Genomic DNA, 123567 nt, shown 5'->3' with positions numbered 1-123567 from the left:
GTTTTCAGAAAGGTTTTTATAAAACTTTATTTTCAAGCCACTCACCCTTATTTTTCGCCCCCCTAGGTTTTAGTAGCTGAGCTTTCATATCAACGAGGATTCTTGGCAAATATTGGTGTAGACAAATCGATGGTATAATTAATTCTCACCCTATTTTACTGTACTGTACTTATGCTCTGACATCACATGTAAAATGGGTTCATTCCCGCTCACATAGCACTTTTATACTTAGGCACTTTTAGGTTTAAATTTACTCACATTTTCCACATCACTACACTTTATGGGTTCGTCACCTTCTAGGTATCGGCTAGCACAACTCGATTCGAAATCCTAGTGGACATTTCGAGTCGGGGTGTGTGAAAGGAAAACTAATGAAAATGACTTGAAAACTTTGAGTTTTAACAAAAATGGCAAAAGGTGTTGTAAGTGAATGATACCAGGATTGACTTTTTAGAGTAAAAGTGTGGCTTTTTTGTTAAAGTGAACAATACCTAGAGTGTTTGATTAAAACTCCCTAAATCGTAAGCCCAATCATTACATTTGGTCTCATATAATTTTTCTTAACTGAACTTCTTAGATTTCATAATGAGACAATTTCAAGGTAGGTATGCACTTCCAAATAGGGCAATAGAACAAAGACGGTAAATAGGAAGCTTCACCCAGAGAAGGATTATCTCCTCTCTTTTGCTCACTCCCATTCCTTTCTCTCCCATTTGAACGGTCACGGTTAAACCACGTCAACATCTTATATTATTATTTTTTTTTAGAAAAAGAAAGACAAAATAGAAAGTGTGAGAAGAAGGAATGGAAGAAGATAGAAAGAAGAGGGAAGATAACCCTAGTCCGCTTCAACCATGCATGAAGGGTAGCTAAGCTAGGTAGGGTTGCATCTCTTTAATACCAGAGTAGTTGGCCCCATTTCGCAGAGGTGATCAACACAAAATCCATTTTGTCTCCGGAGGTAAAAGAAAGTGAAGTCCTCATCTTCTGCCAGACGTCCGGCTATAGATCAGCACTCACAAAGCCATGGTTTTCGGATGCAATGGTAGGTGTCACATTAACTGCGTTCACATATGAAGGAGTCGCTTGTTCACATTTGGTATATCCTTCTGTCGACGTCTCAAATCGATATTGTGTTGTCATGTGAGGAAATTTGAAACATCGGCATAATGAGATTCTTCATTAGTGTCACTCCTGCTTCGATATTGTGTTGTCATGTGAGAACATTTGAAATACCAGCACAATGGGATTCTCATCCAATGTCACTCTTGGTTCGATATTGTGATGTCATGAATACCAGCACAATGGGATTCTCATCCAATGTCAGTCTTGGTTCGATATTGTGATGTCATGTGAGAACATTTGAAATACCGGCACAATAAGATTTCTATTAGTGTCACTCTTGCTTTGATATTGTGTTGTCATGTGATAAAATTTGAAATACTGGCACAATGAGATTCCCGTAATTGTCACTCCTGCTTCGATATTGTGCTTTCATGTGAGAAAATTTGAAATACCGGCATAATGGGATTCCCGTCAGTGTCACTCTTGCTTCAATATTGTGTTTTCATGTGAGAAAATTTGAAATACCGACACAATAGAATTCTCGTCGGTGTCACTTCTACTTCGATATTGTGCTATTATGTGAGAAATTTGAAATACTGGCACAATGGAATGCTCGTCAGTGTCACTCCTGCTTGGGAGAGTATGCCCGTGAGTGGTGTGAACTGGTGGTGGTGTGAAAAAGGGCAGCATATGGTTTGATTTTGTTGTGGATGAAAGTGACAAATATGTATGTGTGTGTAGTTGTTGGGTTGGGGGGTGTTTCTTTCTGGGTTCTGATGTGCCCCGATCCAACGTCACCCTTTTGGATTTATTTGTAAGATGAATATTTTAAAGTGGCAGCAGTTCCCATCTGTTCCCTATCTTCAAAACTACTGATTGAGTGACTAGTTTATTGCAATTTGGACTGGTTGCCGGTCAAGATTTTATTACTCTTTTTTCTTCTTTTTTTAATAAAAAAAACCAGTTGGTGACAATTCATTTTTTTAGGAAACTTGATCACTTATAAAGACATTTCAGCCTCCTCCTGATCACCATCATGACTCACTAACACCAAGAATCGAAAATACAGTCATAAAATTCGTCTCTAACCGTTGAGCAACTCTATGGTAATTGCTTGTCAACACTTTATTAATTAGTAAAAGAAACTAATACCAGATTATTCTGTTATGTATTAGGCCTACCCATGTTACATAAGCCCAGTCCAAATATTGGGGTAACAAAAAGTCTAAACTATCACAGTTTTGGGCCCTAAGATTCAATCTATCATTTCAGAGTCCAAATTGTTGGTTTTAATCTCAAAACACCTCTAAAAGATCCAAATCAAAAGACCCAAGTTCTGTTTTTTGAATTTTTTTTTTACAAGTGATGTTTTGAAGGGAGATTCGAACCCAAAACTTCTGAGTGCATAACTAGATGCTTGTAACCACACGTGAGCTACAAGTCCTGAACAATTGATTCTCAACATTCTTGAAATTCGACGTGAAAACAGAGTACCCATTGACGTCCTCCTCCTCCTCAAATAAATCTTGATTTCTTACCTAATATTCACATTCAGCCTTGATTCCTCCATTTTTAAATTTTTTTTATGTTGTTGGGTATCACAAATGAATAGAGAAAAGTTGGCGTTAAAATTCTTGTGGCCAAGATTAAAAAAAAAAAAAAAAAAAAAACTAGTTTGCAGGGCTTCCACTTAGAGTGTGGCACATGAACTGTTTCTTTCTATGATTGGTAAACGAGGTTATGAATCCCTTTTGGTTTCACACTGCATGTTCTATGTATATACTGTACACCGATGCATATTGGATGTCAAGAGAAGCTCCGTTCGTTTCACAAAACAAGCAAATGATTTAAACCATCTCATATTTGGGATATACTCCGTTTAATTCTTGGATAATAGTTGTGGTGCTTGTATGCATTGGAAACACATCATAAGTTCTATTAATTTCCTATGAAAAAAAATCAAGTCTATAGTGGGTAACGTTTAGTATTTTGAGAGAAAAATTTGGGTACGTTTGTTTGACCATGTTATTTTGTATGACATTTTACCACAGTAGGAGATTTCTATATTTTAGTCTCATTCTTTAGGCACATAGAAAGAGTAAAATGAACAGAGGAAATGGTATTATTTGAATAATGAATCTGTTTATAATACAAGCCTACAATAGGTGATAATAGTCTAAAGTGTTTATTTCCTTGGACTATGATTCTCTCCTTTCCTTTTTCATCCCCTTTCAGTCCCTTCTCTCACATTTTCTTATTTAGTTTTTCTTTTGATATAAAAAAATTAATATAAGATGTTGACATAGCTTAACCGTGACCGTTCAAATAGGAGGAGAAGGAAGGGGAAGGGAAAAAAGAGGGAAGGGAATCCTACTCCTATTTCCTTCTCATCTTGCTTTCTCTCAATGATTAGGAATTTGGAATCTCTTCGAACCTTACTGTTTGGAGCTTAAATATCAGAAAATTCAGGCTCTTGGTTTATGTGAAAGAGATACCGAAGTTCTTGATTTGTAAGAGGCAGACCAACAAAATAAATTAATGAGGACCGTCAAATTTCATTTGAGCAGTTTAAATTGTGTGATCTTTGGACTCCAAACAGTGAGATGAAGAGAGATTCTCTGTCCAATGATTAGGACCTAAATCATATCATTATGCAAGCTCATACAGACTAATTTAGCCCTGCTCATTTATTTTGGTGAGTTTACTAATTGACCAACCTACTGACCAAAACAGCTCTATCACCTAAAGTAACTCACCAGCCTGTTATGTCACTATGAAAACCAAAACATTAAATAAAAATTAAAAAAAAGGTAAAACACTAATAAAAGGTAAATAAAACAAAAGTTTTGTGAACAATTTTATTGAATGAAAATGTCATTGTGACAATATCTTTGATCATGAGCACTATTATGTTACGGAGATACTAATGTAACAATGTCTTGAACATGAACACTTTCACGTGATAGAGAAATCACTATAGTTTAGGTCTGATAATTTTTTGCGTGACCCGTTAATTTGACACAAAAATAATAGGTATGGGTTAACCTGTTAACTATTATGGTCGTTATTGGGTTATCCGTTAAGAACCCGTTAAAGAGTCGGGTCGTTATCATGTTACCCGTTAAGAACCCATTAAGAATCGTTTGTCGGATTTAGACATTAGGTATGACAATTTCTTGCATATCCGTTAACCCGACACGACACGACCTATTAATGAATCAGGTCATTCTCAGATCATCTGTTAAGAACTCATTAGCATAACAGGTTTGACACGAAACGATCTATTAAGATAATAAATATAACACGAACACGACAAATACAACCCATTAGCAAATCTACTACAGTGATATCTGAAGACGAAGACGTATTTTACTCCAATTCAAGACCAAATAAACCCCACCAGTTTCTACTCTCTTCAATGCTGCAACCATATTTGGACAACTTTACAAGTACAACCAGCAAACAAGCATTATAGTGTTTTCTCCACTGAAAAAATGGAGAAATGGTGGTTTCTAGCACTTCTCCTACTGATTGCTAACCCCACAGAAGCTGGGTTTAATGTGGGCGGTGGAGTTGGTGTCAATGTCGGCCCTGTTGGCGGCGGCGGCGGTGTTTGGATTGGTGGAGGAATCAATGGAAATGGGAATCCCCCATTCTCATCTGGGTCTTCACCTTCAGGCCTCGACAGAGCTTTCACCGCCCTCCAGGCGTGGAAATCCGCCATCTCCGACGACCCATCAAAGGTTTTAGACTCATGGGCCGGCCCGAATGTGTGTTCTTACACAGGGGTTTTCTGCTCTCCGGATTCTCAAGAAGTTGCAGGCATAGATCTCAACCACGCCAATCTCAAGGGCAATCTCGTCCAAGAGCTCTCTTTTCTCTCTCAACTCTCTCTACTCCACCTCAACAGCAACAGATTCTCCGGCCAAATCCCCGAAAGTCTCCGAGACCTCACCGCCCTCCAAGAACTCGACCTCAGCAACAACAACTTCTCCGGCAGCTTCCCAACGGTCACATTACAAATTCCGAACCTCATCTACCTCGACCTCCGATTCAACAGCTTCTCCGGCACGATCCCGGACGAGCTCTTCAACCGGAAACTCGACGCCATCTTCCTCAACAACAACAATTTCGAAGGTCAAATCCCCGAAAGTTTAGGAAACTCCCAGGCCTCCGTCATCAATTTCGCAAACAACCAATTAAGCGGCAACCTCCCGGCCAGCTTCGGCTTCATGGGGACGAAGCTGAAAGAGGTTTTGTTCCTTAACAACCGGTTAACCGGCTGCATTCCCGAAGGAGTCGGGATCTTCACAGACATTAAGGTTTTCGACGCGAGCCATAATTCCCTGATGGGTCATCTCCCCGACACGATTTCTTGCCTGGAAGACATCGAAGTTCTGAACTTGGCGCACAACAATCTGTCGGGGGTGCTGCCGGACTTGGTCTGTTCGTTGAAAAGCCTGGTGAATCTGACCGTTGCTTACAATTTCTTTTCCGGGTTCAGTCAGGAATGTACGAAGTTATTCCACCGGAATGTGGGGTTTGATTTCTCCCTGAATTGCATTCCCGGGTGGAACATGCAGCGGCCGGACCCGGAATGCTCTCTGATTCCGGGCGGCGGGTTGAACTGCCTGAGAATTCCGGGGTCCAAGCCTCTGGTATGTGGGTCCCTCTACACATCGTCTTCTGCTTCTTCTCCATAAAAACAGGAGATTTCAGTCTTTTTGTACAACTTAATCTACTATTAATAGCAAATTATGACTCAAGCTTCCTGAATCCTACTCATTTTAATTTCTTTATTATTAACTCTGTTCATCTGGAATTATAATATCCAGAAATGCTTTTTAAAAAAGCAGATTATATGATTCGCTTTGTATTTCAATTAGAGAATTTTCAAAGTGCAATGTGCAATGTGTTATCGGTTCGGTATATTAAGTGTAATAGTGTAAATATTAGAAAGTTTTAATAAAAAAAGTCATCCAATTGTGTTATTTATGACATTTTCTGTACTGGACCGTGCACACGAGAATTCTCGAATTCAGTAATGGAAGAATCGTGAGCAGAATCAGTGAATTGTATAAAAAGTGGTTTGATTCTGTTTGTCATGTGACATTCTTATGGAAATTATGTGGTATTTTGTGGCACATTGGGATGTATGTGTTTATCGGCTTGTGTCACGTGACTTGTTCTCAACTTAGGTAATCTTGTTTTGGCATTCCCAATTAATTAAAAGCATTCGTCCTTATCAGTGGCTGTTGAACAAGCATATTTGCAAACTTGCATGATTCTTTTCTACCTAAAAGTAAAAGTAAAAGGTACTCCAACTCAACTAGGGAATAGTTTGAGAAGAATTTTAGAGGCTTAAACAAAGTGTTTTCTAACCGTCAATACGCTTTTAATCATGTTTAGATAGAAATTTTTTAAAGCGTTTATAGATTATAGAAGCGCTTTTTGAATAATAAACTTCCTCATGAAGCTATTTTGAATGTTCTGTCAAGAAGCATTTGGATTTTCATTAAAAATGTTGATAATATAAACAAGGGCTTAAGGTGTTTTATGGCAGTAAAAAAAACACTTTTAATTGCGTTTATTTAATAAATCATAAAAGCGAATTCTGAAGAAACAAAATGTAAGATCTCACATTGACCAACGGAGAAGGGATGATGTGTCTTATATGTACATACCTACCTCCTCCATATAGCACGAGTCTTTTTAGGAACTCACAGACTTCGGATTCCATCGGAACTCCGAAGTTAAGCGAGTTCGGATGAGAGCAATCCTAGGATGGGTGATCCACTGAGAAGTTCTCGTTTGAGTTCTCAGAAACAAAACTTTCAAGTAACTTTTTTTTCAAGAAGCACTTTTGCTTCCTACAAAAGCAATCATAAACAGGCCTTTAAGTAATGCACAAGCAATTCTAGGATCAATCGTGTACACACTTGGTCTAATCATCCCTGCACATGTGTGCGACAGTTCCTAACACTCCTCTTCCAATCAAATCAAACAAGGCATATGCAACTCTAAATCATGCTGACTTTCATACCACTTGAAAAGATGAATACAAAGCTTCTAAATCATGCCGGATTAGCAAAGGAACGATGGCAACCAATACAACAATGTAATCTGAATGTTGGTCTTTGCTAGGCAATGTAATACATTGGGTTTGGAAGTTTAAACGATCGTTGAGCAATAGCAAAACCTATCAAATCACTCCATTGATCTCCCGAGCTCCCGTGAATTCGATAACCTTCATTTATCAAGTCCGATCTCTTCTGGGATTTGTAGACCGTGGCCGGTGTTCCTTGATCAGAAGGTCCTCCGTATCGTTAACCAAACATATCAGCAATCCTTACTGCGGAGTTACGAAGAAATAGAAGGAAAGAGGAAAAGGAAAGAAGGAAACTTAGCCCCCATTGTACCTCAGTAGCAGCCTCTCCCAATTGTTGTAACCTGCATATAGAAGGTTTCTCGCGGTGGCGTTTCTCTGATGTTCGCTCCGCCCAGTTAACAGAAACATCTTGAAACCCAACTGCTCAAGCTCTTTGTAAAGATTTAAACTTGCTGGGAGAGCAGGGGCCTCAGCCAAATCCACCCACTCATCGAAAAATGCTTCATTGAAGGTCTCCGATCTGTGTCCAAAAGAATGTAGACCTTGTCAAATTTCATCTTACGAAACACTTATTCAATTAAGACAGCTAAAAACATTGATGTAATCTAGTAATCCTGGATAACTAACTCTGGTTGAAGAACATAAAAACCAGACCAAAACCAGGTAAGAGTATCTGTCGGGAAATCGAGCAATACGTTTTCACAGTGTAACTCTCAGTGATGAGATGAATGTTTGAGGACTGGAAGGCAATGAACAATATGCTGATTGTGCAATCCACCCATATTTCAGCTATAAGTTCCTTTCCCCGTAAGTAAATTAGAAAAAACACCCCGACAACAAGTTTTACAAGGTTTATACGACTCATCTATCCACTTGTCACTCTAATTGAATCTTAGTTGTGAAATTCCTTGCCTTTCCTTCGTTACCAAGTTAGTTGGGTTTTCTTTTCCTAGTATTGGATTTGAAGTGTTTTTCTCTAAATAATGTGACCAAACGCTTACATGTGAAAAGCGGCAAAGCCCTTCTTTTTTCCACAGCAAACTGCATTTACTAGCGTAAGTTATTCAAGTCCAGGGAACATTTCTCCTTCTCACATCTACAAGACTACAACTACAGGTGAGACAGCTGAGACAACTGAGAGTTCACTCTGGCACGAACTAAAAGGGTATATGCAGCTTCATCTTTTACATGCATTGGTCACAAGTTAACAAACCAAATGACCAACAAATAAACCAACCAAAAACAAGGCTACAGAAATGTGTCCTCGATAAAGTAGAAAATCAGTTGTGTAGTCGGGTATTTCCTTGCGTTAGCCTCACTTATCTAGTGACCTCAACGTTGTAAACGTAAGAGGATATCTCTGCAATTATAAGGCATATTCTCTCATAATAAAGGCTCTCTTATACGTGTTTTTTCACATGTTTAGACATGACTCAAACCCTCGTGTACAGAATACTTATCACATGACACAAGAGAATATATTCGCGGTCGTGTGACATATCCTTTCCTAATAAAGACTCTTGTGCGTGTTTGTTCACATGCTTAGGCATGACTCAAACTCTCATGTACATAGCTGCACTTATCACCTGACACATGATAATATATCTGCAATCATGTGACATATTTGCTCATAATAAAGGCTCTCTTATGCGTGTGTTTTCACATGCTTAAATATGACTCAAATTCTCATGTGCGAAGCATTTATTACATGACAAAAAAAAGATATACCGGTAGTCGTGTAACACATTAAGCTCTCTTGTGCATGTTTGTTTACATGCTTAACGCATGACTATAAAACTAACTGATACGACTCTAAACTATTGAACTTCGATTATGACTAGCGGAACCATCTATTATTTTGTTATTACTATCCATTAGGCCCGTCTACACTTCAAACTCTACTATCATTAAATATATTTAAACTCTTTTTCTAATATAAATATAACTATGAATGAAGATATGAATCTACTTCGATTTCGTTTCCATTTTCTGCATTTACTTTCTTACCATTTCTCTTTCATCATGTCAGATCCTATCACCAACAAATTCAACTTTCACCATCAATTCCAATTATTCCATATATTTATACTATAAGGGTGCTGCACCCTAGCATGCATCACACAGCACACTATCATATCCACCTTACGTGGCAGCCTCTGATTGACTAATCACACCTGCCAATGACGCATCAATCACATGTATATGCCACAGCAACCCCCACAAGGCATACGTTTCCTGGTTTCCAACCCCACAGCAATTTAATTTGCAGTAAAAAATCAAACCAATCATAACGGACGGCTGTGATCGATTGGAGCTTACCCGAATCCATGGGCCTGATAGTAGGCCAAATTGGAAAGCAGAGTCTCGTCGATGTCGAACACCCACGCGTCCTTCCCATCGCCGCCTATCGTCACCCCCTTGGCGAAGCTCAGCGAGTAATTCGCGACGGACGCCAAGTCGGACCGGTACCGGTCGCCGGTCATGTAGTCCTGGACGAATCGGATGCACCTGGACGGAATGTTGGACCAGGTTCCGGCGTCGTTGGTCTCGATGGAGAATCTCCAGCTGTCGCAGTAGAGGCTGTCGTCGGAGGCGGCGAAGCGGTGTCGTTTCCTAGGCATTTGGATGACGGATTGGGATGATAAGGAGGCGGGAATTGCGAGGAGGGTGATGAGGAGGAGGAGGCGGTGGCGGACGGAGGCCATTGATGAACCCAGAAAGATCTTTGCGGGAATCGGAAAGAGCTTTCTGGTTTCGGATTGAAAATCGAGATGGAGGGTGGAGGAGAGAATCCGAGGGAGCTTTTTTTTTTTTGGATTTTGTTCTGTTTATTAACGTACAAATTTTGCCGCAAAAAGTTCAAATTTTACCGCATTTTCGTTTGATTTTTATTTTTTGGGTAAATAATTATAATTTCGAAAAAAAAAACTAAATTAAATTTGCTACTACATCAATTTTGGAAAATCTTATCAGAACAATTAATTTTAGTTTTATCACAAAAAAAAGGAGTTTTAACGAAAAGTCTGCTCACTTTAACGAAAAATCACATTTTTACACTAAAAATTCAATCCTTATACTATTCACTTGATCATTTATTTTGTTCTTATAGTTAAAACTTAAAATTTTCAAACTATTTTTATTAGTTTTCTTATAAAAAAAATCAATTTTAGAAAATAAATCACATCAACGGGTTTAATGGATTTAACAAAAACCCCATCAAATTTTAAGATATTTACAAACAATATTACTTGTATATCGAATCATTAACTTACTCACAACACTATCTAATAGATCATAACTTAGTATACGTCACTCCTATTCATGTGAGTCACATATGAAATCTCCCTTAAATGAATAGAGATTGCATGCCTTGAGAGCAACACATACACGCGAAATAGTTTTCCTTTTTATTTAGATAATATGTTTTTTTTTGTGTGGCCACCTAATTGGATAATCAGATGATAATCTTAGAAAAAGGATCGGTCAATAAATTCGCCATTACAATCTACTATTTTAAGAGCTGGGAAGACTTACAGATAACAATTTGTAAGTTTCTTGTATACAGATGATAGAATAAATGATGTAATATTACCAAGGTGTAACCAAGTTACCAACGCGAAAACCACCGGCACAATCAAACCAGAAAAATCATAATCAAAGAATTGGAGAAAATATAATCAGAATCAAAGAATGTGGAGAAAAAAGGAAATTAAAAATAAAAAAATTATACATATTCAGTGCTCAAACCAACAATTCCTCACAAACTGAGCAAAAACTATTTGGTTGTCACAGCGGCAGAGAGGATAAATTAGTAAGAAAATTAAGGATTTAAACCAGTTTTAATTAGGAGAAGCAATTCTGTTCGTCATGGCAGAGCTCCTTTCGGAGTTTATGCGAAAACAGCCGGCAAGCGTCCATGCTAAGATCAATGGCGGCAGAAAGCGCGACGAAAAGAGCAGCATCAGCCATGCAAGTAACATGCTGCACTCCTACTTGTACCACAGGCTTGCTAACTTTCCCTTCGCCTTCCACGGTTGAACCCGTCACGAAACCTTTCACCGGTGACCTCGAATTCAAACCCGAATCTCTATTTAACCTACTGTCAATGCAAAACTCTCCGCCCTTCTTGACGCTCATTGTGCCTTCGGCAATGGTAATGCTGCTGCTAGGCCCGTTGTCAGTGACAAGCTCAAACTTGTACCCCAAGCCATCAATAGGCCCTCTCTCGCGCCATGCCTCAAGACGGCCCCATGGCTTCCAGCTGCTGATTGAGAAGCCATGGGGTCGGAGGATGAGCCATGCTCCAGGGTTTGACCTGGACACACGGTCAGTACCGGGGGAGGCTACAAAGGGAGTGATCATGGAAGCGGCCGCCACAGGCGAGCCGGAAAGGTCGTGAATTGTTATCATCCACCCCTTTCTTTCCCTCCCTGGCCTTTCTCTATCAGCAGACGGTGTTCTCATCCATCCTCTGTTAATGGTGGTAAAATCTGATTGAAGAGATCTGCAGATTACACACAAAATCAATAACTAATTAATCATTACGATCGTATTAATTTAATTAATCTTAAACAGTATGGAGTTGTCAAACAGGAATATAAATCTGAGAATAAATATATTTCCACATGGGAGGGAAGTAGTTGACATTTTCTGTTTGATTAGATATGCAATGCAACTACCAATAATTATTCAAAGTTCTTATCATTTCTAAAAAAAAAAACTTTCAAGATTGATCCTTTTGAAACCAAACAACCAATTTATACAGACTTGACTGCAATACATTCTTGTACGTTGTACAACCAACGATTAACGGTCATATATGTTGTAACGACATTTAACGACCACATCTGACCGCCAATGGATGATGTATTGAGTACTTTAATGTTTCTTAGCTAGTCTCGGAATTCAGTTCTCTTATCTGAAGTATATGATTGAACAAGAACAACTAATATATTCAAAAACAACAACAAAGCCTTTTAGTATTAAGTGGAATCGGATGTATAAATCTTAATACACCACTGCTCTTGATTTTGCTCACTGGCTTTCTAGGCAACATATGCACGGACATGATGTTTTAGCCAAAAATACTTAAAACTCCGTTTTAATAAAATTAAAAATTAAAAAATTAAAACCACTTGAGCCATTGTTATTGCACTCGACTATTATTCCATTATTACATGTTTTGAGTTTTTTTTTTTTTCCGGACTGTTTGATTTTTAGGTGTTTTTGGTTAATGTTATCAGGACGATTAGCCCAATTCAGTAGAAAAGAAGTAATTCATCAAAGAAAGCACATGGAGAGGCACTAACTAGCAAGCCTAGCATGAACAAGAAACGTAATATTCCAAAAAATAAACCAATGGGCATGTGATTCTTGGACACCAGCTAAGATACTGCCACTCCAAAATGCCTAATCCAAAACGCAAAACGTGAAAGACGTCACAGATAAAATAAAAAAGAGTAGTATTATCCGCACAACCATTTTTACTTTTCAGACATATTTTTAAAAAAAAATTCATACACCTCTCTTATATTTTAACCATCGAATCAAATGAATTAAAGACGATCACTGATAAAAAAATTAATAAGGATGTATCAGAAATAAAATGTTATGAATAACATTATCCAAAATGTAACTCACCCAAAAAAAAAAAAACACTAGAAAAAGAAAAAAGTTAATAATTTACACGTTCAAGTTCACCACCACTTCAGGCACACGTTAGCTAAAGTCAATTACTCAGGACTATAGTGCGCCAGAACCGCAAGTAAAAGAAAACTCACCGGTTTCTCGAGTTACGGTCCGCACTGAACTTGCAGCTAAAAACGGGCTGCCGTATGTCCCGCCCCTGAATCTGGAAAACCACGGGGCTGCACTCCGGCTCACCTCCGAACTGGAAAACGAACCGGGGGTCTGGTTCAGCTCGGACCGTCAAGTGCAGCCTGGCGGAGGGCTTGTCGTGGTCCTTCCCTAACTTCATCCACCCACTGTGGATCACGGTCGGGTGGGCCCTAGCAGAGTCCAGGTCAATGCTGAGTTGGACTCGGCCTAGCAGCTTCCCACTGGTGACGCCGCATGTCTGGCCCATCCGACCAGTATAAACTGAGACCCGAAGCGCGACGGGCTTCCCGGCAAGCCTCCGGAGCAGGGTGGGGTCCACGTGGAAGCCGGGAGCCGAGGTGAAGGAGTCGGGCGGGGAGTCGCCGGCAGAAGTGGAGAGGTTGAGAAGGGCGGTTTGGGGAGGGAAGTTTTTGATCTTCAGCTGGCAGAAGCAGGGGGTGGTGGAGGAGTGGACTCCCGGACCGGCTGGTCTGGTGGCGTGGGGGAGCTTGAGAGCCAGAGCGTCGACATTGAGACGTACGAAGGGGCATGGATCCATTGAGTTTTTGAGAAGTGGGAGTGGAGGAGGAGGAGGAGACAGCTTTTTGGAGTGAGGGGACTGAAAATGGAGGTTGTGTTTTTGGGATTATATTTGCTTGCATGTTACCATTTTTAGCGTTTCACTTTTTTGTTTCCATTTTTTCTTTATGTTTTTATTGTGGAGTGGATATTCTCTGTATTTTATTGTCGCCAGGTGAGATTGTATTTTGGTGTGTCATTTTTTCATTTAATTATATTTTCTACTACAATTGGTGGACTATTTTGCTTCCTAAAAGCGTTTGTGATTTTAGCAAGTTACTTTTATATGTATATAAGATTGTAATTTGTATGAATCGGGAAAAATGACATATTTCTTTGAATAGAGAAGTCGTGAATCCGGAAAATGAAAGGAAGAACATGGTGCGATCAATATTTCCTACGCGTTAATAAACGTTTAGAAAATCATAAGTCAAAATAATCTCATGTTTTAGTAAACGCAAAAAAATCATAATTTAAGCATATTCGAAAAAACAAGAATCGATATGAAAAGGGGGTGAAATGTGAATTTCACCTTATATCAGCGAAATAGAAGAAAATAAATGAATGTCGACAATATTTATCGATTTACTACAAAAATTTTGTTGCAACTCATTGCAAATTTCGAGCTTTTGAAATTAAAAAAATAAATGTTTCTCTAATTTTGACTAAATCTAAATGAGTTGACATACTCATCAATATCAATATTAATACATCTATTGATATTTTTATAAATTACATATTGATGTTTTTACCTGTATCGATATTTTACACAGTATATTAATCAAACAAATGAGTTTTCCAAAAAAAAAATCAAACAATTGATTATACAATTTGGATTAACATTGTGATAATTGGAGTTGAGTTGGCAATTGACTCAAGAGTCAAGACTTAGAAAGTGATATGAAAAGGAAAAAAAAAGGGATGGGGCAAAGGATAAAACGCAAAGGACCAAGAAAAGGAAAATGAAGTGGATCCCACAAGTGTGTCAAGTGGGGTCAGAGCACAGCTTGGCAAAGGCTGTCACCACGTTCTCTTTCAAAAGCCTGGACGGAAAGGGATTCTTTCCGAATCCATTCCATCAAGTCTTCATCGTTAATTAATTCGGATTTTTAAAATTTGATCTAACTGTTATAAACAGATATTCATTTTAAAAGTTATAATAATTGTAACCGTTGGATTAAATTTCAAAGGCCTAGATTGTTTGGAGAGATTTTTAGTATGACCGTCACACGAAATGGTACATCACGTGTCCTTATATAAATAATGGGTTATATGTGTTAGAAGATTAATAACTTAAAAATTAAAATTTTTCATTACTTACATAAAAACACGTAATGTACTATCTGTATTTCCGTCATAATTAAAAATTTCTCAAATTGTTTGAAGGAGAGGACTTGGTTAAAGGATCCCTTTCCAGCCTGGACTACCTGGATTGGATTTGACTGTTGTGTGACCATTTGTCTATGCAAAACGACTTATAACCACTCGCCGGAAATAAAAGAAAGCACTAGAAGCTCCCCACGTGGCTTTTCGTTTTTGTTGGCGCCGTCTAATCGGCGTTCAGGACAGTTGTTTTTAATTGGACCAATTTTCATAACACAGATATACCGTTATTGACAAATTCCGTGTAAATATTTTCATTGCCAACTTGATTAAGCAAAACATGACAAATGATTCATATTTTTAGAGGAAAAATTTTTGTTGCTGATTATTTGGCTAGCTTGAGCTATAATATGAATTTGGGGTTTGCAGATTTCATGATCCTCCTATGTGGATTCGAATAGTGTTGATGGATGATTGCTCAGGGATCTTCAAAACTCGTTTTGTTTGTTTTGATGTTGTTTTTTAGTTTTGTTTGAAGTTTTTAACCCCCTTATTTAACTCAAAATGAAACTCGTACACAATACAATATAGTGTCAATATTCTCGTGCTATGAAAGTACATCCATCTTCGACCGCATTAACATTATTAACCTTTCATTGGGTGTTGAATTATTTGCTCCTATGACATATTAAGTATGATGACAAGTGACAACTAAACGTCATGAATATTCATCTCATATTTTCAACTATTTCCCTCCCTTTATTTTCTGCTTACTTGTCATTAGATAAGTCATAGGAGCAAAAAAATTTGTTCAGAAACCTGTTTATATCTCATGAAAAGAGTAACTTAAGCCAACAAGACTCTTTTTTATGCGGAACGCAATCTTAAGCCTATATCTCATGAATTAAGCATATTTTTTTTATTAAATTCAAAGACAATTTGAAGAAAAACAAAATGCCCCAACTTAGCAATATGCGAACAAGTGAACAAAAGATTGGTGTGAATTCATAACAAAAATTCTAATTGGTCCACAAAATTAAATGGTCAACACAACTAAGTCTTATTCAAGGTGCATGCATGGCCCCAAGAAAAGAAATTTAATTTCTCGAGTGTCAATATTAATTAAATGTCATATGCAATGTTTTTTTTGGGTGCATTTTGGAATGTTTTTCTTTTAATCCATTTTGTCACTAGTGGGGGAGGTTACTTGATTTTATTTTGTTTTTTAAAAGAGAGAAAATTATTGAAATTTGAAATGATGAGTTAGTATAGTTTAGGCGAGCAAGATAACACATCAACACTTGATAATCAGCTTCAAATTTTCAAGCTACTATTTTATTGTGAAGAGCGATAAGGCACAACACGATGGAAAATTCTCTAATCCCACTAATACTCTTTAAAAGTGCTTTTACAATGAATAGAGGTGTTGTCGGATAGCGAAAAGCGTTTTTTGACAATTTTTTAAGAAGGACAAGGATTGTCTGCCCTCCACTTCCGGTGTCCTTCCCGTACCCTTCTGTTTTGTGTTGTCACGGTTAAGCCACGTCAACATTTTATATTATTTTTTTATAGATACAATAAGACAAAAATGAATAGTAATATAAAATGTTGACGTAATTTAACCGTGACCACACAAACAGGAGGGCACAGGAAGGGCACCGGAAGTAGAGAGCAGACAATCCTTGTCCTTTTAAGAAATACTTCAATGTACTTTTTCTTTCCAAAAAGTATTTCCCACAAAAATGTTTATGAACAACAAAAATACTTTTTAGAGAAGCATTTTCAAACCGCAAAACGATAGAAATAAGACAGGTAATTAACTTGATTAACTAGTTGATTAATTAAACCTTCATGATTTTTTATCGTAATTAACTTTATCTAATTCGTCACCGGTGGGTACACGTATTGATTTGTGGGGAGCAAGCGTGTATGTATACAACATTTGATTGTTTGGCAATGTCTCGTTCAAACCATGATGCTTGTTGCATCGCTACGCTTCCAATGTTTCACTCCTATAAAGCCATATAATAATTGTTTCTCATCTTATTTGTCTTCACGATGATAAGGGCGTCGGAAGATAGCTTATATGGTAAAAAATTTAGGATTTAAAGTCATGTGATGAAGTTCGTTAGGATTTAGGTTCAAAATTAAAAAATTTGTCAACTCTACATTAATTGTTAGCACGTGAGTTACATATATGAGAATAAAATGGAGAGTGGACGAAATTTTATATTTTTAGCCTCATATGTGATGCTTATAAGCTAACAATTAATAGAGAGTTAACAAAACTTTTAATTTTAGTCCTATATCCTAACAGATTTCATCACATGATTTTAAATTTTAATTTTTTTAATACAAAGCTATCTTCCGACTACCCTATCATTGCGGAGCTTATTAATCCAATTAAACCTAACCCTTAATCCCGCATCCTTAATTAATTATTAGCCAAAAGTAATAGGCTAATAGCAACAACAATATTTGACAATACAGTACCATTCTGTCGGCTGGCTTTGCTTTATGTTGCCGGGACAAGAAGCATCATGGGGCTTGTGAGTTTACAAACTTAATTTCAAGCACTTATTAAGAACTGATGTAATTAATCCGTCCGTAGCAACGCGAGTCTTTCCTCTTTAATGTGAAGGCACACTAGAACCAAATCCTCTTTATATTTAAGCGTGAAACTAAACAAAAGTCGATCTCTCATGATCATGAGGACGAGAGTAAATTCTTTACTATCAAAGCTTTTGGCGTTGTCATTAGGAAACCACTATCACGTGAATCATAATTTTCACACCCCTGTTTACCTGTTTTGCATTCATTCCTTTGTTTCTAGTTTTGGAATTAAATAAATTAAAAGAAAATCAAGAGACAAAAACAAGATGACAAGATGATATGAAAAACATAAAACGGCTAGTGTTATCCATACACTCATTTTTACTTCTCAAATCTCCCTTAATTTTCTGTTATCCAATCGAATGAATTGAAGAAAATTAGTGACCAACAATTAACAATGGTGTGTGAAAAATAAAAATTAAGTGTGATAATCACCATCCATAAAAAGTGCATACGAAGAAACTGAGAGTGCGAAAGAAGAAACCGGATGCGAAAATCACATGCCTTAGCTAGCTAGTATTGAACGTGTAGTGCATGAACGTAGCACACAGCGTATGGTGCATCCATTTCGTTCTAGTTTTGCCCCTTTGGTCTTTTTACAAAACCAACTCAGGCGACTTTTCCTTATAACATTTATAGGCAAGCATTTGAGTAAAGCAGCATGGTGTTGCTGGTGAAGATATCAATTAATATACAAGAAGTTGACAGCAGCAGCAGACAGGTCATTCGGGCACACTGTATAATCTCCTATGAAGATTGGGTAGGTTTGGTTTGGTCCACCAGGACCATAGTTGGTGCAGTGATGATATTCTTCTAAATCAAACCATAAATTATGGAAATTTAAGACTAACTAATTCTTAATCATGCATTAGGACCCTCTAGAACCCACTGCATAATGATCAGTTGGGTGAAACGTATGATGAAGAGATGTCTGCCTATAAAATGTTTCATGCAACTTTTTCTCTTCTTAGTCAATGGGTTGTAGCTTTAAATGGAATTGTGAAATTAAATCTTATAAGTGGTGGATTTCAAGATCACATCCGGAAAAAAAAAGAAAGGAAACTTCAAAAGTACTTGGTACTACTGTTCATTTTAACGAAAAATTACATTTTTATACTAAAAAGTCAATCATGGTACTATTCACTTAACCGTTTATTTTGTCTTTATCGTTAAAACTCAAAGTTTTCAAGCCCTTTACATTGGGTTTCCTAAAAAACAATTACTTTGCATGTATTTATAAGTACTTGAACTACTCTTTATATTGTCAATTGGTTTTATGTTGACTTTATTCTGTTGGAAAATATTAGTATTTATGTTTATTTTAGTATTTGAGTTTTGTTTGTTAGTTAGTTTATGAGCCTAGCCCATCCGAATTAGGGTTTTTAGGTTTTGCTCTCTATAAATATAGCTTATAGTTTAGCATGAATAACAAGCTAGTCACAATGTAGTCTCTTAGAGTTTTGCAGTCGTTCTGGCATTCTCGTTTGTTTAATAATATTCTTATTATTTTGTTACTATTGTTCGTTGCGCACTCTGATATTCAACTTATTAATAGTATCAGATCAAGTTGGTCTATGTGTGAAGTCCGACGCCTACACGTGCCCCACGTCACCTAATTATATTGTCCACGTGTTAGGCTTGAAATTCACCACACATCAGAGAGTACAATAGTCTAGTCCTGGGCAAATGCATGAAGATGCGCAAAGGTAGACTCGTTCAATGACAAAGGTGGTTAGCTGTACACCCAAACTATGAAAAATCTCTGTACCAGACTGCATTTGCCCACCCGGTTGCCCACCCGGTAGTTGGGAAAGGAAAGTTGGTGTGGGGCTGCATATTATGCGGATGTGAAGGTAAAAAAGTTCAACATCGGTAAAAAATGAAACATTGCAAAGGTTTATAAAAGGTTAGACTACTATTCATATTGTTAATTGGTTTTATAGTGAAGCCACAACTTTCTTCATGATATCAAAGAAAGTTGGCTCACGTGTGAAGCCTAGCGGCAAACGTACTCTACGTCCCCCAATTTGGGTTGTCCACGTGTTTGCTTGAAAATTGATCACACGTGAGGGGCGTGTGAGGATGTGAAGGTAAAAGATTCACACATCGGTGTAAAGAGATACCTTGCAAGAACTAACGTTGGACTATTCTCCATGTTATCAATTAGTTTTATAATGGAACCCCAACGTTCTTCACATATATCCTTTTTCTACCCAAAACTAGTGGCCATATTTAGCTTTTCTCTTCCATTTCAACCCCATTTCACCAAAATTCACCGACTTTGTCCAAATTTCTTCATCTCAACTTTCTTCCTTAGTCGCGCTGACGCCACAATTGATAAGATCCACTCACAGACAAAGAAATAAATTTAGGCAAGAACTCCAGACCAAGATACATCTTTCCACCAAGGAATTTTCTCTTGAATCTGGCACTAAATCTTATCATGTATATAAAAGAAAATTTAAGCCCATATATATATATATATATATATTTTTTTTTTTTTGGAAAAGAAAATTTAATCCCATATTGGCCAAGAACTCCAGACCAAGATACTCCTAACCTTTGGGTCAGTGACATGTAGGCTCAGTGTCCCAGGTACACCATAGCCAGCTGATAACTTTTGGGTCAATTCCCAGCCCAACTTCAATTCTTAGGGCTCACCCAAACAGCTCACCCAAAAACGTGCGCGAAAGCGATTGCCTTACGGAAGCTTCCGGTTCTGGGTCGCCGTTTTTGTCTCTTCTTCCCTTGCCTTCAAATCGAAGTTATATGATCGAACCGAGCAATTAGGAACTGGAAATCTCAACTGGATCACCGCTCAAATTAGCTTTCTTCAATTGTGGTTCAGCCATGTCTTCTCCTGCCGAGTAATTCCAATACCCTCTTCTTTCTTCTCTCTATTTCGTTCTCAGATTCATAGATTATTATTATATGTTATTTCTGCCATTATACTTGAATTTATGTATTGGGTTTTGATTTTGGTGCTGTTAAATTTTACTAGGTTGCATTTGATGGTGTTTTTGTTTAGCTATGTTTTAGCAGCAATTTGAATCCTAAACTTGAATTCAACCGTGTTGTGTACAACATGATAAACCCTTTTATTTATTTTTTATATTTTTGGGAGAAAAGATGATAAACCCAATTCTTAAATGGCAGTTCTTGAGATGCTAGTGTTGGTTATATTAAATGTTTTAGAGTGTTTGCATTGGTTTCATGGCCCTGAGGACTTTGAGTTGCTGCCCCAAGAAATCGGGTTTTTGTGATTGTGGATTGGACAGATTTGCTGAGTTAGGCATTGTTGTGGGTGTATAACTTCCAGATGAAGTTAGCATAGCAACAAGTGGTTTATTGGATTGATGACAATATAAGGTTTGATTGATATATTGTATGTGATTTTATCTTCATAATGGCTCTGCTCCTGTCCACGCTGATTGAGTACGATCATCCAGCTATCTTGTGCATCTTATTGTTTTCCCTGAAGATACAGTTGCTCCGATCACAAGTTACAACCATATATATTATTTGCTTGTTTCAGATGGTATCAGTCGCTGCCACCCATAAGCAAGGCTTATGGTACCCTCTGTGTAATTGCAACGACAGCCTTTCAACTGGGGCTTTATGATTGGAAAAGTATTGCATTAGTGCATAGACTAGTATTCTCACATTTGCAGGTATGTATCCCATCAGAGAATATAAGATTTGTGCTTAGTTGTTAAGATATCAAATGTGGATTTTGAACTTCACTGTTCTTTGTAGGTTTGGAGGTTGTTTACAAACTTCTTTTTCCTTGGAAGCTTCTCTGTCAACTTTGGAATCCGCCTTCTGATGATGTAAGGAATAGTTCTGTAGTATACCTAGTCAGATGAACTGAAAATAGATCTTTTTCAGTCTATACTTCTGTAAGTAATAGTTCTATAGGATACCTAGTGGTACTTCTCCTTTTAGAAAGCATACAACTTTCCCTTTAATGCAGCATGTTATCTAGTGGGAGACAGATTCGTACTTCTTCAACTACTGGATCAACCGATATTTGAATAATGGAACATAATTATTCATGCACTAATACAAGAATGTTAATTATTGCACAGAGCAAGATATGGAGTTCAACTTGAAAAGGGACCATTTGATCGACGAACAGCAGATTTCTTATGGATGATGATATTTGGAGCCACGACATTATTGGTGCGTCAGTTATCATCATCATACTTTTGCTTTTTAATCTGTTTCTTCAGAAAGGTCAAGTCTGTTTTGCTGCGGTGTCTAGGCTAACTTACAATCACATAAGCTGTCTAGAAATTAAAAGGGAGTTGATTTTTTTTTTTAACTCAAAAGGCCGATTTTACTTCGTTTTCACTCTTCATCCTGTATCCTTTTTATCTTCCTGTTCAGTGTCAATCTACTATTGCAACCTTTCTTTTTGATAGGGAAATATACTATTGAAATTTTTAAACTTAAGGAAGTTGTTGCGCTTGTGATTATGTCTCGTATAGTGTAGCTTGATAGGATTGTGTTGTGATTGAATTGTATGCCAATCATATTTCCTGTTTTCACTACGCCAATCATATTTCCTGTTTTCACCTTTACTCTTGTCTTGAAATTTTAGGTTTTATCTGCTATCCCTATATTTTATTCTCCTTTCTTGGGGATATCTCTCGTGTTCATGCTTGTTTATGTCTGGAGTAGAGAATTTCCAAATGCCAACGTCAACATATATGGTCTCGTGCAACTTAAGGTACGGACATCGGTATACATACAAAGTTTCTCTTGGGTGCTTCTGTTTTGTAATTTATCTGCATCTACTTATTCATAATGTCTGGTGAATGCAATTTCTGTATATTGTGATTGCAGGCGTTTTATCTTCCCTGGGCAATGCTTGCTTTGGACGTCATCTTTGGTTCCCCAATTATGCCAGATCTGCTGGGAATCATTGCCGGACATCTATTTTACTTCTTGACTGTGTTGCATCCATTGGCAGGTGGAAAGAACATATTACAGACTCCAAGATGGGTGTATCCTTACTCGATTCATTTAGTTTTTTTAAGTTGCAAAGTAATTCATGCAAGATCTAAGCTATCATATTACTATTCATTCTCCTTCACATATCATCTGTTTGAACTTTAGTTTCTTCCGTGCTTGCCTACTGCATTCTACTTGTAGCTCATTGCACTCAAGTTTTAGTTTCGTATTTGGATCACCACATTAGCATACCTAAATAAATGTAGTTCATCCATGGTCTACGTATCATAATCGTCCGCTTTTTGCAGTATGGTTGTCACTCTTTTCTGGTCATTGCCATGCTTTAGTGCTACTTGGTAGTGATTGATTTATCACTCGTCAATTAATCGTACTCACTTGAAGGTAGTTTGTCCATAAAGATTTCCTTAACTGTTACTGAACAGACGTAAAATAGTCGCAAGATGGAGGATAGGAGCTCCTCCACCAACTAGCAGAACCCAACCACCTCCCCCAGCTGCTGCTGGTGTGTCTTTCAGAGGGAGGTCTTATCGACTTAGTGAGTGATTGTGATCTGCAAAGGGGATGAGATTTTTCCAATCATTTCAACTTTCTCACTTTTGTGGAGGCCGAAACTAACAAGCAGAAAGGAAGCAATTTAATCATAGGGCCCTAATTGTTGCAAATGTAGAAACAAATTCCTTCCCCATTGAGGATACATTTTCGTAGTTTGTTGAACTCATGAAGTTGTGTGTAAGTTACTATGAATGCCAATGATGCAGAGAAATTTTTTTACTAATTTTTCGTTCTTGGTGCACCATATGTTTGAATTTAAATACGATAGCTCAAAATTTTGTTACCAATTGATCCAACAGATGATGTATGATAATCAAATTGTCAACCAGAATTAGAAATTCTTGGTGTAAGACGTTCTTTTCTTCATTACAGAATAGACAGGATACTGTCGAAAATGCATAGTATGTTCATACATTCCATTGGCTTACAATGACAATTACGTGTTTTCTATATTTCAGAGTCGGACTACAACATTAAACAACTTGTAGTTCTTTGTTATACAATTTTTTTGGATAGTTTGGAGATTTGAGAGAAAAAGAAAGGGAATTGGCATTTCTGTTGGCAATTTCAGACTGGATTTGAGAGCAAAAGTGTGATGGATGGATTTGGAGAGAAATTGAGATTTGGGAGAAACAGCAATATTTCTCCAACAGAAACAGAGGAAAATGGTCAAAGTGGAGCAAAGACCAAGGATAAAGCGACACGTGGCAGCATGGAATATGAAGGATTGAGAGAGAAGGGAGGTGAGCCATCAGATGAGATCCATGTTTCTCTCCCCCCACATTTCTCTCCCCTCCCTCTGTTTATAATTTGCTTTCTCAAACTAACCCCAATGGAGTGACCAAACCACAACATTAATAACTCCACCAAACAGACAAATCACTTCTTCCTTCAGAAAACAATCCTCACAGCTACCCGTATAACAACAAAGAACAGCACCACAAGGAACACAGAAGACAGACTCTTGCATTACAAGATCGAGGTAATCGAAAATGTCGTGGCAGACCTACGTGGACGACCACTTGATGTGTGACATTGACGGCCAGGGACAGCATCTCACTGCCGCTGCCATCATCGGTCTTGATGGAAGCGTCTGGGCCAAGAGCTCTTCCTTCCCTCAGGTCCAACCCTACCCCGCTCCACCTTTCACCATTTGCATGCTTCCCTTTGTGCTTTCTTTTCGGACTTGTGTTTCTGGATAATACTTGGTCGCACTGTACACAGAAACGATCTTGAAGCTTCAATCGTCATGATTACTATTCTCGTTCACAATCTGACAACACAGTATATTAACATCGTCTTCGTTGTATGTATTTGGTGTTCAATATAATTGCACTACATGCTTTACTTCATCTTATCCATATATTCAAAATATCATTGGATAGTGGTTTCTTAGAGAAATATGTTGCCAAACAATATATGGTTATATTGGCATATTGAGAATCGAAACACACATTCAAGCATAAATCGTCGTGATTATACTACATGTTCATAGTTTGACGCCATAATATACTTATATTGCCGTCTTTATTGTATGTTGGTTGGTGTTCAATGTAGCTGTTTCCATGCAGCATTGTGAATCTGTGGTTGATCTCTTTCACACAGAAATGCATGTGCTTGTGGATTTACTTAGGGAACATTATATATCAATCTTTACTTGCAGTTTAAGCCAGAGGAGATGACTGGTATCAACAAGGATTTCGATGAACCGGGTCACCTTGCTCCAACTGGCTTGCACCTTGGAGGCACAAAGTACATGGTAATCCAGGGAGAGCCTGGCGCTGTCATTCGTGGCAAGAAGGTACGATCCTCTCATATTGTCGATAATGTATCAATAACATGTCATTACGTTTTGTTTGCTCAATGATATTGATGCATTATCGGTTTCATATCAACAATTTGTTCTTTTGTCCGTTCCATATAGTCGGACTACACATATTCATTGCACAAGTTTTAGACTAAGATATTCTTCGTACTTTGGTTTCGCAGGGCTCTGGAGGAATCACCATAAAGAAAACTGGGCAAGCTCTAGTATTCGGAATCTACGAGGAACCAGTGACTCCAGGGCAGTGCAACATGGTGGTTGAGAGGTTGGGTGATTACCTCGTTGATCAGGGCCTGTAGGCTAATTAATATTATACCATGTTCATCATCTCCTAGTATTTCAATTTTGGATTTTATTTTTATTTTTCTATTATTTTTGTTTCGGGGTTTTGGTTCCCAGTCTGCATCTCCTTCATCCAAAACCCTAAAAACTGGTGGTGAAGTTGGTGCAGACAATAACCATGTGACAAGGACTAAAAGCTGTTGTTTGGTGTTTGAAATTGTTTAAATTGCATAAACTCTATTTTCATGATATATTTTTTGATCCTTTTATTCTCTCCCTATATATTTTCCTTAATTTCTTGTAGTTTTTCTTAAAGAATCTCTTTGCCTGGCAAAAGCTTGCCAGCACATATGAGAATGTGCTCTACACGTTTAGTACAATAATTAATCATAAAACTACTTGCATATAAAGAATGACGTGTCCACGGGACGAGAGAAACTTATCAACAACAGAAATATCACTTTAGCGATATTTTAAGTCAATAAGACATGTTAATCATATTAACTTTTTCATACGACAATGCATAATAGACTTAAGATATTGCAGATGTGATATCTCGGTTACATCAAAGTTCTTTCTTAATCATTGATACACTTGTAAGCCACATTGCTAGGTGGCAACCATTGATCTTCAAAGAAGACATCCTCCCATTTTGGTGTTTGATTAATGGTTTTGCTGGCAAGGGAATACCTGTCATCTTTTTTGTTTTAATGGTGGGGAAAATCCACGATCATGGATTGCCATTTTTTTTTTAAGAAATAAGAGGGCCTCAGAATTGTAAGTTGCTGCATGTCCTCACATATCATAGGGAATATCTCCAAATAAAAAAAAAGAAAAAGGACTTCTTTGGGAAAGTGATAGGACAGAAATCTAAGTTAACTGTTAGGGTTGAGAAAAAAAAAAAGATCCAGGTCGACTCGGAGAGATCTAAGAGGTGGAAGAGGGTAGTTGTTGAGGAATAAGATTCATTTCGAATTTTTGTGTTGGAAGTTTGATGATTAAGAGATTCGGATTATTTGATAGAGGGAGAAAGAAATTCGGACCGTTTAAGTTTTTGAGTTGTGAGGTGGATTAGTGTGATATATTAATTGGGATAGTAAAATTGAAATTGAGTAGTCCGAATCTCTCAATCCACTGACTCTGGACGCAGAGATTAAGAATGGATCTCAATCCCGCCATTGAAATCTATGAGAGATCAAATGCCAACTCGAAGAAAGTGATGGAGAGTCTAAAGGCAGGTCTGAGGTTTTGTGGAAGTTAGCGATATTTTGGATTTGTGAATTTAACAAATAGTAGTAGTTTAGGCATATAAAATTTTTCCTTAATCAGGCCAAGTGCTTCTCTTGTTTCCCTTTGGAAACACTTCTAAGAGAAAGCGGTGTATGCAAAAAAAATACTCAGTGCTTCCGCTTCTTATCCAAAACACTTTTAAAATGTTTGACAAACAACTATTTTTGAAATGAAAGTGTTTTTATTCTTTAAGAAGCGTTTTTAACTCTCTAGAAATATCATTCAAACGAGTCATAATAATCACACAAATTTCAACCATATGCGTATATTAAACACGTAATATCTCCTAAATATGTGTGTTTTTAGAGGGAAAAATCATTTGATATATCCTGATTCTTTTTTTTTATAAGAAAAAAATATCCGACCAAAAAAAGGTAAAAAAATTCTGAATTTAAAGGGATTCACCCTTCAGACAAAAAAAAAAAAATAAATAAAAAAAAAATATTTAAAAGCAGCGTGCGTTGTTTGAACGCTGGCTGTTGAGCATAGAAGACTGAGGCTTGAAACGAGAACTGAATTTCCTCCGCAGACACCCCAAAACCTCCGATTCAGCAGCAAATCCCACCAGACACACAAAACCTCAGAAAAAACAGCAACAAGATGTCGTGGCAAACGTACGTCGACGACCATCTGATGTGCGAAATCGAAGGCAACCACCTCTCCGCCGCCGCCATCATCGGCCACGACGGCAGCGTCTGGGCCCAGAGTGCCACCTTCCCTCAGGTACCCATCGTTCTTTTCACTCTCTTCTCACAATAACAATTCAAATTTTCAATTTTTATGATCCCATCTTGCTTAAATCTTGGATTTTGGTGGGCGAGTCAGAGTTTGAATCAGTAAACAAATCCATTTCTGCGATCTATGATTTGGGTTTTCATCTGATCGAATCGTTGGATGTTATAATTTGATAAAGATTAGTGCTTGATTATTGATTGATTAGTGTTTTGGATGTTGTTGTTTGGGATAATTAGTTGAAGCCTGAGGAGGTGACTGGCGTTATGAATGACTTCAATGAACCGGGCTCACTTGCTCCGACCGGGTTGTATCTTGGAGGGACCAAATACATGGTCATCCAGGGTGAACCAGGAGTTGTGATTCGAGGAAAGAAGGTAATTTTCATCGCTTAATTTGATTCGTTCGTTCCAACATTTACAATGCCTATGCATTTTGGTTTTTGATTAGAATTCGTGATCCTAAACACTCTAATTTTCATCGCTTCAACTTTTTTTTTTTTTATTGAAAGTTTGTAGCCGGTTCTAATTGTGCGTATTTCCATCTAGTTTCTTGTTTTCATGGTTTTTGATTGGGGTCTGGTCACTTTAATTTCAGGGCCCTGGTGGTGTTACTGTCAAGAAGAGCACAATGGCTTTGCTGATTGGGATTTATGACGAGCCGATGACTCCTGGCCAATGCAACATGGTTGTTGAGAGGCTTGGGGATTATCTCATTGAGCAGGGTCTCTAAATACCTTGGTATGTTGTTTGTTCTTTTACTCGAGAGAAACTTACCTACAACTAGGATGTCGCTACAAGCCAACGAAGCACTTTTGTGTGGAAAAGTTATAATACATGCAGATTCAGTGCCTGACCAGGAGTGCATTTTTGCTTGCCGTCCTTAAGAAAGGGTGATCATTACACCACATTAATCCCCTTTGGATGAGTGTGATTTACTCTGTTTGTTATACAAATCTCAAAATTTAAACTCATCCAACAACACTTAATGTGGTGGTAATGCTCTCAGCTTAAGAGTGGTGAGAAAAAATGTTCTTGTTTGTTTGGCTTGGGATACGATCACGGTGTATCCTAGTTTACGCAAGCTCTTATGCTTTTACTTAGGGAAAATCCTCTCGATTTCTATAGAAGTTTTCATCTGCGCATCCTAACCCGTCTGCCGGAATTGTTTTGTTGCAGTGAGAAGAACTACCTGTATTGCTAGCGTTGGAACCTCGTTTGGAAACAAAGTTTGGTGCTTGAGAAATGATGATTAATGGTCTTGTATTATTGTCTTTGTACTTCTTTGATGATTTGTATTGTATGATATTCAAGTGAGGTGCTTGCCCAATGGATTTCAGTAAATGGATGTGCCAAATTGATTTGCATGAATTTATAGAAATTGTATTTCTATCATGGTTTTTCTCCGGTTTTCAGTGAATGGTTCTTTGTTTACAAGATATGATCCCGGTGTAACACCGTTGAAAATTCAGGGGAAGCCGTGTTAGTATCGAGTCGATGCAATCTGTGTAGCATCCGTGATTCAGGGGAAGCCGTGTTAGCGTCGGGTCGATGAAATATGCATATGTGAAATTCCGGCATCAGTTGAGGTGATGGTGGCCGAAGTTACAGGCACAGTTACGATTGTAATGCTTGAAAGCGTATTTTAATTCCTCTCGTTGAACTGTTGTCGATTCATGAAACTTCGTTGTTGCCGCGACACATCGCGGATGTATATCGTAGCTGCATCGATTGCGTGCAAAAATATGATTCATGGGATCGCATCTTCAGAAGACGAAGCACTATCATACAAAACTTGGGGAGCAGTTTGATGTTCAGCAATTACATTCTTCCCCTTGAAAATGGGGCAAAAACTTTCAAACCAACGCCGCTCCCTGCATATTACACTAATCACCGGAATACAAGAACTGCCATTATCTGGTCTCCGGGGAAAGTAATGACATGAAAGTCACCAGAAAGCAACTAAAAATCCACACCGGAACTCCGCACATTGTGGAAGAGGAAGAAGTAGAAGATATTGCAGTCGTATTACTTGGCACGGTTTTGTTGCTCCTGTACAGAAGTCACAAACAAGAAAAGCTTGGTAAATATGGAGGGCAACATTGACAAACAGAATCCGTAGGGTTTTCTTATATATAAAGCTTACCCAGTAGTCATATAGATGCAGTTGTCATAGCCTGCACAAACAGAGGAAATTAGTTAGTTTTCAGCGAGACCTGTCAAAGAAATCCGGTTTAAGAGCGGAGTTTGGATCCGTGAATACATACTTGGGTTCTTATCGACCTTGATCCCTGTTCCTCCGAAACTGCAAGCAATTTCAGTAGCCCCATTTTGCTGGTAATAATTGTTGAATGCGTACGATGCATGAGAAACGGTATTATCTGGCTCGAAACAAGGCTGGCTAGGCTGAATAGCTCTACAGTCCACATTCCCAGGACCACAAGCCCAATCCAAGGCATTCTGCAAGTCGAGTTCAGAAGCCTTACTCGAAGCAATGCACCATGTCGGTGTCGTTCCATTGGAACTGGTAACATTAGTCTCCGTAATCATATCCACCGAACTTTTTCCAGTGAAATCCAGGTTGTAGACGCTAGTCTGGTCTGGGTAAAATAGCCCCCAGTTCCTCTCAGATTCCAACCCTGGCTTCCTATTTTCGTTAAACAAAGAGAAGATGTACACATCCAGCCTCTCTCCAGGCTTTGCAGGAGTGCCAGTATTGTTAATGACATGGCGAATCAAATTGGTATTGTAAGTTTGTGCATTATCAGGAGTTGCAGCTGTCTCTTTAGGCGATCCTTTTGAAGGCCAGCCCGTCTCAGTGATCATAACTTTGATTGTTTTGAAATTCAGGGCCATCAGCGCATAATATATAGCGTCAATCTGAGCATCAAGCATGTTAGTGTATACCAAACCAGTGTTTGGATCAATAACTTCTGACGATGCATCAAATAGAGCGTAATCCAAAGTGACATTGCTTGGAGAATCTCTGTAAGCATAGTATGGATAAATATCAACCATGAAGGGTGACTGGTTTTCAGCGAGGAATTCCAACAGCGGTTTCAGGAAAGACGCATGGCTGCTATTAAAGGCCCCTGCTGAGGGAGGAAATGATCGGGACAGAACACCGAGGGAATGCGTGCTTGATAATTTGATCTTCTTAGACAGACCAACTTTTTTTAAGGCTGTGAGGACATTTCTCATGGCTGGCATTACTTGGGCAGAGATATTACTGGAGCTCTCAGTAACTTCAGCTCCAACCGTTATGTATGTGATCTTCGTCGCTGGGTAGTAAGGCAGGATGCTGTTCTTGAGCCAGGTGTCTACATTGGATTGGAACTGTGAAAACGCCAACAAATCTGAATTTGGAACCCCAATCATAAGTTCAACGCCAGTGTTTGCAAAGGCCTTGAGAACTTGTATGTTGGAGTCGTAAATCCTAACATATTTAATGTTATGGAGCTGCACAAGCTGCGCTGCTTTGTCAGGCGTCGGAAGATCATCAGCATTTCTACCGTAGCAAATTCCAATGGTACTTCCTCGGCAAACATCTGTCACAAAGATCAACAAGATTCAAACAAATGAAACTCATTCAATTCAAAAATGTCCGGTAACTCAAATACTCAAACACCAACTGAAAAGATCGTATGACCATCAACAGATAGTGGTCTTCCAGCCAAGGTCTACCATTAAACCCGAAACCCTATTACCAAGTCCCGTAACAAATTCCTAGTGATAGTTAAACAATGTCAAAATCCATTAATTATTCGGAATAATCGCTTCCTCTCAAGAACAATTGCAGCATCAGCAATGAACCCTTCCAACTGCCGAAATTTCAAATTTGAATACTTTCCACTTGACCATAGCGTATTATACTTGTTGCTTTCATATCATATTGTATATGGCCAAGACAAGATAGGGTCCCCAAAAGCTCAATTATTGCATTCTCTGTCCAAATGGAAATCCCAAAATCCCACCCACAAGGGAAAAAAAGGTTAAAGATGCAGAGATAGTAGAGGACCTTAAAAATGAAACTCATTAATTTGGCATTGCCCCTTTAAGATCTATATAAATAAGGTTCCAACTTCCAAACAAGTATATTAGATGACATTGAAAAATACTTAACTAAGAGAAATGCTAGACCCTTTTAAAGTGGGACTCTCATGACACCTCACAGTTTAACGTGTCTTCTCGTGTTAACATTATAAAACATTGTGTCAAAAACTGAGAATCTATAGAAAGTCTCACTTTTTGAGGGTCTCCTAAGCATCTCTCCTTAACTTAATATACCTAGCTGACCAAAATAAAATTTAAATAAAAATTTTTATCATAATTTGAGCGATATTTTAATCTAATCTAAGAAACGAAGACAAAGGGACTCTTCTTCTTTAAAAAAATATGGAAACTTGAATACTTTAACCTCCTAAATTCTTAGAATTTCACACACTATATTGAAAAAAAAGGTGAAAATGAGCAATAATGCAGCAAAAGTGGTAACTTGCAAGAAAACGCACCGACATTCGACATTTTCCTTTTTTTGTGTGCATAATGTGTGTGAATTTCTCTAAAAGCACTTGGTGAAAACAAAGATCCTAATAACTAATAAGCCCAATAAGAAAAATCACTTCTTGAACAAAGAAATCCCAGTTGAAAGCACTTCAAATACCATCATCAACATTGCCCATGAAAAGAGAAAGAAAGCAAAAACGACAGAGATAGATAAGAAGAACCCAGAAAGAAAAACAAACCCAAGAGTGTAAGCAGCAGTGAAGTGGCAATGATAAGCCGGAAGAACCCACTTCCCATTTGCTCTCTTTCCTTCTTCTCTTAAACAGCTTCTGCTTCTGCTTTTCTCCTTTCTCTCCGAGCTCCAACCAATTTCTTCAAAGTTCTTCTCCTTCCTTCTTGTGAATAGCAACTGCTCCTTTGTCCTTAGTCCTTTTTGCTCTGGTCAGAGTCAGAGCTCGATCGTGAAAGCACTTAAGCTAATAAGCACTTTTGGATGTACGTATGTATAGTTATTAGTAGGGTGGGAAAAAGCTTTTCAGGGTTATTAGTGCTTGTGTCAGCGGAAGGACCGGACTTGGCAGTGGATTATAAAATCTAGTTAATTCAAAGGCATCGGGTCCGTTTGCTTCTGTTTCCCACTGTTAGCTGCTACTGTTGATTTTCTGCTTGCTTCGATTAAATCTTTAGAATATTAGAATATTAAAGTGAATATTTGCAGGTAAAACATCTCTTTGTCTATTGCTTTTGGATTTTGGTCTGCTAGGTAAAATCTTGAACTGCCTATGCAACAAGTTACCTGTCTCGATTCGGATTCTCTCCTCTCTCATTTTTTTTCTTCTCATTTTCAGTCTTTACTTATTTCAACACTTACGATTAAGTCTGTCAACATTTTATGTTGACTTATTTATAACGAGAGAAAGAGAAAAAAAATGAGAGGACTAGAAGGAAGGAGAAGGGAGGAGAGTTAGATTTTCAACCTACACCAACTAGCTGTTAATAAAAAAAGTCATCCGTCTTTGCATATAGTAATAGGAATAACTTCGAAAAGTTGAGGTTTCACCTTTAAATTATATGTTTCTCAACTCTTCTCTCACACATCATCATGTATATTAGATTTTTAAGTTTAACACACGTACAACTTTAATTGAGTTACGTGAATCACGTGTAAACAAACTTGTTCGCTCTATATCATAGTAGAAAATTCAAATATTACCTTAAATCAATTGGCTATAAAAGAGTGGCTAAATTTCTTTTAAACTTATGCAAGGTTTGTGTTGGTTTTTTTCAATAACCTGAGTATTTTCCTCAAAATACTGGGAATGAATGTATGACAAGTCTTGGGAGTTGGGACAGCCCCTTTAAGCTTTTAAGAGCACTTTCACCGCATAGGGTAATAATTGTCTGGGCAATTGGGCAATTGGGCAAATGCACAATTATTGTCTTAATGAGTAGGAATTGTTCGAGTGTATTTTTACTCTGTAATGAATTGCTCGAGCAATTAACGTTAAAAATTAATTTTAAAATTAAAATATGATATTATGTTTAATTTTGAATAGGATTTAAAATCAATTCTATCACGACACGTATCATTATTCGAAATTACAAATTTTTTTTCAGAATAGTGGTTAGGTAGGATATATTTAATTATTTCCCATTTTTCTATTTATATTTTATCTTCTAACCAAAATTTTAACTAATCTCGTTAAGTCACGTGTCAACATCTAAAAATTACATTTAAATTTTTTCTGTATTTTTTAATTTTAACTAACTGAATTAGTATAAATGTTAATTATTCAATTCAATGTAACAGATCGTGTCACGTGGGCACAACAATCACTTTTAATTCAATGGTCTAGATTTTGCCACGTGTTCGATAACTTGCAGCGTGAGCCCCACGAGGCTTCTCTGTCTCTTGACGTGGCATCACGCACGTGCATTGCACGTGCTTGATGCAAAAGTTTTTTTTGCTTATAACCGACGTTATGCTAATGTCAGCGTGACGTTAGATCACACTCAAGCGTTAGATTGGGCGCAAATTGCATGAGTGCTTCATTCATCAGGCTTGGGCCCTTTTTTCAATTGGCTGAAGCTGCTTTTTTTTGGGGGGGGGGTGCAAAAATTGCCCAATTGCCCGACAAAAAGAGGTGGGCTGGAGCTGCTCTAACTATAAAAGCCCAAATGAAACCGATGGGTAGGCCCATTGCTTCTTCTGTTTTACTATTAATACAGTAATACCAGGGAAACCCTAGCAAACGCATCCATAACAAAGAAAAGAGATAAAAAGAGTATTTCTTGTTCTTTCGGGTTTATCATTAAGTTCTTAATTCTAGAGATTTGATAAGATTATTAGTTGTATTCATTATTAATATAGTGAAAGATTATTGTTGCTATCCCGTAGACGTAGGCATATATTGAAAAAACAACGTAAATTCTCGGTGTTATTTATCGTGATTATTTGTTTTTCGATTTCCAAACTTTGTTCTTGTTTTTCTCATTCTTAAATGCGATATTCTCAACAAGAATGGGATGATTATAGTTCGGATCTTCCCTATACTTTTACACATATATAGTTGAAGTGGGAGGATGTGTGGGGGTTTTTGTTGACAACTCGCGGAAGCAAAATATAGCATTATGGATTTTGAAGGACTGCCAAAACCATGTGTGGGTTAGGGAGACTATTCCCTTACTGTCGATAGTGAGACAATACCATGATAGGAAACGAAGGTGGAGAGTTGATTGTTTTGGTACAATTGGCAAAGGTGATGAGCTACTGATTGAGGTCACTTTGTTTGGATTTTCACCAGGATATGATGACCACCCACCTCAATATTATCTTTATAATATGAAGAGCAAACATGAGAGGACACTTGATTTTACTTTTCCTACAGGGATGCCTTCTGTCTATGATAATCGAGAAGAATCAATGGAGTTAATTACCAGCTATGAAGATAGCATCATCCCCCTTAAACTTCATAACAGTTGTACAGAATCTAGAGAGAAGATGAATCTCAGTGTTGGAAAATAATAATAATTAGATTTATTGTATTGTTTGGATCTTAATATTAGGGTTTGTTAGATTTTGCTCTTTATAAATAAAGCTCGTAGTTTAGTATGAAAAATAACACAATCAAGATATAGCCTTGTTCATATAGCATTCTTGACAGTTTGTATTTTATTGTTAATAAAGTTTTATATTCGGTTAATTCATTGCATACCCTGATATTCAACTTCTCAAACATGAAAATAGAGAGAAATGAAAACCGAATCTGCAATTCTGATTACAATTGAGTATATTTAGTACCTTCCCTGTTTCCGACTAGCGTCCTTTTTTTACTTTCTAAGTTGTAGAAATATGAAATTTTTTGAGCTCAGAGCTGTGCCTAGCGAAGATGAGCTGCAGAGCCGTGCCCAGGGAAGAAGAAAATTAAAGAAGACAAAGGTGGCGGTGGGTGATTCAAAGTGAGAAAGAGAAGAGTTGAGGGGAAAAGAAAGGAAGGGGGAGATAGGAGCAGAAAGAGAGTCTCATTTGTATCAATAGATGATATTAACCCGTCCGGAGATCCCCATGGGACTGGTCCGGAGAAAATCTGCATCCCATCTTTTCCTAGATATTATAATGACATACCAACAAGAAAAAAAAACATCCTTTCATTTTTATTGTTTTTTATCGTGATATATATATTCTTTTTCTCTTAAAAGAAACATTATATTACGTTATTATTATTATTATTTTTTAAGACTACAATATCCCACTCAAATATTACTCAAAACTCGTAAGTGGTCCTTTACCATAATAGTGAAAGGTGTTGAACTCGTGTATGACAGCATAGACTCAAACTATGTTGATGACTAATTGAACAAAATTTATAGTTTGAAGAAAAAAAAAATATTACTCAAAACTCTCATGTACATATAAATGGGCACTTAAGACCCGATTTTCAACTCTATTTGTATGGTTGTTAGATTAATTTGATTGCTTAGGTACCACATCACGTACTAAAAATTTTGTAACAAAGCCGGACGGTGAGGATAACATTGATGACCAAAGTAATAGACGAGGGACGGAAATTGATGAATTTGAAACATAAAGATCCAAATGACCATCATTTTTATGTGGATCCTAAGAATCCTCAAATTTTGTCCGTTTATCGTATATTTGACGGTCATTTTTCGTCAAGTACTATACATATTTAGTTTAAAATAAAAATATTTAAAATAATTTTTAACCACACAATATACAATGAATAGACATAATTTAAGAACCCCAATTCTCCAAATGAAACCGATGGGTAGGCCCATTGCTTCTGTTTTACTATTAATATTGCAATACCAGGGAAACCCTAGCAAACGCATCAGAACATATACACTATTGATTTCCCCTTTGCCACTAGCTACTGCGATCTGCCTTTTGAAGTTTCTAGATGGGTCGAGACCGTCGAGGCTGGAGGCCTTTCAGAAAATTTCAGAAAATTTTTAAGTTTCTCGATGGGTCGAGACCGTCGAGACTTTTGAAGTTTCTTGATGGGTCGAGCCGGGAATCGGTCGGTCCTAGATATTTATTGATGCCGGTCAGAAAATTTCAGAGCAGTGAATTGGTAAGTCTAAAATATAATATAATTGCCGTGCGTTTTCTAAGCTTTTCTCTCTCTCTAGATCGAGAGTCCAGACCTTAGCTTTTCTTCTTATGACTGATTGCATATATTTTTCTTCAAAGTTTTTGGTTTCTTATTGATCAATTCTTGACAACTAAATTCATCCGTCTAATTTGCTCTTTAATTTCTTTTGTGCGGTTAAACTTTTGAAGCATGATTATTTGTTCAGGAACAAAGAAATTTCGTTGTAATAATTAAATAGGCAAATAGTTTTGAATTGAATTAAATTATTGTGAGGATGACCTATAAATAGAAGCTTACAAAATAGATGATTTAAATCCTTAAAGTTCATTGTGGAATGGGTCTCGTAACTAATCCTAATGATCTCTTGTCGTTTGATCCTTAACTCTTACTCCAGTTGAAATTGACATCTAAAATATTTTTTGGTATATTAACCCCATGAACTATTTGAAACTAACATCTTGCCACATGGCGTGTAGCAATTGACCTTTTTGTATTTTTTATTTAAATAATTAATTTACATATTTTAAAAAAAATTATTTAAAAAAGAAATGAATTAAAGACGTAAAACCACTCACTAACGTGAGAGGTTTTGTTTTTTTTTTTCTATAATTTTAAATATTAAATTCATTCAAAATAAAAATATGGTTAAATACTTTAGCTTATTTTGGTTCAATTGTAATTTATGAAATTCTTAAAGGGCAATTTATGGTATTTTGAATGTTTCACCATTTTAGGGTGTTCACTTTATATATATAGATAATTAACTTACATATTTAAAAAAAATTATTTAAAAAAGAAATGAATTAAAGACGTAAAACCACTCACTAACGTGAGAGGTTTTGTTTTTTTTTTCTATAATTTTAAATATTAAATTCATTCAAAATAAAAATATGGTTAAATACTTTAGCTTCTTTTGGTTCAATTGTAATTTATGAAATTCTTAAAGGGCAATTTATGGTATTTTGAATGTTTCATCATTTTAGGGTGCTCACTTTATATATATAGATAAGGCAATTAACCTTTGTTGTTAGATTTTGTCCACTATTTTGTCAAATTCAAGGGTAAATTAATGTTTTTATCATCAATTCTTACTTGTCAGTTATAATCACCAATAAAATAATGACATGTGTATACAGAATAATTTAAAAACTTATAGCATAATAAAAAACATAAAGAAACGAGACGTTTACACAGCGAACCATTTCACATTGTCATTACACATTATTATGTGTCTACCTACATGTCATAATTTTATTGGTAATTATAAGTTATATATAAAAATTGATGATAATAAAAAAACTACTTGCCCTTGAATTTGACAGAATAGTGGACAATATGAAATTCAAGGGCAAGTAGTTTTTTATTATCATCAATTTTTATATGTCACTTATAATCGCCAATAAAATTATGACATGTAGGTAAACACATAATAATGTGTAATGACAATGTGAAATGGTCTGCTATGTAAACGTTTCGTTTCTTTATGTTTTTTATTATGCTATAAGTTTTTAAATTATTGTGTATCCACGTGTCATTATTTTATTGGTGATTATAACTGACAAGTAAAAATTGATGATGAAAAGACTAATTTACCCTTGATTTTGACAGAATAGTGGATGGAATCTAAACGGAAGTGGTTAATTGGCTGATTTTAAATAGTTCAAAGAGTTAATTTATTAAAAAAATAATTCAGGATCATTTTAACTGGAGTAATAATTTAGAGAGTCAATCGCACTTTACCCATATATACATACATATATATGTATATAGAGCTTTTTTATGTATCTCAACAATGCTTAATACAGGAAGAAAAATATAGAGTTACGGACATAGAAGTTGATGATCATCCAACACCAGAGCTCCCAAGTGAGATCATATTCACGCATATACTCCCAAGGCTACCTCCCAAGTTCTTAATAAAGCAGTGCAGCAGCGTATGCAAGTCATGGTCCTCTCTCATCCGCCACCATTCCTTTGTCACTGCTTACCGCAACTTTCAGTGCAGCAAGGGTACTACTAACCTCCTTTTACGGAAGGGGGATCGTTTCTTCTCCTCCCAACTAAACCAAGAAGGGAATCTAACACCCGCCACCCGCCTTTCCACCATTGATATTGAACCGAAATATTATTACTCCGGGGTAAGAAGTTTGGATGGCTTACTGGTTATTGGATCCGATGGTGATGGCCCTGTTACCATATCTAATCCTTCCACTGGAGAGTCTATCCAACTGCCCCATGAAAAAATCGACCGCAAGATATGCCCGACATATTACATTGGGTTCAGTCCATTTACAAACGAGTATAAGGTTCTCCAAATCTTATTGGGTTTTGATGAAAAAGAGGATACTATTATTACGTTGAATATTTTTACACTTGGTATGGATTATTCATGGAGGCCATTACAAGTAGACGTTGGCGATCTTCCTTTTGATCTCCAACATCCCCCCTTTGACATGAGAAGTGACAGGAGAAGTGTGTGTCTTCATGGGGCTATCCACTGGCTACACGAGCAGAGTCAAAGTATATTAGTATTTGACCTCGGCGACGAGGCATTCAGAGTTATTCCGCTTCCTCAGGAGTATGATTATACTAGAGAATGGGAATGGAATGATTATAGTCCGGATCTTCCTATAGTTGAAGTGGGAGGATGTGTGGGAGTGTTTGTTGACAACTCGCAGAAACAAAACCCGTTATGGATTTTGAAGGACTACCAAAACCATGTGTGGGTTAAGGAAACTATTCCCGTACTGTCGACAGTGAGACGATACCATGATAGGTGGAAACTTGATTGTTTCGGTACAATTGGCGCAGGTGATGACCTACTGCTTGAGGTCACTGTGTTTGGATTTTCACCGGGATATGATGACTCCCCACCTGAATATTATCTTTATAATATGAAGAGCAAACATGAGAGGACACTTGATTTTACTTTTCCTACAGGGATGCCTTCTGTCTATGACTATCCAGAAGGACCAATGAAGTTGATTGCTAGTTATGAAGATAGCATCATCCCCCTTAAGCTTCACAACAGTGTCACAGAATCTTGAGAGGAGATGAATCTCGTGTTGGAAAATAATAATAATTAGATTCAGGTGTATTGTTTGGGTTTAGGCCTCTTCCATCCGAATTACTGAAGTCAAAGATGTAGCATCTTCGGTTCATATAGCATTCTTGACAATTCCATATTTCTTTGTTTAATAAAGTTTTATATTAAGTTAGTTCGTTGTATACTCTAATTTATCCTCCGATGGAAGGCTGGAATGTAACCAGTTCGAGCTCTTCTTTTTGTGACTTTGAAAGGATCTGTTTTGTCTTTGTATAAGGACTTGAGTCTTTTTCTTCCCATTCTGGTAGAACTGAAAACTGAATCTGCAATTCTCATAACAATTGAGTTTATATAGTACCAACAAATCACCCTCATCATCGTGCAACGACGAACAAAAACAAGACTCTGCAAGCCCTTTCTTAATACATCTGCATCCTCATCATCGGTGGGAATATAATGTACCAACAATCAGCCTTTTGAACCATTTCTTGAACAAAATGATAGTCTATATTCATATGGTTAATCCGAGAGTGAAAAACAAGAGTTGAGTTTAAAGCTACGGAAGACAAAATATCATAACGAAGAATTGATGATTGTGTTACATGTCTTTTTATTTTTAGTTTTTGAATCGAAGGAGAAAAGAGGGAGCAAGAAACTGTATAATTTCATCGCTATCTTCAAGCTTCGTTGTTTCGTCTACGAGTTTTCTCGATAGTTTCTTTTCTTGTGTACTCTGGATACCATATGAATGGAATCATCGTGTCCATCCCTTTGAGTGGATCGATCCACAATGATATATGTTTTTTTACACATCAAAATCTGCCGTCGATTGTTTGATTCAATTAATTAGGTATTTCTCTTTATATATAAACTGAAGTTGCGAATGTAAAATAGTATTTGACATCATAACTTCTTCAAATATAGTTACGTTCTTTCAAACAGAAGGCCACCCTACTAAAAATTATAGTTAGTAAATTAGTGTCTAATATGCATATTATATATGTACGTACATCTTTTTTTTACATCTTTTTTTATACAAAAAAAAACATAAGTTTTTTGTACAAATGTTATTGATTCGTTAAATTGTACATTTAAAAGGGCTTGAAAACTTTGAGTTTTAATGATAAGGACAAAATAAAGAGTAAAGTGAATAGTACCATGATTGACTTTTTAGTGTAAAAATGTGGTTTTTCGTTAAAGTGAACAGTACCGGATGCTTTTCGTTAAAGTTCCCTAAAATCAATTGATAATATAGAGAGTAGCCCAACCTAAGCCCTTACAGTGTTTCTCTTTTCACAATGTATGATTCTTTTACCTTCAGATTCCCAAATGTTCTCTCTCACGTGTAACAAATATTCAAGTCAAACACGTGTAGAAAAAAATGTAGAAATGATCTTTTATCAGTTATACTTGTAGTTTGTATTTGTTTTTACTGAATTGGTTAGTTAAGTTCGGTCAACAAACTCACTCATTAAGGTATTACTATTATTGTTCGTTAAGCAAGATGAGCATGCTGCAAAAATTATCGCCAATAATGTACGTGAACAACTGACTATAACATGATATTATAATATCTTATAAGTTAAATTGTAATTGTACCTTGTTGATTATTACAAAGCACTTTTGTTTTTCTTGGATTGAGAGAATTTAGTAAGACTGTACATAGAACGTGAACAATTAACCATGTAATTAAGGCATAATTAGATTATGTTTAAAATAAGACTCACTTATACATAACACGTGAACGATTGACCTTAATATAACTCTAAGAGAATTTAGCAAGACTCATACATAAAACGTGAACCATTAAACGTATAATAAAGGCATGATTAAGATGACGTTTGAAATAAAACTCATTCGTACATAACACGTGAACGACTAACCGTAATATGGTTTTTGTTTTCAAGCTAATACCATCCCAACATTATAATAAAATTTCCATATCCAAGACTATTTCCAACGGAAAGGAAAAAAACAAATATTTTATATATAATTTTCGCGGTCTGCTCGTTTGAATCTGTCTACTACTTTCAGTCAATCAAGCCCATCCATCCTCCATAAAATTGAAAAACTCAGTCTCTGCCCCTCTCTCTCTCTCTCTCTCTCTCTCTCTCTCTGTCTGATTTGAAACCCCAGCGACCAGTTCAAAATCCAGCAGGACGAAAGATGAAGACGAAGACGCCATTGAATTTGAACTTGAAGCAGCTCAAGCTCAATGTCCCTGCTCAAGAAGCCAACATCAAGTCCTTTCTGTGAGTAACTCCCTCTCTCTATCTCTACTGAATGTAAAGATTGCATCTTTCATTTTTCTCTGTCCCAAATTTCAATTCTTGATTAGGTTTTTCATTTGGGTTCCGAGAGAATGGAGGGAATTGCAAAGAAAGTTGCTTTTCAAGAAAGAAAAGAAATTTTGGATTTTTCTTTTGCACTACAAAATTTAGATCGTTCACTACCAGCTGGGAATGTCTATAATTTGGGTTTCTGGATTTATATGGAAATTTCATACTTTGGGATTTATGATTGCTATTAATTAGTTTCCTTAACATGTCCTCCTTTGAAGGAAAATCCCCCTTTGTATTTAGGTTTGTTATGAAAATTTCCAGCTTTGACATGCTTTCTTTTCTTGAATTTCAGGACTGCCAGTGGCACATTTCATGACGGCGATCTGCGTCTGAACCAGAAAGGATTGCGGCTTATCTCTGAAGAAAAGGAGACCCCAGTAAGTATAATTTAAGGTTTCCATCTTTTTATTATTTATTTCTGATCTTACATTGATCTTGAAGTGTTCAGTTGTAAGTTGCAAATGATAATTTAATATGTTTCTCATCCCAAATGAGGTAGTTAGGAGTGATGGAATTTGGAGACCGTAATGGTTTCCACCCTGACATTTAGGCTCAATTTGGTTAAGCTTCCCACTGCAGAAGCATGACCAGTAAACTTCTACACAGACCATGAAAAGAGTTGCTTTTGAATTCCGAGTTATTTCAACATCATCATTTGACCTTTAGTATTCTTGGATGAAGATTTTGATTTCGTTTAAAACGTGTCTCAAATGTGTATCAAACTCCATTGAAGTGCTTAAATCCTATGCTTATGATTTAAACCTCTGGGGATTGACTTCTGATCTTAAGTTAGAAGGGTTTACTGCTTGTGTTTGTGTCTGTTTTTGCATCCTTCCATGAACACATGCTCGGTGTTCTTGTCTTTTGATGAGTATATTTTCTATTATCCGCACAGAAATGTCCTTGTGAATGTCTTTTTAATAGATATATTTTCCTGTTTACTATATGGTCTATAGACTCAATATTACAATTGCCTATTTGGTATATAGGATCAAACTTCTGACAGTAAGGAGCTCAACTTTGAAATTACATTGGAAGATCTTGAGACTATCAAAGTGATCGGGAAGGGAAGTGGTGGTGTAGTACAACTTGTTCGTCATAAATGGGTCGGAAAACTATTTGCCTTGAAGGTCAGTGCGCTAGCAATGACAACTGCTCTCTTATTTTTTGTGTACTTGCCTTTATCGTGTTATGTCGTATTTTCTCTGTTTCTTATGTGATGATAATTGATTTAGTGTCGTCTCAAGCGAGGTATGAGATGAAGTTTTCTTCTTGAACCATAGGGCTTATGTGCAAATTACAATTGTAATAGGACTTTTTAACGTTGCTTTGTAACCTAAGGTTTGATTTAGTTAAGGATTCAAGCGGAATGGATATTAAAAGAGTTGACGTGTTATGCATACCAGAACAATGTAGTGATGAAAGGAGGGAAAAGAGGCACTTTATAGTTCATATACTTATTTTGGTAATTCTTTTAAATAAACAAAAAAATCTGATGGTGGTTATGAAAATCGTTTAGCGAAGACATGGGGGGATTGCAACCAATAGGATTTTCCTAATCCTACCTTCCCAGAAAGAAGAGCATGAGATTCTTCTGTAGCATACCGTCCAGTTATATCCACCTCTTAGTTATTGCTTGTTAGAACTGTGATCCTCATTGACTATTTCGGGTCTAGCCCTAATACTGTCCAGTTATATCCACCTCTTTCTGAGTAAAAAGTCGCTGTGATGAGTATCTGATGCAATTAGGACATTGCGGCTCTTAGTTCGTTCTGTTTTACTAGGATTTCTTTTTTGTTCTGTTCTCCAGGTGATTCAGATGAACATACAAGAGGAAATTCGTAAACAGATTGTGCAGGAGCTAAAAATAAACCAAGCAGCACAATGTCCACATGTGGTGGTTTGTCACCACTCATTCTATCACAACGGGGCCATTTCTCTTGTGTTAGAATATATGGACCGGGGGTCTCTTGCAGATGTGATCAGACAAGTTAACACAATTCTTGAACCATATCTTGCAGTCGTTTGTAAACAGGTATACGAGCGTATGTTTTTACTTTTTAATGAAATTGAAGTCTTAACTCACTTGCAACAACTTGCAGAAGTCTGTTTTACCCTTAGCTAAAGATCTTTACTTGTGCATCAGGTTTTACAAGGTCTAGTGTACTTGCATAATGAAAGACATGTGATACATAGAGACATAAAACCATCCAATCTGCTAGTAAACCATCAAGGGCAGGTGAAGATCACCGATTTTGGCGTGAGTGCTTCGCTAGCTAGCTCTATGGGTCAAAGAGACACATTCGTTGGTACTTACAATTACATGTCGGTAAGTAATGATCTTTTTCCCATCTTTTTTCACATGTAATTACCCGAAAACATCAAACAAGGCTCATGAAACTATGATACATTTGTCTTTCAGCCGGAGAGGATTAGCGGGAGTACTTATGACTATAGCAGTGATATTTGGAGTTTAGGCTTGGTGGTACTCGAGTGTGCCATCGGTAGGTTTCCTTACATGCAATCTGAAGATCAACAAAGCTGGCCAAGCTTTTATGAGCTTTTGGAGGCAATTGTGGAAAGTCCACCACCTTCAGCTCCTCCGGATCAGTTCTCCCCCGAGTTCTGTTCTTTCGTGTCTTCCTGGTAATCAGATATTTACATGCATTGTTCACCTTTTCATATCAAACGCACTGCAATGCTGACTCTCTATATTTTCTTATTCGATCTGCAGCATACAGAAGGACCCTCAACGCAGATCATCATCTTTGGACCTTTTGGTTAGTAATCCGGTGATTTTCTTTTTCGGTTTTGAACGCTCTGGATTTTGTTTCAGTCATCAACTTGATAACGAATTCATGTTTACCCTTTCAGGGTCACCCCTTCATCAAGAAATTCGAAAACAAAGACATTGATCTCGGGATTCTGGTTGGCAGCTTAGAACCTCCTGTAAATTTTCCAAGATAGTTCGTCGCTGCAATGTAACAATGTTTTCCCCATATGTATCAGTGTTCAGTTTTGATCAAACCATTACATGAATTCTCTTGTAGTAACTACAGCTTTTCATTCGAAGTATTTGTTCTTAAAAATTGAGGGGCGTAATGTTCGTTTGGCAGATACTTTGCTCGCCATTGTTTAAAATTCATTTTCTTGTGAGGCCTATCAAAAGAATCTTCAACATGAAAAGCTGACAACGTTATTCGTAAGACAACTTTTCCAAAAAAATTAGGAATCATTGCAATTGGGTTTCATGGTCTCACCTATTGAACGCTTGTGAGAGTGATCTCATGAATTACGTACTCAGACAAACTGTTGTATTAAAAATCTTCTCCTATATCCAATACGATCTTGCCAAATAACTTAAAAACCCTAATGATAAGTAGGTGGACTGATGAACAAAAGGAGACAAGGCTCCATATCTCCACCATATAACAAGATGATCTCACAACAATCCTATTGCCTATTGGTATCTATTTTCCATATTTAAATAATAAATATCCTTTCTATAAATAGAAAAAAATCCGAAGAATGTGGTGTGGATGAGGTTACAGAAGAAAAGATGGAATGAGTGAGACAACGGGGGGTGGTGGGGATGGAGATAGGGATAGGGAGAGGTCGGTAAAGGCCATCAAGCTGGGGTTTTCTGTGGGCTTTTTGTTAAAAAAACAAAACCATTAAATTATATTATATAGGGGTTTTTTTATGGGAGGCAGATTCTCTGCCCTTCCACTTCTTATGTCTTCCTGTTTGTGTAGTCACGGTTAAATCACGTCAATATTTTATATTACTATTCATTTTTATTTTATTATCGTTATAAAAAAATAATATAAAATGTTGACGTGACTTAACCGTAACCACACATAACATGAGGGCACAGAAAGTAGGAGGGCAAAGAATCTGCCTCTTTTTTAAGTCCAGCAGATTTGGCGATCCTGACCCAAACTAAATAAATAAATAAATAAAAAATTTCAAGTTTTTTAATTTTTTTTTTGTTTTGTATGAATATTTTGCTATTAACATGGATATATAAGATTAAGAAGAATAACAAACATTTCTTAAAAAAATAAAATAAAATAATAATAATAAACATGGAAATGGCAGCAAAATCAGAAGCAGAAGAAAGCATGTGGTGGGAGATTGCCCATCAAAACACACATCCAATCACCGTGAGCTGTACTAAGTCAACCCTCCCATGGTCCTTATCCTCATTCCCGTTCTTTACTAAGCGTACGTATCCTCTCCGATCTAAAAGAACGAAGCCCAAAATGATTAAATGATCCGGATCGTTAAAATTTGATCTAATAATTATAATAATTATAATTTTAAGAGATTCTTTATTTATAGCAGTTGAATTAAATTTCAACGGTTCAGATCATTTGATTATTGGGCTATGTTTTTTTAAATTCGGAAAAGATCTATACTCCTTTACTAAACCCCACAACTAAAAAAGTGTAATAAAGTTGGTTAAAACATCATGTCTTGTTTTTACAATATATAGTTTGAGGTGCGACACGCTTTGAATTATTTTTTCTTATAGATTTCTCTAAATTTACAGTTGTCGAATTTAATGAATAAAAAAATTAAAAATAATAACACTTATTTGCAATTAAATAATAAGCAGTTGTACTTACAATTTTTATCAGGTGAATTTACGTGATGAAAACTATAAGAATATTTCTCATCATTTAAAAACAAGTATTGTTCTTACGCATGTGAGGAGAAGTTTTAGAAAACAGAATTTTCAAGGTCAAGTACAAAGGAGGATACTTCGCTGCTGAATTTGCAGCAGCCAAGTCTTGTTTTCCAAAGTAAAACTTGCGTCCAAGATAAATGAAATTTTATACGCTTGCAATTTTTAGTTATGAAAGCGTGACAATTGAACTCTACAACCATTAAAATACACATAAAAAATCATCTCTAAATTCTTCCGAAAAGTTCTGTTAAATCTATAAAAAAAAATATTCTCACTTTGTCTTGAAAAAAACCTTTAACACTTTTTCTTTATGTTTTCACCCTTTTATTCGAATTTAAAATTTTATATCATCTATTCGGATTGTTGAAGACAAATTTAAAATTAACAATTCATAAAAGGTGGTGCTATTCTCACATCATTTTCTACTTTTTACACATATTTTTCAATTTTCGAACATCAATTGAATGAATTAAAAAAAAAAAATCAAACTATAAAAATAACAAAATGTATGTATATAGTAAAAATATTGTGTAGTTACCACCACGATACGGAAACCTGTCATGACTTTATGAGGCAAAAGTTGCCCTAAAGATGATGAGTCAGTCACTCAGATATGGATGTCTTCCAGGTTGGAGCGATGGAGCTTATCTATTTCTAGTACCATGGGAAAGCAAATAAATTTAGACCATAAGAATGTGATGACGACAAAATCCGGGATAAAGCGTTATATAGGTAAATTAAAATTAATATAAAAATATAACAGAACAGTCAGTGTTATCCATCTCCTTATTTATACACACACACAAACACACACACACATATATGCTCCAAAATCTTCAACGTTAAGATTTCAAGAAATGGGTCGTCGTGAAGAAGAAAAGAGAGTTTTGGGGAATCAAAATACAGAAGAAAATCATGCTTATCAAGTTAAACAGGAATGCTGGGTTTTCAAGGAAGAACATGAAGAAGATATTTGTGACACGAGATCTGTTGAACCCTTCATGGAAAACTCTATGAGCTCCGCGGAATCATCATTTTCATCTGACTTGGTTGAAGATGCTGCTTCTTCTTCTTCTACCTCGTCGTCGTCGTCGAACGGCCCGCTTTTCGAATTATCTGACCTAATGATCCATCTTCCTATCAAGTAAGGAGCCGGGCAATGTTCTTTCTGTTTACGTTGATGATTTATGTTTCCGTTATTATTATAGGGTTTCTGATTAGGGTTTGTTATGTGTATGCAGGAGAGGTTTATCAAAATGTTACGAAGGAAAGTCACAATCGTTCACAACCCTAGCAAGTGCGACGAGCTTGGAGGATCTGGCAAAAAAGGTGGAACCTTACAGGAAGAAAATGAAGCCATGCAAGAGCTTTGGTGGCGCTTTTGATGGTCACAAATCACCATATCTTTCTCCAAAATCCATTATTTCAAAGAAAACTTCGAGAGGAGGGTCTTTCTTGTATTCCATTAGTAACAGAGGAAAATTATTGGGTTAATTAATTAGCTACTTAAGCTTTAATTTATCCATCCCTGTACATAAAAAAAGAAAAAAAATATAATTATGCGCAAACACATTAGAAATTTGGCATGGTTTTGTCTTGCAGAGTTAGGATTTAATCTTGTAACCGAGAAAAAAAAAAGACTTAGATTTCGATCTGGGTTTTTTTTGTATGCTAATTAGTTGTTTTTGTTTAATTAATTTACGGAGCTCTATTGTTTTGAATATGTAATTATAGAATTCTGTGCATAAACTGCACATTTTTATAACCATAATTCAAATCCGATCACCTTTCTCATCGCGATAATTTTAAGTATTCGTTTTTTGTGTTAGAGAGGTAAAGGCATATTGAAGAAAGTAGAAATGGGGGAAGAATGGATGGAGGGCGGTAAGAAAGATAAAAGAGAAAGGGAGAAATGGAGGAGAATTTACTGATCAAAATAGCGTAGTATTTTTTATGTTAAAATTGACTCATTTATTTTACGCTTTTACCTTGCGAATAAAATCAAACTAAATAGTTATCAAACAAACTTTTAGGTGACAAATTTATTGTACATTGGTATGGAGGCTTTCACCGAAAGAATGAGGTGTTCCAGTAGGTTTAAAAGAAGTTATACTCACGCTCTCTTTCTCATCTTACACCTTTATATTTGCGATTTTTAAACTGAACAAATCAAATAAAAATCGAAGGACAGAAGTAACAAGAGATGCAGAAGAAGAAAAATGGAAGCGTGAAACTTACTTCCTAGGTTAATTATGGGAGTCACATGATTCTTCTGTTTGCAAAACCATAGCCATTGATTTTTATCTACTTTTATCTATCTGTTGATGCAAAACTTCGAATGAGGGAGACACGAAAACGACGAGACGTGTATGAGAAGAGTCGGATTACAATTTTACAGTGCAAACGGAAAACAAGCATTCAAACATCCCTGCTAAGATGGGTTACAACACTATATTGGTCCACCATCATATCTTGTAAACCGGTTCGATTCCGAGAAGATTAAAACATTTCCTCATCACAATGGCTGTTGCTTCACAAAGCAAGAGTCTGCTCGTTTCCTCAGGAGACCCGACAACCTGCCCAGTTTCGGAAACCAATGAAGATTCATTAAGATTGTTGCAATCGTATTCAACAAAACATCATGTATATTCACCAAATTCCATTGTATACGCTAAGGCATTTGCGGTTTTCCTAGCATTCGCCTAGTAAGGTAAGGTAAAATCGGCAGATGAACAACGATTTGGTTACTTCGTTCGGTTATTAAGTAGAAGATCAAAAGCCATCGTTGAGTTTAATACTCATCTACGTAAAGCATGAGACAAGCAATGACGGATGTACCTGGCAATTGGAGTAGAATTTTTTGGTGAAGACTTCTGATAAATTGTATAGGTATTCGCACAAAACATTCGGCAATAGATTGGTGCAGGTCTCCTCCACGTTCTGAAAGGTGAAGAGAAAAATATACAACTGTGAGTTCCGCATGTATTGCGGCAGTAATCAACGAAGACTCAAGCTATGGACACAAGGAAAGCAACAACCAGTTCAGTTATTGCATGGACATACCTCTGAAAACTGTAGCAAATGAAGCCCCAATTCACGCTCACCGTCATGATCCAACACAATTTCCCCCGTCTGTTTCAAATAAAAAAAATAGCATCAGACCTCATCCACCGGTTTCCAGTGGTGCATAGGAATAAAGAAGCGCAGATAACAATGTGGAAAAATGCAGCTGAACTTACTTTTTTCAATTCCTCTATGTTTTTGCCAGATTTCCTTATGATGGAACAGATCCGAGCATGAGCGTAGAGCAAGTAAACAGCAGTGTTTCCCTGCTCAAGTAGTTTCCGAGCAGTAGGACATAAAGCATTAGTAACATAGTTTAATACATATAGGACAAGTAATTAGAACAACATCAGAAACAAGAGTCTACAACAAAATCTTGAAACAATATTAATGCAAAGCCTTAGCCAAATACTAGTTGACGCACCTTGTCACTTAGCATTTGATCAAAATCAAACGTGTAATTGGTCAATCTGTTGTTCTTCAGATCAGCATACCTGTCAAAAAATTAAGAATATATAAAAATCAAGTCCCGTTCTAGAAAATCTACAGGCTGGACTAAGTATGCAATTACTCATATACACTCTCTCTAAATGTTTTTATAATCTGGATACCATGGAGTTTTTAACCATTCCTAAGGTTCTTCAAGAAATACTACATCGATACATCCATTCACGTTCAGGATGCAGAAAATCTGGGGCAGTAGTCACAGTTTATATGTTCTCGTAAAATTTACCTAGGCTAACCCAACCCATCCATTATGAAGACGAGATAATTACAACATAACCATAAGAAACTTATCAAAGTTTAGGCAGCTTACTTAACAGCACCGTAACCAACAGCCTCTGCAATTTGATTAAGCTCCTGCTCTGTCCAGCCTGATTATGATTTAAAGAATAATTACCCAATTGAGAAGATTCGGAGGTTAGGAGGTACAGAAGACTAATCTATGCTAAGATGACAAATACAATTCCCTTCAGAATATATTATACATCTCTGTGAATAAAAGGAAGATATAAAGTTAAACCACATTTATAGACTTTTGAAGATAGGTATAGGATATCATACCACGTTCAACAAGAACCTTTTTACTACGATCCTTGGCTTCATCAAGCAAATCAACCAATCGGACCACCTCACTAGAGCGAGTGCGAAAGCGTTTTCCATCTTCTCCAAGAACAAGACCAAAACCAACATGAGTAACTTTTGGTTTCAAGGCGCCATCAGTTGGGAGCCAACCTGCACGTTTAGCTGCCTGAAACCAAACATCAAATTATGTTCAATTATATAACTACATCGTATTACCCTATGCCTTGGAAGCGAGAGCATGAGCTTGAAAGAACATTTATGCTACGAGATAACTAATTACAACAAGAACATAGACCACAAAATGCACAAAACACCCCAAATCAGGGTATGCAGAGACAGGTCACAGTTTTAGCAACGTACCTCGAAAAACATATTAAAATGCTGCTGCTGGCCAACATCGGTAACATATATGATCCAATCAGCTTTCTCCTCATTCAGGCGATACCTATACAATACATTACAAGTAGAAAGACGTCAGTAAGAATCACAACTTACTCTCAAGGCTAACTGACTGACCATAAAGTAACGGGTTTGACTTATAAAATCCAAAAATCCAGGAAATTATCAAAAAAAAAAAAAAAAAAAAACCATACCAAAGAGCTGCTAAATCAGTTGAAGCATAGTTGAAACCGCCATCGCTCTTGACGACAATAAGGGGGATGTTAAACCCTTCCAGAAAGATTACACGAGCACCCTGGCTGTCCTCAATTAACCCTTTATCACTCAATTCTTTTAAAACCCCAGGAATATATGGGTTATAAAAACTCTCACCCTGTCAGAAATAAAAAGTAACAACAAATGCATATAACTTCACTGCTTGCTTTCACCAACTAAAGATGCAAAATTAAATCCAACAAATATTCTATACCATACACAGTTATTACAAACAAAAAGTATCCACGTTCCATTTCGACCACATTGCAATATATTCAGGGCACAAAAGTAAACAACCAACTTGCTGGACAAAACCAGGTTTTCCTGTAATGCACAATCTAGGTGGAAAGGAATGGTACTTATCTTCTAATGTCCCACTCATAAGAAAAGATTACGTGCATAAGATGAAGTGCATAATATAAAAGCTTCTGTATGCGTAGGATGGACATGGCCATCTCATATTATTTTACATTGCGTCTAATTTCAGTAAACTTGTTGTCTTATTCAAAGGGATACAAGAATATCAATAGCCTGCCATAAGAGTATCCTGCAAAGTTAGAACATACCTTTTCCTCTAAATGAACTCCAAGGCGTTCATAGACCTTGTGAAATTCTTTACGACTGATTTCACAGATCTTCAGCCATGCATTTCGGTACCTCAGTTCACCACCCTGCAAATTGAGTTGAATCACAACCAATTATTAAGAGAAACATAAAAGACATTCTCACATACTTTTAAATTTTTACTAACATCGTGGACAGAGAGATAAACCTCATGTTCTTTGTGCAACTAAAAAAATGCATAACTCACCTGAAGGGAAACCACTGCCCGTTGTGCTCTCTCCTTAAAAGCAGGATCATCATCGAATCTCTGTTTTGATGCTTTATAGAATGCCTAACAAAACACCATTCAATTAAAGTCACTAACAATCATTTTTATTTTCTGATTCACCATGCCAAAGGAAGTTTACCAAAACAGAATGGACCTGATAAATAATACAATACAAGCATTTAAACGACTAAAAGGTAAGGAGAATACTTTCACTCACCTGCAGATCACCAATGGCTGTTTCATTAACATCTTCTATGTTCGGGAACTTTTCAAAAAGAAACTCAATCAACATACCAAACTGCAATAGACATAGAACTTATTAGAGCCATACCTTACTGATGAAAAAAAGGAGTGCTTGTCTATCAAGCATATTGACCAATGAGCTAGGAAGACATAATATCTGCCTATCGCTGTATTCCTAGGGTCAGAAGGGTGTGATGGTTACACTAACGAAGGGTATAATCACAAACACAAATAAAAAATGCCTATGGTATGCATGTATGTAAACATAACATGTGTGTAAAAGGCAAGTACCACATGTTAAATGGTAGGGAAACCTGAAAAGTCCCAGTTTACCAATAGTTTCTCTTTTGGAATCTGGATTAGTTACATATGCTATAAAAATGCAAAAACTACATCACCTGTGTCCCCCAGTCACCAACATGATTTCGTCGAAGAACTTCAACATTTGAAAACTCCAGAATACAAGCTAGTGTGTCCCCAATAATAGTTGACCTTAAGTGGCCCACATGCATTTCTTTAGCTATATTAGGCGAGGAAAAGTCAACCACAGCCCTTTTGATTGGAAGCTGTGGCGCCCATTTATCGATGCCATCAGTAAGCATCTTTTGTATGCTCTGCACCAACAATTATTCTCAGTTACATTTAGGTAATCTAGCGAACACAGAATAGTAAGTTCTTGGGTAAAAATAAGAAGAAAAAAAAAACACAAAAACAAAGTTAGATAGAAAGAATAAAAATCTAGTAGTCTTCATCCATCAAAATATTTCTTCTCGCATCTTTGAACTCCTTTGCAAAACAAAGTCATAACATTGTCTCACTCAGGTTTTAAAGATTTTCCACCTTTTAACTGCGTGAGCAAGAAAAAATTAGCACATAAAATAAAGAGTTTTAACCAATAATAACTAGAAACCCATAGCGTCGAAGCATTTCTTGTACATGCCAAAGTGTTTGACCAAGAACTCACTGACGTTCCCCATCCAAAATCAAAGGTTATTTTCAAAGCCAAAGAACCAAACACTAGGAAGTTCAGAATGACAAACACAATGTAGTATAGATACTTGGGTAATGTCTCATACTGAGACACCTAGTACATGGCTTTGCCCACGATCAATGTCAAACCGAGCAGGAGTGGATACTCCATCTGAACCGCAAATACGAGCAACATGAAGAACATAGATTCGACTCCTATTGACTTTAGCACGAAGGACACAAGTTCAATAACATAGAAGTCATGTGATGAATTGATCTTCCTACCAAAATGTTTTGGATCAATTGTCATAGCGAAAAAGAATGCAATCAAAGCCAAAAGGAAACCGGGATTGATATCCTTAGCTTAGAACTCTCACTCAAACATTGTTAAACGCCAAGAAATTTCTCAACAATTCCTTCAAACAAACTTCGGAACAACACTACACTTCAGCCTTATGAAATGTAGAAAAACCCAGAAAGATCAACAAATCTTCAAATGTTCCTTGCAACTTCGGCTTCGGCCTTTGAAGTGCAGAAAATCAACAAATCTTCAAGCTTTGATACATCAAGAAAATATATGCGAAACCCAAAAGATTTGTTGATTTTCTGCACTTCAAAAGTCGAAGCCGAAGTTGTAAGGAACATTTGAAGATTTGTTTATCTTTCTGGGTTTTTCTACATTTCATAAGGCCGAAGTGTAGTGTTGTTCCGAAGTTTGTTTGAAGGAATTGTTGAGAAATTTTTTGGTGTTGAACAATGTCTAAGTGAGAGTTCTAAGCTATGGATATCGATCCCAGTTTCCTTTTAGCTTTGATTGCATTCTTTTTCGCTATGACAATTGATCCAAAACATTTTGGTAGGAAGATCAATTCGTCACATGACTCCTGCATGATAGAACTCGTGTCCTTCGTGCTGAAGTCAATAGGAGTAGAGTCTATGTTCTTCATGTTGCTCGTATTTGCGGTTCAGATGGAGTATCCACTCTTGCTTGGTTTGACATTGTTCGTGGGCAAAGCCATGTACTGGTGTCTCAGTATGGGACATTACCCAAGTATCTATACTACATCGTGTTTGTCATTCTGAACTTCCTAGTGTTTGGTTCTTTGGCTTTGAAAATAACCTTTGATTTTGGATGGGGAACGTCCGTGAGTTCTTGGTCAAACACTCTAGCATGTACAAGAAATGCTTCGACGCTATGGGTAAGGCTTGAATTTCTAGTTATTATTGGTTAAAACTCATTAATTTATTTTATGAGCTAATTTTTTACTGCTCACGCAATTAAAAGGTGGAAAATCTTTAAAACCTGGGTGAGACAGTGTTATGACTTTGTTGCCAACTTTGGTTTGCAAAGGAGTTCGAAGATGCGAGAAGAAATATTTTGATGGATGAAGACTACTAGATTTTTAATCTGTCTTTATTCTTTCTATCAACTTTGTTTTTGTGTTTTTTTTTCTTCTTATTTTTACCCAAGAACTTACTATTTCGCTAGAAACACTAATAAAGCATCTTTTATGTCCACACGAAAAAATTCAACAATTGAATAAAGAAGTTATTAGTATAATTTTCAGTCGCATAAAAGTTCAAACAATACCTTAGCCAACCATTTCTTTGACAAGACAACATTCACAAATCCAGGTCCTGCTACAGAACACGATTCTATGATCTCCGAATCAGGAAGATTTTTCATGATTGCCTATAAAATGAAACACCAGTCATTATTCAATGCTTTCAACTCAACGCCTAAATAGAAACCACCATCTAAGCCACAATTATAGAAAATATGGATAAAACAAGTTCAATGTAGAGAAGTACAGTAAAGGTGAACGTTAGTACCTGTCCCACAGATGGCGGACCCCTAAACTCACTGCCTTTTCCTTTTACTTTAGACCATAGACCCATGGCATTGTTACTGCACCAAAGAAAGACTTGCGAGTTCAGAAAGAAGTCCGCACAAGCCATGAATTACAGATTGAAATACATTTTAAGTGACAGCAACAAAAAAAAAGATACATTCTTTTACAGTTGCAAGAAAAATCCAATATGTACAATTTAGAATAAAAGACTATAATGTACCATTGATAATCGCCAAACTTCCCAGTGCAAGCAGCAATCACTGGCTCGACATCTGGCTCATCGGGGACTATTCTTCTGAGCGAGACTTCAAACAGTTTCGCTAACTGTCGCTTTGTATTTCCCACATTCTCTTCTTCCTGTGCCAAACAACAGCCACAAATCAGATACAAGCATACAACTCAATTGTTCAGAAAATCGATTACTGCTCAAAACATAATGTGCGGCACCACAAGCTACACATTGCAGGAATTTTCTCACAGTCAAACACACACACACAAAAAAGGCTAAACAAAGTTGGTAAAAAGTAAAAGTTATGTGTAAAAGGAATAACTTACAGTCGCCATTGTGGATACTGAGTGGGACTTAGCTGCAAAAATAAGCTTCCTAGATGCCGCCTTCAACAAGTCTGTCTAGTTTCACAATTACTACATTAAATTACAACAAAAATTATGAATTTCGAACTTCTCAAATCAAATTAATAAAAACCCAAAAAAATAAATAAAAGTTGAGTTAATCGAAAAACTAAAAGCACAATCTTGAGATAATTACAAAAAAAAATATAAGCATAAAACTGGGTTGCATTCATGAACTTCTGAAAGAGTAGAATACATAAAAGCAACCTACAGAAACAACCCATTTCAATATCGAGTGTGAGCAGTAAAAAGCATCAATCTTTACAAATATTTCCTGAAAGAATCAACCTTTACATACATACATACACACATATATATATATATATATATATATAACTAGAGAGAGAAATAGAGAGAGACAGAGAGAGAAATAGAGGAGAGAGAGAGAGAGAGAGAGAGAGAATATGGCTCACCGGCGGCGGGGAGGGAAGGAGAGGGGTGGAGGGAAGAGAGTCGACAGAGGGAAGGAGAAATCGGCGCTATCAGATTTAAGTGGGAACCTAGCATGTTACTCTCTTTTCTTTTTATTTCTGTTTTCCCTCGAAATTTTTCTCTATTTATATATTCGTCTTTTTGGTTGCCCAATTTTTACAGGTTGGAGGAAAAGTTCTTCTGATTGGCCAATGGGACGATGCCATGTCAGCCGATAGTGGATAGGGGTCCCACACGTTGAAGGGCTTTCACAAGTAAAGATGTTTGGACTGGAGTGTGGACTTTGAAATTTTGGACTTGCAGTACACGGCAATCTTAGAAAAAGCCCAAGTTCACATGTGTTTTTGTATGCTTGTAGCCCAAGTTCAATGTTTGTATTTTAAAATAACTGTAAGCGTTTTAATCACAAGCGGCCAACCACGTTTGACAAAAAAAGCTAAAAATGTTTCTAGATTCAACTTTATTGTGTGATTCTTTAAGAAAATTTTTAAGAGTGCGTCTGAAAGTGCTTTTAAAATAGTTGAAAGCGCTTTTACAAGAAGCACTTAAGTTGTTCCAGGATCCAATTGAACTTTTATTAAGAATTGGTTTCAAAAATATTTTCACTAAAAGAGCTTTCAGTTATTTTGAATGCATTTACAAACAAACCTAAGTGTTTTACCAGTGACACTTTCATTTTTGTTATAAATTTTAAATGTAATGATAGTGAGATCAACTGTTTAGACCAAATTTCGTAAATTATTTGACATGGTGGCTAATGATTAGATTATTACTTTAAAATTGATTAATGTGTTTATTTCATACTCATGACATATTATATGATTTGCAAAGTTAATTTAAAGAGTTAGTGTACCTAGCATTACTCAAGTTTTAATGCACATCAAACAGAAGTTTTTTTTTATTGAAAGTACTAATGATTAGAAGTGTTTTTAAAGAAGCAATTTCCAAACAAACATTAAATATATGAGAGAGAACGTGGAGCGAGGAGAGATGGGGAGAGATTGTTTTTTTTTTTTTTTAATTAAAGATGATAAAATTATAGGAAAACTAATGAAAAGGGTTTGAAAATTTTGAGCTTTAATGATAAGGACAAAATAAAGGGTAAAATGAATAGTATCAGGTTTGATTTTTTAGTGTAAAAATGTGGTTTTTCATTAAAGTGAACAGTACCGTGGACTTTTCGTTAAAACTCTCTAAAATTATATAGGTGAGGTTTAAAAAAAAAAAAAAAATTTTATCTTGTAAAATTACGTTGTTGTCCTTAATTTTTGTGTTGTAATAAAAGATAAAAAATTTGGTTGTTCTTATCCGATGGCCTCAAACCAATAAAAAACCTCCACCTTTCCTTTCCTCCTATATAAATAGAGGGCAAGTCTTCTTACATCTTCACGGATTTACAGTCAGAGAGATCGGAGTCCAAAAGGTTGAGTTGGGAGAGAGATGAAGAAGTACAGTGGGAACGGGAATGGAAAACAGGGGCAGAAAGGGAATGGGAAACCTGGGGAGGTGAGGAAGGACAGAAAGTCGGGGACTGGAATGAATGGATCACCAAAGAAGGGAGGGCGTGGAGGTAAGTTCACTTGGGCTGGAGATGTTGCCTACTCTCCGGCCGAGATGGGGTTGCAGAAGGAGGTTTTCGATGCGAAAGATCCCAACTTTGAAGACCCAGAAGAGATCACAACCGTCTGATCATCATCATTGATGATATTGATTATGATCTTTGATGTTGATGTAGTTTTTCAGTTGAGGAAATGAGATGTAAATAGATAAAAGCCGAATGGGGCGATGATCCTTACATTGTGTACAAGTTTTTATATTAAGTAATGAGGTTTGATTGTCTTCTCTTTGTTTGTGCATCATCTGATGATGTTTATCTGTCACGATTCAGTGAGATTTAGCCATGCGTCGCTGCAATTTGTCCCTTCCTCCGTCATAAGTTTCTCTTGAAAGGAGAGGGGAGGATCTGAATGGCTTGAGACTGCCGGTAACGCATCCAGAAGCCTTGTCCAAAGCCTATGCGAGAAACAATTAAGAAGCGTGGCACGAGATTCGAGGTGGAACGAGTTCGAAAAGTTGTCCAAAGCCTTCCTCTGCAACAAAAGCAATATCTTTGAATTCGGGGGAATGGGATGCGAAAAGCAAAAGATTATAAGATGTGAATAACTCACAGATTATGTATACAGAAAGGAGCATCCTTTGTTGCAGAAAATAACAGAAGCACAAAAATTACATAACTAGCGCAAGGATAACGTGGGATATGAAATCAAAGACATGCGGAAGAGGTTACAAAGGCCAAATCAAACCGATATGCTTGTTGTAATTGTACTTCTTTTACCACGCTGGTCGAACTTTTCTTCACAAATCTCCACCTCTTGGGCTGTTTGGTTCTTGGTCTGACAAGAATCGGCTCTGGAAATACATTTTGATGCCTGTTTACTGCAGTCCACAAACTAGCATTCGAGATAGATCTTCATGGTATTTCCAGTCATCAAGTTGTCATGTTAATTCGCCGTTGATGATTTGTGATGCATGTTTAACAGCTCTAGAGACTCTATAAACTTCATGTTGTACAATTTTCCATGACTCTGCTGTCTTCAAACTCTTTGCCTTTTCAATGGCTTCACCTATGCCAGGGAAGGATACAGATCCATAATCATCATGCTCTGAGGGCCCATAAATCTGGAAAAACAATGAACTAATCACAATCCAAGATCACCAGCCGGGAAAACTTGTTTATTTTTTGTCTAGGAAACTAGGTACCCAAATTCGCAAACATACCAAATGCTTAAACCATGACCTTCCTAAGAGTCCGTCTTGATCTGTAAATGCGCGCTCCGCCATCATAAGTCTGTCATTCAGCTCTCTCACCTTAAAGTGATCTTTCTTTCCGATATATAGATTAGCTTTGCATTGTTCTATTTCCTGTAGAATTATATGCTTCAGAATTTCAGACACACGAGAAATGGATGTGTAGTTTATTGTTTCTAAGAAACACAAATGATACCTCTCTCTGGCTGTTTATATTTGTGGCTGCTTTCTCGAGCTCCTCAATGGACTTGAACAGAGGAGTTAGGTTTACGTTCTTACCTGAAAGATCATCTTCCAGGTCCTTCACGTAACTCTGTCATTCAGGGTTTCAATATTATTCAGGTTGATTGCAAATATATTTGTCACTAAATGCCTGTGCAAAATCCTTTTAATTGTAAAGGGTTGCATGCAAACGATACATTTGATTATTTCAAGAGCTCATGAAGTGGTGAACAGAAGATAACGTTGTTGTACCTGTAGCTCCAGTGCATAGGAGAGATAATTAAAAGGCAAGACTTCTGCATCAGCTAGCCAAAGAGCTACCAAACCCCATAAACTTGCCACTGCGTTCGAGACCAATGAAATCTATTGAGGTGTTTGAATAAACTTTCAAGTGGATGCTGACCAGAATTGTTAAGAGAGAAAACTTATGGCTGACCTGCAACATGCCTTTGAAACAATGGATCACCGAACTTTTGCATCCATATAAAGTCATCATACATTGAATGGTATACCGGGTATCCTGTGATTCCAAAATCATTTGTTATTATCTCAAAGCGTAAAGCTTCCTATTTTTCAGTGGCAACAATGTTGTGAGAGTTTAAGTCGCGTCAAATGTGTTACCTTTACCGAAAGCCATGTCAGCTGCTGGAATTCCAATATGATGAACAAAAGCTGCAAAATCTGATTCTCCGCTTCCCAACCTGCCAATCTTTGTATGCAAAATACTGATTTGTTTGAGCACTAGTAGTTTCACTAAAGTTTTCAGAAACCCATTCGATAAAAAATGGCAGACTTGTCCTTGAATTCTAGAACAGAGGATCTATGAAGCAATTGCTTACCATAGGCGAGCTGCTCGAACCAACCCATGATTGGTAGATGGTTTGTGATGAGTTATCTGGGTCTTTAACCTTCAATAAAATTTTTGAATATGATTGACATGAGCTAGAAACTATGGCAGAAACAAGAAATAACTTGAAATTCCTAATCATATTATGGCTCCAAGGACCATTGTATTCAGGATCTTTGTTGCTTTCTAATGCTGCACCGTATTCAAGTACTGTTAGTATATCCATACTAGTTTGCAATACCTGTTGAGTAGCTTGTTTAAGCAGTTCATCAAGCTGTGGAGTTGAAGCGGCCCAGAATCCCGGGCCGTACACTGCACTGTCAACATTCAAGTAAGCAATAGCCTTTGAAGCTAGCATTTGCCTGTTTTCTTCTACCCATTCAGTTGATCCTATCTGTAGATAGGGTATAGTTTAAAAGTTCAGAGAGAAACAGAGATAGATAGATATTACACGCACACATAGAGAGAGAGAGAGAGAGAGAGAGAGAGAGAGAGAGAGAGAGAGAGAGAGAGAGAGAGAGAGAGAGAGAGAGGGATAGAGACCAGGCCATACTCCTCAGCATCCCAATTACACAAGACAATTGTACGCCGAGGCTTCCACCCTCTTTTCTGCAGCTTCCCTAATCTTTGGGCAATCTACATTACACATTGAAAGCAGCTTGTATTAAATTTTCCTCGTACAGAAGGAACTGGATGAGGATACATCATTCAAATCCACAACACCTCAAGCAGTGCTGCAGTTCCACTATTTGGATCAACGGCTCCAAATGTCCACGCATCCCGGTGATTGCCCAAAATGACAAATCTACATAAATTTAGCACCAGAGTGACTACTCATCCACAATTTGGTTTCTTTCATCGATCAAAGTCCATTACAATCAGTACTAGCCAGTGTCAATTTCTTCTCAAACATGTCCTAATTCTCTTTTTAAATGCACATACTCAAATCCTTATGATTGCTACTGATGCTTAAAATCTGAACTTGCTAGTTGCAAAAAGATTTCATACGTACCGGTCAGGCTCCTCTTCTCCTTCTATGACACCAATCACATTCTCAATTCTCCCTATGACTTGCTTCCCCTGATACAAACATCCAGAATTAATGCAATAATAGCAACTTTCTGCATAATTAGACCCACTTCATACTACTATAGGAATGCTTAAATTTCCAGTTTTGCATTTTACGCAGATTTTTTACGTTTTCATACCTCCCGTCGTGCATTTTTCGTAAAAACCGACCACAATGAACCTCGCTCGACAATAATATGTATTTCAAGTTTCGAAATCTTAGAACACAAGAAATTCATTCACTTACAGTGTAACTGAGATGCACAACCCCAGGACCAGGACCAACCCTATAAACCGGAGCATCATCACTTCCCTGCCAATCATCATTTGCCACCTGCCCTCCAATAGCCCTCAAAATGGTTTCGCCGTCCGCCGCGGCAATTGGCAGTGACGGTATCTTCCCAACATCCCCTGCCTCCTCCACCTCCTCATCCGAAAGCCTCTCACACTCTTCACTACTAGCCCACCCCGGCGTCGTAGGATCACCATACGCATTGTAAACTGACCCCACCTGGACCCCACTTGGCGGCAGCCACTTCTCGTCCGGGAACCACTTTGCTCCGCCGCCTCCGCCGTAGTCCTTCCTATCTGTATACACCAGAACCCCAACAGCCCCCGCTTCATATGCAATTTGCACAATACTCCCTCTGTAAATACTCCCATACTTCGCCAACACAATTTTTCCAGAAACGTTAACTCCCATTTTTTCCAAAGTCAAATAGTCCTCCAAAGTTCCATAATTTACAAATACCACCGGCGCTTCCACAGTTCCCGACTTTGCATAGGCATGGAAAGTGGGCAGGACTTCCTCTGCCACGTCGGCGTAGGGATCGCCGCCATAGACTTCTTGCCGGAGGTCGAACTCGATTTGGGTTTGTGGGTCTTGCGGTAAAGGTGTGAGCTTTAGGGACCGGGAGACAGGGTAAGTGAGGGCAACTTGGTATGGGGCGATGTGGGTTTTGATGTTGGAGGAGGTGAAGACGGAGAGGACGTAGGCGGCGGCCTCGGCATTGGCTTCTTGGCCGGCCACATGGGGGCGACGGGTGAGGGTGTGGAGGTGGTGAGAGATAGAAGCATTGTCTGAAAGTGAGGGGGATGTGAAGAGAGAGTGGTAGAAGGATTTTGGGGTTGGAGAAATGAGATGGAAGGTGAAAGTGGTGGCTATGGCGGTCAGCAGAGTGGCTGCTGCAGCCGTTTGGATAATCATGGAGTTTAATATGTAATAATCCTGTATGCGGATGATGGCATTGGATTAATCATAGGGCAGTCGTGTATTAGATGGTGATTAGGGAAAGCTTTAATTTTTTATTACATTATTGGCGAAATGGGGAATTCGGAAGCCGGTGGTTTGCTACTGGATATGTCAACAGCAAAAGGACTAAACCATTTTTCACCCAAAAAAAAAAAAAAAGGACTAAACCATTGGCGATAAAAAGTAAAGGGACCAAAATGATGACCGTGATTGATTTTAAAAGTAAGGATCGGTTCAATCAATCTCAAAGGCCATTGGCGATGTGAATGAGTATCTCTTTGAATCCTCTTGAATTTTAATCGTGTCTGTTAATCATATATTATGCGATCAGTTTTTATTATGAATTGTTTATATTCAATTTTAAATAAAATAATTTAAAATAATTTATGATCATACGATATACGATGAACTAATACAATTGGAGGATCCTCATTCGGAAACCTTTAAGATTAACACAACAATCTCAACATTAGATAATGACTTATTAGTTAAAATGGTCATTCAAATTGACCTAACTCCTCACTCTAATCCCTAAGATTTGAAATATATATAATTGATTTTTGAATTTGTCCGCTATTAATTGCTTTAGTCATTCCGTTAAAAATTTCCGTTAAATAAGGAGAAAATGACATAAATACTTTCAATTTTGTCAAATCATTTTAATCCATTATTTATTAAATTGAATAAACCGTTGTTATTTTGGTGTAATTTTTGTGACATCATTTTATTGAATTTGTGATTTCTACATTTGTGCCACTTCAATACACTAACATAATAGTTGATGAGGAAAATAAACTTGGAATTTGGATAAAAGTTAAAATTTATAAATTGACATTCATCAATTCTTTTGTTTGGATTCATAAACATAAAAATTTAGAATTTTCGCATGGAAAAAAAACTTGGAATTTAGGACCTCCAATTCTCAAGTTTAAATTCCATGTAAATAAGTGTCATTTCCCAATTTCTATGATTGAGAGTTTAAAAATAATAAATTCCGTATTCAATTTCATTGTTCTTTTAGGTTAACCAAACAAGAAAATTCACAAATTCTAGAAAATAAAATCTCATCAATTCAATTACCATCATTTTAAAATTCCTTAGTAATCTTAAATTTATACATCTAAACGTAAAAGAAATGATCAAATTAACTTATTTTAATAAATGTTAAGAACGACATTGATTGATTTTAAAAATAAGTGATCAAAATAATGATTCAATCAATCTCCAAGCACATGTGTGCATGCCACGAGACCCTATAAACTTGATGTGAGTTGCTGGAATTCGAAGATGGTCAAATAGATGAAAGTTAGAAGATAACCAAAAACTTGAATAGGTTTTTTGTGAAAACAAAAACTTGTCTAGTTCTTCACACCAGAAAAAATGCTGATTCTTTTGGGCTCCAAAATGCAAGAAAGCTGCTTGAAAACCATGTTTAATTGTTAATGAGTATTCCCCTTTATTCGTATTAGAAATGAAATGGTTTTAGGTTCGACTCCAAGATGTTGTGTGGTTGAGATATTTAACTCTCAATATTTATGGTAGGCCAACTACAACTCCAACCCACATATTTACATTGATCTGTAGCATTTTCTTTTTATCTCACTTCAAAGTGCGCAGTACTCTCTCTCTCTCTCTCTCTCTCTCTCTCTCTCACATTATTTTTCAAAAGATGTTTGCAATATTTTCAGTGACAAACACATCGAACACATTTCCAAAATAAAAAAAAACTTCACACGTGTTTGATTGGAAGTAGGGGAAATACATGTAGTTGTTTGTTACTGATGTTTGTCATGTTAGTTCGCCATTGATGATTTGTGATGCATGTTTCACAGCTCTGGAGACCCTATAAACTTCATGCTGTACAAATTTCCATGACTCTGCGGTGTTCGAAATTTTCGCCTTTGCAATAGCATCATATATGCCAGGGAAGGATTCCGACGCATAGTCGTCATACTTCGAAGGCCCATAAATCTGCAAAAGTACCATACCAATTAGTCCATCTTGTAACAATCAAAATCCGAGATTACTACGTGAGGAAAACAAAACGCTTTTGAGAGATGGTTGAACGCAAATGAAAGAGCAACGGAAACAACTTTAGTACAATATTCATGACGATTTGTAAGGAACATACCAAATGCTTATACCATGACCTTCCAAATAGTCCGTCTTGATCTGTAAATGCACGCTCTGCCATCATTAGTCTGTCATTCAGCTCTCTCACCTTCACATGATCTTTCTTCCATGTCAACAGCCAACCTTTGTTTTGTTCTATTTCCTGGAGAATCATGGTTCAGTTCTGTACTCATAAGAAATGAAAGTGTTTGATCACGAGTAATAGGAAACTCAATCGATACCTTTCTCTCGTTGTTTATTTCTGTGGCTGCTCTTTTGAGCTCTTCAATGGACTTCAACAGAGGGGTTAGGTTTATGTTCGTGTCCGAAATATCATCTTCCAAGTCATTCGCATAAGTCTGGCATTCAGAGTTTCAATATATTATTTTTGTACAAGTGTCTCCCGTAACTGATACATTTTATAATTTCCAGAGTGCATGTAGTTGTTGATTAGAAGAAAATGTTTTCCGTACCTGTAGCTCCATTGCGTACGAGAGATAATTAAAAGGCAAAAGTTCTGCATCTGCGAGCCAAAGAGTTACCAAACCCCACACACTTGCAACTGTGATCGACACCAATCAATTCAATCTAGGTGCTTGAATTAAATTGTCAAGGGGGGTGTAAGTAGAATTGTCTGAGATGTGTTCAGTTAAGAGAGAAATCGTAAAGGCTGACCTGCAACATGCCTATGAAACATCGGATCACCAAATTTCTTCACCCATATAAAGTCATCATACATTGAATGGTACACTGGGTATCCTGCAATGTTAGATATGTTTCTTAGTAATTAAAAGCATAATGTTTATTTTTTTTTAGTGGCAACATGGTTTGAGAGCTTAGGTCACGTCTAATATGTTACCTTCACCGAAAGCCATGTGAGTTGCCGGAATTCCAAGATGGTGAACAAAAGCTGCAAAATCTGATCCCGCACTTCCCAACCTGTCAATCTTTGTATGCAAAATATAGATTTTTAGCAATAACATGCTCATCAAGATTTTAAAATCCATTTGTTGAAAATCATCTTCCAACATTTTTCTATGGTAAATTAGTGCAATACTTCTGATTACTGGTTAGACAGAAATTGTACTGTTTTTTTTTTTTTTATCACCGGCATGATGCCCTTCTGGAATTTCATTGAAATTCTATATGGAGGAGTTCGGTGAAGCAATTTCTTACCTTAGGCGAAGTTCTGGAACCAACCCACGATTGGTAAAGAGTTTGTGATGAGTTATCTGGGTCTTTAACCTTCAAGGGTCAATTTTGAATATGATTGAGATGGGTGAGAAATTTATGACAGAAAACAGAAGAAAAAATTGGAACTCTAAATCATATTAAGCACCCACGTATATGTAGCACACCATATTTTGCTACCCCATTACCATATGCACAAGCAGGGTGAGCATATCAATAATATTTCGCTGTACCTGTTCAGTAGCTTGTTTAAGAAGTTCATCAAGCTGCGGAGTTGCAGAGGCGAAGAATCCTGGACCGTGTACTCCACTGTCAACATTCAAGTATGCAATAGCCCTTGAAGCTAGCATTTCCCTGTTTTCTTCTACCCATTCAGTTGATCCTATCTGTTCGTGTTTAGTTTAAAACTTCAGATATAGAAAAATAGATATAAATTTGATACACACGCACAAAAAGATAGAAAGAGGGAGAAAATGAGAGACCAGGCCGTATTCCTCTGCATCCCAATTGCACAAGACAATCGTACGTCGAGGTTTCCACCCTTTTTTCTGCAGCTTCCCTAATCTTTGGGCAACCTACATTACACATCAAAAGTAGCTTCTGCTAAGTTTTCCTTGTTATGAAGGAACTTGATGACGATACATAATTCAAATCCTCAATTACCTCTAGCAGTGCTGCAGTGCCACTATTTGGGTCAACGGCTCCAAATGTCCATGCATCCCGGTGATTACCCAGAATGACCAATCTACATAGTTTTGGCAAAGGAGTAATAATCATGCTAAGGTAGAAGTGCTCACATTCAAATCAGAATGATGCTGATACTAAAATTCAAGACTTCTAGCTGAAATTTTTCAAACATACCGGTCAGGTTCCTCTGCTCCTTCTATGACACCAATCACATTCTCAATTCTCCCTATGACTTGCTTCCCCTGAAACCAATATCCAAAATGAATACAAATATAGCATGCTGTATCATATATATGTTGGATTATGTGGCCAAGTGGCCATATACTTTAGAATAAACAAACCAAAAGTGGACAACATGTTTCCTTGTTTTGGGGAAGAAAATATGGGTTGCTTTTTTTTTGTTTACCACCCGTGAGTTTTGGCTCCTTAATAATGGAGGGTTTGGTTGCTTTCTTCCATTCGGTTGTGTGGTAGAGAGAGAGAGAGAGAAGAGAGCTACTGCCCTTTTGTTTTAGAGGAGAAAAAATAGAGAGAAAATTCAGAGAGTTGCAGTCTTGCAGAGAGCCCAAAAAGAAGAACAAGTTGTTGTTTCAATTGGTTAGTAATCATCCACCAAAGTAATTGTTGTTGTAATAGCTTTGAACTATATGTATAGAGAAGAAATTATTCATTATATTTCTTTCTCTATTTGTTTCTTTGGTGTGTGAGAGCTATTGGGTGTATTGGGCTTTTGGGTTGTGAGATTGCCAACACTTTGTAAACTCCCATTTAGTTGATAGTGGATTATTGGGTGAGCTCCTACTGCTCCGAGGACGTACTCCAGTTACACTGACTGTGGAGGAACCTCGTTAAAATCTTGGTGTCTTTTCTATATTGTTCTTGCATTTCATTTGATATATTTTCTGTGGGTTACAAAGAGTTGGTTCTAAAAGGTTTGGTGCTATCCTAGCACAACAATTGGTATCAGAGCACTGGTTGCTCTTGGGTACTGTCTAGTTGCCAAAGATGTCAGACGGGCAAGATGAAAATCCTTTTGGAAGCAGCTCCGGGTTTGCAAGAACGACGGTGCAAAATGCAAAGTTCGAAGTGGAAAAGTTTGATGGCACAAACAACTTCGGGATGTGGCAATGTGAGGTCAAAGATGTGTTGGCTCAACAAGATCTACTTGCCGCGTTGGGAGAGAAACCGGAAACTATGTCGAAGCCGGAATTGGATAAATTAAATTTGTGGGCTTGCTCTTCAATTCGGTTGTGCCTTGCAAAAACTCAGAAGTATTTTGTGATGCGGGAGACGGTAGCAAGTGTGTTGTGGCAAAAATTGGAAGACAAGTATATGACGAAGAGTGCAGAGAACCGGCTACACTTGAAGAAAAAGCTATACCGCTTCCAATACAAAGAAGGTACAAAAATGATTAGACACCTTGATGCTTTTAATAAGTTGATTGCCGACTTGTTAAATTTAGATGAGGATATTAAGGATGAAGATAAGGCCTTAATATTGTTGAATTCCTTGCCGGACTCTTATGAGCATTTTGTTACCACTATTATGCATGGTAAAGAAACTGTGAAATTTGAAGATGTGTCAAATGCCTTGATGAATTATGAAATGAGGCATAAAGATAAAAATCATGATAGTACCTCTGAAGCTTTATTTGTTAGAGGTAGATCATCGGAGAGGAGGTCATCTTCTAGCAGGAAAAAATCACAGTCTCGACCTAGAGGAAACTCTAAAGGTAGAAAACCTTTGGAAATGGATGAATGTGCCTTTTGTCGTAATAAGGGCCATTGGAAGAAAGATTGTCCTAAATTGAAGACCAAGGGCAAAGAAAGTTCTGAAGCTAATGTTGCTGAGGTTGAAACAGATTTTTCTGATTTTGCTTTAACCACTTCCTCATCATTTGATTGTGCTACTAAGTGGGTGTTGGATACGGGTTGTACTCATCATATGACTCCTCACAAGGATTGGTTTTCAAGCTTGAAAGAGTTTGATGGCGGTGTTGTGTTCATGGGAGATGACAATCCTTGCACAACAAAAGGGATTGGTACAGTTCGTTTGAAGTTGCATGATGGCATGGTTAAAGAGTTGACAGGTGTTCGGTATGTACCGAATTTGAAGAAAAATCTTATTTCTTTGGGTACTTTGGAATCCAAGGGTTTCAGGTTTCATTCAGATGGACAGACATTGAAAGTTACTTATGGTGCACTTGTTGTGATGAAAGCTCCTAGATGTGGCCATTTGTATTTATTGCAGGGAAGCACTGTGACAGGTGAAGCATATGTAGTCTCTGAAAATATGGGCACATCTGATTCAGATACTACTAGATTGTGGCATATGAGATTAGGCCATGCCGGTGAGAAAGCTCTACAAGGGCTTGTGAAACAAGGTCTTCTAAAAGGTGCCACGACTTGTAAGCTTGATTTCTGCGAGCATTGTGTCTTGGGGAAGCAAACTAGAGTGAAGTTTGGTACTGCTGTACATCAGACGAATGACATTCTTGATTATGTGCATTCAGATGTTTGGGGTCCTACAAAGACTCCCTCTTTGAGTGGTAGACATTGGTTTGTGACCTTTGTTGATGATTATTCAAGAAGGTCTTGGGTCTACACTATGAAGCACAAGAGTGAGGTGTTAAACATTTTCTTGGGTTGGAAGAAAATGGTTGAGAACCAGACTGGGAGAAAGATTAAGATTTTGAGATCGGATAATGGTGGTGAATACACATCCGATCCTTTCTTTAAAGTTTGCAAAGAGGAAGGAATTGTGAGACATTTCAGTGTTCGGGGAACTCCACAACAAAATGGAGTTGCAGAAAGATTGAATCGAACCTTGCTTGAGAAGGTTAGATGTATGTTGTCTCAGTCGGGTTTGAGCAAGTCATTTTGGGCAGAAGCAGTTAATTATGCATGTCACATCATCAACCGGTTACCCTCAGCTGCTATTCAGGGTAAGACACCAATGAAGGTATGGACTGGAAAACCTTCTTCTGATTATGACTATATCCGTATTTTTGGTTCACCTGCTTATTTTCATGTGACTGAAAATAAACTTGATCCTAAAGCCAAAAAGGCTATCTTTCTTGGTTTTAGTAGTGGTGTCAAAGGTTACAGGTTGTGGTGCCCAGAGATGAAAAAACTTGTAATCAACAGAGATGTGACATTTGATGAAGAAAGTATGTTCAAAGACTCTGAGAAGAATGTGAAAGGTGTCCAACAGGTGGAGCTTGAGAAAGTTGCCTATGGTACTTCAAATCTTATTTCCGCTGATGTCGAAGCCACTACAAGTGAAGAAGTTGGAGACTATGAGGATGTTGAAGAAGTTGAACTTGAAGATTCTATTCAAGTTGAAGAGCAAGTCTCACCTCAAGAGTCTATTGCCAAGAACAGAGGAAAGAGACAAATTACCAAGCCAGCTCGGTATAGTGATTATGTTGCTTTTGCTCTTCCTATTATCACTGAAGAGATTCCATCCAATTATGAGGAAGCCATTGAGAGTGAGGAGAAGAAGAGGTGGTGCAATGCCATGGGTGATGAGATGAATTCTCTCTTGAAGAACAAGACTTGGGAGTTAGCTAAATTGCCTAAGGGCAAGAAAGCTATCGGTTGCAAATGGGTGTATGCCAAGAAGGAAGATGCTGATGAGAAAAGCAATGTGAGATTTAAAGCAAGATTAGTTGCTAAATGGTATGCACAAAAGGAGGGCATTGACTACAATGAAATATTTTCTCCAGTTGTGAAGCACTCCTCAATTCGTATTATGTTAGCTCTTGTTGCACAATATGATCTTGAGCTTGTGCAACTTGATGTGAAGACGGCTTTCCTACATGGTGATTTGAATGAAGAGATCTATATGTGTCAACCGGATGGGTATATAGTGAAAGGGAAGGAAAATTTGTTTTGCAAATTGAAGAAATCACTTTATGGCTTGAAGCAATCTCCAAGGCAATGGTATTTGAGGTTTGATAAATTTATGAGAGGCCAAAATTATTCTAGAAGTCAATATGATCATTGTGTGTACTTCAAGAAGTTGCAAGATGGGTCTTTCATTTATTTATTGATATATGTTGATGATATGTTGATTGCCTCAAAGAATGTTGAAGAGATTGAGAAATTGAAGAAACAAATGAAGAACGAGTTTGAGATGAAGGATCTTGGTGAAGCGAAGAAGATCCTTGGCATGGAGATCACTAGAAATAGAGAGAAGGGTTTGGTCAGTTTGAATCAAAGACAATACCTTGAGAAGTTGATCCGGAAGTTTGGAGTTCATGATTCAACCAAACCGGTTAGTACCCCTTTGGCTCCTCATTTTAAATTGAGTTCTCTACAGTGTCCTAAAACTGATAAAGAGAAGCTGCAAATGAAAAATATACCATATGCAAATTTGGTTGGTAGTTTGATGTATGCAATGGTATGCTCTAGACCGGATATTGCTCATGCAGTTGGCATGGTGAGTCGATATATGCATAATCCAGGTAAAAAGCATTGGCAAGCAGCTAAGTGGATATTGAGATATCTCCATGGTACTCGAGATGTTGGTTTATGCTTTGAGAGGGATGACTCTGGTATTAGTCATTTTGCTGTTGGTTATGTTGATTCAGATTATGCAGGTGATCTGGATGGAAGGAAGTCTACTACAGGCTATGTGTTTACTATGGCTAAAGGGCCAGTTTGTTGGAGGTCCATTTTGCAGTCGTCTGTTGCCTTGTCTACTACAGAGGCTGAATATATGGCAGTTGCTGAAGCTATAAAGGAGGCCATTTGGATACATGGGCTTATTAGAGATTTGGGGGTTGATCAGAAGCAGGTGGAGGTACATTGTGATAGTCAGAGTGCCATTTATTTGGCTAAGTATCAGGTTCATCATGCGAGGACCAAGCACATAGATGTGCGTTATCACTTTGTTCGTGAAATTGTTGGTGAAGGGGAAATCATTCTCCAGAAGATTCCAACTAAAGACAACCCTGCTGATATGTTGACTAAGGTTGTTGGTGTAGCCAAGTTTGTTCATTGCTTGAACTTGGCTCGCATTTTGCCTATTTAAAGAAGGCGTTGAGCAGTAGGAGTTTTGGAGCATTTGGCTCGGCATGAGTTGTTCTCTTGCTAGTGTTTGGGAGTGATGTTGTGTGCTAATTGTGTTGGTTGGCTTATCATGACGTTTTCGGAACTTGGCCAAGGTGGAGATTGTTGGATTATGTGGCCAAGTGGCCATATACTTTAGAATAAACAAACCAAAAGTGGACAACATGTTTCCTTGTTTTGGGGAAGAAAATATGGGTTGCTTTTTTTTTGTTTACCACCCGTGAGTTTTGGCTCCTTAATAATGGAGGGTTTGGTTGCTTTCTTCCATTCGGTTGTGTGGTAGAGAGAGAGAGAGAGAAGAGAGCTACTGCCCTTTTGTTTTAGAGGAGAAAAAATAGAGAGAAAATTCAGAGAGTTGCAGTCTTGCAGAGAGCCCAAAAAGAAGAACAAGTTGTTGTTTCAATTGGTTAGTAATCATCCACCAAAGTAATTGTTGTTGTAATAGCTTTAAACTATATGTATAGAGAAGAAATTATTCATTATATTTCTTTCTCTATTTGTTTCTTTGGTGTGTGAGAGCTATTGGGTGTATTGGGCTTTTGGGTTGTGAGATTGCCAACACTTTGTAAACTCCCATTTAGTTGATAGTGGATTATTGGGTGAGCTCCTACTGCTCCGAGGACGTACTCCAGTTACACTGACTGTGGAGGAACCTCGTTAAAATCTTGGTGTTTTTTCTATATTGTTCTTGCATTTCATTTGATATATTTTCTGTGGGTTACAAAGAGTTGGTTCTAAAAGGTTTGGTGCTATCCTAGCACAACAATATATACATACAATGCGTGTAAGAATATACAAAACACATGAAATTGCTTCACTTAAAACTTGATTTGAGACTTACTGTGTAACTGAGATGAACAATCCCGGGACCTGGTCCAACGTTGTAAGTTGGGGCATCTTCACTCCCTTGCCAATCCTCATCTGCAACTGGCCCTCCGATAGACCTCAAAATGGTTTCTCCATCTACTGCTGAAATTGGAAGGGAAGGAATCAATGGAACATCCCCTGACTTCTCCACCTCATCATCCGAAAGCCTCTCACACTCTTCAGTACTTGCCCATCCTGGTGTTGTTGGGTCACCAAGTCCATTGTAAACTGATCCCACTTGAACCCCGCTTGGTGGCAACCACTTATTATCCGGAAACCACTTTGCCTCACCTCCACCACCGCCATAGTCCTTCCTATCTGAATACACTAGAACCCCTACAGCACCTGCCTCATATGCAATCTGCACAATGCCCCCTCTATAAATTTTTCCATACTTTGCCAACACAATCGAACCCGAAACATTTACTCCCATTTGTTCTAATCTTGCATAGTCCTCCGAACGTCCATAATTGACATAAACCACAGGGGCAGTGACATTTCCTGACTTTGCATAAGCATGAAAAGTGGGCAGGACTTCATGTGCTACATCAGCATAAGGATCACCCTCATAGATTTCTTGCTCAAGACAGAAACTGATAGGGGATTCTTGTGGTGACGGCGTGAGTGTTAAGGAGCGTGACACCGGATAATGCAAGGCCACACGGTAAGGGGCAATGTGGGATTTGATATTGGAGGAAGCGAAAACGGAGAGGACATAAGCTGCAGCTTCGGCGTTGGCTTCAAGGCCTGCCACATGGGGCCGGCGGGTGAGGGTGTAGAGGTGGTGAGATATGGAGGCATTGTCTGAAAGCGAATCGGAAATGAAGAGAGAGTGGTAGGAGGATTTTGGAGTAGGATAAAAGAGAAGGAAAGTGAAGGAGGTGGCTATTGCTAGCAAATTGGCTTTGGCTGTTTTGTTCACCATGGAATCCAATCTTTCAATACAAAGTTAGAGGTCCTAGTGTATATCAGTATACACATTCATGAGACAATGATCCTCCTAGTTCGAATCGAAATTCACGACAAGAACAAGATAATCATCCAGAAAAGGTTAACATTTTATATAATTAATGAGAAAAATGCTATCTTTCAGTTCCCATATAGGAGAAACTCTTAAATCAATAGAATTTGTCAATATTTCTAACATATCAATCAAATATCGAAAAAACTCTTATATTTCGTCTAAACCAGAGTTTGACAATCCCTAAAGTTTCATTTTAAATTTCCACTTTTTTTAGTAAATTTCCATCATTTATATCAAAGGCAACTAAATTCGATATCATATCGATATATCCATCTTATTTCCACAAAGTTGCATATCAGTATTTCTACGGATAACAATATTTTAAGCACTAGTTACACTAGCACTAAGAGTATCTCTCACTAATATCATCTTGTTACTTTAATTATAATACAAATCTCTGCAAATTGATTGATCAAAGTTTAATTACCTTTTTTACAGAAAGCAAAACCTCTTCTCTTCCCTTCAACTTGCTGCCAATGATTCAGTTTCCATCTCTGACTCTAGTGCATGATTTTTCTTTTCCTGTCAAGAAAAACAAAGCCCAGATTATTTTCACAGAAATTAAAGAACCAAAATTTACTAAAATATGCCAGAAAAATTAAACCTTTGAGCAGAAGAAAGCAGGGAGGAGGAGCTGAAGAAGACGAACAAGTTCGAAGACTTTACTGACAGTAGTGTTAACTGTTAAATATGTCCTCTCAACCGCAAAAGCACTAAAACGCAATTTTAAAATAGTTTGGAGTGAAGTAATTGCAATCATGCAAACAACCGTGGGGTTATTTAGTAAATAAGGGTAAATCTAGGGCTCTCCCGTCAACAGCTCCGCACAACTAGTTCTTGTTTTTAAAACGACTGAAACCGACTCTAGAAAAAATATATTTTAGATCCAAAAATACTTTAACAACAATCACAGTTACAGGACTTGCACCATTATCCAAGACCACAAAATCTCAAAGTAAGGGTGTTCATGGAGGCAACAACATCGGAAACACTGGGACCGATTGCATTAACTATTACAAACTGTTGAGAAAGGTTAACAATGGGTTACTCACGTTTGTTTAAGTAACAACAAAACGATTGTCTAACAACATAACATATCTATCATTATGAATTATTATAAAGTCGTGAATTATTATCAGTGTTCATAGAACTTCAATGATACACGTCTACAACTTAAATTACAATTAGACTAAAATGCCCCTCTCTATGATATGATGTTACTTTATTCATTTTGAATTATTTGGTACTATTTTTAACTTTCTTATTGTCCTATACCTTGCCGAATAAAATACATAGATTATCAACAAGGGATATGACAGACAGATTATCGAAGAAACAAATAATTTATATCAAGAGTAAATTGTAGTTATGGTCCTTTAACTTTAACTTAATTGAAGCAATGGTCCCTCAATTAAAAATTCATTACCATTAGTCCATCAACTCATCAAAACGTGCAGCTATGGTCCATCAACTAAAAATCTATTACCATTGATCCTTCAACTTTAATTCAAATAGAGAAATGATTCCTTAACTTTAACCCAAATGTAGCAATGGTCCTTCCAACATAACTCGTTTTGACAAAAATTTTGACATAGTTGATGAAAATGATCATAATTACACACTTTGATGAGTTGAGGGACCCTAATTATATAAATAGTTATTCCAACATAACTTATTTTGACAAAGTTTTGACGAAATTGATGAAAATGACTATAGCTACACATTTTGATAAGTTGAGGGACCGTTGCTACAATTTTCTCTTATATCAATAAGTGACTATTTATATTTAAAGAAACACACAATTGTATTGAGAAACATAAATCGTAAAATAAAATAACATATAAATTACAAAGTATTAGAACATTTTTAAAATTTGGGGAACAAGCATATAATGAGTGTTCATTCAAATATTTAACAAGTCTCTTACATTTTATTGACAAATAAAATGCAAAATGAAAGTTATAATTTTTGTCTAAGTGATAGTCGTGACCTAGAAGGATCACTTGGGCTAGGCGACCCACGACCGCTTAGCGGGTTAGGCGGATACCTAAACAGGTCTAAACGTATTTTTTTAATTTTCAAACACCTAAAAACTAATTAGAACTATGGTAAGTTGTCTAGCGTCTAAACATAACTTAAGCGCCGTTAGCCGGAAATTTTTAAAAGAGTGTCTTATTCTATCAAGAAACAATAGAAAGCAACTAAATTAATTTTGGACACGAATAAGGAGAGCCAACTTGTAGTGCAAGTCCTAAAGAAGACCAGAAACAAAAGTTGAGCATATAAAATTCTTGTACATCACCAAAATTCCCCCACACAAGTTTGTTTACGTGGCAGCTGCCAAGAGCTAGGCCTTAAGTTTGAGTGAGTCACTTTGTCTACCTCTGCATGTGGTCCTAGCGATCCTCTCAGCTCGGCAAGAACTTTCTTGTAATTGTGACGGTATATTGAGTCACGAATACACTGTCATGCTAAATGTTAAAACAAATGATAGTATATAACATTATTGATTTAGAATATCAATATGATGAGCATTCAAAGAGATATGTTACGGGGATTCTTTGAAAGTGAAATTCGTAAATAAATTATTTACCATTTCATAGTTTAACGTCAATTCATGTGCTGGTATTATAAAATATTGTGGCAAAAACATAAGGTGTCATTTTTAAGAGAGTATAGAGAGTTCAATTTTTGAGAGAGTCCCCTTAGTATTTATCTCATTCAAAATAGTATTTTCCTTTAGAGCAGTCTACGGCCAATTCAATTAGTCATGTTGTAAGTAAGTTTTTTCTCCTCAACACACCAACAACTACTCCTTGAACTGTTCTAAAAATTCTCGCCTAGGCGGCTCGCTACTACCACGATTAATCCCTAAGCGTTTGAAAAATTAAAAAAAGGCACCTAAACCTGCTTAGGTGCCCGTCTAGTCCGCCTAGACCCGCATAGGTCGTGACTCTCACTTCGTCAAAAAAATATATATTTTTTGCATTTTTTTTTTGGTAAGAGACTTGTTGAATTCTTAGATGAACACACATTACATGTTTGTTATCCATGTTTTCATTATGTTATAATACTTTATAATATATATGTCATTCTATTTTGCAGTTCATGTATCTTAATGAAATTAGGTATTTTTTAAGTATAAGCGGACACTTATTTATTTGATATAATAAATTTACTTAAATCCGCTTAGGTCATCTCCAACCGAAGGATGGCCAAAGGACCATGTTTAGCCCTATAGCCCTACAAGAAATTATATTTTAATGAACAGTGACATACCATATTTTATACCATCTCCAACCAAGGGGGTCAAAGGGTCATCGCCCAAACATAGCAATTTGACAAAAAACTCATCTCTAACCGAGGGGGCCAAAGGATCATAGGCCAAACATAACCCCCTCAATAATTTATTATTTTAATTGAATTAATATGGTTAATTAAATTAAACTATCATATTAAAATAAGGTTTTCAGACATATTTTGAGTGTCACTTGTCACTATAATGAAGAAAGCATGGTATTGTTGCACCTGCCACAAAGTCAAGCTTGACATTCTGCCGTTGGAGGGCTGGCTAGCTGGTTAGAAATGGCCACCTTGCTGGCCTGATTTGGGGGTTTTGGCCCGATGGTGCCCACAAGCTCTTTGGCCTAGCCTTCGATTAGAGACGGTTTTCATGTCATTCTGAACTGTTTTTAACCCTATGGCCCTTTGGCCGGATCATTTGGAGATGACCTTAGCTACCTAGGTGCTAGGTCTCAACATGTCGCTCAACTAGCTCTTAATGTCTTTTAAAACGTTGATGAACCATAACCACATATTTAGATAGTAATCAAATGGTGCATAACTGGACCCCATGTTCTATTGACGGCCATGATTAAGAGGTCGGTAGAAGCTAGGAAGTGGGTCTTATAACTCGCAAAACATTATCTTAATATTTGTAGTCACATAAAACAACCCATTTCCCCCTCACAAGTCACAAGAATATATCCACACTCACACACAAACAGAAAGAGAGAGACACTCACGGGCACCACCAAGCAACTACATCTACAACACAAAAAGGTGCAAAAACATTTGACAACAATTTTTATATGTTGAAAGTGCTTAAATTCTCCCTCTCTCTCCCTCTCCCTCTCTCTCTCTCTCATTACATGAATGTCCATAGAAGCACCCGTGACTGATTATCAGTCTTTGATTCCAATTAAGCATCACTTTCCACCTAAAAACAAAAGCTACCAACTTGTATATAAACCAAACCAAATCAAACCCCTTCGTTGTCTCTATATATAATGCACTTGGAATTCCCTTCCCTAATAATAACATACTCCCTAGTCTCTATACTCCTTTCATTCTCATTCTCATTCCTATTTTTATTTTGCGTCTCACTTTGCCTCCTGCCATAAAATTAGATGTCAACATTATTCCAGCACATTTTCTATGTTCTTATTCTTCTTCTCCTCCTCTATTCAACCCCATCACAGTGCCATTCCAAGGGACTCCGACCGGGAAATCCGGCCGGAAACGTGCACTTAACGAAGAACATGACTCGAGCCCAATTATCGGAACAGCAATTTATGAAGTGGGTTAAGTTTGTTGGAAGCCTCAAACACTCTGTTTTCAAAGCAGCAAAGAACAAGCTCTCTCCTTCTTCCACACTGCATGTGGCCAAGAACCCTAATGCAGGAGACTTCACAAAAATCCAAGACGCCATTGATTCTCTCCCCTTCATCAATCTCGTGAGAGTTGTCATCAAAGTACACGCAGGAATATACACGTGAGTATATCTTTGGAAGAAGAACACGACTTCTCGTGTAAAAAGCATTACCGACCGAAAATACTCTGTTTTCTTTTTATTTTTGCACTTTTTCATACGTTGTTAATTGTCATACATTCTTGTTATGTGGTGAATTGGTAACTGATGAAGTTGTGGAATGGTAAAAAAATTCAGGGAGAAGGTAAATATACCTCCATTGAAATCATTTATAACCATAGAAGGAGCAGGGGCAGATAAAACCATTGTTCAATGGGGAGACACAGCTCAAACACCATCTGGTCCAAAAAAACAACCCATGGGAACTTTTAATTCTGCAACTTTTGCTGTCAATTCCCCTTATTTTATTGCCAGAAACATTACATTTAAGGTAATTTTCTCAATCTCAGTCTCTTTTTATGGACGTCCTGCACAGAGAACTTTCTTGTTACGATATATGATTATACGATTTATGTGCAGAACACTACACCAGTCCCCAAACCAGGAGCAATTGGGAAGCAGGCAGTGGCGTTTAGAATATCAGCTGATACAGCAACTTTCTGGGGGTGTAGTTTTTTGGGGGCACAAGATACACTCTATGATCATTTGGGAAGGCATTATTACAAGGATTGCTATATTGAAGGTTCTGTGGATTTCATCTTTGGAAATGGACTCTCCCTATTTGAGGTTAGATCATTTCTCACCTTATTTTTGGATTCTTTTAGCCTTTGATCCAAAAATATAATAAGGTTATTCATTCCATAATCCTATAATTTATCGTCTTCTTGCATAATTGCATGATCGTAAGAATTTGTACACTGACACATGGACAAGAAGGACTTACCTACACTCTTGTACACCATCATAGCATCCTAAATGAATAATTGTATGTGATGCGTTAATCTTTTCCACATAGCTTGCTTATTGGCTCAGGGTGCCATAGTAAGTCTCGCTCCACATGCAAAACTCTCCATTTCTCTTGTTGGTTTTCATATGTGTTTTAATTCTATTCCCAAAATTGCACATAAGAGTCATCGTGAAATCTTCCCTTATAAAACACGAGAAAAATTGCACTGAAACGAATACTGAACCACATTTTCGAATTGCAAATAACAATGCCCTTACTCTTTTCATTTATTTGTTAATTTTCAATTCTTACAGCTCACTGCTTGACAGTTGACATGCCAAAAAAACTGTGGATGTTGTCAAATCATGAAGTTAAATCAAAGCATGTTCTATTTCTTGGCGTCTTCTATATGTCTTGACCTTGCAGTCTCATATCATATAGTGTGCAACTGTACAGGGATGTCACGTGCATGCAATAGCACAGAACATAGGAGCACTCACGGCGCAAGGCAGAAGCAGTATGTTGGAGGAAACGGGCTTCTCATTTGTAAACTGTAAGGTCACGGGTTCAGGAGCTCTCTATCTTGGTAGGGCTTGGGGTCCCTTCTCCAGGGTGGTCTTTGCCTACACATACATGGACGATATTATCATCCCTAAAGGCTGGTACAACTGGGGTGACCCTAATCGTGAAATGTAACTCTCTCTCTCTCTCTCTCTCTTACTTTTCTTTTATCTTGTTGGATTCGATACATCATATCAACGTGACATGTACATCGCATAGTACATTCGGTACATAGTGTCATTCGCACACAATAGTTTTCATTTTTCAACTTAGGATCATGAGATAGTTTTTAGAACTAAAATTTCTTTTTTTTTTCTTGGGTGTTTTGACGTATTAAGGACAAACATCTACAAATAACCCCTCATATAATGTAGTAAACCCTTGAAGACTTGAAGCGATAGTACGTGCACCACACCTAAAACTTCACCGCAACCAATGAATTAGTGGCAAGTGGTAAAGGCGCATCTAGATCATGCCCGTATGAGCCAACTTAAGCAAAGCCATGTTCTAAAACTTTCAATTTTACTAGGGTATTTTGGCATATTTTTAGTACGAAACTAAAACCCATCATATGGTGTTGTAGACCCTTGTAGATACACCATTCAGTGGGTCAAATGCGTTTCTCAAATGATGATATTTCTATTAGGTGTTCTTCTTCAATACATTAACATACCCTTGTAAACCCTCAAGCCCCATCACAACCAATAAGGTAGAGTAGGTGGATTTAAGATGTTAATAGATCATGCTCCTATGAGATCACAAAACTTAAGCAAAGTTGTGTTCTAGTTAGCTCATTATTATTAGACGTAGGGCACCTTTGGCATTTGATAACACAAAATGGGCGGTTACACAGACGATCTAAGCATGCTTGTATGTCCTTTTGCCTTTTTCTGCTGCAAACCCTACGTGTAATGCACCATAACACCAGTGCATGTATATAAAAACCCTATCTACCTACTCATGCATTACGCCATTCATGTTGGCATATTTTAAGAAAACCAACGTCACATGAGCCACTTATTAGTCCTTGGTGTCTATATATATGTGTGTGTGTGTGTTTATAATATATATATATGTGTGTGTGTGTGTGTGTGTTTATAATATATATATATATATATATATATATATGTGCTTATGTCTGTGTGTGTGTGTGTGTGTTTATAATATATATATATATATATATATATATATATATATATATATATGTGCTTATGTCTGTGTGTGTATAGTTTGGTGAGTTAGGTTTGGTTTCGATGCTTTGGCATTGTGCAATGTGGTGGTAGTGGCATGCGCATGAAGATTGATGAGTAGGGTTTTGTAATGATATAGTTGGATATGGTGTTTTTGGTTGTTGCAGGACTGTGTTTTATGGGCAATACAAGTGCACAGGACCAGGAGCTCGCTTTGCAGGGAGGGTTTCGTGGAGCAGAGAACTCACTGATGAGGAAGCCAAGCCCTTTATTTCCCTTACCTTCATCGATGGCTCTGAGTGGATCAAAATATGATGATAATCAAACAATATAATACCAACAATTTTTTATCCAAACAAAAGAAGAAGGAAAAATGTTTGCAAAAATCCATGTTAGTAATGTCCTGCTTAATATATATGTGATTGAGATATCTGCCATGTCAAGGAGTAACTCAACTCACAAACTAAAGCTTTTATATGATCATTGCAACTTGCTTTAACTTCCCAATCCGCAACGATAGAAATTAAGACAAAAGAAAAGAAACTAAAGCTTTTATATTGATCCAAAATATGATTGTCCCAAGAAAACGGCCGGCTAAATTACACAAGTTATCAACTGGTGTAGGTCACGTGTCATTGTTACTCTGTGGCAAAATTCTTATTAGTAGTAATGTGGTTATGTTCGTCACAACCTTGATCCATATCGTTAATTTTATCCAACTTTTCTTCAAGTTGAACCAATGTACGCATTACTTTAAAAAGTAAAGGGTTAATTTTAAGCCTAATTTAAGGATCAAACTAACATAAATGTCTTAAAAGCACATTCAAATTGGTGAAATTAGACAGAACTTGAATAGAACATTCAATTTATACTGAGATTGATAACATACTTAACCACAAAGGTATTATATTAAGAACTTTCTATCACATGAATACATGATCGATCGATATTGACATGTGACTCACACCACATGAATGATATGTGCAATTTTGGCATGAGAAAAGAAAATGGTGTACTGTTGATCCAAAGCTATAAGCTTTTTCCTTTCCACTTTGGATAGAAAATTCAGTTGGACTTGGCTTTTGAGCTACATAACCTGTAAGCTGGGTCTTCGATTGACTAAAGCCTTTAGACTGGGCTTGAAAATCTGTAAGGCATGTTATTACACATTTTGGACTTATAAGTTATAACAAATAACAATAAGGACCACATTTTTACTTTGATTTTTTTTTTTTTTTTTTTTTGTAATATTCTTTCTCCCAAGGACTGTGGGGAGTGAAGGAGGAGGAGGAAGCAGTCACCAATGTACTTGTTGGTGGGGAAGCATTCTGTCTGATCTCTGTGATGACTGAGGCTCTCTGCTTGACCTAACAAACTTTGAAAGCCCCCTTTCATGAAAAACCTAGCAAAAGGACGTAGCTTCCAGCTAAGCTTTGTTTCTGCAAAACTCAACTGCACCAACAGAGCTTGAAAAGAATTTGGCTTCGGCCTTCCAATCCAAATACCCGTTGCGACAAGTCGAAGGGAGTCCTCATTGGCTTATTATCCCCCTCGGAAACTGGAAAAAATAAAAGGCAAATATTATGATTTTTAAGTCTATATATGTAGTTTGAGCGAATGACATATCATGGAGATTCAATTTAGGGTTTAGTTCACCTAATTAACTTTAATTGTCGCGATTTAAACTTCATAGTTTATTAACTCTTGCTATGTTTAGGACACTGGTTTAGATTGCATAGTGTGTCCGCTTTGTGAGGATGTGAAGACATCTCTCATAATAGAAGTTTATCAAACTTTTGTATGTACTTATCAGGACACAAGTGTCAATTAGTCTAATGGAACTTTAATCTTCTTTACGCCTACCTTGTACTCAAGTTTGAATCTTCATTTGTGTTGTTTAGAATATCATGTTTTCAAACAAGAAATACCAATGACTTGGTTTTGTCAATTTCTTTGACAATAATTAGTTTGCGAATAATTTGTGTGTTGTGAAAAAAAAAATCAAATATACACATTTCACGTGCTAATTCTGTTGAAAATTTCCTTGAATGACAACAACTTTAGTAAATTTACATAGGTTAAATTGCTACTTTGGTAAAACTACAAGGAGCAAGATCATCCTTTGACACTTTGATAAATAACTTGCATGTTACTTAACAAACTACATACATTAATTTTTATTAATAATTCTTCTTTTTCAGAAAAGTTTGAGCTGGTGAAGAAACTAGAAAATTACGTGAGACTATTTATCCTTTTTAATGAATAATTGATAAGGACAGGGGAGAAGAAACAAGGACAGTAGAATAGACTTTTCAAATATTGGCTAAAATGGAAGCATGTAACTCACAATTGCAGAAGTCTTGGTACTTATCTTCACATTAGAGACTTTTTAGCAACCAAGAAATGTGGTAATTGGTTTACTTTCTCTTTTAGCTTTGTAATTTGAAAACAATGAAACGGCTTCAAGCAACGTCCCAATCTGATAATGCAATTTCATAAAGAAAGAAACTTACACATGAGATTGTATTATTAAACTACAATGCCACAATAACAGTGAACTCATTCCATAAAGTCATCCCGTAATTGAATAGGGAAGCACAAATTTAAAAATAAGTGGGTCATATTTTTCAAGAGAGTTTGACGATCAAGCAAACCAAAATCAATTCTCATACTTAGGAAAATCACAAGGGACACATATTGCTTCATGGTTCAAACTTTTTCCATTTTTGTTGTCAATAATTGTACTAGTTTGAAAAAGCTTCAACATTTTTTCTTTCGTTTAGAGAATCCATATCAAAGACATATATATCAAACATTTACTTGCACTTTGCAATGTGATTCACATGACAAAACAATACAAAATGATTATTTTGAATCGTACGTGTGATGTGAAGAGTATCGAGCTCTGTCATCCGAAATTGATAAAACGCGTCTTCAAAATCTTTGCAGAGCACCGTAATTGGAAATGACTAACTTCTCCAGCCAACATATTGTAACATGGAAGAATTTATTGCAAGGTCTCGTTTAGTGACGCTTTTAGAGCCTCTTTTACTTTTTAAAAATGTTATTTTTATCACATCTTTATGCCATCATTTGCACTTTTCTTTAAAACATAAAAAATGTTCTTGGAAATGAAATCAGATCAAACATAACGTTATAATTATGAAAACGTCAAATACGTTAAATTATCATTTTCACCATTTTCAGAAAATACAAAAACTTGAGTCATCCAACAACTACAACCACCTCCGCCATCAAACCACCACCATCATCGCCACTTTCTCATCTATATATATATATAGGAACCTTTTAAGGGGAGGGATCCCCATTTTAAAATAGGGATACCTTCTTGACCGTTAGATTTGATTTTTATGAAATTCTGTGGTTGAGATTCTGTAGCTTGTGATTTAATCTCAACCACAGAATTTCATTAAAGCCAAATCTAATGGTCAAGAGGGTGTTCCCATTTAAAAAAAAAAAAAGAGAACCCCTTCCCTTAAAGGGCATATATATATATTTAAAGGGGATTCGCGGGTGGTTTTGCCACGACAATCTACTTTTTTGGGGAAAAAGAAGACTCACATTTCAACCTTTCATGATCACCATCGTGTGATTCACCAGCGTCAGGAATCAAAATTAGTATATGCCTTGTTGAATACGGGCTTGAAAATATTCTATAAATCGAAAATATATATTGAAAACATTACTAAGTATCTTTCAAGACTTGGCCTTTGACATGAGGTACTCAAAATTACAATTTCAATCATGGTGCACAATTTCAAGCCTTTGACATGAGGGACTCAAAATTACAATTTCAATCATAGTACACAATTTCAAGCCTTTGATTCATATCATTAATTAATATTAATCATCAAACCATCATGATTCATCATAACCAAACATCAAAATCAGATCAAACCCTGCTATAATATATCATTAATAACAGTTAACCTTTTTTTAATCTACAAACGCATATTCTAGTATTACATCCCCTGTTTCCGATCATTACATGCCTGCAACTACCAAAATCCAGAGGACCTCTCAAGCTTCCCCATCACAGCATTCTTGAAAACAATGGCGTCCTGCACTTGCGAGCAGGAACTCTGCATCCTAACCCCACTCAAACTATTCCTCGACGCCAACATTTCGTTCAGCGAAAGCCGCTTTTTTGCCCCCGGCTCCGGCCTCTGTTTCGGAGCGGAATGAGACCGCAACTTCGCCTTGAACGACTGAGTGCTCGCCATGTAATTCGGCGAATACCCTCTAAAATAATTTTCGTTACAAACGCTCTTCGAAGGCGTGCAGGCGGCATTGCTAGTAGCCCCTCCGCCACAGGAATTCACGAACCGTGGCGTACTTTGTGCCGTGGAGATCATCCTGCATTCCTCCACGGAAAGCGCCCAGTCGTAATCTTGGTAGTTCCGGCTGTCGGGGATTGACAGCCGGGCAGGAGTACCCGGATACGGGATTGGAGAAGACAATGCTCGCTGATATGTCGTGTCGTCGGAGAATACGGATGCAGAGCCAGTGTTTGTTCTCCGGGACCTGGATTTCGGCCTGCTGCCTGTATCAACCTCAACAATCTTGGGACTTTCATCAATGTCGTTGAAATTATTGTCACCCGAATTAGAAGCAGAGAGCCTTTTGCTGTGGGATGGAGCTGTATGCTCACTCCTGCTGTCACCAAATCTCTCCTGCAACGTTCAATTATTTCCCACAGATTTAAATTATTTAATTGCCAATAAAAAACAGAAAAATCTATTATTTCGAACTACCACTTTCTCCTTCTGCGGACTCCTGTTTATTTATGTTCTTCGATTTATTCAATTCGAAAGCCAAAAATAAACAGGTGGGCAGGGTAGTAATGGGTTGTGCGGAAAACGCTTCCCAGTTTCAAACGTAAGTCTTTCGGGCATCTCCAATGCACCGGAAAGTTTGGACTCGATTGTAATTATTACCATGGATTTTCGTGCACGGATTTCAAATCTGTTGCTGGATTCAATGCTGATCAGCCCCCGATTTTTATGAGAACGAACAGTTGCTTGAGCTCGGATTAGAGCTTGCATACTGTGGAGAGTTGCAGTCGCCTGCTTCCTCACTAAGTAGCCTCTCACTAATGCCTGCAACTTCACCAGTCCTTTCAGAGCTCTTAGAGCTTTTCTAGCCTGCGTTTTTCACAATTCAAAAGCCGAAATAAGTGCTTTTTTAAAAAATGTTGGAAACTTTGAGCAACAAATGAGTAAAACCCCACTTACCAAATAGCCTCTGAAACAAGTTTGAACTTTGACAGCGGCCCATCTCTCTCTCGCGCCGCCGAACATGGTGCCTCTACCATGACTCGTGAGGCGGACAACCGCCACGGCCGCGTTTGCCGCTGCAACCGCAAAGTCGGCAGCAGCAGACGTGGCAGCCGCCACGGCAATTGCCTGCTTGTTCTGCTCCTTCTCTGTTTCTGTGTAGTAGGATCTCAGCCAAGCCACCTCGGACGGCGAAATGTTGGGCGGGATGGTGGCGGGGCTGTGGCAGAGCAGGGTTGCGGCTGCATCCTCCCTCCCAAAGCTCGAGCCTTTCTTGGCTTTGAAGTCGCCGGAAGCAGAAATTGGTTTTTGGTGTTTGTCTTTGGTCTTTATTCCAAACAAGCCTTTGAGCCACCTAGTTGCTCTGCCCATTTTCTCACTCTAGACAGACAGAGAGAGAGAGAGAGAGAGAGAGAGAGAGAGAGAGAGAATGGTTTGAAGAAACTGAATGTGAAAAGGAATTAAAACCCAGTTGAAGTTTCAGAGAGAAAATGGTAGCTACTTTGTTTCCTTGTTGCAGAAAGTCGTGAAACAGAGTTGTTAAAAGAATAAAATCTTTGGAAATACGTAAAAAAATGTTTTGAAAAAACAGGGGAATTTTCTCTCCTCTTTCCACTTCTTTTTGGGTATCTCATGTTCTCAACTCTCAAGGATTTCCCTCCCAACTTTTACTCCGCTGTCGGTTTTGTCCCTTGGACTTATATTTTTATTGATTTTCTCCTCTAATTTATTATAAATCACTAATTTTACACGACATATTTATCCACATTTTATTAAAATTTCGTGTCATAAAGTATTGAAATTATGTTAACTTATGCCATCAGTCTAATTGATTCTTTAATCCTCATTAAATTGACGCATGGTGAGAGTGAGATTCTTATATGTGTTAGCTTGTAAGCTACATTTTTTCTACTACATTGCAACAAACAAGAGAACTTGCTGGAAAAGTTAAACATTCAAATAAATAGAATGTTTGAACTAGTAAAATTTTAAAACCTTAAAGTAGAATATGAGAAAATTAAAACTTCGTTACTTTTTAAAAATCACTTTAAATTTAAAGATTGTAAAATGTAGTTAATTCTAAATCTCAAGTTCAAAATTATTTTTTGTTTTTTAAATTATTTGAACCAAATAAAGACAGAGGAGGAGTTTTGCACCACAAATCCCAAGTTCAAAAATATGAATTGAGGGAGTTACATCCGGCAGATAATCCAAAAAAATAAAGACTAAAATAATAATAATAATAAAACAGAGGAAGTCTCTCACCTTGGTAGAATCATATTCCCACAAGAAAAGTGACAAAAAAAAAGTAAAAAAAAAAATAGTTTTAATGAAAAATAATAAATAAATGTGTAATGAATAGTATTAGGAAAAGGTAAAAATGTGATTTTTCGTTAAAAGTGAAAAGTGAACAGTATTGGGAGTGTTTCGGTTAAACTCCCAAAAAAAAAAAGGAGAGAAATGCTAAGGGGACTCTCCGCCAATTTATGCATTTTGCATGATATTTTATAATGTTGACATGAGAATTGTGCTGAAAACATTAGTGGGAAAGGGAAAGGGATTTTCACTGCTCCAATGAACAACTCGAATTCTGGGAAAAAGTTTGTCTTATTTTTCTTTTAAAAAACAAAAGAAAAGGAAGAAGAAATTCTTATTCTAGGGGTGAAGTTGAAATGGTTCCGATTAAAAAATTTAATCCGAATTTGAATTTATTCTGATAAAATATTTTTGGAATATTTCGATTTCTAATAATTATGTACTCAAATTATGTATTTTTATTATAAATTTTTGTATTTTAGTGTTTTTTTTAACAAACGATATTATCTACACTAAGTGGGAGGGGGTGGGCTTAGCCTCACAATGGGCTAGCAATAATGTGGTTTAAATTTGCTTTTGGCGTTTGACGAGAGTTGACCCTAAGACCTTTCACTTACAAGTGAAGATGAAAATATTTCGATTTCTAATAATTATGTACTCAAATTATGCATTTTTGTTATTAATTTTTGTATTTTAGTGTTAGTTTAAAGGCTTAGATGTTAAAATGGTCCTTGTGTTTTAGTCATTGGGTCAATTTAGTTCCTATGTTTTCAATTTGGCCAACTTGGTTCTTGTGTTTATCTCTGTTAGTTAGTTAATTAAGGGCATTTCCATCTAATTTATGTAAAATATTATAAATTATTATAACTTATGTATAAAAAAATTTATTTGATTTAAAATACTTAAAAAAAAATCTCATCTCTCAACTCCCCTACCTCCTCCCTAACATTACCTCAACTCTTTTCTAACCTTAATCATTTTTCAAATTGCAAGTTTTGTCTCTTATAAGTGTTATTTCTCATTGATTTTCATGTTTGTGTAAAGAGAAAGGGTAATTATATCTCATATAATTTTTCTTATGATTTTTTTTAAAGGATAGAATGAAATGTCCTTAAGTGCCTGACATAGACAAACGCAAGGACCAAATAAGCCAAATCGAAAACATGGGGACTAAATTGGCTATGTGGCTATAACAAATATTTGGAGTTACGAAGGTGTGGCCGAGGCACATTTTGTGTTTTCGGGCTTGTGCTTTTTGGTAGCTATTTGGCAGTGGGTGTATTGGGATCTAGAAATATTTACTGATGAACGTACAGGCTGTATACAACAAAATAATTCTATTAGATCTAATGTACTTATTAGATCTAATAAGTACCATTTTGACATTTAATCTTAGTTTTAAATATATTTGTTCATTATTTTTTATATTAAACATACTTCTATATATTAAGGGGTGTGTTGTCCACAAACCTTTTTTTACTTCTCACACACTCTCCTCAATCCCAGTCGTCAGATCAAATAAATTGAAGAATATCAAATGACAAATATTAATAAAGGGTATGTGAGAAGAAAAAAGAAGTGTGTTGATATCACATCCCTATATTAAAACGGCTAATTATACAAGTATAACACCAAATAAATGACATGTAATCAATTGGATGCAATAAAAAAAACAAGAATATGCAAAACACGTGTAAAATATATGAATTTTCAAATTATGTTTTAAAATTTTCAAAGTTACTTTTTTATTTCAAAAATCTTGTTTTTCTTTTTAAATTATGTTCCAATCCAACCCAATTCCATGTATTTGGATTAAAAATTGAACACGTCGATCCGTCCGAAAAACACCTCTTATTCTTTCTCTGCGGAATAAGTCTGTGTTTCTTCTCTCTCAACTTTCTGGAGCGACGTGTCCTAAAAAAGAAAAGATACCTCAATGTATTCATGTTCTGACACTCTCGTGATGCCCTAACTATAAACAACACATTCTCCTCTGTAAAAACATATGCATCCTTTATTTTTCTGTTTTAAATAAACTCATTTTGTACCTTTCATTTAATTAGTCCGTCTATGAAACGAACGTAATCAGTTATATAATGGTATCAGTGTCAAAAACAAATTTCAATTAGTCTACCTATAAAATGTACGTCGTTATTAATAGTGATATCAATTTTGAAAGCTGAATGTCTAGATATTGTATCAATGCACTTTCAATAATATCGACTGCATGACTACTCTTTGTTATGCACATAAATTTTTCGTTCTTTTACTTTCCTAGTAATATATACAAGTGAAGCAAATCATCATGGTTCTAGGTTCTTAATTCTCTAATCAGCAATGAATATACGGATATCAATGTCAAACAAAACTCCTAAACATATTATTAAATACATTTTCAACAAATATCATATTGCATGACCGTTTTCTCTCGTATAAATATTCTATCTTCATTCAAAGTTCTAGTAACATTTACAAGTGAAGCAAATCATTTCATTTCTTTGTTTTCTTTTTTTAATTCTGATCGTCAACGAATGCATGGTCATTTGAAAATTAATGGGGTTGTTTGATCATGTGGATTTTGTTCTTCTTTCTTCTTGTTTCTCTGGGCCAATGTTGTTTAGTATAATGTTGACATCTTCTTCGAATCTCCTATTTGGAGTGTGGGGACTAATAAATTCTGACCGTTCAAGAGAGAAAAAAAAAGATTCAGGCACTTATTTTGTATAAAGTGGCCCAGTGAAATAAGTTAGTAAGAATCACATGATTTAACTTAAGTGGTTCGAATTTGTTAATCCTTAAGCTCTAGACAGTGAAATTCGGGAATGATTTCTCTTTAGAATAGGCAAGGGATTGTGCTGCCTGCCACCCTTTTTTAACTCTGTATGATGGATCAAAAAGATGATTCGGCCGGTTGCATTGCAGAGAATCCAGAATTCTTTTTACACTGTTTCTTTCAATTATTCGTGCATTCATTGAATTCTTCTGTCGATCTGTTTTTACCCTTTTCTCTGCAACTTCTCTTCTGACCATGCACAGATTAAAGATCATAGTTAATGTACCATGCAGGGTTGAGTCATTTCATACTTTAACTTTATACATATATATGTTCATGCATGAGATACAATTATCTTACAAATGCGACTTTTTAGAACACGAACATGTATTGAGTATGAATATTTATTATTTACAAATGACTTGTGATAGCGTTTTTAAGATGAAAGTGATTAAAAAAGAGTTTGTCCACTACCAAATGAATTACCAATAATTAGACAAATTGGTAAACCTAATAATAATAGCCTTTGGGTGTCAATATATGCTAAAATAGAGATCTCTAATACCATCTCTAACCCTTGGCGTAAAATCTAAAATTTTTAGTCCATAAAATTTAGGTTTTAACTCAGAAACAGTCTTCTGCTCCAACCCTCTTGGTCTAAAATTTTAACCCAAGATTATTAAAGAATAAATTTAGACTATTTTTTTTTCTTAAAGTAACTTTTTTAAATTAAAAAATTATGTAGACTATCATAATTTAATTTTATGAACATTCTAACCTAAAAATATTTAGATACTAACAAATATTGAAAAATCACTAACCGACACCATGAAACTCGTTAAATACTATGAAAAAATATGAAACAAATGAAAGATTTTTTTTTTAATTACTTTAGCCGTTAAATTTAAATTTGGACCGTTAAATTATTTTTTTTTACTGTTGAATTTCATCAAATTAGATCTTAACCGTTAGATTCAATGTATTTATAAATATAAAACTAAATAAAATATACATACATGGTGAGCTACCCGCACTAATCTTGGGCTAAATTTGGCTTCTATTTGAGTTTTAGGTTTTAGGCACATTTTAGCTTTTTTTTTGGGGGGGGGGGGAATAGAAGTGAAAATTTGAGTTTTAACCCAAGGTTAGAGAAGGTCTAAGGCTAACTCCAACCCATGGCCTAAAACCTATAATTCCCCTTTTATTCTCCCCCCAATTCATTCCAACCCAAGTTCTAATTTGGACCTAAAACCTAAAACCGAAAAAAGAGCAAGATTTAGGCCAAGATTAGTGGTGGAGCCCCCACCCACATGGGTATGTCTCCCACTTGTCTGCCAATAAAATTGAGCCCAACGGCTCTTTTGGTTAATCAACGGCTCATATTCAAATGGACTGTTGGTTATCCAATAGTCTACATTTAATGTAGTTAATATTTTTGTTTTATATTTATAAATTTATTGAATCCAACGAGTAAGATCGAATATAATTAAATCTAACAGTAAAAAAAAAATAGATCTAAAGGCCCAAATTTAAATTCAAAGGTTAAAATAATTATAAAATTATTTAACTCAAAATTCATCTCAAAACTCTATAAATACCTATATATTTGTTGAAACATCCACATAAAACTCACTTTTCTCCTACAATTCTTTGAATTTTTCTTTCTACCATCTTCCAAAACCATGTGTTTGCTCATGTATCTTGTGTTTATACATCTCTATCATGTGTTTCATATTCTTCTATAGTGTTTCATGAGTTTCATGTGTTTAGTGATTTTTCAATGTTTATCGGAATTTAAATATTTTTAGGTTAAAATGTTCATAAAATTATTTTAGAATAGTCTACCTAATTTTTGTTTTTAAAGTTAATTTAAAAAAATTAGCCTAAATTCATTTTTTAATAATCTGGGACTAAAATTTAGGCTAGAAGGGTTGGAGCAGAAAATCTGTTTATGGGTTAAAACCTAAATTTTTTGGGCTAAAAATTTTAAATTTTAGGCCAAAGGTTGGAGATGATCTAAGTATAGTAGGGAACCCCCGTTACGAAAACAACATACGTGCAACTCAAATGGCAGTGTGACGGCATCTCATGCTAGTCATGAATAGTTATGTGAGAAATTATATGCATTCGTTAACAAAGTCTCATACCAATAATAGAAGTTATGTGGAAAAATGAAAACATATGTCATCAAATTATTGTTCCATGACGCACTGTGGCATCCTAATGAAAGATTCTTTTATGCAACCAAAACATAGTTTTGTGGCGTCATTCATCCAATAGATGTTTATTGTCACATCTCGGCCCGGGTCCACCACATCCCGAGTCCGCTCCACCACCGTAGCACGATATTGTCCGTTTTGGGCTTATCATTCCCTCACGGTTTTGTTTTTGGGAACTCACGAGCAACTTCCTAGTGGGTCACCCATCCTAGGAGTGCTCAAGCCTCATTCTCGCTTGACTTCGGAGTTCCTACGGAACCCGAAGCCAGTGAGCTCCCAAAAGGCCTCGTGCTAGGTAAGGATGAGAATATACATTTAAGGATCACTTCCCTGAGCGATGTGGGATGTTACAATCCACCCCCCTTAGGGGCTCGACGTCCTCGTCGGCACACTTCCGCCCAGAGATTGGCTCTGATACCATTTGTCACATCCCGGCCCAGGTCCACCACATCCCGGGCCCGCTCCACCACCGTAGCATGATATTATCCGCTTTGGGCTTACCATTCTCTCACGGTTTTATTTTTGAGAACTCACGAGTAACTTCTCAGTGGATCACTCATCATGGAAGTGCTCAAGCCTCCTTCTCGCTTAACTTCGGAGTTCTGACGGAACCCGAAGCCAGTGAGCTCCCAAAAGGCCTCGTGCTAGGTAGGGATGATAATATACATTTAAGGATCACTCTCCTGGACGATGTGGGATGTTACATTTATCACGTGTTCAAAACGTTAAACACTTATGCAATAAACATTTGTCACGTGCTGAATTTGTAATAAGAGAATATCTCTTCATCCCAAGGGGCAAATGCAAGTTATTTTACAGTGATTGGCTCAGAATCCTAACACATTTCTATCGCAATTGCATGTACGTTTCTCCGCTAGTAAGATTTTGGACACCATAAGGCGTTAAATGGTAAACTGTGGCTGATTTGAGATGGCATCGATTTCTAGCTGGAAATGTTTGGTAGGAGCCACGTATATGTACGATGACAAAGCAAAATCCAAAGTGAGGTAAAGAAATTGGTATATTTCAGAAATGCTACACAAAATTATAGGCCATAGGTTTGATAAAATTGGGTTTGCTGAGCCTCATCATTTTGTCTACGATGGTGCTTGAACCTTCAACTTTCAATTCATGGATTCTAGGGTCTCATCATGGAAATGGCAGGATGAAGAGATTGACTTGATCAGCACGTAACTGCACCACGAGGGGAAGTGGGGAACCAAAAGGATGACATTTTTGTTTGAATTTACATGGAAAATTTAAATTTTATACACTTTTTCTTACATCACAAAAAAGGGTGATAGATTCCTTCCCTTTGTTGCTCTATTGTATTTAAATTACATTCTTGTGCAGCTACAAAGTTTATTTTTAATGAATTCAGATTTTCTCACCCTAGTGTCTGGAGTTCAAGAATCACGAAATTTGAGCCATTTGTTTGTGTGAAATGAAATTTGGAGCGGTTGCTTTGTTTGAGGTGGACAAGCAAAATGAGTTAATAGGGATCGTCAAATTTAATTTGAGTGGTCCAAATTACCTAGTCATTAGACTCCGAACAGTAAGATCCGAAGTAGATTTATGTCCCTTTTTTATTTGTCACAAGTTATAATAAGTTGTTGATGCCTAGCTAGTAGATAGCGCTATGCAATTCATGCTGAAAAATGAAAACAACAGTTACGAATTATGATTGCAGCTCAGAATTAATGGTTCTGCACTTCCTCAACCCAATCTTCTGCATAAATATAATTGCATATCAGAATATAGAGTCCCTTTCTTTTAGACTGAATGTTCTAAGAAAATTGTGGTCGCTCATCATTCGATCTTAATGCAACGGTGAAGGAGAAAGTAGTATAACAAAAATTAAATGACCATCTACCATTGAATTAAGATCGACCGAACAGTAGGAGATCACATTTTTCTTAAATCATGGAGTCTAAGAGAACGAAACTGTCAGAATATGTATGTATGTAGATTCCACTTTCAATTTGAATCCCAAAGTAGGTTTACCATTCAATATTATGCAGTCTGTTATTGTACTGTGGTTAGTTATGGATTTCATAAATCATAACCTTCTTCCAAGAGAAATGACACTAATTGAGAATAGCAAACTAAACAAACTAATGAACAATGCTAAATGTTGGCCAAAAACATCGACAATGCTACACTTACCACGTTTTACTGCATAATGCGGTAAATAATGCATGGATGTACTTTCATGTAGAACAACTAGCCGATTGGATTATGGAGCAGCTTGATAGGTGTACGTTCAAGAAAAGCATGTTTTGACTATTTTGAAGTTGAGGCTTGATGTTCCGCTCGGGTTCATAATACATTGTTTTGAAGGAGAACAACGAATGCACGAAAGTTTGCAGTAACATTTGAGTTGTCAAGGTACCCTATTTTGGCTTATAAACATTATATCCTCTTTCCCATTTGGAACCATGATGGTGAATGATGGGTATGGCTAGAGTCAGAGAGCAATGTACTTATGAAGAGTGAAATCCACTGACCATATAAAACAGAATGGGTTCAAAGAAACTCATGTGTTTTACAAGCTGAATTTGGCCAGTCAAAATTTGACACTTCTGCACTTTCCATGTCGATGGCGAAGATATTTCAAGAGAAAAATAGAAATAGAAATACAATATTTTTATGTGGTCGACCGGCCATTCATACCCTCAATTGATACGCACCATTAGAATTCACATGAGATAATTTCTGTAAATGAAATTTCATGTTATATAAACTAAGCCCAGAAAGCCCAACCATTTTGCAGGTAACAGGTCCAGTTGCTTCAGTGGTAGGATTGTGATTGGGCTTCTTCTCGTTGAGTTCAATGAGAAGCAAAACGTAGGACTCGTTTTTCGGCCCAAACATTTGTAACAAGTCAGAACAAATTTATAATTGATGTGTCACACATATTAATAAAATAAATAAGATAATCAGAGTGGTGCAGCGGAAGTGTGGTGGGCCCATAGATTCCAGGATCGAAACTTGGCTCTGATATGGTTCTATCTTTTTTTTTCTCCAGTCTAAAATCCCCATGCATTTCATACTTTGGTGCCTAGTAGGAAATCCCCTTCCCAAAAAACTAGCATCTTTAAAGTCGAGAACAACTTATAAAGCACAGATACACCGTCACGTAATGTTATGTGTAATAACATAATGAAATGTAAATAAAAACGTATACATGTGTTTATTTTATTGACATGAAATGCTACAATAATAGTAAATACATGCCTTGTAAATCTTAATCCTAATAATACCATGCATTTGCCACTTCTCCTAAATATCATAGCTGTGAACATAACTGGCTATGTTTGCATGTTTTGGAAGTGATTCAATATATTTACAATATTGTTTATTAAATGTTTTTACTTTTATGGCCACCAACGTCTAAGATTGGACCCTCATGACCGCAAAGGGTTAGAAAATGATGGGTTTGGGAGGGTGAGAGGTGAGACACTGAACAGTGCTACAAAACCCTAGATGGTGGCACAGGCCCATTTGAAGATAGAAGTTGAGTACCTCCAGAGAGGAGACATGACATGCCAATTGGAGAAATAAAGCAACAAACATATATAAGTGTGCAAATCAAGCACACAAAATAAAAGGGAGCTACTCTCCTAAGTTCTTCATTTTGAAGAGTTGTTAAGTCTTTTGTTTTATATGAGTTTTCTGATTAATTTTATGGTAGATTAAGCTGTTAATTTAAATAATTTTGTCATACAAAAATAAAATACTAATTGATAAAACAGAAAATAATAAAACGAGAAAAGAAGGTCACTACTAGAATTTTGGCCAGATGACACTTTTGTCATTGATGTCTGTTACTAAGATTGAACACTAACATTGGTGGCAAACCTCAATTGCCACCATGCAACCACTAAATAGGAGTACATGTCCTATGAATAGTAAATAGGAGTACATGTGACAAAAGCAACCCTTATTGGATTGGTGTGTATATGAATAGTAATAACTTTTCTATATTTTGTAGTTATTTATCAAATTAAAACTCATTCTCCCTCTTATCAGTGCCTACATTTCTCACTAACATCAGTGTCTATCATACTCGTATGCACACCAATCCAACTATAAGATTTCCATTTGGTGTATTTATAATTAAACGTTTTATGATCAATAGATTATTATACTATCAATTTCATCGTTCCTCTCAACCATTATCAACCTCAGCTTCAACATCTCCACTTGCTGGACCATTTGCAGCAATCCTTAGTTCAATTTAATATTTTTGCTGGCTAGACATCAAACTCCATTTGGTTCTGCCATGCCTAGCTCCATCAGCATTTCCAAAATTCTTCTGCATTTCCCATCTTGCATGGTCTCCACTTCATGCAACCACTGAATTGTCTGCTCTTTCCTCAGCTGTGTTAGCACATATTCATTTGCCTTTCCTCTCTTCGGAGGCTCTATCATGTCTCACAATTTCAAAGTTAACTACTCTCTGGTTCTTGAATGTCCTTCCTGTGGACATAAGACAAATGTGTTAAATGAACCTCTGCATCAATTAGTTTGACAATCAATTTTCATTTGATAGTTTAGGGATTAGAACAAATACCTTGGTAGTCCTCAATTCTGAAACTTCTGTTTTGGCAGAGCAACTTCTTTTCTTTTTGCTAATGAGATCCCTTTTTTATTTTGGTTCACAGGCTTCAAGTTAAGGAGATATTTAGATATGTAGTTGACAAGATAAGCACCATTTTGCCGCTTATCTCTCAAAACTTTGATTTTCAAATTTTCAATATATCATTACGTTGATGCACAAAATCGGAGGGGTCTCGGAACAACGTAAATCCGACCGTGAATCTGCAAGAAAGTAAAGAACACAAGATGTATCATGGTTCACCCCAATGTTTGGGTTACGTCCACACTGATGTTGATATTGTTTCACTCTGAATGGTGAATATACAAGAAGGCTAGAGGCAGTGTGCTCTCTAGCCTATTTTCTATGTGCTCTCTTCCTATGGCCTAAGCCTTGCCCTCAATCTTGGCCTCTGATGGAGAGAGTGAGGCTTGAGGATTGTGAGGGTGAGGAGTCCATTTTATAAACTAAGGGCTCCTCACTTATTACATATTTATCCCTTTATTTATTACATAATTACATTTGAGTCCCCTGAGTATTTATACAAGGTCTAAATACGGAGACTTAAAGTATGGTACAAACACAATATACTTTATGCCCTAATTGATGTTTAAAAGTGGGAATTCCTCCCACTCAATTATCCACATCATTTGACCCTCCTCGTAAATGAAGGGTTTTAATTTCCAAACTCCCATCGAATTAGAAAAGAAAAAGTTCAACCTAGAAAAGGAAAATACAAGCTTTGGACTCTTCGGTGTGTAAATTATAAATAACAAATCTAAAATATATATGAAAATCTAACACTAAAAGAAAATATTTGTACAGAAATGGCGTGCAATGGCACAGCCTCCAATTCATATATCCCAAGTCGGCACCGAAATGAGTTTAAGAATACAAATATCTAAATTGTAAATTAAATATGTGTAATCCACACCGTTTGTTCGTGTTCCAATTGTGAAGCCCACCAATAACTAACTTCGGTGAATGGCAAGTTATAAAACCCAGAGACTCCCATCAGTGCGCAAAGTAGGGTGTCCTATAGCATGTTTTCTTGTAGTGGGTTTCCCTCGTGTTGAATCCCTTTATTTTGTAAAACCTAATCTTCTCATCGAATATCTAAACCCAACAAATCTAATTGTGTACAAGCCTAATAACTTTCACAATTCAATATTGTATCAATAATATTCAAACCCAATTAATTCAAAGCACCAAAAAGATTGAGATTGTGTGGTTTCAAAAATTGAGATCCCCTTTTTTTCTTGAACGCGTGACCCCTTTTTTAATGTGAAATTTCAGATGGAGCAGGTCCATCTCTCTTTTTCATACTAGAAAAGGAAAAAAAAACTCAGAAGAGAGAAGGAGAGTGACGATCGAGGGAGATACAGAGAAATGATGGGGATGTGGAGGAGAGAGACGTTAGTGGAAGAAGATGGAAGGTTTCGAGCAAGATTTTTTTTCAAATTTAATTACTTTGCAAAACTATTGTGTTTCGTTATAACATTGATTATTTAAGTTGATAGCTTAATTTACTATGCGATTAATCTGAAGACTCATATGAAAGGGTCCTCAAAATACCTTAGGAAAGCAGTTCTGCAAAATAAAGACCGTAATATCTCATGCAAAAAGCCTTGTAAATTAGGCTATATCTATGCCCTAATTTAAGCTACAAGCTATCTGTTTCATGTGGGTAAGAGCTAAGGGGCAATGGGGTTTCTTTCATGTGTACAAAAGAGACAGGCATGATGGAGTTGGTTTAGTTGGTGTATTATATATTTCCGTACTTGTTTTGTTGGGATATTACTATTTAGAAATGAGATCAATGCCAGCAAGAAGTATCTTGTTTAGTATTTGAAGTTTAGGATAAGGAGACAAGATAGAAAGGAATGAGAGATTGTTCAAAAGAAATGGGGTGGTTGCTCATAGAAATAAAGCACTTGCCATGTGATGAGAGTTCCATGATAATATAGAATGATGTTTTTGGCACTCTTTCACGAGTAATGTTTCAATTTCACACAATAATTTCTCATCCTGTATTTACCATGTGATGAGAATTCCATGGTAATATAGAATGATGTTGTTGGCACTCTTTCACGAGCAACGTTTCCACACTATAATTTCTCATCCTGTACTAGAGAGTATTGATTAGAGATCGAGTTGATTAAATTGCAGTATAACCTGTCTTAGAAGCTACATATACAATCCCTCAGTGTATATAGGGCCACTAATTACATATTAAAGGGCAGTGCAAGAATGCGTACGTGCTGATGTTTATCAACCTTTTCACTAATTTTCTTTTATTTTTGGTAGAAGTTTTTCTAATTTTCTACTGTCTATGAAGTGTTGCCAAAACCCTAATTTCTAGTAGCATGACAGGCTTCTTATATATGTGGATATGCTGAAACGGGAAGTACATTTAACATGAAAAACCAACCAATATAATTCACTTGTACGGCTTAGTTTTTGGCACAGTAAACGTCCACGTACGAGACTCCAAATTCCAATTTACGGTGAAAGCGAGATATGTCGAGTGGGGTAAAAGACTTTGGCTTTTTTTGCCAGGAACATGTAACAATTCAAGTGGGAGTTGATGCTTTGGCTGTTTTCAATCACTGACAGAAACTGCATGCAGTACTCATTTGGCATTTTGGTTGCCACATGTTTGAGTTTTCCCAATCACCGTAGGCTGGGACATGTCTGGATGACCCAGTTGACATATACAGTTTAAGATTCTATTCATCTCAAAAAGCCTTTTAGATGTTCTTAAGATCAAATTAATATGTGATTTAGAGTTGAAGGAAAATCTGGTAAAACCCTAGCTATTGCTTCTAGATCACTCATCATGTCCACCACAACCAAGAAAGTTTTGGCATGCATCCAACTGTTATTTCATTTTGCGAGCTATGAGAGGATTAGGGTCACTAATTAATTTTTTATATAATTAACATCTAGCTCTAGGTGCATGCATGATAAGGGACAGGCGCGCCATGAGGTCTGAGGAAGTTTGGACCATGCTAGGGTTAGGGTACCGTTAGCCTCAACCTTAATGGACACAAAGATATAAGAAATACCAACTACACGTTCCATGCTTTTCAGCCTTTTCCTTTCTTTATTAGTTCAATTTACAAGGAATATATAATCCTCAAATGTTAGCAAAATGCATGCTACTTATCTCCTTTTATGTAGCAAATTTGAATTTTTTTTTCATCATCCACACTACATCATTGCATTAAAAAAAGAAAGATATTGTATAAAATCCAATCATGTGTAAATTATACAACTAAGAGTTTGAAAAGTAAAATTAAATAGGTATTGCATTTGCACCAATAGGATCCTCTTCGGATTTTTTTGGTGAAGATTCTAGGGATTTGAAAATCATATCTTTTTATCGTATATCGTGCGGTCAATTTTTATCAAGTACTGTTTGTGTTTAATTTTAAATAAAAATATTTAAAATAATTTCTAACCGCACGATGTACAATGAACGGACATGATTTATAGATCCTCAGAATCCTCACAAAAAGGATCTAGCAAGGATCCGGATTCGCATTTGCATACCATTGTCAAATGCTATTGAGATCATACATCCATGATTTGCTTACCCCATATATATATATATATATATATATATATATATATATTGACTCTAAAGGTTTTTATCGCATATAGTTCTTGAAATTAACTAACTCCTCATTTTGGTCATTCAATTTCAAAATCGATCAATTTTGTCCCTCAAATTTACTGCCCCACATCAATTTAATCATTTCGTTAAGATTATGTCAAAACTTATGTTACATGTTAATAAATCTTTTAAAGACTTTTAATAAATTTGTCTTTTGTATATTCCACATGGCATCATATTGTTGGTGCAGTGGGATTAGGATACTCGCCGAATCCATTATATCTGGATCCTCCGGATCACCTATATTCTCTTTCCCTTCTCATCTGTAGTAATCACCATCACTGTTGCAAACAAACCTAAATGCATCACTAAAAATCTACTGCTACAAACATAGTGAAGGTGAGCGTGCGACATGAGAACTGCACGGAGGACGAAACGGCTTTCGTCGCATTGGCTGCAGCTATTAATCTGAGCATGGACGCTTGCAGGATTTTCTCGCAGCGGCTAAGGAAGGAGCTCGGGTGGGGCTATGTCGTTGTGGTTCAGTAATTGTAAAAGAAAGAGGGGAACATGAGTTGAAGAGATAGTTCATTTTCAGACACACGATTCTATTACGGACGACTGAGATTGGGTGATCTGAAGGATCCAGATATAATGGATGATCTTGGTCCGGCGCAGTGGGTCCCACCCATGGTATAAAATATCGATGATATCGGAAATATCGGTAGTCCAAAAACATGGAAATTTCGATGAAAATATCGGGATATTATCGATATCGATACAAGTTGAATAAAAACCTCGGAAATTGTAAGAAAAACTTGGAAATTTTTATTGAAACTTTGGAGAATGTTTATTTAGTCAATTATCTATTAGTTTATCAAAAAAAAATAGAAGGAAATGCATTACATGATGGATTTAATTGATTTAAGTTTATACGGCGAGCTGGAAAACACTGTGAGTGTAGAAAATATGTAGTAATTAATGAAAAAAAGATTAAACACACCATAATCATTTATATATAATAATTTACTACAATATTTTACACTTTATACATTGCATGATAAGATACATGAGTGATTTAGTACCACATAAAGTTTCTATGAGGTTCAAAATTTTCAATATCTTCATCATCTCTATTTGTCGAGTAAGTTTATTGTGAAGAGTATTCATCAAATGATAAATCCCCAAAATAGTTTTGCATGTAATTGTTAACATGCCACTCATATAAATATAAATATTTTAGCATATTATCACTAAAACATAAGTGATATATGGTGGTTACGGTGTTGGAGGAGTAAAATGGGAGGGGTTCAATCCCTTGCTGAAGTATGAGCGAAATTATCGACATCGATATTTTCCGATACTATCGTCGATATTATCGATATTTGTACGATATATACATGGATATGTTCCGAAATATCCGTGATTCGAAAAAACCGAAATATTCTCGATATTTCGTCGATATTATCGATATTTCAAACTATGGTCCCACCTGAGTGCACTTACAGAAATTTTGACACAATCGCAAAATGATCAAATTAATAATGGGCAGTAAATTTCAGGGGTGAAATTGAGGAACCGAAATAAGAAGTTAGGTCACTCTAATTATTTAAGAACAAAATTAAAGAGAATATGTTGACAACACATAGAGTACATATTTCTAAATATATTTAGTCGTGCAAATAGTATAGGAGACTGCATAAACAATCTTAGCTATGCTGTGATCCATGGCTTCCCTAACGCGGCGTGCTGTGATCAATGGCATCCCTCTCACGGCATGCTGTGATCCATGGAATTGTCATGCATTTGACAAAATCTTACATGTTTATTGTACCCAGAGGGTATATGACGTACCATTTATTCTATATAAACTAATAAGTCATAATTTGATATTTATGCATGTTCTTGCCCTGAAAACGGTGTTGACTAATACAATGTCAACGAAGAAAATTATTAGCGACTAACAAGGTAGGTAAGAACTAAGAATCAAAGTATCTACCTCTCAAATATCAAACTCAACTCAAGTATTTGTTTTCTGATATACAACAATATTTTATACTGAAAAGATATGAGATTTTGGCTAAAGCACACAATGAGTGTGGGTATGTTAAATTGGTTTCAACCCTCTCCATTTGGAGAGTCGAACCAAACGGTTAGTGCATGAAACTAGCCAGTACTCCAATAAAAACATGTCGAATTAAGATGAACACAGTATCTAACTCACCGTAGATACAACTAGCAAAAGATCTTTGAAAACCATATAGATTAGGGTTGAATGGAACTTTAAATGTATAACCATATGGAGTTGAACCGAGACGTTGGACGGTTGGAGCCATTTTTCAAATCAAAGATTAGGAAAACCGAGACTTTTGCTTCATCTGACTCTGCTTTAGGGCCGGCTTTGCAAATATTTTAATAATCGAAATGCAGAATGCTTTGGTTTCTTTGATTGATTTGACGGCATGGAACCCACAGGTTTGGATTGAAAACAAAAGTTGGCCTGGGCACGTCAGCTTTTGAAGTGGCAGAGTTTGGCCGAACACAAGGTAGGCTAACTGCTTGTAGAAACAGCTAGCTGCTTCAGAAAAAAATGGGGATTAGAAGACAATAGAGTACGTAGGAAAACAACGAGTCCCACTGAGATCATTGACAAAACTGACATGAAAAAGGGCTGATTCCCCCTCGTGCACCTTCTGCACATATAGAGTGAGTATGCATGTTGCTTCATAACAGACAACGCACTCTCTCTTTTTTTCTAAAGAGCACGGTGGTGGACGTCTTTTCTAATGAGCAGTGTGATTTCTGCACTATACATATCCATTGTTTGTTTCCCTTGGCTTCATTTTCCTTTTATCCATATCATAGGGACCTAAATTCCATGTATTCAGAACATGTCATGAGAACGTATGTAGCAACGTGTCTCTGTTTTTGTCCAAATAAGTCAAATATGGGACTACGAGACAACGTCAATCTAATAACTTATACTGTAATTGCAATGATTGCGTTTTACATACTAATGGGAGAGCAAAAATTCGAATTCTAATCAAGTATACTGTAATTGCAATGATTGCATTTTACGTACTATCGGGAGAGCAAAATTTTGAACTTAGCTATTATTGGGAAGCAAAATATCAGTAGACTAACTGCCTATGAACCTAAACTAGGGTTGATATCGAATTGAGACTAATGTATGAGAAAAGGACTTAAAATACCAACCTCTCATATCTTAGGCAGGCTTTAACTTTGTACGTAACAAATAATGACCTTATTACTATTAGGTATTCGGGTCGTTTGTTTCCTATGGTACTTATCACTTTGATAGGGAGATGTGCATGAACTGAAACGCAAAAACGTGTCTTCAGATAATACGCTATTGCGTCTAAAACTCTATGAATGTAGTAGTTCATATTCTTCCCATATGTGAGCAAGCATGATTAGGAATATTAATTTGAGTGTAAAAACTGAAAACATAACTTATCAAAATGGTATTTGGATCCGCGTGGTCAACGATTTCTATGTGATAGTTTGATTTCCTAGCTTAACTCACATATTAAACTATAAGTAAATTTTTATTTTTTTTATAAGTTATTTAAATAAACTCAGGTTCAAGAATTTTTGGATCATATATCAGAAGTATAAACGTTACGAAAAATTAGTTTACACGGCCAACACATGCACCGTATCAAATACTTTCATGTATGATCTAAAAAAATCTTAAATATGTAATAATTTGATATTCGAATAGTTGAAAATAATTGAATATTAACTCAAGGGTTGTTTGATAACCATCTTGTTTCTAGTTTTTGTTTCACTTTTTTTGAAAATTGAAAACTTATTTAGATTTTTCTGGTTAAGAAAATGAATACCGATCGGAAAAAAAAAATTGCTTTAATTTTTGTTTTCAATTTTTTTTAAAACTAATAATTAAAAATAACTATTAAATGAGTTTTCAATTTTTAAAAACATGAAAGCGAAATGGTTATCAAATAAGTCCTAACCAAAACAATAACATTGTCTTTCGGTATGAAGTGTATGCACTTAGTTAAAAGAAAACTAATGAAAATGGCTTCAAATATTTACATTTTATTCAAAAACCACCAACGAACTTTATTTAATAATAAGGACAAAATAATAATTAAAAAATATATAAAAACCCAACTTGCGCTGGGGTGCATACCCCCTTCCCTTCCACACTCTACTTTTTCTCCTACCTTTTTCTCCAATTGGCGGCTACCCATTGTCAGTTACATTAATAGATTTCTTCTTTTTCTTCTTTTTTTATGCTTAGAATAAGAAAAATACTTCAAATTGAATTACATTCTTCAGTTTTACTTTTTGTGGTGTTGTTTCCCAATAGTAGTTTTGATGATGAGAAACTTTTCAATATGCTCGAAACATGGGGTGGTACACTCTATACAAGTTGTGAGATTCTTGTGTTAAAAATTTAATAACATAAAATATAAAATTTCCACCACTTACATAATAACACATGGTATACCATTTGTATTATGGGCACAAGGACAAATTTCTCCAAGATGACACCCAAACTCATGAAATTGGATGGAGAGCTACATTTATTATTGTAGGTATGTAAAAAATGTGACAAAATTTTAATTTGGTAATTGAAAACAGCTTTTTAAATCTAATTATTGAGAACAAAATCTTCTCAATGTTTTGATCTAAATAGTCACTTATGGGTTCATCGTTTTTGGCGCAATGGGTGCTTTTACAGGACCAAAAAGGGTCTAAGTTTCAAACCTTATGAAATTGAATCAATAATTAAACACTATTTATAAAACTTCACCAATAAGTAGACATTATTCATTAAACTAAATCAATAAGTAGACACTATTTATGAAACTAGACTAATAAGTAAACACTATTTATGAAACGAAAACAAGAATTAGGCATTATTTCTAAAACTAAACCAATAGGTGGAAACTATTTATGAAACTAGAGTAAGAACTAGACAATATTTATGAAACATGACAAGAATTAGGCTATTTATGAAAGTGGACAAATAACTAGACACTATTTATGAAATCGGACCAAGAAAAAGACATTATTTATAAAACTGTATCAATTACTATACATTATTATGAAACTGGATCCAATAACTAGACACTATTTATGAAACATGACAAAGAACTAGACACTATTTATGAAAATTCAGTTTCATAAATTGTGTTCAGTTTCATAAATAGTTTTCAGTTTCATAAACAGTGTGGCGCGTCAAGTTTTTTTGTTTTTTTTTAATTGTGTCCTTTTCATTAAAATTTAAGTTTTTTTTTTGTCATTTTTATTAAAATTTAAGGGGTTTTCATTAAAATTTAATTATTTTTCATTAAATAAAGTTATAATATAGTTTTTGGTTAAAATAAATTTAGCCCAATCACTTTTCATGAAAGTTTCATTTATTTAATTCATTTCATTTTTTGAGCTTGCATGTTTCTTCACCAAATGAATTCCAAGTTATTATAGTACTGCTACTACCACCCTTCACTATCGAGAGAGGAAAACCTACTAACAACGCGATAGTATTATGACGGTATTTCATATTTAAATAGAATATATTTTTTTCATTTTATTTTTCTCAAATACTAAGAGTCTAAGGTATCATAAATTCAAGAAAAAATTTTGTATATCAAGATTCCGGTTCGGTATACTAAGTGCCAAAATTTAAGTGGTTAAAATTTTTTCTTAAAGAATCTAATCACTTGTATTATAACACTCAATGAATTAAGCCGTACTCTCAAGACACTAAACTCAAGATACCGCCATAATGACATCTGAGTCACGTCGAAAATCTTGTCCCACCATCGACAATGCATACTTTGATTCATCAAAACCAGCATGACTGGCAACATATAATATCCAGCTATGATGAATATGATGAATGATATCCAACTCAAATGTTTTAGTTGGGGATTTATAACCTGGGGACCAACCTGAGGGAAATCGATAGGGTCAAAGGTCCATTAACAGGACATTGTTTAGACAACCCACTGCCACGTGTTAAAATCTCATTCGATAGAACCTAATCGGATAGTTTCGTAAGGCCATTGTCCACGCAACAAATATGCAGATGAGAGGAAAAGATCGAACATGTCCGAATTTCTGAGACATTTCCCAATTGGCCAAAACACTTACCAGTCTTCACTGTACTCCCTTGTCTCTGTCAAAAATATCACCTTAAATTTAATAAAAAAAGTCAAAGTAAAAACACAAATTGCTCTCTCCACCACACCAAACATTTGAGTCACGCACAACTACAAAACAATATGATTATTTGGTAGTCCTTTTACGACCTAATATTTTAAACCATTTTAAATTACAGAGATATATTTTAATAAGGAGATCAACCGACTGTCATGCTGATCTCTTCAAATTAATCGTATTTTTAGATTTTATTTTGTTAATGTTGGTTTCATATTAAGAATTTACATTTCTCTGTCTCTTACAGAGAAATCTGACTCCACACACCCTTGTTAATTTTTGTTATTGATCTACTTTATCATTCGATCCGACGATTGAAACTGAGAAGGATGTGTGAAAAATAAAAATAGATGTGTGGATACCACTACCCAAAATATAATGAGAGTACTGTATTTTCAAAGCTTTTGTTTTGATTTTTGGCAATCAAATCAAAACCAGTTTAATCATCAATAATCACGTTATGAATCAAAATTTAATTTAAACAATTAACCTCGTTAGCATTACTTAGAATAAAAAGCAAATTCCACTCGGCATCCACTCATAATCAAAAGAGAACAAAGTTGTTGATTATTTATTTTTAAGAATCCCATTATCTAGACCAAACAATTAATAAAATAATAATTCACAGAAAAAAAGAAATAATTATATAAAAAAAAACTTGTGGCAAAAATTGCATCTAATCTGGAATTTTTGAATCATGGAGAAGGAGGCACCGTAATGATAACCAACGGCTGCTGTTCCTCTACAACCATACAATCGGGTAATGTGATTTCACTACCAGCGCACGTTAGCGAGCGGGCCCTCTTAGCTTGGAGATCCCAGTCTGTAGTCCCAACCACATACAACATGAGCCCAGCACAACAAACCTGGGCTGACAGCAACCCGACCCATAATCCGCAAAACCCGATTCCAGCCCAGAATCCGAGTCCGACGGCCACTGGCATGCCCACGAGATAGAACGCGCTGAGGTTCACGTTAGCAGCGGTGGACGGGCGCGCGCTACCTCTGAGGACGCCACACCCCACTGTCTGCGGGCAGTTGCCAAGCTCGCACAGCCCTAGGATGGGCAGCGCCGCCGACGTCAGCCGCACGATCTCCGCGTCGCTTGTGAACATCCGCGCCCAGCTCCCCCGCATCCCTGACGCGAAACTCGTCGCGGATAAGCCCATCAAGAACGCAATCATGATCGAGACCGCAGAGGATAATTTCGCCTTGTGCGGCCGGTTTGCCCCGAGCTCGTTCCCGACCCGGGTCGAGACTGCGAAGCTCAAGGAGGATGGGAACACGTAAATCAACGCCGTCGTTTGGATGAGCACGCCCATCGAGGCGACGGTTGCTCTGGGGTCCACGAGGAGCCCACACAGGACGATCATGATCTCATACCACCACCACTCCAAGCACACGGAAACGCAGCTCGGCGCGGCGAGCCGAAGCAGCGGCTTCCAGCCTGTGAGGCACTCGCTGGTTGGCTTCGTCCACGTCGGCACGTGGATCCCCGTGGTCCACACGTACGAAACGAGGGCCAGTAAAACAAATAGATTGGAAGCGGCGGAAGCCGCCGCGACGCCGGCCACGCCAAGCTGGAGCCGAGTGACTAACAAAAGGTTCATTGGGAGGTGAAAGAGCGCCCCGGCAAAGGATGCTAACGTGAGCGGATGGGTGATTCCCTGGGCCCGAAGGTAAATGCGGATTGGGTGAATGAGGGAGTTGGTGAAGAGGTCAGGGAGGGAGAACATGAGATAGGTGTGGGCCACGGCGGTGATATCCGGGTCCTGACGGAGGTACAGTAGGATTGATGACATGCTGACCCAGAGGAGCGAAATGGGTAGAGAAGCGACGGCGAGGAAGATGACGGAGCGGTGGAGGGTTAAGGAGAGGAGCTTCGGACGTTGGGCTCCAAAGGCTTGGGAACAGAGAGGCTCCATGCCAAGGGCTAGTCCGGATAGGACGGAGTAGCCGGTGATGTTGGCGAAGGCGATGGCAAGGGACCCAGCAGCGAGCTCAAGCTCGCCAAGGTGGCCGAGGAAGAGCATGGAGAGGATCGAGCGGGAGTAGACAATGAGGGCGGTGAGGATGATTGGGAAGGCGAGCTGTAACAAGGACTTGGTCTCGCTGACTATGTCTAGTAACAAGTGGGGCTGCGGCTTTGGAGCTTCGGGTACGGATAAGAAGTCTAGGAACAAGTGGGGCTGCGGCGGCGGCTGTTGATGGTGGCGATGCTCTGGTTTCTTGGCTGTTGATGAATTGTTTGGATTACACATGATTGTTTGATGAACAACAGAGAACTTCAACGATTAAAAGCAAAGAAATGTTTCTCGTTTGTATGTGATGATTATTGTTTCTGTCTTTTGAACGATGCTCTGTTTAGAAAACGAGAGGAGAGAGAAGGAGATACTCTCGTAGAGAGCACTCTAATGAATTCAAATGAATGGGGGATGGATAGATGGATTGTTGTTTTTTGGCGTAGATGTAAGGGATGTACAAGTATAAATAGAGGGGACGAGGGGGAGGGGGTGTTTCCGTCTTCTCACGTCACTTGCCCTTGAACTTTGTTTATCATTCTTCATGCTTCTCCAGTTTAATTAGGGAGTGTAGTACATTTGGATTTTTGAGGATTTTAATAAAAAAAATTAAATGACAAATTTAAAAAAAAAATTAATAAATTCTCAATTCTATATGGATTTTGACAGGTTTATATAGATTTCTATGAATTTTTTTCATGAATTTCTATTATAGATTTTTACATATTTGTATGGAATTCTTAGAATTTAGTTGACTTCTATAACATAAAATGAATTTATTCCTTAGTGGACAATCTGAAAGGACATAAACATATGGAAATACGAACCAACCAATTATATCTTTTCCTTTCTCATTTAAATTGTGATTTTGTTTTTTAAAATAATTTAACCAACCAAAACAAAGATCACTGACTCAGTAACCATTTGATTGCAAGAACCACCTTGTATCATTCTGGGCGTATAAACAAAAACAAGATAGATAATTTCAACAATATATCCTATAGTCAAAGCCAATACATACAGTAACATAAATCAAATTTTAAGAAAGGTATATAGATAGTTTCAACTAAAACAGATAATAATGCAGCTTTAACCCTTATTTTGCTCCCTCGACCTTCATACGGTGCTGCTCTTCACAGTCACAACACTAGCATTATTCACAACTCATTATCCTTCATTCACATTGTTGTCATTGTACATGTTCAAAGCAATATTATATCTCTATTCATTAGTAATATTTCATTGTTATTCTTGTGGTTGACAATTTTGTTCAAGATCCCCTTCTAAAACTGACGATGATGGAGGCGAAGAAGGTTCATCATCTAGTACAACGGGAAATTCATCTGGTCTACACTCCTTGCGAAGAAAATTGTGTACTGTTGCACAAGCTAATACTAGCTCCACTTGTGTTGCATATGCAAAATGGAGGTACAATCCTAAAAATTGAGAATCGTGATTTAAAAATACCAAATAACCTCTCAACGACATTTCTTAAGAAAGTATAACGAAGATTGAACAACTCTTTCTCGTTTCTAGGCTCATGACCTGGACGACCATACTCTTGGAGATGATATTGGATTCCTCAATAAGGAGCTAAGAACTGGCGCCTATTTGGAAATTCACATTATACCATGAAAAATTTGCCTGATAATATATATTTTAGTATGCAACTCAATTACTTAATGAGAAATTTGTTATAATAATAATAAATAAAATAAAAGATAATTTGATACCTTGTGGCACTTTTAAGTTCATTCCTCCTTGTCAAAGCATCATTTAGTATTCTTAAATCATGAGTTGATCTTTCCCACCCGGTAAGAACGTATATGAATTCCAAATCAAATTAACTTACAAGCGGCTAATACATTTTGAGATATGACTCCTTTACGATTACGATAACAATATGCATTGCTTCTGGACACTGATGTTGGGATATGTTTGGCATCAATAGTTCCAATTAATACAATCTTGAAAGAGTGTTATTAAGTTTATCTTTTGGAATAAATCAAAATGATACAAAATAAAAATTAAAAAAATACAGATCATACGTACCTTCAAGTAAGGATAAAACCTCATACTTTTTCTTATTTTAGATGGCACTGCTAGTCTAGACACGAACATCATTTCCGATGCTATTGTGTTCAAGGCCTTCAAAACTTTGTTAAATTTCTACTAATAGTCTAATGTGATGGGCCAAATGTATCACGTATTAGACAATAACTATTATTATGGCCGACAATGATAAAAAATGTTGCAAGCATTTCTTCTACACAAATGAATCTTGTATATCATAAGAGAGTTGTCTCTAACAATAGTGCATAACTTCATAAACACAACATGATACATTCTATACCTTTGCCGAAAATCCTCTGGACAATCTTTTTCAATATTTTATGTGTATAATTGTATCCTTCGAGCATCTCCAAAGGAGATGTCATAAGATAAATGTCAAATGTTAATTTGATGGCTGACGTGACAATGTCAGATTTGCTCCTTTTCCAACCAATATGTTTCTTTGTTATAAATGATATTTATAGGACCCGTTTTAAAAAGAAATCAATTAAAATACATTTTCAAGATCTATAATTGGTGCATTAATGAGACCCACACAATAAAATAATTAAAAAAAATTGACATCTCCCTTTCTCAATTGTCAAATTTGACATATGAAAACTCATATGTCAATCCACATAGGATTGACAAATCGGTTGGAGCTCACTCCTACCTTCAAATTTGATTACATGACATTTCACCTAGGATTTAACATCTCATTTGGAGGTGGTTTTACATAGTAATTTATCATCAATTTAAATGACGTTCAATAGGTTGTCTAGTTGTAATTATAAACTCCTTTAACACGTGAACTACAACTTAAATTGTCATCAATAAATAGTCAATAATTTCATAAAGTTCTTCTTCCTCAATTTCTTCATCATCGGCTTATTCTTCAATTTGTTTTTCTTCCCTTTGTTCCACTACCATTTCGTCCTTCTCTTCGTCCACTTACATTTATTCCCCTTCTTCTTCCACTTCCATTTTGAGACATTATATAGAATATCCCAACCAAATAAATAAAATCGTAGGCAAGTTAACAAACAAAGAACCATATATATAATACCAATCATGAGCAAGTTAACAAACAATTATTGACACAAGAATTGCCTGATTTGTTTAACCAGAAATACTAAGGAGACTACCTCAAAAGTGAGACTCTCCATCGACTCTCTATCACCTTATGCTTTTAGCACAATGTTTTATAATATTGGGACGGCTTGATGTTAAACTGTGAAGTGACACAAACTCCATAAAAAATCCCACTTTGAAAAAATCTCTCTCCGCATCTTTTTGTTTAACAGTTTAACTCTCGGACCTGGCTTCTCTGCCTTCCCACTTCCCATACACTTTCATCCCCTCCTACTTGTGCGGTCATGGTTAAACCACGTTAATGTTTATTACTATTGCTTTTTATCTTATTATCTCTATAAAAAAAATCAATATAAAATGTTGACGTGACTTAACCGTGACTACACAAAATAGGAGGGGATGAGAGTGTATGAGAAATGGGAGGGCAGAAAAGCCGGGTCTTTAACTCTCTAACACTATGTTTGGATGAGAGAAATAAACTTGGAATTTGGCGGTAAAAGTCAGAATTTATAAATTGACATACACCAATTCCCTTATTTGGATTCATAAACATAGAAATTTAGAATTTCCGCGTGAAAAAAAAAACTTGGAATTTGGGACCTCCAATTCCCAAGTTTTAATTCCATATAAATATATGTCATTTCCCAATTTCCATGATTGAGAGTTTAAAAATAAAAAATTTCGTATTCAATTTCATTGTCCTTTTAGGTTAACCAAACAAGAAAATTCACAAATTCTAAAAAATAAAATCCCGTCATTTCAATTTTCGTCATTTTAAAATTCCTTAATAATATTAAATTTCTTCATCCAAACATAGTGTAAGTTTCATTCATCCCAAAACTATTCATTTAGTTGGATCGATATTTTATTATTTAAAAGGAGAATGTGGTAACTATTGTTTAGGGTTTAGTAGTTTATGTGGTTTGAAAAAAGAGACGTCAGATTGTCAGAATTTAATGGTGCAGGGCAGAGGATTCAATTTCCAATAAGTAAAATTTTAAACAGGGAGATTGTTCTGGTGATTGTCTCTCACGATGATATGTTTAATGTGTGCTTTTCTTCAAATCCCAGTTATTCGACCACATTCCCCTCGTCTCACGGGAGCCCAAGGATGCAATGCCAATATAATGCAACCAAGAAAGGAACTTCTGTGTATACATATTGTTTCCAAGCACACTCATATATTCTCACCAAGTAAAAGAAAATTCTTTCAATATCAATGGTTTTCTACCATTTAGAGGAAATGTTTACAAATTGCGGCAAAGTCTTAAGCAAGGTTGTCATATGAAACAATGCACTTATAACGTACATGAAAATCTCAACATATGAGTATGAATCATGATGAGCCATGCAGCAGCCCTACCCAAGTTTTTTCTCGTTTTAATAAGTAAGCTTATCATATCAACACAATGACATAGACTTCATGATATGGTCCATAGCTAAAGTTTTTGTTGCGGGAGAACTTGTTTGCAACATTTTGAAGATACAAAGTCATATAATATGTTTGCAAATTTTTAAGTGCATAATAATTTTTTAAAGTACCAATAACAATTTTATCATCTTATTAATATATGCATGATACGTGATATAAAACATAACGCATTACGTATTACAAATATTTAGTAAAATTTTAATTAAGCCATAATCAAGTTAATTAGGGTATAGTTGTCAACCTAGCTAATAGCTATCATCGTGTCATGAGAACTTTTATTGGAAGCACAAGCTTCTTGGGAATTGTCATGCATAGTCTCGAACAACAATATCTCTAGCCACAATTTTTGAGGCACAAAAATTGCGAGCTGTTGATTGGTTGGTTGATTTTGATTAATCCGCTTGTATCAAAAGTCACAGGAGGAGTGAGACGTGAGGTGAGGTCACTCTCACTCACACTTGCACTACTTGGAAGGCTCGATCGATCATATGAGCTCTATGGATTTTCAGTTGAATTTTCTGCAGCAAACAAAATTGAAAAATTGATACATCGATAAATCGGGTCATATATATATATATAGATAGAGAGAGAGAGAGAGAGAGAGAGAGAGAGAGAGAGAGAGAGTAGAATAGGAGGCGGAGGAGGAGAAGGAGGAGGAGGACAGGGAATGGGGGTATAGGCCGGTGGGTGGGCCTTGTTGCCGTTTGGATGATCTGATTGGGTGACTGGACTTTCTGAATTGACACGAAAGAGGGTCAGGCTTCTAAACGTCAGCAAAAGCATCCCCTTCATTTTACTGCCAAAAATGCCGCCGGACAGGATCCCTTTCTTCTAATCTATTAAGTTTGAAAGATTTGGACAGTTGAAATTTGATATAATAACTACAAACAGAGACTCACTTTAATAATTCTAATAACTTTAGTTGTTGAATCCCTTTTCCCGATGGACAACGTTGCTCCTCCAAAGTCTTATCTCACGTCACTTCTCTCCATAAGGAAAAAAAGATGAAGGGGGATTTTCTCCCCTCCTAATCTCTCTCATCTTCCATCCATTCCTATTTAGACGGTTGCGATTACGTCACGTCTACATTTTTGTTTTGAAATTTTTATATAGATAATAAGACAAAAAGAAGAGTGTGAGAGGAGGAGATGGAAGGAGATGGTAATAGGAGGGGAGATAATTCTACTCCAAAAAAGAGAGTTATGTCGTTAGTGTGAATTGTTGTCAACCGTGTAATTCACTTTCATCTACGGTAGTGCTAGTATGGTAGTACTTGTGGTAGCCAATTAGAAGATTATCTTTCTGATTGTTTCATAGGAATTATCATCAGTTACTTGAATTGGTCACTAAAAAACGTATCCATGTGATAAGTCTTGTACTTGTTTTTGTTTGGTAATGAAATCACTATCGCTTCTTGTCAAAAAAAAAAAAAAAAACTCACTTCTATCTACTAATGGGATGGGATGTTACTCTACTTTAAAATGATCATCACACCTTTAGTTATAAAAATTACTAGATCTTGTTATCCTTAAACAAAGAGATTTTTTTCCAGTTTACTAATAGTCTTTTTGTTTTAGTCACTTCGTTACGTACTTTGATTTTCTCAAGACTCAAGTAGCATGGCATCATATTTTAATGAATTTCCGTAGCTTAAAGGAAAATGAAACCCTTATTAAATAAGGTCATTCTATTATGAATCTTATTGATTCAGTGGCTATCGTCAAGTTTTCTTGTAGTGTTATGAGACTGTATGATTGAAAGGCAAAATTATAGGTGCCTGATGGATGGGGGCCGGGAGACGTAGCACATGAGCATCTCACTGGGTTTCCACAAACAGATGGAAGGAGACATAAATGTCTTCAATTATCAATTAACGAAAGTGCATCATTATTATTACTATACAATATGCATATTTAATTTACTTTAATTTATCAAAAAAATATAAGCCTGTTACCTCTGTGTTGTGCATGCAACTATCTCTCGTGTAGCTTTCACTCACTGTCTAGTTGAGTTGAGCGCAATTGACTAGCGTTATCGTCGTTTCCTATGATTGCGTTTGCGTTTTATGTTTATTAATCTTGAAGATATATATCGATATAGATAAATAGATATATGGAGTAGGAAAATAGGAGAAACAGTAGAGTATAGTGAAGGTGGGGTGTGCTGGCTGGGTGGCTCAGAATCAGATGATGAGAGATCGAGAGAGAGCTAGTGATGAGATAGCCACCTTGTGCTAGGTTGTGGCTTGTAGTGAATATGACACACACATTTCCAACCCAGTTATCTGACACCATCTTCCCCCTCTTCGGTGCTCGGTGCACCACTTCTTGCCAACAGAGACATTTTGTGTGTGCCCTAACTCTCTTCACCGAGTCCTTATAATACACATCAGTTAATGTATCTATAAAATGCATTCTAAGTGGTTTAGATTCACCATTTATATATATATTTTTGGATGTTTCAATTTTCAACGCAATATTCAATCGTTAAGTTCTGCATCGTGTGTCATACATTACTGTACTCATAAATTTGTGCACCTTCACATGCCATGATATGAATGAGCAACTAATTTACCCTTTAAGGTTAAATATTAGTAAATATAAGACGTCTTATAAGATGGGTAGTGTTATTCATACACCCCTTTTTACCTCCCACACACCTTTATTAATTTTTGTTTCTTGATCTTCTTCAATTCATTCGATCAAACGACCGAAAATTACAAGAGATGTGTGAGAAGTAAAAATTTATGTAGATAGCATCACCCTTACAAGATAAGTAGATGAACAACATCCATCAAGCAAGTGATTCATAGTGCTAAAAATATATGTTGTGTACGTGTTCTCTCTTTTAAAATTTTAACAAATCAATGACATTAGGGTTTAATCATAAAATTTATACAATTTATATATCAAAACCTTTTGTTAGGCATGTTGTTGGTAAGTAATAAGCTACTTGTAGATGAGAATGAACTTCGTTCTCAATGATAAGTTAGGCATAAGAATGTGTATTAGATGCTCATAGTTTACAATTACAATGCAACTCCAATTGCACAAAGTATGTATGGTTCCTTTCTGCCTAGGTTTGCATTAAACAAAGACTGAAGATCGTAGAGGATTAGTTAATTCATTTTTATTCTTTTTTCCAAAGGATTGGTTAAAAATTAATAAACTAGAAAATGATAAAGAGATGAGGGAAACTGGGAAAGACACAGGTGTTGAACAGTGACAGTAGAAGCCTTTGTGCTAGGGAATATCTTGGTTCTTATTGGGTGGATTGTGAGTAGGTCCCTCGTCACACACATCAGAAACCCTAGTGGGGCATCTTTATTGGGTGATGGGCGGCAGCTACCTAACGTGTAAGCAATATAACATGTATATCATGGACTTGGATTCTCTGCCCTCCCAATTCGGTGTCCTCCCCGTGCCCTCCTATTTGTGTGGTCACGGTTAAGCGACGTCAATATTTTATATTATTATTATTTTTTTGTCTTATTATTTTTATAAAAAACAATATAAAATATTAACGTGGCTTAACCGTGACCACACAAAACAGGAGGGCACGGGGAGGGCACCGAAATGGGAGGGCAGAGAATCCAAGTCCGTATATCATAGCCACTAGATATATATAACGATCATTGAGGCACATGACCAGTATACTCTCAGTGGCATCAAATTTATAAAATGCTCTGCTTTGCATGAGTTGGTAAAAACCCTGGAGCGCAGTACGGACGTATAGTACTGAGCTAGAGTAGTGTTGTTTCTTGTTTAAATTGGTAGATATACATTGTGACCAAGGTGATCCTAGGAACATTCGAAGCTAAGAAAATATACATGTAAAGTTATTTTGAGAACCTTACGAATATTTGGGATGAGTTCTTTTCGTGTTCACTAAGTTTTTGATGTAATGTGTGTCAAACATATCTCGACAGGTTGCGTCGACATCACTCGACAAATTCACTCAATACCACTTATTATATTGCTTTGGCATATGTCAATATCACTCATACCATTCCGCAACATGGTTTGATTAACAACTACAACAAGCTGACCAAGTTTTCAAAAAAATTCCTTAATCAGTAAAAAACTAAATTTTTTTGTGCACTTCACGCTCTGTTTCAGTCTAGAAAACTTGCCCTTTATACTGGACTCCCCACAATCCTGAGCCATAAAGGAGTGTTTTGATAGCTTTAAATAAATAAATTATTGCCATTTTAGTTGATAGCTTGCTTGCCGCACGACTTCCCATTCCAGCCCAAGGCTATTTCTATTGTAGTAGCCAATTACTACATTTTTTATCTAATTCTTTTCTTAATCACAAAGTTTCGCATCATAAAATGAAAAGTGCTCAATCGAACAACTAACATATAAAGTCACCGTAAACATATTTACTGTTACTATCTTAAAGAAAGAAAGAAAAACTTAGGCTACACTGCATCGACTTAGACGTCTTATATATTCTCACAACTATCCATCACGTACGTTATTGCTCGTATGATGAGTGTTTACTGGAGAGATGAGTATACGTCCTACTCGCTAAAGAGTGAAAGATGAGACTAAGGCCTGGTTTGGTACTAAGGTGATTCTGAAAAAAGCTGATAGCTTTTTTGTGTTTGGTAAACATTCAGTTTCAGCTTTTTTTAATAGTTTTGGGTAAAAAAAGCCAAAAACAAGAAGCTGCAAAACCCAGCATTGAAAAACCGACTTTTTTTCACATCTGTTTTACATAAAAGTTTACCAAACACTATAATATTGCTTTTTTTTTTTTTTCTCAAAAGCATTTTTACAAAAAAGTTTACCAAACACTCTACAGCTTTATTTCACAACCGATTATTCTCACAACACAGCAAAAACAGTTTTTTTTCAAAGCACATCAATACCAAACCAGCCCTAAATAAGGGTTTAATTCTGTAAGCTAATGAAGAGACTAAGATTCTATGCCTTGTACAAACCATGAGATAGGATCCTCGCTAGATCCTCTTTGTGAGGATCCTGAGGATCCTTTAATCATGTTTGTTTATCGTATATCGTACGATCAATTTTCTCAGGTACTATTTGTGTTCAATTTAAAATGATTTCTGACCGCACGATGTATGCTGAAAAGACAGGATTAAAGGATCCCCGAAATTCTCACAAAGAGGATCCAGCGAGGATCTTATCTCCAAAACCATAGAGTTGGATAGCCCAAAAACTATATTCTATTGTCGTTCAACTTCTTATATATCCTACAAGAACATGTTAATGAACACGAGAAGTAATTTATACTGAACTTTTTCTTCCTCCAACTGTTGTATACCAGTCCATTATGGCTTTTTTCTTTTTTCTTTTTCTTTTTTGCATTATTTTTCTGACGTATATAATTCAGTAGATAACGTATATAATTGTTGATTTTTTTTAGATTGACTTTTTCTTTGTGGATGGATTTGAAAAGTGTATGTGGCAATAGCATTTTGTGGTACTTTTAACTTTTCTCATGTATTTTAAGATTTCTTTTCAACCAATATGTGAGAACCATCACATTACAAGGAATAAAAGTTATTTTTTTCATCCCATGATCATGAAAGGCAAAGAAACCAGAAAAAGAAAAAAAGAAAAAAATACAGAAAAAAAAAAAAGAACAAAAATATCAACTATATGGGACGCGTGGCAACACCTCAAATATGGGAAAGGAGCACAGAAAGCATTCAAAACTGTCACTTTTGCAGATCGTAAGATTTTAACCTTGCCTTTTGCCAAAAAGCCCCGCCAAAGATCACACTGATCTCCAAAAAGGTATAAGCAACCGCAAAGCAACTCTAAAGTTGAGCAGAAACAACAACTATATCATTTAACAAACCCAAAATATAAAATGGGGATGAAGAAGAAAGTTGGGGTTGGGTGAATTGTAAGTAGCTGTTTGTGGTGTCCAAATCAGCATAGAGAGTAGGGTTGGTGAGACGTGAGAAAGAGACTGTAAGGGCGTGTACATACTGATTTATGCCAATGTCCTTCATTACGTAATACATTAGGGTTAGGCCGTGTAAGTTTTAGCTAGATTTGTTCCTCTGTTCTTACGCAACACATCATGAGAGAGACCATAACGAAGAGTATACATATTCGTGCCTCTGTTCTAAACCTTAAATTAATCTAGTACAACTCGTGAAGAGAGAAAAAGATACATAACGTATACATACACACTGTTGCAAGTAAGTTTTAGCTAGATTTGGTAGCTGATAGATATAAGTATTATAAGTAGCAGCCGCTGCCTTGCTGTATACCAACACATTTAACTATAAGTTTGCCAAAAAGGGGAAACATTAGTGTATGCCCATGTAGGATGTAACTCATCTCACTCTCAAAGAAAACAAAAAAGGGACAAAAAGAAGGAATATAAAGGTACGTGATATATGGGAAGGAGTTGCAGATGGTCTTTGTAAAGGCCAGCTACTTGTCTCACACGCACAGCTCATTTCCAATCTCTATATATATTTTCAACTAATTAAAATTCATTTTAATTCTGGAAAATTCTTCCATGCTAGGTTGTATTAAATTCTATGAGTATTGGATGACTTGAATTGATTTAGATTATTATTTTTATTGTGATCCCGTGAATTCAGACCATGCAATGCTCGTAATATGTAATGCTACGTAGCACGAAAGTAGAACTCTAAATTCTATAGCAAACACTTCAAACAAAAGTAGAAGAAGAATAACCAATTGTATCATCTGGAAAAAGTAGCTAAATATAATTAAAAAACATGTGAATATTTTTTTTCAATTAGTTCATAGATTATATATAGTTCGAACCTTCCTTCCTTAGAAAATTTGTGGGATCATAGTGTGCTGTAGTTTACCAAAATTGTCACACAAAAGATGCAAAAAACAGAACCACTTGGAAGAGACCCACACGCATGCCATATCCCACGTGGGGGGCATTTGTGCACATGGTCGTGAGACATTCTTGTCCAAAATCCACTGTTGCTGACCTTTCCTGCATTCCTAATTTATGCACTACTCATTCGAAAATGTGAACCCCTCAATCCTCATGGCGTTTGAATAAAATTTTAAAGAATTTTCTTAAGATGAGTCGTATACGGACTCATATAGACAATCTAATAGTTAATAAGATGTGAGTACACAAATATAACAATTTAAAATTATTTATGCATGCATGAACGACTGACGATAACATAATCTTTCATCTTATTCCATCAGCAAAGCCAAGCACAACTCTTGCAAGGCTGCTTAATCAGCGTATAAGTTGGACTTGACTGCTTTTAATAATCAAGGTCAAGACTAAAACTCCGTTTTTGAAGGAGGAAACAAGTGAACAAAACTCTCATAGGGACCCTCTAAATACTGTTATGTTTGACCTAATATAAAAGGGTCTCTGCATGAGGATTATGCCACGTTGTGGAGAATACTCAACAAGTACTAAAATTTATATTGCAGTGTAATACTATACTTACCATATTTTCTAAATCGTATTTGTATCATCTCTCGAATAAAGGTAAGACTTGACAATATATATAAATTTCATCTCTATTAAAAAAATAGTACAGATGTAGTATTGAAAATATGGTAAAAATAGCATTTTTGCATATTGCAATATGGAGCGTAGCAAATTGGGCCCTAGCCACGTGGAAAACTGGGTAGGCCAGAGGTAGAGCCAGGTGAAAGGATCGGCTTTCTTTTGACAAAGTAAACACAGATATATGTTCTTTGCAAAGTTTGGATTTTGATTCCTTAATTGGTGCAAGAATGACAGGCGTGTACTAAGCAACATTTTCAAACCCCAGTTGCATGAGTATAGATTGCTCTTGAGTACTTTACTCGATTTAGGGCTGGTTGGTATTGCTGTGTTTTGAAAAAAAGCTGCTGTAAGAATAAGCGGCTGTGCTGTGAGAATAAGCGGTTGTGAAATAAATCAGCAGAGTGTTTGGTAAACTTTTTTGTAAAAATGCTTTTAGAAAAAAAAGCAGTCTAATAGTGGGTCTTTTCATTAAAGAAGCACTGTAGCTCCGTGTGTTTTGAAAAAAAACCAGTTTTCCAAAGCTGCAAATAGCAGCTTCAGCTTTTTCCTTTGATTTCAGCTTATTCTCACAGCAGCTTCCAAAATAAGTTTTTTTTTTCAGTTTACCAAACACCTAAAACCCTCACAGCTTTTTTTCATGGGTGCTTTTTTTTTAAGCACCTCACTCCCAAACTAGGTCTTAGTATCCCACAAGCCTTAATGGTGGCCCAACTTAATTGGCTTTGTGATTAACCTGTGTATTTAGGAGAATGTTACACATCTTAATCATGAATCAAGCTATTATTTGCTTTGTTCACATAGATTAATTAATTATCACCCTGAATAATGTTGAGGTCAAATATAAAGTAATTAGTCAACTCAATCACTTCAATAATCACTAATTAAGAATAAAACATTATCTTTGGATGATGAAATGGAAACAGGAATCCAAAAAAGTTGCTTTTCGAGACATATGGAGGCGTTCGTCCACAAAGAATTGCAGGATGATGAGAGTAGATTTGGTTCGATATGGGGGGTCAAGTTTTCTTGAGAATTATATTTGATTGGACTGTTTTTGAAAGAGAACTGATTAATTATATTGGTGAGTCCACATTAATATTATTTTTGTTGAATTAATTAAAATCCACCGATGCAAAAAGCTCACCACTACCGCTTCCACCAGAACATGGCAAATTAACAAAGTCAAAAACATGTTTCTTCACTTTTTGGAGTGATTCTCGCTTTTACTTGTACAAGTTCTTGAACAATATCTGATGTTTAATATTACATGCATGCTCTCTAAAAACTTACTGCATTCTTTGTTAAGTTGTTAAACAGATGTTTTGTTTTCTTTGTTACAACGGAGGGTTTCGAATCCTGGATATCTCTAGCCTTTAAACCATCATCCTACTCACGTTCACTAGTTAATTTCAATGGCTTAAAAACATATGTTTTGTTTGGTTTGAGGGCAGCTCTTCAAAACCCTAGACTACCATATCACATAAATGAAAGTTTAGAAGATTGTAAAAACACTTCACTTTACACTAAACCAGCAGAATGCTTAACTAGTTCAGGTTCAACTCCAAGCGGTAGTAGTAGATGTCAAAAGTCACGTCATCGTACTTCAAGAGTAACCTATGAGAAATTCTGTTGTGAAACCGGAGACATATTGTATTGTATCTTAAAGTATACTGTGACCTTGAACAGAAATCAGTTTACCGTTCAAGAGTCAAGATTAATCAGTTCAAAGTAAATGATAGCTACGTTTAATACAATGGGAAACGAGATAGAAATATTGACAATTAATGGAATGTTTTGAAAGAAATGATTGCTAAATCCCCAAAAGGGATACTTGACATGAAATATCCAGAAGGTGTGCGGCATATTCTCAAATTTTCTAGAGTGATTAGTGCTGAAAGAGCAGAATTAGGAGTGGGGTTAAAGATGACGTACACAAGAAATTATCACTACGGATATCAAATCATGTCGAATCCATGTTTTGTTGACCAGAAACACCAATATTTTCCCCACACCAAGGACATGATCAAGCTTAACTACTTGCTGAGACTGGTGTCAAATGGATTAAGGGCCGGGATCTCATGAACTGGGCCCACAACTCCACACCAAAACCCAGCCCATAAAACACAGAGCTCCTTTTGTTAGAAGGTCCGGTCCATAAGCCCATAACAACTTCAAAGTTTGCGGTCCATAATCCATTCTTTCATTAAACCCATACTCGGCTGTTCTTGGTCAGAGAGAAAGCTGAAGCTGAAGCTGCCCGGCCAACAATGGCGACTCAACCCAGGAGGAGGAAAGCCGATGAACCAGCGTCTTTCAGGTGATCACTAATCGAAAGCCTGTTTGGTGATTTATATATTTTACATATTTTTTGTTTTAGATTTTGGGTATTTTACCTTTTTATTGACTTGTTGAAAAGAGCTATCTGGGTGCCTTGGGTGGTAAATTAATATGGTAAATTATTTTGGTTGGGTGAAAAGACATGAAATTTGAAATATTTTGCTGTCAAATAGTCGAAGTAAGAACGAAAGATATTATCTTTCTCTGAGATTATGGCAAGAGGTTGATGACAATCCAATCCAGTGTAGGCTGTGTAGCAGTAGGCAGTAGCGTCGTGTTCTTTGCAATTTGGATGTCGTTTTAGGAAACGATGGCTAACTAGGCACCGCCTCCCTCCGCAAAACGGCAAAACCAATCGTTTTTGCATTCAACATTAGTTTGCGTTGCACTTGCGGGTTAGGCCAGTTGGTGGGCACCGGGCAATGTGCCTGTCCCAAATCATTCAATTTTG

The 123567-nt window shown here is 36.6% G+C and overlaps 16 protein-coding genes across 23 annotated transcripts; 8 read left to right on the top strand and 8 right to left on the bottom strand.

The window, feature by feature from the left end:
* The first annotated feature begins 4400 nt into the window (after positions 1 to 4400).
* LOC103449858 (leucine-rich repeat extensin-like protein 6) lies at positions 4401 to 6056 on the top strand. The gene has a single exon (XM_029087852.2). The coding sequence runs from the start codon at positions 4560 to 4562 to the stop codon at positions 5766 to 5768; it is 1209 nt and encodes a 402-aa protein (XP_028943685.1). The 5' UTR covers positions 4401 to 4559; the 3' UTR covers positions 5769 to 6056.
* A 1022-nt stretch (positions 6057 to 7078) lies between these two features.
* On the bottom strand, positions 7079 to 10011 carry LOC103449864 (acid phosphatase 1-like). 2 transcript variants are annotated; one of them, XM_070814222.1, is made up of 3 exons: positions 9494 to 10011; positions 7485 to 7694; positions 7079 to 7381 (listed from the first exon to the last, which is right to left on the bottom strand). In XM_070814222.1, the coding sequence occupies exons 1-3, from the start codon at positions 9877 to 9879 to the stop codon at positions 7372 to 7374; spliced, it is 606 nt and encodes a 201-aa protein (XP_070670323.1). In that variant the 5' UTR covers positions 9880 to 10011; the 3' UTR covers positions 7079 to 7371. The 2 variants fall into 2 exon arrangements, with proteins under 2 accessions (XP_070670323.1, XP_070670320.1); XM_070814219.1 differs by having other exon boundaries at positions 7079 to 7384; positions 7486 to 7694.
* Positions 10012 to 10743: 732 nt separating this feature from the next.
* On the bottom strand, positions 10744 to 13684 carry LOC103449874 (uncharacterized). The gene is made up of 2 exons (XM_008389201.4): positions 12955 to 13684; positions 10744 to 11678 (listed from the first exon to the last, which is right to left on the bottom strand). The coding sequence occupies exons 1-2, from the start codon at positions 13548 to 13550 to the stop codon at positions 11018 to 11020; spliced, it is 1257 nt and encodes a 418-aa protein (XP_008387423.1). The 5' UTR covers positions 13551 to 13684; the 3' UTR covers positions 10744 to 11017.
* A 6437-nt stretch (positions 13685 to 20121) lies between these two features.
* Positions 20122 to 23258, top strand: LOC103453082 (derlin-1-like). 2 transcript variants are annotated; one of them, XM_029087823.2, is made up of 7 exons: positions 20122 to 20373; positions 21042 to 21177; positions 21263 to 21336; positions 21595 to 21688; positions 22110 to 22238; positions 22355 to 22515; positions 22906 to 23258. In XM_029087823.2, the coding sequence occupies exons 1-7, from the start codon at positions 20357 to 20359 to the stop codon at positions 23024 to 23026; spliced, it is 732 nt and encodes a 243-aa protein (XP_028943656.1). In that variant the 5' UTR covers positions 20122 to 20356; the 3' UTR covers positions 23027 to 23258. The 2 variants fall into 2 exon arrangements, with proteins under 2 accessions (XP_028943656.1, XP_028943661.1); XM_029087828.2 differs by lacking the exon at positions 22110 to 22238 and having other exon boundaries at positions 20196 to 20373.
* A 609-nt stretch (positions 23259 to 23867) lies between these two features.
* Positions 23868 to 25393, top strand: LOC114819415 (profilin-4). Its single transcript, XM_029087836.2, has 3 exons — positions 23868 to 24156; positions 24699 to 24836; positions 25025 to 25393. The coding sequence occupies exons 1-3, from the start codon at positions 24028 to 24030 to the stop codon at positions 25157 to 25159; spliced, it is 402 nt and encodes a 133-aa protein (XP_028943669.1). The 5' UTR covers positions 23868 to 24027; the 3' UTR covers positions 25160 to 25393.
* Positions 25394 to 26932: 1539 nt separating this feature from the next.
* LOC114819413 (profilin-2) lies at positions 26933 to 28536 on the top strand. Its single transcript, NM_001404985.1, has 4 exons — positions 26933 to 27155; positions 27404 to 27541; positions 27762 to 27904; positions 28343 to 28536. The coding sequence occupies exons 1-3, from the start codon at positions 27033 to 27035 to the stop codon at positions 27894 to 27896; spliced, it is 396 nt and encodes a 131-aa protein (NP_001391914.1). The 5' UTR covers positions 26933 to 27032; the 3' UTR covers positions 27897 to 27904; positions 28343 to 28536.
* Positions 28537 to 28928: 392 nt separating this feature from the next.
* LOC114819410 (glucan endo-1,3-beta-glucosidase 13-like) lies at positions 28929 to 32230 on the bottom strand. Its single transcript, XM_029087817.2, has 4 exons — positions 31909 to 32230; positions 29431 to 30711; positions 29310 to 29340; positions 28929 to 29215 (listed from the first exon to the last, which is right to left on the bottom strand). The coding sequence occupies exons 1-4, from the start codon at positions 31964 to 31966 to the stop codon at positions 29077 to 29079; spliced, it is 1509 nt and encodes a 502-aa protein (XP_028943650.1). The 5' UTR covers positions 31967 to 32230; the 3' UTR covers positions 28929 to 29076.
* A 3769-nt stretch (positions 32231 to 35999) lies between these two features.
* Positions 36000 to 39503, top strand: LOC103406926 (putative F-box protein At1g26515). The gene is made up of 3 exons (XM_070814204.1): positions 36000 to 36136; positions 36200 to 36264; positions 38091 to 39503. Exons 1-3 carry the CDS (start codon positions 36091 to 36093, stop codon positions 39330 to 39332), a joined length of 1353 nt encoding a protein of 450 aa, XP_070670305.1. The 5' UTR covers positions 36000 to 36090; the 3' UTR covers positions 39333 to 39503.
* A 1780-nt stretch (positions 39504 to 41283) lies between these two features.
* Positions 41284 to 44762, top strand: LOC103449823 (mitogen-activated protein kinase kinase 6). The gene is made up of 8 exons (XM_008389149.4): positions 41284 to 41583; positions 41966 to 42050; positions 42663 to 42803; positions 43484 to 43708; positions 43820 to 44002; positions 44096 to 44319; positions 44408 to 44453; positions 44548 to 44762. Exons 1-8 carry the CDS (start codon positions 41498 to 41500, stop codon positions 44638 to 44640), a joined length of 1083 nt encoding a protein of 360 aa, XP_008387371.2. The 5' UTR covers positions 41284 to 41497; the 3' UTR covers positions 44641 to 44762.
* Positions 44763 to 47138: 2376 nt separating this feature from the next.
* LOC103426657 (protein OXIDATIVE STRESS 3-like) lies at positions 47139 to 48160 on the top strand. Its single transcript, XM_008364741.4, has 2 exons — positions 47139 to 47510; positions 47608 to 48160. Exons 1-2 carry the CDS (start codon positions 47224 to 47226, stop codon positions 47858 to 47860), a joined length of 540 nt encoding a protein of 179 aa, XP_008362963.2. The 5' UTR covers positions 47139 to 47223; the 3' UTR covers positions 47861 to 48160.
* Positions 48161 to 48633: 473 nt separating this feature from the next.
* On the bottom strand, positions 48634 to 56246 carry LOC103449842 (arginine--tRNA ligase, chloroplastic/mitochondrial-like). 3 transcript variants are annotated; one of them, XM_029087778.2, is made up of 18 exons: positions 56113 to 56246; positions 55622 to 55692; positions 55287 to 55423; positions 55047 to 55122; positions 54805 to 54906; positions 52643 to 52858; positions 52219 to 52299; positions 51981 to 52064; positions 51736 to 51840; positions 51109 to 51287; positions 50876 to 50960; positions 50495 to 50681; positions 50247 to 50304; positions 49854 to 49923; positions 49606 to 49695; positions 49430 to 49498; positions 49205 to 49306; positions 48634 to 48942 (listed from the first exon to the last, which is right to left on the bottom strand). In XM_029087778.2, exons 1-18 carry the CDS (start codon positions 56204 to 56206, stop codon positions 48832 to 48834), a joined length of 1917 nt encoding a protein of 638 aa, XP_028943611.1. In that variant the 5' UTR covers positions 56207 to 56246; the 3' UTR covers positions 48634 to 48831. The 3 variants fall into 3 exon arrangements, with proteins under 3 accessions (XP_028943611.1, XP_028943618.1, XP_028943614.1); XM_029087785.2 differs by having other exon boundaries at positions 55622 to 55696; positions 56113 to 56170; XM_029087781.2 differs by having other exon boundaries at positions 55622 to 55711; positions 56113 to 56162.
* A 1273-nt stretch (positions 56247 to 57519) lies between these two features.
* On the bottom strand, positions 57520 to 62593 carry LOC103426730 (probable glutamate carboxypeptidase LAMP1). Its single transcript, XM_029087774.2, has 12 exons — positions 61324 to 62593; positions 61021 to 61088; positions 60732 to 60813; positions 60552 to 60644; positions 60250 to 60402; positions 60001 to 60069; positions 59783 to 59870; positions 59598 to 59681; positions 59414 to 59502; positions 59136 to 59252; positions 58910 to 59053; positions 57520 to 58810 (listed from the first exon to the last, which is right to left on the bottom strand). Exons 1-12 carry the CDS (start codon positions 62281 to 62283, stop codon positions 58628 to 58630), a joined length of 2130 nt encoding a protein of 709 aa, XP_028943607.1. The 5' UTR covers positions 62284 to 62593; the 3' UTR covers positions 57520 to 58627.
* Positions 62594 to 63830: 1237 nt separating this feature from the next.
* On the bottom strand, positions 63831 to 74201 carry LOC103406790 (probable glutamate carboxypeptidase LAMP1). Of its 3 annotated transcripts, none has more exons than XM_008345779.4 (14): positions 73889 to 74201; positions 73712 to 73806; positions 72235 to 73260; positions 66493 to 66560; positions 66295 to 66376; positions 66114 to 66206; positions 65865 to 66017; positions 65617 to 65685; positions 65300 to 65387; positions 65116 to 65199; positions 64914 to 65002; positions 64683 to 64799; positions 64460 to 64603; positions 63831 to 64299 (listed from the first exon to the last, which is right to left on the bottom strand). In XM_008345779.4, exons 3-14 carry the CDS (start codon positions 73183 to 73185, stop codon positions 64117 to 64119), a joined length of 2121 nt encoding a protein of 706 aa, XP_008344001.2. In that variant the 5' UTR covers positions 73186 to 73260; positions 73712 to 73806; positions 73889 to 74201; the 3' UTR covers positions 63831 to 64116. The 3 variants fall into 3 exon arrangements, with proteins under 3 accessions (XP_008344001.2, XP_017180041.2, XP_070662787.1); XM_017324552.3 differs by having other exon boundaries at positions 72235 to 73218; positions 73889 to 74150; XM_070806686.1 differs by having other exon boundaries at positions 72235 to 73660; positions 73889 to 74096.
* A 3159-nt stretch (positions 74202 to 77360) lies between these two features.
* Positions 77361 to 81131, top strand: LOC103449806 (probable pectinesterase 53). The gene is made up of 5 exons (XM_008389126.4): positions 77361 to 78058; positions 78233 to 78425; positions 78515 to 78721; positions 79338 to 79573; positions 80800 to 81131. Exons 1-5 carry the CDS (start codon positions 77694 to 77696, stop codon positions 80945 to 80947), a joined length of 1149 nt encoding a protein of 382 aa, XP_008387348.2. The 5' UTR covers positions 77361 to 77693; the 3' UTR covers positions 80948 to 81131.
* Positions 81132 to 84540: 3409 nt separating this feature from the next.
* On the bottom strand, positions 84541 to 86637 carry LOC103449814 (protein IQ-domain 26-like). Of its 2 annotated transcripts, XM_029087757.2 has the most exons (4): positions 86053 to 86566; positions 85888 to 85995; positions 85591 to 85797; positions 84541 to 85326 (listed from the first exon to the last, which is right to left on the bottom strand). In XM_029087757.2, the coding sequence occupies exons 1-4, from the start codon at positions 86299 to 86301 to the stop codon at positions 84652 to 84654; spliced, it is 1239 nt and encodes a 412-aa protein (XP_028943590.1). In that variant the 5' UTR covers positions 86302 to 86566; the 3' UTR covers positions 84541 to 84651. The 2 variants fall into 2 exon arrangements, with proteins under 2 accessions (XP_028943590.1, XP_028943588.1); XM_029087755.2 differs by having other exon boundaries at positions 85888 to 86637.
* A 20583-nt stretch (positions 86638 to 107220) lies between these two features.
* On the bottom strand, positions 107221 to 109139 carry LOC103449796 (protein DETOXIFICATION 51-like). The gene has a single exon (XM_008389117.4). It carries the CDS (start codon positions 108932 to 108934, stop codon positions 107369 to 107371), a length of 1566 nt encoding a protein of 521 aa, XP_008387339.1. The 5' UTR covers positions 108935 to 109139; the 3' UTR covers positions 107221 to 107368.
* Between the last annotated feature and the right edge of the window lie 14428 nt (positions 109140 to 123567).

This window comes from Malus domestica, chromosome 02 (genome assembly GCF_042453785.1).
Source record: "Malus domestica chromosome 02, GDT2T_hap1".
Classification (NCBI taxonomy): Eukaryota; Viridiplantae; Streptophyta; class Magnoliopsida; order Rosales; family Rosaceae; genus Malus; species Malus domestica.
The sequence above is the reverse complement of the archived record's forward strand: the minus strand, read 5'-3'. Positions and strand labels throughout refer to the sequence as shown.

Bases quoted from the DNA above. Each gene is read 5' to 3' on its own strand.
- LOC103449858 (XM_029087852.2), top strand. From the start codon at position 4,560: ATGGAGAAATGGTGGTTTCTAGCACTTCTCCTACTGATTGCTAACCCC.
- LOC103449864 (XM_070814219.1), bottom strand. From the start codon at position 9,879: ATGGCCTCCGTCCGCCACCGCCTCCTCCTCCTCATCACCCTCCTCGCA. The intron at 7,695-9,493 runs GTAAGCTCCAAT...TTTTGGACACAG, and splicing joins TATCAGGCCCATGGATTCGG to ATCGGAGACCTTCAATGAAG. The intron at 7,385-7,485 runs GGTACAATGGGG...GTTAACGATACG, and splicing joins TTGGGAGAGGCTGCTACTGA to GAGGACCTTCTGATCAAGGA.
- LOC103449874 (XM_008389201.4), bottom strand. From the start codon at position 13,550: ATGGATCCATGCCCCTTCGTACGTCTCAATGTCGACGCTCTGGCTCTC. The intron at 11,679-12,954 runs GTGAGTTTTCTT...TGTAATCTGCAG, and splicing joins GACCGTAACTCGAGAAACCG to ATCTCTTCAATCAGATTTTA.
- LOC103453082 (XM_029087823.2), top strand. The intron at 21,689-22,109 runs GTGCGTCAGTTA...TTGAAATTTTAG, and splicing joins TTGGAGCCACGACATTATTG to GTTTTATCTGCTATCCCTAT. The intron at 22,239-22,354 runs GTACGGACATCG...TTGTGATTGCAG, and splicing joins ATGGTCTCGTGCAACTTAAG to GCGTTTTATCTTCCCTGGGC.
- LOC114819415 (XM_029087836.2), top strand. From the start codon at position 24,028: ATGTCGTGGCAGACCTACGTGGACGACCACTTGATGTGTGACATTGAC. The intron at 24,157-24,698 runs GTCCAACCCTAC...CTTTACTTGCAG, and splicing joins AGAGCTCTTCCTTCCCTCAG to TTTAAGCCAGAGGAGATGAC. The intron at 24,837-25,024 runs GTACGATCCTCT...TTGGTTTCGCAG, and splicing joins CTGTCATTCGTGGCAAGAAG to GGCTCTGGAGGAATCACCAT.
- LOC114819413 (NM_001404985.1), top strand. From the start codon at position 27,033: ATGTCGTGGCAAACGTACGTCGACGACCATCTGATGTGCGAAATCGAA. The intron at 27,156-27,403 runs GTACCCATCGTT...TGGGATAATTAG, and splicing joins AGAGTGCCACCTTCCCTCAG to TTGAAGCCTGAGGAGGTGAC. The intron at 27,542-27,761 runs GTAATTTTCATC...CTTTAATTTCAG, and splicing joins TTGTGATTCGAGGAAAGAAG to GGCCCTGGTGGTGTTACTGT.
- LOC114819410 (XM_029087817.2), bottom strand. From the start codon at position 31,966: ATGGGAAGTGGGTTCTTCCGGCTTATCATTGCCACTTCACTGCTGCTT. The intron at 30,712-31,908 runs GTTTGTTTTTCT...TCTTTGTGACAG, and splicing joins ACTGCTGCTTACACTCTTGG to ATGTTTGCCGAGGAAGTACC. The intron at 29,216-29,309 runs GTAAGCTTTATA...ACTTCTGTACAG, and splicing joins TGCATCTATATGACTACTGG to GAGCAACAAAACCGTGCCAA.
- LOC103406926 (XM_070814204.1), top strand. From the start codon at position 36,091: ATGGGTCGAGACCGTCGAGGCTGGAGGCCTTTCAGAAAATTTCAGA. The intron at 36,137-36,199 runs AAATTTTTAAGT...TTGATGGGTCGA, and splicing joins GCCTTTCAGAAAATTTCAGA to GCCGGGAATCGGTCGGTCCT. The intron at 36,265-38,090 runs GTAAGTCTAAAA...TGCTTAATACAG, and splicing joins AATTTCAGAGCAGTGAATTG to GAAGAAAAATATAGAGTTAC.
- LOC103449823 (XM_008389149.4), top strand. From the start codon at position 41,498: ATGAAGACGAAGACGCCATTGAATTTGAACTTGAAGCAGCTCAAGCTC. The intron at 41,584-41,965 runs GTGAGTAACTCC...CTTGAATTTCAG, and splicing joins GCCAACATCAAGTCCTTTCT to GACTGCCAGTGGCACATTTC. The intron at 42,051-42,662 runs GTAAGTATAATT...TTTGGTATATAG, and splicing joins CTGAAGAAAAGGAGACCCCA to GATCAAACTTCTGACAGTAA.
- LOC103426657 (XM_008364741.4), top strand. From the start codon at position 47,224: ATGGGTCGTCGTGAAGAAGAAAAGAGAGTTTTGGGGAATCAAAATACA. The intron at 47,511-47,607 runs GTAAGGAGCCGG...ATGTGTATGCAG, and splicing joins ATGATCCATCTTCCTATCAA to GAGAGGTTTATCAAAATGTT.
- LOC103449842 (XM_029087778.2), bottom strand. From the start codon at position 56,206: ATGCTAGGTTCCCACTTAAATCTGATAGCGCCGATTTCTCCTTCCCTC. The intron at 50,305-50,494 runs GTATGATATCCT...AATCATAATCAG, and splicing joins AAAGGTTCTTGTTGAACGTG to GCTGGACAGAGCAGGAGCTT. The intron at 49,696-49,853 runs GTGCGTCAACTA...CTACTTGAGCAG, and splicing joins ATCAAATGCTAAGTGACAAG to GGAAACACTGCTGTTTACTT.
- LOC103426730 (XM_029087774.2), bottom strand. From the start codon at position 62,283: ATGATTATCCAAACGGCTGCAGCAGCCACTCTGCTGACCGCCATAGCC. The intron at 60,645-60,731 runs GTGTTGTGGATT...TGTGTAATGTAG, and splicing joins GAACTGCAGCACTGCTTGAG to ATTGCCCAAAGATTAGGGAA. The intron at 60,070-60,249 runs GTATTGCAAACT...ATTTTATTGAAG, and splicing joins TTAAACAAGCTACTCAACAG to GTTAAAGACCCAGATAACTC.
- LOC103406790 (XM_008345779.4), bottom strand. From the start codon at position 73,185: ATGGTGAACAAAACAGCCAAAGCCAATTTGCTAGCAATAGCCACCTCC. The intron at 66,377-66,492 runs GTATGTTTGAAA...AAAACTATGTAG, and splicing joins GGAGCAGAGGAACCTGACCG to ATTGGTCATTCTGGGTAATC. The intron at 64,604-64,682 runs GTATCGATTGAG...ATGATTCTCCAG, and splicing joins AAATAAACAACGAGAGAAAG to GAAATAGAACAAAACAAAGG.
- LOC103449806 (XM_008389126.4), top strand. From the start codon at position 77,694: ATGTCAACATTATTCCAGCACATTTTCTATGTTCTTATTCTTCTTCTC. The intron at 78,426-78,514 runs GTAATTTTCTCA...ATTTATGTGCAG, and splicing joins CCAGAAACATTACATTTAAG to AACACTACACCAGTCCCCAA. The intron at 78,722-79,337 runs GTTAGATCATTT...GCAACTGTACAG, and splicing joins ATGGACTCTCCCTATTTGAG to GGATGTCACGTGCATGCAAT.
- LOC103449814 (XM_029087755.2), bottom strand. From the start codon at position 86,301: ATGGGCAGAGCAACTAGGTGGCTCAAAGGCTTGTTTGGAATAAAGACC. The intron at 85,798-85,887 runs GTAAGTGGGGTT...TGAAAAACGCAG, and splicing joins CTTGTTTCAGAGGCTATTTG to GCTAGAAAAGCTCTAAGAGC. The intron at 85,327-85,590 runs GTAATAATTACA...TGAACGTTGCAG, and splicing joins TCCGTGCACGAAAATCCATG to GAGAGATTTGGTGACAGCAG.
- LOC103449796 (XM_008389117.4), bottom strand. From the start codon at position 108,934: ATGTGTAATCCAAACAATTCATCAACAGCCAAGAAACCAGAGCATCGC.